Source organism: Xyrauchen texanus, chromosome 37, assembly GCF_025860055.1.
Source record: "Xyrauchen texanus isolate HMW12.3.18 chromosome 37, RBS_HiC_50CHRs, whole genome shotgun sequence".
Classification (NCBI taxonomy): Eukaryota; Metazoa; Chordata; class Actinopteri; order Cypriniformes; family Catostomidae; genus Xyrauchen; species Xyrauchen texanus.
Genome location: NC_068312.1, coordinates 8,483,258 through 8,599,848, shown reverse-complemented (window position 1 = coordinate 8,599,848; position 116,591 = coordinate 8,483,258). Strand labels below are relative to the sequence as shown.

Genomic DNA, 116,591 nt, shown 5'->3' with positions numbered 1-116,591 from the left:
TACTATAATAAAACCAAAGTTAATTTTACCTGGATCAAACCTTTCTCTCAACTCCCGACCATCACCGTGACCAAATCACTGCGAGGAAATCAGCCTTTATATTAAATTGTATTTATTATTTTAAGCAGTATTAAAGGGATAGTTCACACAAAAATGAAAATTCCTTCATCATTTACTCACACTCATACGACTTTCTTTCTTTCTTTCTTTCTTTCCTTTTTGTCACATACCCCCATTGCCCGATTCAGGCCAGGTCTTCTCCACCTCCTGGGAACATGAGCAGGACGAGGGGAGGGAGAGGGTAGGGAGAAAGAGAGAGCTGGAGAGCCCGAGACAGAGAGAGAGAGAGAGAGAGAGATAGTGAGAGAGAACGGAGAGAGAGACATAGAAATGAAAAAGGGAAAAGAAGGGGAAAATATCTGGTTCCCGACCATGCCACCTGTCGGTCCTCTGCCACCTGCACAGCGGTCCTCAGCGATGTCGTGTGATGGCACTGGACGCTTCAGCCATCCCTTTCGGCTGCCGCTGGCACACTGCTCCAGGGCCACCAAGTCTGCTGGTCAGAGTGGATTGAGAGCTATATTAATACACTTGGTTAACATGTTGTAAGCACTATATGATAGTGTGTTGAGATCCTTTGAAAATTTGGTTCAACATTTTAGGATTCCCAGATCTCAGTTTTTTAGTTATCTATAGCTGCGCCACTTGCTCTGTACTTTTTTTGGGAATAGCATAAACCCCCCCTTAAACAGCAAATTCTATGAGAGTGGTGATTACTGCTTTTGGAAAAGGTCATGAGGCATCAGTGTATTACTCCTTGTTAATTCAGAGTCTGGGGATGGAGCCTCAACCACCCTCAAGAGGTTACAGGAGAAAGATTTAAACATGGAATTGGAGGAGGGAGAGTGGACTAGGATTCTAAAAAATTTCAAAACTGCATCTAGAGACGCAAAGGTGTGCCTTATGCAATTCAAGATTTTACAACGGTTCTATTGGACCCCCTCTAAATTGCATAGGTTTGGTCTTAAAGACACACCCACCTGCTTGCAATGCTAATCAGAGGATGGAGACATAACACATGTCTATTGGGATGGTTATTTAGTTGTTGTTTGTTTTCATATCAAATTCCAGATTAGTGAGTGGGAGTGTCCACCACCAAGTGTTATAATTTGAATTACAGTGTCATTGAGATAAACAAATTAACTCTCAAAGTGAACTGGGTGGCCCAAAAAACAGGGTTACTTTTTTGTTTGCTCATATCTTAAAACTGCATAAAGGCATTTGCACAATTTTTGGTGTACTTCTACAACATTTTTAAACAACAAAATGTCCCTGTGACATCATTGTTTGCAACAACAAGCTACAATTAAATAAATAAGTAAATAAATAGTTTGTCCCCCAAAAAATGGGGCCACATGGTATGGAGATAAAACAGTATCAAAACATCTCACAAATGCACAAGACAATCCACAAATGCACGCAACAGATCACACACACACACACACACACACACACACACACACACACACACACACACACACACACACACACACACACACACACACACACACACACACACACAATAAAGAAATGCACACAACTTAAACAAACACACAGCAATCCACATACACACAATAGATCAGCACATGCACAAGTAAATCTACAAGTGCACGTGTACATTACAACATACTTCAAAATTACATCTTGTTTAATAAAGATTTATTAGGAATGTCTTATAGTTCAAACAATATCATGGCTGATCCTTTAAATACATTATGCTCAAAATCAGTGATTGATTTAGAAGTGACACTTGAGTGAGCAAAGATATTCCAATTTACACATGGACTGCATTGATTTCTATCTTTGATTCTGCATTTGCATAGCATCCATGCATATGTTCCTCATGTTAATGTCAAGAAAAGCAAAAGGTGAGAAAATGAGGAGATTTGTTAATGTTAAATGTTCTATTGGTATTTATTTTCTGTTAGGCTGGAGTTTTGGGGGTTACCATTGTGGTGACGATTGGAATTTCTGCTTTGGCTGAGGATGGACTTTCTCTTTCAAGTGATTCTTGATTCAAGTACCGCTTAGCTCCAAAAGAAGTTGCTATCAAATTGGCAGTGCAACCGTTTCACAGTCCTTACACTTGCTCGACTGGCATATACTAATGATATGTTGGACCAACATAAGAAGTTTATTTGAAATGATGAAATTGAGTTTGACAAACCTAACAAAGTTGAGTTAAAACTGCTAAATAATAGACCTAATTTAACTAAATTATGTTGGCTTAATGAAACTGACTTAATTTGAATGATAAATTTAAACTGTGTGTAGAAACTTTTTCAAATTATATTAAGTAAGAGTAACGTCTTAATGTCTTTAGTGTGTGTTTAGGCTATTAGTATTTTTGAGTGGCTATTAGTGTTTTTTATATCATATACTATAGTTTTTAGAGAAGACTATCAACATTAACCTAACCACAGTACTGACAAGCCATCCATGGTCTTACCTAATGGCCTTATAATTACAATTGCCACTGTTAAGTAAGGGTAGAACAATGATAAACTTTTGTGTAGGCAAGTACAATTTAGATTGAAGGAATTAAAACTTCCAGGAATTATGGACAAATTATAAATCATAGGCGCGTGTGTGTGTGTGTGTGTGTGTGTGTGTGTGTGTGTGTGTGTGAGCGTGTATTTATCACTTTGTGGGGACCAAATGTCCCCATAAGGATAGTAAAACCCGAAATTTTTGACCTTGTGGGGACATTTTGTCGGTCCCCATGAGGAAAACAGCTTATAAATCATACTAAATTATGTTTTTTGAAAATGTAAAAATGCAGAAAGTTTTCTGTGAGGGTTAGGTTTAGGGGTAGGGTTAGGTTTAGGGGATAGAATATAAAGTTTGTACAGTATAAAAACCATTATGTCTATGGAAAGTCCCCATAAAACATGGAAACACAACGTGTGTGTGTGTGTGTGTGTGTGTGTGTGTGTGTGTGTGTGTGTGTGTGTGTGTGTTGCATGTTGCTGGCATGTTGGCCTTCTTAAACTGCACTCCATTGTCATAGCAATTCACTCTTTACATGGCAAACACACTGGCTTTGTGCCAATAGTTCAAAATAGATAATCAACTAGTCAACTTTGGAAAGCTCAGAGGCCACAAAACAGGATCCCTTTAGCCTCAAGGGTCACACTCCTAATTTGTTTTATATAGTATCAGCAGAATAAGTCACAGAGAATAAATTAACGGTTTGAAAGACAATAATTGTGGAAATTGGCTACACCTTTCATGTAGTTTTTAGTGTGTTCAGAACTGTCATTGAAATAGCAGGACTGGACTGATACCTGCGACACAGAACAAAGATTTACATCTTTGTGTAAAATGATTAGTGTTGGAGAGGTTTGACCAATATTTTTTTAATTTTTGTACTTGATTGGATATTGGTATCGGGTCCAGACTAAAGGCAAAATTTCATTGTAATTTTCGGTTTTGGAACACTTGAGTGTTCATCAACAATACTATTGTTACTTTCATAACTGTGTAATGTTGTTATTGTTGTTGCATAGTCTAATTATATAATTACAGTCTATATACATAATCACAAATCAAATCGATTCTGTGTATCCGTTATAATATAATTCAACATTAAAATAATCTGCTTATCGGTCATAAAAAATATTAGTTGATCCCTAAAAATCATATACTTGGTTATTTTTAAATGAAAAAAATGTATTGTAATTTTGAATTGAAAATGAATTGAATTAGACAACTGTAATAAAATAGACTGACATGGAGGCTGATGACATATGCTTTAAGTATGTACAAAAAAGTAAAGTCAAACAAGTTTTTTTGATTATCCTTGGATAGTAAAGGGTAGTGGGTATATTGGAAATAACTGCACACTGTACACAGGCACAATTTATTTTCATCTACAAAACTACATTAAATACAGTATAGTACCGTGTATGCCCTACTTGGTAAGGCTGCAGATTTACTATATTGAGAATATTGTTAACCACTGAATTTTACAATGGACTGACATAATATTGTACATATTAATTAAGTATTCTTTTCATTTTAATTTCTAAAGAATGTGGACTGTTAATTATTGTGGCAGGGCGGAGGGCGGGGCCAGGTCGTGATTCCACACACCCGGCCCCTAATCAGGCTAATCAAGCCTCAGAGAGGGATAAAGGCCGACTGGAGACTGCAGTGGGACAGAGAGAGAGATTTACGGACAGCTGTCCGACACCTTTGTGTGTTTGTCTTTTTGTTTAAGTTTTGTATTAAAATATTATTTATATTCTCAAGCCGGTTTTCGCATTCTCCTTTCCATTAATCCCTTTACACTGGTGCCGAAACCCGAGAAGGAGGAGGGACGCACCGTATTGAGTTCTCGCCGCTACCATCCAATCAAAAGGAGTAGCCGCGGCCATCCGCCGGAGGACGGAGGAGCCCGGCAGCCTGTAAGCGGAGGAACGGCTGCCGACCATGAGGGGAAGAGGGGCTCCCAACCAACCGCCTGGAGCGGTTACCGCTGCTAGGGGCGGGGGAGACCCATACCATCCACCAAAAACGTGGCGGGGCATTCCGTCCGCCAGGGGCTGGAGGACTGCCTCCGATCCACCCGGGAGGCACGGCTGTCATCTATAGAGAGTGGAGGGGTGGCCGGAGACCAAGATACAGCATATCAGAGAACCGGCAAGTAAGTGTTTTTTTTCTCTCTCTCTCTCTCTCCTCTCTCTCTCCCACTGCCGCTCCGTGTTGGCCTTTCCTTCTCTTTCCTTAAATGTTTTATTAATATGGCACGATCGCCGTTAGGGTGTGTAGGTGCCAAATTTGTTTTTGTTTCCCTCCCCCCCTCCCTCATCCAGGTAGATGGGGATGACCTGCTGGCAGAAAGCATCCACCTCCCCAGGGAAAGGGGGGGTGAGGGGGGTAATAAGTCATGCTGGGGACTCCCCGGCCTGTGAGAACGAGGGAGGAATGTGGCAGGGCGGAGGGCGGGGCCAGGTCGTGATTCCACACACCCGGCCCCTAATCAGGCTAATCAAGCCTCAGAGAGGGATAAAGGCCGACTGGAGTCTGCAGTGCGACAGAGAGAGAGATTTACGGACAGCTCTCCGACACCTTTGTGTGTTTGTCTTTTTGATTAAGTTTTGTATTTAAATATTATTTATATTCTCAAGCCAGTTCTCTCTCCTCCTTTCCATTCATCCCTTTACAATTGTACTGAAAAGTGCACAGTTGTATGTGTTTGATGATTGTCACCATCATTGTGATTTGCGTATAAAGTGTTAAGGCCTATGCAAGTGTAACGTTTGATGTGCTGGAGTGGAACACAGGAGACACAGGAGTTGAGTCTTTTAATCTTTTAATTACAAACAGAGGAGTAGAACATTTGCTGGAGTGAAAGCAAATGCTGGAGTGGAAACAAACGCATTAACAAACATATCCATACAAACATAACAATTGAAGGACTGACAAAACATGAACAAAACTGGAGAGTTTATATGCACATGGACACTAATGAGGGCATACAGGTGGGGATAACAATGAAGTGATTGGGGACAGTGGATTCTGGGAAAGGTAGTGCTGGAGAAAACTTCAAAATAAGAGTCCTTGAATACGGTGGAGACAAAGTGTGACAGCATGTCTCCATGAAAAAATTTAGTCTGAAAACGATCAGATGTTGGTCTCTGATCATTAACTAACTAGACATATAGAATTAAATGGTAGCTTATTCTACCTGTGACAATGGAACATCCCTGACTACTTCTATGGTCATCAATATGGCTCAGTGGTTGAGGCTCAGGGTTACTGACCAGAAGGTTGGGGGTTCAAGCCCCAGCACCACCAAGATGCCACTGTTGGGCCCTTGAGCAAGGCACTTAACTCCAGGTTGCTCCAGGGGGATTGTCCCTGTAATAAGTGCTCTGTAAGTCGCTTTGGATAAAAGCGTCTGCCAAATGCATAAATGTAAATGTAGAATTAAGTTTATTAAAAAGAAAATTTTACCTAATTAGATATTAAGCTTATATAGCAAGTTGTATTGATTTAAGTCAACTTTGTTCTATTTAAACAACTTTCACTCTTTAAGTTGACACACTTCTGGACAGACCGTGTTGTGACAATATTTGCATCTGAAGATATGGATTTAAACACTGGAGTCGTCTGAATTACTTTTATGCTGCTTTTATGTGCTTAAAAGTTTTGGTACCCTTTCACTTTCATTGTATGGACCTACAGACCTGAGATGTTCTTCTAACAATCTTTGTGTTCAGCATAAGAAAGCAAGTCATGCACATCTGGGATGGCATGAGGATGAGTCAATTATGAGGGAATTTTCATTTTTGGGTGAACTATCCTTTTAAGTTAGACTTACATTTACATTTATGCATTTGGCAGACGCTTTTATCCAAAGCAACTTACAGAGCCCTTATTACAAAGACAATCCCCCTGGAGCAACCTGGAGTTAAGTGCCTTGCTCAAGGACACAATGGTGGTGGCTGTGGGGCTCGAACCAGCGACCTTCTGATTACCAGATTACTAGTTATGTGCTTTAAACCACTACACCACCACCACTCCATAAGATCTGCCTAAACAAAAGAACTTCAAGACTGAGCAAAGATACAATCAAAAGCAGGGCTTATATATACACATACACACACACTCTAACAAGCCAGGCACAGGTGATATCATTGACTTAAATTCTATCATGACATTACTTTGACTCAGGACATCATACCCGAACTCATAATGGCAGGAATCTGCTGGTTAATATAGTTATTGTGATGCTACCAAGGAACAACAAATCAGTCTCATCTTCTACCACTAGATGGCAAAATAACGACCTTTATCACTGCCTTGATTTTATTCTTTGCTTTTAAAAAAAAAAGAGGATGGAAAGTTGTTTTGGAGTCAAGGGTCTGAGAGAGACAACGACTCTGCACTGTCTGGCAAAGAAACACACACACACACACACACACACACACACATTCTCAAACCACACTCCCTCCCACTCTCCATCAATCTAACAGCAACTGGGGCAGTGTGGAGAAGCGTGTCATTCTTTTTGGATGCATGTGCACATTTACATGTGTGCATTTTGTTCCTAGCAACTGGGAAATCTTTCTTAGACTAGATGAAAGACATTTTCACCTGTTTATCTAAAACATTCACTCTGCAGCCACAGGCATCAGGACACTAGAAGTTCATTTTGTTTTGTTTTTTGGGAATGGTTTCTTCAAATGAACTCCACAGGACCACTGTACAGATAATGGATTGTTAAAGAGGCCGTGGAACATTATTTTTCTTCTATGGTCACTTTTTTATTTTTATTTTAGTCCTGATTTTTGCTTTATTCAAACAGTGCTTTACAACATGTGCAGACTTTGGAGGATAGCAGTACTGCTCTGTGTCAAACTGATGGACAGTGTGAATGGAAATACAGGACTTATGCCAGACAGAGGGGTAGCGGCTTCCTCTTGCTATGGAGGTTTTGACCTCTATTTTGTACTAGACAAGTAAGTTATCCTCTTGTAACTCTTTGCTTACCAATTTACAGTTATACATATGATAAAAGCAAGGTTAGTTAGTACTATCAAAGACAGACGGTTGGCAAAAGTTACCAGGACTGAGCGCTCTAACCCATTAACCTGATTTAATATTGGTTTGTAGTCATGGAACAGTACAATACACTTAGAGTTAGGATTGATATCCATTTTAAAACAATACAACTTCATTTTGTTGGTATTTTGGGCAAGGTTCTGTTGAAAAAGTTAGAAAAGGTTTAAATGAAATGATACTTTGTGCAATAAATGTGTTCACCTTGAAGTTTTGGATAAAAAAACTGACCCAGAGATTCACTTTAGTCCCTGATTGATACATACAAGATAATTTATTAATAAATGTTGTCATTGCTTGCATCTGTACAGTGGCCACACAATGATTTGGACACTTTAAATAGTCTAGATGGCATTAAATTAAATAACAAAATGGCATGTGCAATCAAATATTGTCTCAGAGCTAATTTCACTATTTTAGGCCAGTTTTAGCTAACAGGTATCAAGGTGATTTTTAGTAGATGTATAAAGTCAGTTTCTCTCAAGTTCCTACAGGTGCCCTAACTGAGTAACCACAGGTACAGTTCATCACATTAACATTTGATAACCAGAAAGTGTTTTCATTTTTGAACAGTACATGTGTTTGTTTTATCACTTAAAAATGAACAAATGTCCTTTTTGTACATTTCTTTCCTTGAAAGTGTGCTTGTGCTATGATATATTAAAATGATATCATTTAGTTTAATATTTTGTTATCTTAAGTGTGTCCAAAAGCTTTTTGGGTCCATTGTATGTGTGTGCAAAAGAGCAATAGAAGAAATTATTAAATAGATTTTCTTGTGAACATATGTACCATCCAATTATAATGCATGAGGGGGGAAACTACATGTGAGGGGTCAATGCGGACATGCTGGCTGGGGGTGAGTGGCGCCCTCTGAGGAGAGATGACAAACATGCAGCGTTGAGCCAAAGGATTGTAAGGGAAGATATATGAAACAGCTGTTTTTTTTTTTTTTTTTTTGGAGATTGATTGTCATATTAGTCCCACACAGATAGTTTAAGTAGAAATTATTTATTTTGACATTCTAACTATAAATGTATGTTGTTTAAGTCTTGCTTAGTTTGCTTGAAAACTCACAGGCTGTTTTGCACAGTGGTGCCAAAGTTGAAAATGTAGAACAAGTACGTATGGAAAATCGATTAAACACACTTCTTTTAAACTCATCGTTACACTATGTTTACCTGGGCGCTGTATTCTTTGTACAGACAGTCTGAATGCACAGACACATATTGGATGTGGGTCATAATTTTTGTTTAGTTTCTACCAGTCTAAACTTTGGTTTTACTTGGCAACATTTCCTGAGAGTATAACCTTACAGGGATATGATCATGTTCAGGGAACATGTTTTCAAGAGATAGATCACTCAAAAATGAAAATTCTGTCACCATTTACTTTGTTGTTCCAAACCTGAATTTTCATTTTTGGGTGAACTATCCATTTACATGAAACACACACACACACACACACACACACACACACATGTTGTGTTTCCATGTTTTATGGGGACTTTCCATAGACATAATGGTTTTTATACTGTACAAACTTTATATTCTATCCCCTAAACCTAACCCTACCCCTAAACCTAACCCTCACAGAAAACTTTCTGCATTTTTACATTTTCAATAAACATAATTTAGTATGATTTATAAGCTGTTTTCCTCATGGGGACCGACAAAATGTCCCCACAAGGTCAAAAATTTCGGGTTTTACTATCCTTATGGGGACATTTGGTCCCCACAAAGTGATAAATACACGCTCACACATACACACACACACACACACACACACACACACACACACACACACACACATGTTGTGTTTCCATGTTTTATGGGGACTTTCCATAGACATAATGGTTTTTATACTGTACAAACTTTATAATCTATCCCCTAAACCTAACCCTACCCCTAAACCTAACCCTCACAGAAAACTTTCTGCATTTTTACATTTTCAAAAAACATAATTTAGTATGATTTATAAGCTGTTTTCCTCATGGGGACCGACAAAATGTCCCCACAAGGTCAAAAATTTCGGGTTTTACTATCCTTATGGGGACATTTGGTCCCCACAAAGTGATAAATACATGCTCACACACACACACACACACACACACACACACAGTATGTGTAAATCATTCCTCATGGGTAACACGGCAGTCCAGCTGTGATATTATTGTTGGAAAGATTCATACTGTTATAGTGTACAGTGAGAAACATACTGCTACATCAATTCATTTCCCCTTTACACTATTTTTTAAAGCTTTGCATATTGCAAGTCCAGTAAATCAAAAGCTATTGATTCTGATCATTATTATTTTCTTTGTCAATAAGAGTCTTTCCTGAATGAGACAATGCTGAATGTCGGTTGTTATTCCATAATTGTGCCACTACTGATACAACCATTTTTGGAAACCAGGGGCAAAGACAGACCAAATTAAAGAAAGACCCCATGAAATCACTTGATGTGAGCAGTTTTACACAGCAGAGTTACAAGATGAGTCATAAATATTTTGGATAGTTTTCACAGAAGTGAGAAGCTGTGCATTTTAAATGTATGTATGTATATATTTATATATTCTTAAAGTTAATATTGTTTCAGGAGTACAATAGCATACAGATGACCTCAAAGCTAATAAATATGGACTAAAAGACACAAAGATTCAAGTAGACGAAGCTCTGCCTGTTTGTCATTAATCTCATTATCAGCTACTTGTGTGTAATGTGCATTACATTTCCCTATGGTGTTCGTTGAATTATAAAAGCAGCTGGATTTATTTCTCAATCTCAGACAAAAGACTAAACAAAAATCTGACTAAACTTTACAATGATGATAGGGATTCAGATGCATATGAACAGGGTTACATAAATTGTAACCCGCACACACAAACACAAGACGAGACAGTCACAATGTCGGAGAAAACTGCTTTATTCCAACAAAGGCAGGCAACAGTACAAACAGGGCAAATCCAGTGAATAGGCGTCAAAGGGGAGCGTGATGTCGGAGCCGGGGAATCAGAATAGAATGGAGGGGCAAATCCGGGAGAGAGTGGTCAACAGAGCGTAGGGGGTCAAAGCCGGGGTAATAAGAATAAGAATAACAAGACGGGACTAGTGGGGAGCAAAAGACAGGGGAACAAGGGGAGCTGGCAAGCTAAGAGGAGGACAAGAGTAGTTCAAAACTAGACGAGACTAGCGGGGGGGGCAAAGACACGGGAAACTAAATACAATAACCAACGGGTGTAAAACGAATGTGCTGTGATATAAATAGGGGAACTAACGAGCGGTGCAGGTGTAACGAATAAAGGGGTGATAAGACGAGTACAGGTGAAACTAATGATCTAGTGATTGGGACGAGTGCGGGTGAAACTAATACTGGTGATAGGAAAGTGGGCATGCGAGCCCGAGGAGGGAGACCTGCTAACGAGCATGAGAGCTCGTAGGAGCAAAACGAGCGTGGAAGCTCGAGGGAGCAAAACGAGCGTGCAAGCTCGAGGGGGCGGAACGAGCGTGGAAGCTCGAGGGGGCGGAGCGAGGGAGCGGGGTTCGTGACATAAATACACCTGAAATTATAATGTACAGCATTGTGGGATAAGGTCATTGAATTCAGAGGGTGCATTTTTGCTCTGAAATGACATTTTTACTCCACTGATGGCAGGTTTAGTGTTGGGGTTTCGATTAGGGGGAGGGTTAATAAAATATCCATTGTTGTTGACTGTAATACATCATTTAAAACTAAAAGCAAACCACTCATATACCTTTTTGCACCACTCTGTGGACATTTTACACAGGAACTGGAACTCACATGTGTCCAAACGTACAACAACACTTCCAGCTTCAGCCACTAATTTAAGTCATGGAACTTTCAACCTACTGTATAGTTTTACTGTTTTGAATCACTGAATCGCTGAGTCTGGCAAAAGCTTCATTACAGTCATAATCAAAAAATGTTTAGCGGGTTTCCTTTGGGGTTGTTATGCATAAAGCCTGGTTTATACTGTACTTGATGTGTTCGCTTGTTTGCAAGAGTTAACATGTAGAAAGTGACGTCATTGCAGCTGTCACCTAGCCTAGAGCAAAGGCTCTGTTTTGCACGTCGTGCCATGCCAGATTTTGTAACCTTGCACACTGTGTTTACAGTGCTTTAATGCCACTGGAAATATTTGAGGAAAGGGGCGGGGCAGATGTGCCTGCACTTTTGAGCAATTGAAAATCTACTGCTAACTATGTTAAAAGGAAAATGTTTCACTGTAAAATGACCTGTTTCACTTCCTCGGGTGTTCTTCTTCAGGAAAAAAAGTGAGCCTTTTTATCCACTCCCATTTGTACACTGAATAAAAAGATCTAAACAATACAATAAAGTTTGGCTCCATTAATATATACCATCCATCCTATATAGCTGCTTGTCCAATGCAGGGTTGTGGGTAGTGCTGGAGCCTATCCCAGCTGCCTCATGCCGAAGGCAGGGAAACACCCACAGACACACACATTCTCTCTCACTCACACCAACAGGCAACTTAGGGTCTCCAATTATCAATGTCTTGCATGTCTTGGACTACAGGGGAAACCGGAGCACCAGGAGGAAACCCATGCAAACACAGGAGAACATTCAAACTCCACAGAGAAAGGTCCAGGACTTGAACCCGGGACCTTCTTGCTGTGAGGCGACAGTGCCACTGAGCCACCGTGCTGCCCTTAATAGATACCCAGTATAATAAAATATAATCCAAATTCTGCAAAAGTTGTGGACAGTCAAGTGTTTACGACTGTGTAACTTCACCATTTCTTCTAATAACACATATTAAGTGTCTGGGCACTGAAGACACAAGTTTCTTAAGTATTGATTGTGGAATTTTCCCCCATTCATCCATTATGCAGGTCTTCAGCTGCAAAATTGTATGAATTCTTCGTTGCGTTATTTTGTACTTTATAATGCACCACACATTCTTAATTGAAGACAGGGCAGGACTGCAAGCTTATGCAGCCATGCACTGTAATCAGTTTAGTATGTGGTTTGGCATTTGTCTTGCTGGAAAATGCAGAGACATCCCTGGAAAAGATGGCATCTGTATGGCAGCATATGTTGCTCCAAAATTTGTACATATATTTCTGCATTAATGGTGCCCTCACATATGTGCAAGCACTGATACACCACTGTACCATGACAGACACTGGCTTGTGGCCAAACCACATTCTGCCCAGATTACAAGTGTATGGCTGGGTAGACATGGTGTGGTGGTGGTGGTGTAGTGGTCTAAAGCACATAACTGGTAATCTGGTAATCAGAAGGTCGCTGGTTCGATCCTCACAGTCACCACCATTGTGTCCTTGAGCAAGGCACTTAACTCCAGGTTGCTCCGGGGGGATTGTCCCTGTAATAAGGGCTCTGTAAGTCGCTTTGGATAAAAGCGTCTGCCAAATACATAAATGTAAATGTAAATGTAAACAGAGAGTGTGGGTGCTAGATAGGCCAGTCTACAGTTCTGATCTCAGAATCAGAATCAGCTTTATTGCCAAGTATGCTTACACATACAAGGAATTTAACTTGGTGACAGAAGCATCCAGTGCACAAACAATACAGCAACAAGACAGATATAATAACAATAAAAAAAAAATTGAATAGAATTTTTTTTAATTTTTAGAAAACACAGTAGGACAATATATATATATATATATATATATATATATATATATATATATATATATATATATATATATATAAAATATACAAATTAGGGCTGTCGATTTAACGCATTAATTCAGTGCGATTAATTTTACAAAATATAACGCGTTTAAAATGCAATTAATCACAATGTGAACCCTAATAAGGAGATTCCTGAGAAATGCAAGCTTGTAGTACCACCAGTTTACTCCAGAGGGCAGTAAGTGAAACTTCAGCAGTATGAGCAACGTGCAGTTTATACAGTGAAGAAAACACTTCAGTAGGTAGAACAACACAAACATGCATTAAGTTCTTGCGTTCAAAGCACTTGAAGGAACGCAAATGCGAACTAAGGGATCTAAAGATGTGTTTAATGATTGAGTATTAAACTATATTTAACTTGACACAGTGACCTAAACATTTTATGTTTATGACACAACGCACCCGAGACATTACACAAGCATGTCTGACACAGGTGTACATTGACGGGTCCTTAAACAAGCCCTCATAATAAATCTCAAACTGATTGACAAATTCACTTGTGAAATGGATTGCTGTGAACTACGTATATGCCAATGATTGACTTATGATCAATAATATGGTAGTAAACAATACATTGTATTCTAAAGCCGTTTTTTTGTATTGTCTTATCAATGATTAACTCTTCTGCCACAAGAATGTAATGCATTTTAATTATCTGAATATTTATTATTTTTTATATATATACATATAATTTTTTAATATTTAAAGATAACTATGTATACCCTGCTCCTCAAGGATGCGATAGAGCCCGTCTCTCTAGCCGAGATGGAGAAGAGTTTCTACATCCCTTACTTCATCATACCCAAAAAAAGCGCCGGGATGCTCCACCCCAGGTGGTCCAGCTGATATGGGACCAATTCGGCAAGGCACAGATAGAACTCTTTGCCTCCCAAGACAACTCCCACTGCCCGCTCTGGTACTCCCTGACAGACGAGCTGGCACACAGCTGGCTCCAGGGGCTGCGCAAGTGCGCATTTCCCCAGTGAGCCGTCTTACATCAGTGCTGTGCAAGATCAGGGAGGACTAGGAACAGGTCATCCTGGTGGCCCCTTACTGGCCCACCTGGGCCTGGTTCTCGGATCTTATGCTCCTCATGACGGCACCTCCCTGGAAACTTCCCCTGAGGAAGGACCTTCTTTCTCAGGGACCGGGCACCCTCTGGCACCCACGACCAGACCTCTGGAACCTCCATGTCTGCCCCTGGACGGGATGCGGAAGATCTATTGGATCTACCACCTGCAGTCATAGACACGATCAACCAAGCCAGAGTTCCCTCCACCAAGAAACATTATGCCCTAAAGTGGCGCTTGTTCACGAATTGGTGTTCTTCCAGAGCCGAAGACCTGCAGAGGTGCACAGTTCGGTCAGTGCTTTCATTCCTGCTGGAGAGGCTGGAGGGGAGGCTGTCCCCCTCCACCTTGAAGGTGTATGTAGCTGCTATCGCAGCCCATCATGACGCAGTAGATGGCAAGTCCCTAGGTAAGCACGACTTGATTATCAGGTTCCTGAAAGGTGCCCGGAGACTATTCCCCTCCTGGGATCTCTCAGTGGTCCTCTCGGGCCTCCAGAGACCCCCCTTGGAGCCGCTTGATTCAGTTGAGCTCAAGGCCCTCTCCCTGAAGACGGCCCTCCTGATCGCGTTAGCCTCCATCAAGAGGGTTGGGGACCTGCAAGCGTTATCTGTCAGCGACACCTGCCTGGAGTTCGGTCCGGCACATTCTCACGTTATCCTGAGGCCGCGACCGGGCTACGTGCCCAAGGTTCCTACGACTCCCTTCAGGGACCAGGTCGTGAACCTGCAAGCGCTGCCCCGGGAGGAGTCAGACCCAGCCTTCTCATTGCTGTGTCCGGTATGTGCTTTGCGTATCTATTTGGACCGCACGCAGAGCTTAAGATGTTCTGAGTAGCTCTTTGTCTGCTTTGGCGTATGGCAGAAAGGGAACGCCGTCTCCAAACAGAGGTTAGCTCACTGGGTTGTTGATGCTATTTCTTTAGCTTATCACATCCAGGCCGTGCCCGCCCCTTGCAGGTTCGAGCACACTCTACGAGAAGTGTAGCATCCTCGTGGGCACTGGCCCATGGCATTTCCTTAGCAGACATCTGCAGAGCAGTGGGCTGGGCAACACCCAAAACCTTAGCCAGATTTTACAATCTCAGAGTTGAGTCGGTAGTGTTTTGTCAGGTCCGAGCCGGTAGAACTCGGTAACGTGGCACAACCAACCGGGTGATCTGCTTTCACACAGCGCCCTTCACCAAGTTGATCCAGTGTGCCTTCTATCCCAGGTTAGCCACTAATCATCGCTCCCTGGATGTTCTCCTCCCTGGCCTTCTGGTCTGCGAATTCAGCGGAGCAATTCACGTCCAGACCCACTACGAGTCACAGGTGCTCTGTACTGGGGTCGGGATCCACGGGCTTAGTTCCCTTTTCAGGTAAACTCCCTGTGATGTATTTCCCACGGTACGGTCCCCCTGTTGGTGGACCCGCGTTTTCCTTGGGCAGCCCCGCTGCCCCGGTCGCCGTGCTTGTAGAGTCCCCCCTCATTAGGCTGGACCTACCACCGCGCCATTTCCTATGTACGGCTTCACAACCCGCGTGGTGTATTTGCCACATTTTATCTCCCCCTAGACTGGGCAGGATGTGGCCTCCGCAGGGTCTTTTCCCCCTGAAAGAATAGGACTGGGAAAGACCGCCTTCCCTGGTGCATTTCATAGCATTAAGATAGCCCCAGCCATTTCACGTCCTATGTGAGAGACATAGTGAGAGTAAAGGCCACGGCTGCTGTGCTTGCTCCCATGCTAGTCAAGTAGCACCTGTTCCCTCCCTCAGGGGTGCGGGGAACCTAAGGTCTGTATGTGACATCTCTTTGGGGGCATTGGGGAGGGCTACGTGCAGCTGACACAGGTGCCTCTAGCCTGCAGTAGCCTGCTTGCACCTGTCTCGACAGTTCACGTCATTTTTTTATGGGACCCCTTGTGTCACTTCATTCAACACAAAGTCGAGTGAGTGACAGAAGGGGAACATCATGGTTACTGTTGTAACCTCCATTCCCCGAGGTAAGGAACGAGATGTTGTGTCCCTCCTTCACTCCACAGCACTAGACCTACCACTGTAAACGGCCGTACCTTATGATCGGCTCCTCAAGTGCAAAATCCTGTCTGGCACTCGCTTCCCATTATACCCGTATGCCCGGGGGCGGGGCATGCAAATTCTGTCTGCCAACTTGACATTGGCCTTTTCTCAGGTTCAGAGGTACGTTTGGCGTCCCAGGAAGACCCCTTGTGTCACTTCATTCGACACATCATCTCGTTCCTTCCCTCGGGGAACGGAGGTTACAACAGTAACAATGACGTTTTCAGTGCTCTGTAGCGCCTGCCAGAAGGCAATAGTTCAAAAGGGAAGTGGGCTGTATCGGTGGGATCCAAAGGGATTTTCCCAGCCCTTTTCCTCAATATGGAAGTGTACAGATCTTGAATGGAGGGCAGGGGGGCAACCAATATTCCTCTCACCAGTCCGAACTGTCCTTTGTAGTCTTCTGATATCTGATTTCGTAACCAGACAGTTACTGAAGTGCAAAGGACAGACTCAATGACTGCTGAGTAGAACTGTATCAGCAGCACCTGAGACAGGTTGAACTTCCTCAACTGGCACAAGAAGTACAACCTCTGCTGGGCCTTTTTCACAATGGAGTCAATGTGGGTCTCCCACGTCAGGTCCTGTGAAATGGTTGTGCCCAGGAACCTGAATGATTCCACTGCTGCCACAGTGCTGTTTAGAATGGTGAGGGTGTCAATGTTGGGGTGTTGCTCCAAAAGTCCACAATCATCTCCACCGTTTTGAGCATGTTCAGCTTCAGTTTTATTTTATTTAATCCCCTTTTCTCCCCAATTTGGCATGCCCAATTCCCAATAAACTCTAGGTCCTAATGGTGGCATTGTGACTCGCCTCAATCCGGGTGGCGAAGGACACATCTCAGTTGCCTCCGTGTCTGAGACAGTCAATCCATCAATCTTATCACGTGGCTTGTTGAGCGCGTTACCGCTGAGACCTAGTGTGTGTAGAGGCTCCACCGAGAGCAAGAACCACATTATAGTGACCATGAGGAGGTTAACCCAACGTGACTCTAACGACAAAACTACAGGAAGCATGGGGTGAAATGAAACCTGACTATCTGGACAAACTGACAGCTAGAATAACAAGGATCTGCAAATCTGTCATGCAGGATGTTTTGATGAGAACTCTTTGAAGTAGTTTAAGAAGTTCCGATTTTTTTTTTTCAAATTGTAATAGTAATTTTTCATGTTATTAATGTCCCTTTAGTGAATAAAAGTAACAATTTCTTTCCATAAGAGCAAAATCTGTACATAATTTCACTTTTGGCTACAGTGTGTGTGTATATACAGGTGCTGGTCATATAATTAGAATATCATCAAAAAGTTGATTTATTTCAGTAATTCCATTCAAAAAGTGAAACTTGGATATTATATTAATTCATTACACACAGACTGATATATTTCAAATGTTTATTTCATTTAATTGTGATGATTAAAACTGACAACTAATGAAAATCCCAAATTCAGTATCTCCGAAAATTATTTGCAAATGGGCATCTAGTTCTGATCTAACACATTCCATTTATTCCATTCCATTGCCAATCCCCACAATGAGGTTTGGGTGATGTTTTACATGCACAGTTTGTGAACACAAATCAATCAAGAATGCCAGATCACTTGATTCTAAGTTATGGGAAAGTCAGTGTTCGGTTGTTTTACTTATTGGCAATTTCAGTGGCTCAACTTTATAGCTGTGGGTTTGATGGTTTGGCTTCTGTGGTCACAAGGGTCTGTGAAGGCCATCCACTGGTTCCCTCTGTTCATTCAACTAAAAAAAGAACAGTTAAGAAAATGTGTTGAGAAAAAAAGGTGTGTTTCGAAACTAAGTATATCATTTACAACACTGTGTTGTTGTAGTTTATACTGTATTGTTATTTTTTGCCTTTAATATGTAAATTAATAGTATAATGTTGTTTCTGTTTTCATCCATCATTGCTTTCTATGTTGTCGTGGACCTTTTTATTTTTGATTTAGTAGACACTTAAAGACAATCTAGCACAAAAACAAAATAGTTTAAAATCAAATCAACACTTTAAGTCCACATATTAATTCATTTGGAAAGTAGCCATGTACATGGCACATAAAAAATATAAAACATTTCCCGTTGTGGTCTTGAACACCCTGTTATTTTGGAATAATGACTGGTTGACTGTTCATTATCGTCTACTTAATTGTACAGTAATGGTTTAAAAATATAAACAGTTTATGATCAAGCCATTGTACAATGCTATTTGTGTGTCATTACTGGCTTTAAAATAATGTTTGATTTTGTTAGTCATGGCTCTGAAACCTATATCATTCTTGAAGGTTAAATGTAATGTGTCATTTGCCAATCTTCGAATGTTAGCAAACGCTAAGCTAACAATTGTTAGAGTTAAATTGAGTGAATGTCCTCGTTGAACTGTTCCAGTTCTGAAATAAAACCTTTACGATGTGGTTGGGGGTGGGTTTTGTGCTTCTCATCCATTCCCAAGAATTATCTAAACCTTTCTATTTGGTTGGAGGAACCTAATAATGTGATGATCCAGTCTAAATTTCAGTGAAAATGAATAGGCCATCCTCAGCAGCTATGCTAGTTCATTAAGAGTAGCTGCATAAATAAATCCTTCTCTTTTATACACTCTCAAACACACACATAACATTTGCCTCTTGTTAAACCATTTCACCATCAACTCCAGATGACTCTGCCTGCTTTGGCTGCAGAAGGATATGCAGAGAACCTGGATCTCACTAACAATGCAAAAACTGTGTGTGGAAGAGAAAGACATGGATGGTGGGAGAGGAGAGAGGAGGACAGAATCAGTGCTTTAGCAATGAACATATTTTTGCCACATTAACTCTAAAATAATTTATTCTGATTGATAATAGCAATTAATAATTCTGAAATCATGATGAGGTCGGAGTCACACTTTCAGTTGTCTTAGCTACAGTGGCTTCAAAAAGGACACTGGGTCAAATGAAGAGTTATTTATAAAGTTAAGCAAATTTCTTTAAGCAAACATTTCACATAAAGATTTTAAATTATAAATCTAGACACTGTTCAAAATTAAGACAAAATTACTTGGAACATTTTTGGTTGTCAGACATTAGTGGAACACGTTATTATCATCATCTAAGATAGAATTTGCTCAACTTCCTTTAAATGTACAAGTCCACAAAGTATATAGCGGTCAGTACATCCCATCCATTTGTTAAGTCTGTTAGAAACAGCCTAAGCCATTGTTTGTTTGTTAGTTTTTTCTCATCTTTTTCTCCCCAATTTGGAATGTCCAATTCCCAATGCGCTCTAAGTCCTCATGGTGGCTGTTAGGGTTACCTTGTCTGGTTTTACCATTGCCCCTTTGGTTTCCATTTTTGTCCCTTTTGTTTTCCGTAGTTTTCACTTTTGTCCCTTGTTTAGCTCCACTGTCTCACTAGTCTATTGTTTAAAAGAACTACACTTCCCAGTATCCACCTGTCATCATCACTGCCATTTTGTTCATTGTGCTCACCTGTGTATCATTTGTAATCATCCTGTCCTTGTGTATTTATATCCTGGTTTTTGGTTCAGTCCTTGTCTTTCGTTGAACGTTGTTAGCCTGGTGTGTTTTCCCTGCCCGTATTCTCAGTGTTGTGTTTATTTCCCCATTGAGGGTTTTCCTTTGTGTTTGTTTTGATTTTGTTAAATAAAGTAAGCCTGCATTTAGATCCAGTCTCCTCGTCTGCCTTCACTGCCTTCTGTTCATAACAGAACGAAAGACCACAAATGGATCTAGCAGCTTACCTCATGGAACTGACCCAGGCGGAGTTGACCATCCACGAGTTCTCCCACTTCTTTTCCGCTGTTGCCCCCCACACCGGCTTCGACGACGCATCCCTAAAGACCATCTACCAGCTCGGGCTACCAACATACCAGCTGAGGGAATTGCCGAACTCCGGAGACCTCACGTGGAGGGAATATGTGAGTTTAGTCTTGGGAGAACTTCGCGCCGGGAACCACCTCTCTCGATCCGGTTTCCGCCTCTGGGCTTTCCGTGCCTGCCACGGCCAGCGAGCCAGCGTTGCCAGCTCGTCCGCCCGGAGGAGGAGAATAGGAAAGGCTTCTGCTCCCCAGTCTCCGCCTGCCACGGCCAGCGAGCCAGAGCCCACGCCTGCCACGGCCAGCGAGCCAGAGCCCACGCCTGCCACGGCCAGCGAGCCAGAGCCCACGCCTGCCACGGCCAGCGAGCCAGAGCCCACGCCTGCCACGGCCAGCGAGCCAGAGCCCACGCCTGCCACGGCCAGCGAGCCAGAGCCCACGCCTGCCACGGCCAGCGAGCCAGAGCCCACGCTTTCCACGGCCAGCGAGCCAGTAGCCTCCGACGTCAGTGAGCCAGCGCCAGTAGCCTCCGACGTCAGTGAGCCAGCGCCAGTAGCCTCCGACGTCAGTGAGCCAGCGCCAGTAGCCTCCGAAGTCAGTGAGCCAGCGCCTGTAGCCTCGACCGCTCCTGAGTCAGCGCCTGTGGTCTCGTCCGTCCCAGTGCCAGTAGCCATGACTGTCCAAAAGCCAGCGCCAGTGGTCGTGCCCGTCCAAGAGTCAGCTCCTTCCGAGTCTCCCGAGCTTTCCAGAGCGCCGCCTTCCGAGCTTTCCAGAGCGCCGCCTTCCGAGCTTTCCAGAGCGCCGCCTTCCGAGCTTTCCAGAGCGCCGCCTTCCGAGCTTTCCAGAGCGCCGCCTTCCGAGCTTTCCAGAGCGCCGCCTTCGAAGCTTTCCAGAGCGCCGCCTTCCGAAGCTTTCAGAGCGCCGCCTTCCGAGCTTTCCAGAGCGCCGCCTTCCGAGCTTTCCAGAGCGCCGCCTTCCGAGCTTTCCAGAGCGCCGCCTTCCGAGCTTTCCAGAGCTCTGCCTCCCGAGCTTCCTAGAGCTCCGCCTTCCGAGCCTCCCGAGCTTTCCCGAGTTTTCCAGAGCTCCGCCTTCCGAGCTTTCCAGAGCTCCGCCTTCCGAGCTTTCAAGAGCTCCACCTCCCGAGCTTCCTAGAGCTCCGCCTTTCCAGAGCTCCGCCTTCCGAGCGTTCCAGAGCTCCGCCTTTCAAGCTTTCCAGGGCTCCGCCTCTCAAGCCTCTCGAGCCTTCCAGGGCTCCGCCTCTCGAGCTTCCTGAGCCTCCCAGGGCTCCGCCTCTCAAGCTTCTCGAGCCTTTCAGAACTCCGCCTCTCGAGCCTCCCAGGGCTCCGCCTCTCAAGCCTCTCGAGCCTCCCAGGGCTCCGCCTCTCGAGCTTCCTGAGCCTCCCAGGGCTCTGCCTCTCAAGCTTCTCGAGCCTTTCAGACCTCCGCCTCTCAAGTCTCTCGAGCCTCCCAGTGCTCCGCCCCTCAAGCCTCTCGAGCCTTCCAGGGCTCCGCCCCTCAAGCCTTCCAGGGCTCCGCCCCTCAAGCCTCTCGAGCCTTCCAGGGCTCCGCCTCTCAAGCCTCTCGAGCCTTCCAGGGCTCTGCCTCCCGAGCCTCCTACGGCTCTGCCTCCCGAGCCTCCTACGGCTCTGCTTCCAGAGACTCACGAGCCTTCCAGGCCTCCTGACCCGGCCCCTGTCCTGTGGCCTCCTCCCAGGCCTCCTGACCCGGCCCCTGTCCTGTGGCCTCCTCCCAGGTTCCCTGACCCTGTTCCTGACCTGTGGCCTCCTCCCAGGCCACCTGACCCGGCCCCTATCCTGTGGCCTCCTCCCAGGCCCCCTGACCCAGTTCTCGTCCTGTGGCCTCCTCCCAGGCCTCCTGACCCGGCCCCTGTCCTGTGGCCTCCTCCCGGGCCCCCTGACCCAGTCCCTGTCCTGTGGCCTCCTCCCAGGCCTCCTGACCCGGCCTCTGTCCTGTGGCCTCTTCCCAGGCCCCCTGACCCTGTTCCTGTCCAGTGGCCTCCTCCCCGGTCCCCTGAACCTATCCTTGCCCTGTGGCCAGCTCCCAGGCCTCCTGAACCTATCCTTGCCCGGTGGCCAGCTCCCAGACCACCTGAACCTGTCCTTGCCCTTTGTGCCCCTTGGACTTCCTGCCTCTCCTCTGTGCCCCCTTGGACTTCCTGCCTGCCCTCTGTGCCCCCTTGGACTTCCTGCCTGCCCTCTGTGCCCCCTTGGACTTCCTGCCTGCCCTCTGTGCCCCTTTGGACTTCCTGCCTGCCCTCTGTGCCCCCGGTGCCATCATTTTGTTTTCTGTGGGTTCCTTTTTGTCTTTTGGTGTTTTTTTCTTTTAGGATCGTCTGGGATCCGACCCTTAGAGGGGGGGGCTATGTTAGGGTTACCTTGTCTGGTTTTACCATTGCCCCTTTGGTTTCCATTTTTGTCCCTTTTGTTTTCCGTAGTTTTCACTTTTGTCCCTTGCTTAGCTCCACTGTCTCACTAGTCTATTGTTTAAAAGAACTACACTTCCCAGTATCCACCTGTCATCATCACTGCCATTTTGTTCATTGTGCTCACCTGTGTATCATTTGTAATCATCCTGTCCTTGTGTATTTATATCCTGGTTTTTGGTTCAGTCCTTGTCTTTCGTTGAACGTTGTTAGCCCGGTGTGTTTTCCCTGCCCGTATTCTCGGTGTTGTGTTTATTTCCCCATTGAGGGTTTTCCTTGTGTTTGTTTTGATTTTGTTAAATAAAGTAAGCCTGCGTTTAGATCCAGTCTCCTCGTCTGCCTTCGCTGCCTTCTGTTCATAACAGTGGCGTAGTGACTCGCCTCAATCCTGGTGGTGGAGGACGAATCTCAGCTGCCTCCGTGTCTGAGACCGTCAATCTGTACATTTTATCACGTGGCTTGATGAGCGTGTTACTGCGGAGACAGTGTGTGTGGGGGGCTTCACTCTATTCTCCGCAGCATCCACGCACAACTCACAATGCACCCCACCAAGAGCGAACCATATTATAGCGACCACAAGGAGGTTAACCTAAGGTGACTCAACCCTCCCTAACAACCGGGCCAATTTGGCTGCTTAGGAGACCTGGCTGGAGTCACTCAGCATGCCCTGGATTCGAACTCATGGCTCCAGGGGTGGTAGTCAGCATCTTTACTCACTGAGCTACCCAAAAGTAGCTTTAGTAAGCAACATGATCACACAGAAAGTCAAATGTTCCAAATCACCATCTCTCATCAGACATCTTTGCATAAATTCAAATTATGTTCATGTTTTCAAGTTCCCTAAAATTCAGCAAAACTTCCCGAATCAATTCAAGAGTGGGTTGAATTTCAGTAAGCACAGATCGATTTCACCTGAAGAACTTTCAACCTACTTTTGCCAAATTTATAGTGAGATCAGTTTGAGTAGAACTTGTCTGATGTCTTATTGATTTGTTATATTATGTATAGATTACAGGTAAATGTTGCTTTTGATCATTGTGCACTAGAAAATAGCAATACATTCTGGAATTTATCTTTATAACAATTAATTTAATACACATTTATCCAATTAAACACATTTATCAAATCAACTAGCACTTTAAGATGGTTTTTATGATGTTAATAACAGGGCATGGCTGTTTTACCCTTTGAGACACAGAGACAGAATCTTGATTAGATATTTATATTGTGGTGAACAATATAAATCAAATTAAATTAAAATCTGCATAGGTTAGAATCTTTAGGCTTGGGGTCAGTCTGTATAAAAGTACACTGACAGAGTTCATTCTTTCAACTCAATAATTTTTGGTGAAAGCAGGGTTTGGTTTGGTTGTTGAGTGTGCTATTTTTTCACACTGTAAATCGACATATTGCTTCCATATGTTCATGTACCCTGAAATCAACCCAATTCTAATGAATTGCTCACAAACGCCATTCACCATAAAAAATGTTTGCACCAATTTGAATACCTTACCCTGTGGTGCTACTGTTGCATTGAGCAAGCAACCTCTGAGACATGGTCCCATGGAAACCAGGAAGTAATCGAGTACACAGAATCAGTGGTGAGCATAATTCAGAGGTTGCAATTTTTACTCCAATAAAGGTTAGGTTAGGGTTGGGGTTTGGGACATGGGGCCCTATTTGAAGAACGTTAGCGTAATGTGCAAATGGGCTGGATGAAGTGCATTTTAATTCTTAGGATTTCTCTGGTTATTCCACTGTTTGCATCCTATCATATAGTCCATTCCCTCAAGCATCAACAATATAAACAAATAGTTGGAAGTGTAAATGGACTTTATACAATGAATTAGAATTTTCTGAATAAATGTGTCCTTGATGATATTTCTATGATAGTGAAATGCTCCTCTTATGCACATGGAAAATGTGGTTCTCATCAGTATTTAAGTATTACTAATCATTTTCATCTACTGACACACAAATCATGGCTAGTATTAACAGTAATTGTATTGGCACGGCACTTCTATCGATCGATTTTGATAAAAAAAAATAAAAAAAACATTTGTGTATTACAGTTTTTCTCGATTGCTTAAACACTACAACCAAGCTTTTGAACTCAAATAAAAAACAAAACAATGCCATTTATCAAAAAGCAGACCAATTTCCCTAAACTATAAACACTATTCCCCTGTTTTGACACATGAGTCAGATTTGTTTAACTGTCACTGCAAAACGTCTAGGTTACTGTCTAGGAGGGAACGAGACATTGTGTTGAGTGAAGTGACACAAGGGGACTTTCTTGAAGGCCTCGGTTACCTGAAGTTCAGACATAGCAGTGGCTCAGTTCAGCGTTGTGGCCAGGGGGACACAACGTCTCGTTCCTTCCATCAGGGAGTATAACAGTAACCTAGATGTTCCCCGTCTGTCGCTCACTTCGACGTTTTGTCGAGTGAAGCGGCACTATTTGTCCCTATTCAATCACGCCATGCACTGAACCGTGTACGTGCACTGCTGATGCAGGTGTGGGCAGGCAGATGAGTGCCAATTCGACAGGCTGCGTCAGACTGCACGTACCCTTCCACAACGCCCCATAAAATCGTCATCAAGTTCTTAGGTACCTGGCACCCTGAAGGGGGGAACAAAGTGATGTGCCAAGCATGGGAACAAGCCACGCCAGCCACACCTTTTCTCTCTATGTTTCTCACATAGAGTTAAAGCAGCTGAGGCCATCTTAACGATATCACACGCATCAGGGAATGCATTCTTTTCCAACTCCTATTCTTTCAGGGGGAAAAAAACCCTGCGGAGACCACCACCTGCCCAGGCTGGGGGGAGGTAAAGAGTGGTGAAATACATCACATGGGTTTTCAGGACACATGTGGGAATGGCACGGTGGTAGATCCTACCTGCTGTGAGGGAGGAGTTGCTACAAGCATGGCAACAGAGGGGCTGCAGGGACTACCCTAGGGAGATGCGGGTTCGCCTGTAGGGGGACTGTACCATGGAAAATATACACAGGGGGATTAATCCACAAGGGCCCATCCTGTGGAGCACCTATTCCAGTACAAAGTAATTTTAGTACCCATAGTGGGTCTGGTTGGGGAATTCCTCAACAGAATTCGCGGAGCAGAGGGCTAGGGAGGAAATCTAATGGACTCTACTGGGGAATAAAAGTGCACGTGATCGCCTCAGTCAAGGGGAAAATGTGCAAGTGGAACACCCGGTCAGACAGTCTGCATTCCTGAGTTCTATGTGCTCGGACCTGAGAGAACAATGGACGAGACCGACTCAACCCTGAGATTGTAAAATCTCATATAGGTATTGGTTGTTACCCAGCCCGCTGCTCTGCATATGTCTGCTAGGGAGGTGCCGTTGGCCAGTGCCCATGAAGATGCCACACTTCTCGTCGAGTGTGCTCGAACCTGCAAGTGGGCAGGCATGGCCTGGGTGTGATAGGTCAATGCGATGGCATCGACGACCCAGTGGGAAAGCCTTTGTTTTGAGACAGCATTCCCTTTCCGCTGTCCACCATAGCATACAGAGAGCTGCTCAGAACATCTAAAGCTCTGCGTGTGGTCCTCATAGGTATGCAAAGCATGCACTGGACACAGCAAAGAAAAGACTGGGTCTGCCTCCTCCTGGGGCAATGCTTGCAAGTTCACTACCTGGTCCCTGAAGGGTGTCGTAGGAACCTTTGGCACATAGCCAGGTCGCGGTCTTAGGACGACATGGGTGTCTGCCGGACCGAACTCCAGGCAAGTGTCACTGACAGAGAACACTTGCAGGTCCCCAGCCCTCTTGATGGAAGTGAGAGCAATCAGGGGGGCCATCTTCAATGAGAGGGCTTTGAGCTCGACTGATTCTAGTGGCTCGATGGGGGGTCTCTGAAGGCCTAAAAGGACCACGGAGAGATCCCATGAGGGGAACAGGCATGGCCTGGGAGGGTTCAGCCTCCGGGTGCCTCTAAGTAACCTGATAATCAGATTGTGCTTCCCTAGGGACTTACCGTCCACTGCGTCGTGGTGAGCCGATATGGAAGCTACATAAACCTTCAAGGTGGAGGGGGACAGCCTCCCCTCCAACCTCTCTTGCAGAAACGAGAGCACTGACCCAACTGTGCATCTCTGCGTGTCTTCAGATCGAGAAGAACACCAATTTGCGAACAAGCAGCACTTTAGGTCATAAAGTTGCCTGGCAGAGGGTGCTCTAGCTTGGTTTATCATGTCTATGACAGCAGGTGGTAGGCCACTTAGATCTTCCACATCCTATACAGGGGCCAGACGTGGAGGTTCCAGAGGTCTGGGCGCAGATGCCAGAGGGTGTCCCGTCCATGAGAAAGAAGGTCCTTCCTCGGGGAAGGTCCGTGTGGCTACCAGAGTGACTTGTTCCTCGTCCTCCCTGACCTTGCACAGCACCTGTCAAGCTGCAATTTATGTATGCTATCATAGCGGTGCTGTCTGATTGGATCAAGACATGCTTTCCTGTATTAGCGGGAGAAACCTCCACAGACCAAGGATTACAGCCAGCAACTCTAGGCAGTTGATGTGTCAACCCAGCCAGTGCCCCATCCAGGAGCCGGCGGCTGTGTGCCTGTTGCACACAGCACCCCAACCCTGACCAGAACATGTCGCAACACCTGCTGTATGGGGATACATGTCTGCAGAAAACAGAGGTCTGTCCAGGGGTTGAAAGTTTGGTGGCAGGGTGGGGGTGATGAACACACGGTACATGCTGCGGCGCCATGCCCATCTTGGGACTCGAGTCTGAAGCCAGTGCCGAAGTGGTCTCATATGCATCAACCCCAGTGGCACGACCACCGCAGAGGATGCCATATGCCCCAGGAGCCTCTGAAATTGTTTAAGAGGGACCACTGTGCCTGGCTTGAATAAGGTCAAGCATTTCAGCACCGACTGAGCACGCTCGTTGGTGAGGCGTGCTGTCATTGAGACTGAGTCTAACTCCATGCAGAGAAAAGAGATGCTCTGAACCAGGGTGAGCTTGCTCTTTTCCCAGTTGACCTGAAGCCCTAGATGGGCACCGCAGCCTGAAGGGTAATAACTTTTACTGAAGATTCTCCTCCTGGTCCTCCACCGGGGGACAGAGTGGTCTGCTTACCAGCTCCGGAGAAAACGTCTCATCCCTGGGTCGTCCGTCTCAGGAAATCTTGGGAGCCTCGAGGGCGTTCGGCAGACGGGGGGCGTCTCTCAGACCACGCTGGGTCTGAGAGCTGGGCCCAGGTTTAGGCGATGGCCTCCGTCTGTTTCTTCACTGCTGAGAACTGCTGGGCGAAGTCGTCAACTGTGTCGCAGAAAAGACCAAGCTGGGAGAGGAGGGCATTGAGGAAGCGTGCTTTGATTACATCCTGCATCTTGACCAGGTTCAGCCATTGAAAAACGCTCCTGGACCACGAGGGTGATCATCGTCTGCCCGAGTGTCTGCGCTGTGATCTTCTTGGCCCTGAGGTCGAGGTCGGTCGCAGAGTGCAGTTCCTGTAACACGTCAGGGTCAGGACTACCCAAGTGCAGATGTTTGAGTGCCTTGGCCTGGGGAACTTGCAGGAGGGCCATGGCATGCAGGACGGAGGTGGTCTGTCCAGTGGCGCTGTAGACTTTGGCGGTTTGTGATGACATCATCCTACTGGCCTTGGAGGGGAGCACCGGGCGATCCCGCCAGGTGGTGGGGTTCTCGGGACACAGGTGGATTGCAACCACTCTGTCCACCTGGGGGACCTCCGAGTACCTGTCGCTGCCCCGGCATTGAGGGTAGTGAGGGTGGATGAGTGAGTGGGTCGGTTTTCTCTTTTAGAGAAAATAAACTCTTTTACAAAGATTCTCTTTTAGCAGCGCTGTCGAAGCGCCAAGGGGCAAAGCTGCACTGCTGTGCAGAGAAGGAGAAAGCCGCTGATATGTGCCGTAGATCCAACAACGTAAGCTCTGCAGAGGTGAGTGGAACAGTAAGTGATCTCAGCTCGCTGAACACACAACCGCTCGGCTCCGAAGAAGAAATCTGAATGGACAGACGTATGATTCCCTCCTTTTATACCCGTATGTCCAGGGGAGGGACATGCAAATTCTGTCTGCCAATTTCTCATTAGCTAGAGTTCAGAGGTAACCAAGGCCTTCATGAAAGTCCCCTAGTGTCGCTTCACTCGACACAACGTCAGTTTTGGAACAACGGATCCACTGAATGAGTTTAAGCAATCGAGAAAAACTGTAAAACACCAAAAAAATTTCTACTTTGAAATTACACTTCAATATACACAATATACACTTCAGTGAAAATATAATCAAAATAACGAAGTAGTCAAATAGTCATTCCATTTCAAAAACTTTTCACCCTCTCCAACTTCTTCCACCGGCCCATTTTGCAGTGGCTTAAAAATCACTCTATGAAAACAGGTGGAGAAATACATTACAAATTAGATAATAAATACAATTGTAAATTTAAGCATAATAATCATAATTGTTGAAAAATAAACCATGACCTATAGATAGTTTAACACAAATCTCGTACATTTTTGTTTCATATAAGACAGCTACAAATCGTACATGATTTCATGTACCACTATTTTCAGAGTTTAAATTTATTACTGCCTGCTGGTGGAATCAATCTTTGCGCTGAGTTTAAGACGTGGTATTTAAACGTCTTACTGCATTGACTAATTTCTCAGGAAAATATCAAATTGTACTTTGCGGCACTTCATTAACATACAATACACCCACAGTTTACGTGCATACTCCTACAATCATACAAACACTCCCACCCACGGCCACTGGTGGCACAAAATTTGCGATTAAAGTTAGTGCTCTCACAAAAATTGGATTTCCTGATGGCTGTATTACTTCATTTACAAATAAACATAAAACTCACTTGCACCTCATCAACACTTAAAGCTTCGGCCACTGGCCACTTTGCATTTCAGAATGCAAAATGAGAGCTGTGAAAAACAATTGGTGGTTTCTCCCAGTGACTACTATGCATTGTAACAACTATGTAAAAACATAATTTTAACCACATCATTTTGATTTCATTTTGTAGCTCTACACTAGATATGGCATCATAGAAATAACATCTGGCACAGAGATAACTAATCAGAATGGCTTCATGAGGTAGTGATTAGTGGCACTAGAAATCATTATCCATCATTAGGGGATAAAGATATCATGGCTGTTCATGTGTTTGATTTTCTCTGAAACTGAAACCTTACAACATACGTGCAATGGATCAATAAACAGAGCTTATGGAGTTGTGGTTAAAAAGTACATTTACAGTATAAGGGAATGTTGGTTATAAAATATGGGTAGAAAATACAAAATCAAGCCATTAGGAAAGTCTTCTGAGATTTTCTCCCTTTTTTCTCCCCAATTTGAAATGCCCAATTCCCAATACGCTCTAAGTCCTTAATCCGGGTGGTGGAGGACGAATCTCAGTTGCCTCCATGTCTGAGACAGTCAATCCACGCATTTTATCACATGGCTTGTTGAGCACGTTACCGTGGAGACATTGCACGTGTGGAGGCTTCACGCTATACTCCGCGTCATCCACGCACAACTCACCACCCACCCCACCAAGAACGAACCACATTATATCGACCATGTGACTCTACCCTCCCTAGCAACCGGGCCAATTTGGTTGATTAGGAGACCTGGCTGGAGTCACTCAGTACACCTTGGATTCGAACTCGTGACTCCAGGGGTGGTAGTCAGCGTCACTACTCGCTGAGTTACCCAGGCCCCCCTCTATCGGTTCTTTTAATGATTTCGTCAAAGAGTTTGTAAATCACTTGAGTGTATTACAGCAGTAAGTAAAACTACCAGGTGGGTGACACGTTGGAAAGACAAACAAAACAACATTAGTTGTAATTACATAATTAAAAAACTGTGAAGAACAGCTGCATCTATAACTTTATACATTGTTGTGTTGGTGAGGGCATGGTTGAGTGCCAGCTTGTGATTGGAGGGTGAGATCAGGAAATAAGAACGGTAAGGATCATCACCTGGCAATGATTGTCTCTAACAGCTGTTTGTCATTGCAGTGAGAGTGGAGATGGGTTTTAATAGTTAGCCGGATGCCAGTGAGGAGAGAAAGCTGCATACACACAAGCACACCCAATGACTGTGTTGTTTGATTCTGCTGAAAAGCGAGTTTTTTGAGTTTGAGAAAATAAATGAACTTTTTGTATTGGATCTCACCATCTCACGCTTCCTCCTTTCCATTAAAGTAGAGACCCGTTACAATTGTTTAATCAATTTGTCCAAGTGACCTGTTAAATTGAATTGGACCTCAGAGTGTTAATTAAATAATAGATTCAAGTGTGATGTTTCAAATGTGTTACATAGAGGCACCTCTGTAACATTTGCATCAAAAATGTTAACTTTTGTGAAATCAATGGGAAATTTACGGTTGGTATCACACACACAGACAGCTATTCTGGGGGATGCTGGATCCTTCAGTTCCCTCTTAGGAGTTTGAAAATGTGTCAAAGGTATAGTTTTTGAATGGCTGCTTCTAGAAAAGAAAAACTTTTTCACACAGCTGTAATTCTCAGACTTTGGCTATTCCTCTCAGCTTGTGAATGTTTATTGCCCCCTTGATGTGTGACTGTAAGTGTCTGTTACATGTCTCTTTCATCATGCAGATCTGGAAGTGTGCAGCATCACTGGAATGAAATATATAACTTTGTGGAACATCTGACCCATAAGTTCATAAGGTAAGAAAAGAAGAATCCCCCTTATGATCTTTACTCAAATGTGTGAGTGTGTGCACATTTTTCTGCTGTAAATGGGCATGAAAAATAATAAAAATTTCCCTTAAAGACCCTATGAAATGGCTTGATAAATGCTGCCCCGATTTGACATTTGCTACTGAGATAGGAAGTTATGGGAGGATATATCAAAGGGATGATTGGGATTGTAAATATTTTAAATAGCCAGTTGTCATAGCTGTTTATCATGATTTGCTAATCATTTGCAGGTGGTATTATGGGAAGGTACATTCTCATTCTACAAAATCATTTGACAAAATCACAGTGCAAGATGAGTCATCAATATTTTTGGACTTTTTTCCAGAAGATAAAGATTTTGAACTGCTAAATGTTCACCTTCTCAACTTTTAGGAGTGAACGAGCATATAGCTGTCACTGAAGCTATAACAGACATGGAAAAATCAACGCATTATGTCATTATGGGGTCTTTAAAGGGGTCATGAAATGCTCTTTTTTATTTTATTATATTCCCTGAGGTCAACTGATAATGTTAATTTATTTTTATTTTTTTGCACCAAAACAATCATCATTTAGTAATATATGATAATTTTCCACCCTGTCTCTGGCCCTCTGTCTAAAACGCTCTGTTTTGGCCTTAGCGTCTCCTTCAAACTTCAACGTAAACAGTGGCCGTTTTGATTGCCTAACATTGTGCAGCCCTTCCAATACAGCCATATCTGAAACCCAATTGGAAGAAAATGAACAAGCTCCACAACATTACAAAAATACATTTCAGGGTTTACACATAACGCACATCCAACACCAGTACCGTTTCAGACCTTTCTGGCACCCTAGGTGAGATACCCGAGAGGGGGGTTGTGGTATGGCAGAGGCCTCCTCTTTGGCGCCCTCCCAGCAGGCGGCAACCTAGATGACCGCCTAGTTCGCCTATGCCTAGAAACGGCCCTGTCCAACACATTACATCTGATAAAATCAAACTGTTCATCTCCAGCACAACTGTTAACACCATAAACTATCAAGCAATCTTGACATTTTAAATATTCATGAATGAAACTGTTTACATACGGTTTTGTGATTGGGTCTAACTGTTTTTAACTGCCCCGTCTTTCAAAAACAGTTCCTATGCAAAACAAACATATTATGACTGGTTCACAAGAGATTCATGCTGATATGATATGACCGACCCAATGGTGGGTTGATATAGCACCGACCCATCGGAAACACATCCAAATGGTCAAATACATCCATCTAGTGCATGTTCACATACACCAGCGATTACAAATTGTGTAGATGGGAGCAAGAAGGTATCAAGGACACATTTGGGCTCAAAACAGCATGGGGCAGCTGAATGAAAAAGAATGGCATCTACTTTTCAGCTCTTTCAAAGTGCACCTATTATAGTTTTTAAAAGTGCCTCCTCTAATTTTGTTTTAAAGGTCTCATACAAAAGATTTAAATACATCCAAGGTCAAAAAACCCTTTAATTTGCTAATAATTTAAATTGCAGCATTACCTTTTTTCCCAGTGTCAAAAACGACTTGTTCAATGATCAGTTCTAAAGCATTCATTCTAAACTCCTCCTTTCAGAGAGCCTACTCTGCTCTGATTGGTCAGATGTCCCAGTCTGTTATGATTGGTCTACCGCTTAGTGTAGTGTTTGAGGGCAGCCAATGAAGACCAGTGGAGGGTTTTTTGTAACCAAATTATGTAGGTTAGTACAGGAAGTAAGTCTGGAATTCCAAATGACTTGCTTCAGGTGTTCAGAATCGGTTCTTTCCTTTGGGAGTCAATAACTAAAAGGCACTATTTGAAAAACCATAATAGGTGCTCTATAGATGCCCGAAATACATGACAACGGTCAAAGAGGTTTGTGTAGAGCATGTTTATACACAAAAATAATTCTAAATAGTCCAGATAGGTCCCCTTTGATGTTCAGAAATACTTAGGCCACACTAGGCCAGTCTGTCCTGCTATCTCTCTGAGTATGAATGGAGCGGCAGTGGGTGGGGCCAAGGGTGCGATGATTTTAAGTAGGTGTTGAGGTTGTTGCTGTAGAGGTGGTGATGAATAAATGGTACCACTAGTGGGTGACTGGCAGAGAACAAGCCGTTTTTACAGCTTGGTTTCAATAAATGCTGAAGTTTAAATGATGAGTTTCTAATTTTACATTATCTTTAGTAGAATGACCTCATATTTTGTCAAAATATCAAGGAAAATGTGATTCCTCATGACATGACCCCTTTAACAAATTAAAGGTTTAGTGTCCTTCTTTTAAAATAATAATACCAAATTTCAATTATTTCTAAAGTGCAATTCAATCTGAAATAACTTCACTGCATCTGACATGCAATGTGAAATAATAATTAATGTCAGTCTAATATACTGTACATGTTTGTTATTCTAGCCCTCAGTTGCGGATGTCCTTCATTGTATTCTCTGATCAGGGCAAGATTCTAATGCAGCTTACAGAGGACAGGTCAGTAAATACATTTTATTTTCATTTTTTCTGATTTGTGGTTTAACATGATATGGTGTATCTCATTATTAAACTTGAAACGCGAATATTGCAACACTGTTTGGATAGCAACAAGATACACAGGAAGTCAGCATGTTGTTTCAGAGAGATCCGGTACCCTTGGATCGGCCACATTATGCCAACTCACTGACAAGCGCCATCTCCAATCAGACCTTTTTGCATCGGCTCTAGTGAATTTACCTCCCGTTATGGCTTGATCAGAAGCACATTGCGTCAGCAGTGTGGGAGACCTGGGTTCAGATCTTGCATAATCAGTGACAAGCACAAATCGGAGGTTGCATTTTTACCCCTAACATTAAATTTTTTACTCCACTGATGGTTAGGTCTACATTTAGGCTTTGGGTTTGGGGGTACAGTTTATAAAATATACATTTCTCTTCACTTTATTACTGCCTGTAAAACTGTAAACAACTGACTTCACAACTCGCTTTTGTCGCCCATCCGTGGATGTTATACCTGGAAAATGGAACTCACACGTGCCCATACACCAAACAACACTTACTGCTTTGGCCACTGGGGGCAGTGTTTGTAATTGGTCACAGACCAATTTCAGCTAAAGAAAACGCAACCTACTGTTTCTGATTTCACTGTGTGAGCAGTCTGAATATATAAGGGAGCCTCATATGCACACTCACATTCACACACTTTTTCTTGTGAAACTATGCGCCATTTACTCCTTTTGCCTCCGAATTCCCTAGAAATAATACAGTTTCTATAAAGATTCAATAATTGTCTCACAGCAGGGTTTATAAAAACGAATCTTCTTCATGTAGAAAAGTATACCAAAAGCGAGACTTGGCCTTGAAGACTTGAGACATGACTTGGAGTCATGACAAAAGACTTGAGACGTGCGAACATCTCTAGCTCAACCCATAAACCCAAATGACTGCATTGTGCTACTATTACAGTTACTATCTGGAAGAGTTTGTATGGATTTGTGGCAACAAGATGTTGCAGTTTCACTCTTCTGTTACCTAACAAAGAGGGCCAAATCTGTAAGAATTGATTATGTGAACATTAATGACACATAAAGTGAGAGAACAGCACATCTGCAATGAGCATGCCCTTGTCTTCACAATTATCTCCAATCCCCCAAAAGAGAACTTCCAAGACTTCAACATCTGCTTTATAATTTGTAAAGAAATTTCACTTTTGTGAGCTGCCTGTGCCAATAATCTGGAAATCTTTTCCATGTGTCAGATGTTTATTTCCTTCCTTCTATTTCAGTTTAACAAATGCATTATTTCCAGTGCTAGATTTAGTCTTTTCCGATAGCAAGAGGAATGCTTTGTTTGAATTAGTTTGAAGGGAATACTAATTGTGAAAAAGGGACCTAGTTAATGTGTTATCCCTTGTTTTGGAAAGATCACTGCAACCTAGTCTCATAAAATGAACGGTACTATGACTACATTTTTGAAAACTGACTTTTACGTGCCATGTTGTATGTTTCCTGGTGAATTTAACACTTGAGGCGCTCCGTTGGGAGGGTTACTTTTAAAATGTAATCCTTTACAAATACATATTACTCACTAAAATCAGTTGGGTTAAAAATTACCCAACACATATTCCAATGGTGGGTTGATATAGCACCGACCCATTGTTGGGATATTTTAAATCAATGCACTGGGTAGCAAGTTTTACCCAATAAATTGGGTTATAAAAGAACTAAAATGATGCTTTAATCATCCTAGTATTATTTGTACTATAAGGATGACATATCCCCTCCTCTAAGGGGCGGCTCCCAATGCCCCGACACATGAACAAAAACAGAATAAACACATAAGTCCAGTGTTCTGTAGGGACCTGGGGGGGGGGGGGGGGTGTCTCTTGTGGCGTGGGGCATGGCATCAAGGCAGAGTCCGGGCGGGGGGGGCATGAGAGGCTCGAGGGGCGGAGCCAAGGTGGAGTCGTAGGGATGGAGGTGGGCCTGGACCATGGAGCAGAGGTGGGCTTAGTATGTGGCGCAGAGGCGGGCCTGGACCGCTAAGCAGAGGCGGGTCTGGACCGGTGATTTGCTTGTGACATGGCATGGAGCAGTCTGTCGTGAATTCAGGGGTGCAGAACTATCTGAAAAGGGGCTTTCAGATAGATAATTTGTGTATTATATAATTTAGTGCCTTGCAGATATAACTTTCTAGATAAAATGTTTCATATTTCTGTATTTTAATGTTACACTGTAAAAATAACAAAATACTTTTCTTTCAGTTGATGAAAAACTGCCGTGTCTGCAACACCGGATAATGAATCTTACAATTTCTTCATGCGTCGGCCAAATATATGAAATATTATGTATGATTTCCAAAAAACTGTGTCAGGACGAACACAGAAAGTGAGTGAGAGCATCCCAATTTATAGTTTCTAATAGGTTTAAAATAGGCAGGCTTTATAGCAAGTGTTATGTCGGTAGCCAAGTGAGCAGCAATACAGCAGACCCAAAATTAATGGGAAATTATTTAATTAATCAGCTATTATTGTATGTTGATAAAGAAAACGAAAAGTGTTCATATATCGTGATATTATTAACTCACCTCTGTATCTTCTGTTGGCAGTGGCACTGGTCGACCGTTGAAATTTAAAATGTCCTCGCGTGACCAGTTTTAACCTAACTGGGTGCGTTATTATAGAAACAACCCAATAAACATTAGGAATAACCCAAGAGAACAACCCAATATGTTTAACCCAGCTATTGGGTCAAATAAATAACCCAACGTTTATTGGAGAGTACTTAGTAAACAATTTGTTCAGTAACTTAATCCAGTTACCTAAATAAAAAAGTAATGTAATCAGGTTACTTTTAGTTACTTTATGATTACCTCAAGATCGCATATGTGAATAAAGTCAAGAGAAATTAGTTTATTTTCTCATCAAGAAAAAACTGTTTGAACAGATGCACTGAATTATGTCTTGGTTAACATTAAACAAAATGTAACAGGATATACCTCGGATTCAAAAACACTACAAAGTTGAATTCTGCCATGCACTGCAGTTAGCATGTAGACTAATTGGCACTGACCATTCATTAACGTCCGACAGCAATAGGTAGATCACAGGCTATTTTCTTTTTCATAATCATCAATATTATTAATGCAGTGTCTGCTGCATGCTCGTGATCCACAGTCCACAATTTATGGGTGATTCTATGTTTATCTTTAAGGAGGATTTTAATGTAAATAAATAAACTAAATTGAGTTTTAAAGAAAAGATCAAAATAGATTGAAAACGTTTTAGTGTGTCTTCATTTACTTATTCCTACTTTCTATGAGTTTTCAAATGTTACAGTATTTCTCCCTCATCCATACTTTTGAACTTCTTAACGATACATTTATAATAAGTATCAAAATCAGATAAATTATCCACTGCAATTTCCTCTAAGAACGTAATGACATTATTCATTAATTTGGTATACATATGTACAATTTCGATTTTTTTTTTTCAAGATAGAAAAAAAGAAATGCTGTCACAATCACAGTTGTCATTACAACATGAACACATTTCAGAGAACAATTGAACAATGTGAAGTCACACTAAAGTTTCGACTATAGGTGTCCAGTGTACCGGAATACTGGCCATTCGCCGTGGGGAGTGGTTGATTCTCCGCTTCTATTCCTGTTCCCATGATGGTCTGATGGCAAAATTAGAAAACACTTATGACTAATTTAGCTAACATGATTTTCTGATGGGTCTTACCTTTAAATGCTTCTTTAAATTGTGTATCAGGTCAGGGGCGTAGATTTAATGGGGGATGGGGGAGAGGTAACCCCCCAATATTCAAAACAAGCAAGTACATGTGAGATTCACTTGAGTCATGAGAGTGAACCAGAAGAGATCTCCAGCGCGCATATGATCATATCCGTACCACTCTAAAGCAAGCAGCGGTCATTATCATTTTATGCCAGGAGGATCTTTTGTTTATTTTTTATATATTGAAAATTGTAATCCTGCTAGTAATCACAATGTTTACTAAATGTAACTGTAATCTGAATATATTGAGTTTGTATGCAACTGTAATGGATTACAGTTAAAAAAAATTGTATCCTGATTACGTAACACTGTTTCAAGTATTCCGTTACTCCCCAAACCTGAGGCGCTATACAACAACTGTGCGTTTTATTCACTTTCACACAAATCATCAGTACAACAGCAGATTATGAGATTTTATAAACACATTATTTAAAGAACGATACATGTTTACGCTTGTATTACAGGCTCTTGTGCAGTAGATCACCTGATAGAGGGTTGGGCTTTGGACTCGGAAGTCCAGCCAAACACTCAAGCATAATGACGTGATTGCTTCAGAAAATGTACTTTTCATGTCGCATTTGTTTTTGGACACTATCGGTTAGGTTTTGGTGTTGATTAAGGGTAAGGATGTCTGTTTTGTTTACCTCTCATTTGCTTTTAGGACACTATTAGTTAGGTTTAGGTTAAAGTTTTAGGTTAAGGAGGTAAGTTTTCCTCATTACAACCTCCATCTAATGAAAAATAAAACTCTTGTCTGATTACGTCTGATTATTTCACTCCCTTTTGGCGCCCCTGCTGGATATTTCACTTGGAAACTCCAGCAGAATGTGCAATGTAGCGCATATTTTCGTTTTGCAAAAATGTTGTCACAGTGATGTAAATTTCATGAAATCAGGCTGGAAAGATCAGCTTGCCTTCAACCAAACAGACAGGTAACATAATTTTACAACACACATCAAAATGTTATTTTTTCATAAACTGATTTAAGAAAAATAAATACATTATCTTTCCATGTCTATTTGTTTGCGTGACCACACGCATTGTCGGCTTATTAAGCATAATCACTGTTAGAATGCTCAATGTCTCAAACCGTTATTATCAGATTTGTCAAGATACCAAAGTGTACAATTCAATTCTAGCCTAAACTAGCATTTTTTTCTCAGTAAATTCTTCCAAGGCCAAATTTTCTGATTTATGCCATCCACATTATGCCATCCACAACAATTTTACAACTCTACACTCTTATATACTCATATATGTATGACTTTGGACATGAATTTTCATTATTTTCTCTCTGTTCGCATGCATTTGTAAGGGACCTAATTCGTAAAGGTCTGGAGGAACTCGAGAATGTGCGGCCAGGTGGAGATACTTTCATGCATGAGGGCATTCAGAGGGTGAGTGAGCCAAAAAGGAAACATTTTGGCTCAGCAATACTGCCTACCCACATTAAAATCCATGACTAAATAGCTTTTATAAAGTTCAGGTTGTGTTTGGCCAGTACTCAGACAAATGGTACTCAGAAATTAAACTGTTAAGCTTTCAAATGGCTTTCCACAGCTGTGCTACTTTATTTCTTATCTGTCACTGAAATAACCGATCACCGTGATCTACAGGAGATAATTGAAACACACTTTCAAAGGATTTCTTTTTGTTTTTCCTCTTTTATTTCATCTAGGCAAGTGAACAGATTTACTATGGTAACACTGAGGGTATGTACATTTAATAAAATGTTTTAAAAAATTTCGGCCAGTTTGGATAAGCTTAAATTCCAAGATGGTCTTAACTGGTTTTTGGTGGGCAATGTGGTACTGGTCTTTTGTTGGTCCTGGGACAACATTCATTGTCCTAAATCTAACCCCAACCCTAACCATACCCATAATCTACCCTTTAAGGAATGTTCTGGGTTCAATACAAGTTAAGCTCAATCGACAGCATTTGTGGCATAATGTTGATAACCACAAAAATAAACTTGGTCTCATCCCTTCTTTTCTTTAAAAAAAAAAGGCACAAATCGAGGTTACAGTGAGGCACTTACACTGGAAATGAATGGGGCCAAATTTTTACAGGCAGAAATGTGAAGCTTTTAATAAAAAAAAACACTAACATTAACTTTTCTGTTAAAACTCATGAATTATTTGAGCTGTAAAGTTGGTTTTAACAGTTGTTTTACGGTTTTGGGTTTGTTGTCATTGGCAACAATTGAAGTTGAAGTTGTAACTTAACACAGAAAAATGTAGTAAGTGATTTTATCACACTAAGATCATGTTTACATGCATACTGTTTATGTGATGTGGTTAAACTTTTGAAATAGTGAGTATTTTAATGTTTATGGATTGGCCTCATTCACTCCCATTGCATGTGCCTCACTGTAACCAAGATTTAATTTATATTGAACTACGAACATTCTTTTTAAACTTTTTAAAATCAGTGGAAAATGATAAGTTGATAAGAATGTAGAAGCGCTAACCCCATGCATGATTAACTCTTTCTAGATGTCTAAAATCTGATCGGGTTATAGAAATGTTCTTCAATAAAAATGTAACTTGCTAGCTTCATGTTGCATGTTTGTCTAGTAAAGAAGTTTTAAAATGTATAATTGCATGACATTAAAACCCGGAACAAAGTTTTATGACAGAAACTTTGTATCTCTGTAAAGGATACCGCACAGCCAGTGTCATCATTGCTCTCACAGACGGAGAACTGCATGAAACTCTCTTCTATTATGCTGAAAGAGAGGTAAGAATGAAATGATAAAGTAAACTTTCACTCTCACTGTGGATGGAGTTTCAAGGGGTCAAATCACAAGGAATCAAAATGTTCTTGATCTTTTGAGATAAAAGATTGACACAGAATCACAGATTCTGGACTTTTAGTAGACTAAAAAATAAAATAACATAAATCAACCTGACTACAATTGATTACACAAACAAAATAGAATTTTAAGTAGAAATCAAGTAGAAATAGATCCTGAAGGTAGCAATTACATGCTACAACCTTATGCAGTATAAGCTATGCATTTTTGGTTTTTATTTTATTTTATTTATTTATTTTGTTAGTTAATTGGATAAAATCATTTTCCCATCTGTTATGACCCAACTTTGCTTCAACCAAATAAAGACATTGCTCAGCACCACTGTTGATCAAAATGACCTTAGTTTCCTCTTCATACTGATGTTCAGCTTTGCCAGCAAAGTGCCAAAAACATGAGGTTTGATGAAACAGTAAAGTAAGGGATAATGTTCTGTCAGCTGGTTGTTATCGCAAAATAAACCCCAACAGGGTGATCGGGAGGTCTTGTATCACCCTGAAGGAGTTTAGTTTGTGATAACAACCAGGTGACTGAACATTATCCCACTTATTACACGGCTAGTAACCAGATAAATAAATACATGGACATTTTATATTGATTTGAGTTGAAATTATGTACTGTAATTATATGAGAAGAAAGAAATCACTAAACGGCTGAAATCCACCTTACAAAACCACTTGCTAAATAAATAAATGAACATGAAACATTGATTTGAGTTATTGACACTATGTAGCACAATTTTTGTTCATAGGTAGTAAGTGTTATTTCCTAATTGCTTATGCCTCAAACGTATAGAAAATGGCTATTATTCTCCACAAACATTGCTTTTGTGACCAGGACAGTGATATTTTGAAATGTACCTATTTCCAATGAGAAAACGGCAAATTTGTGTCTTTTCGTTCACATAAAGTCAGAAAAAACAACATATGAGTCCAAATTAACATGTATTTATACTGAAGTAATACAAAAATGACTACAAAAGATTTCGAAGTGAGTCATTTTTCAAGATTTACGATTATACTGTAAATCACTTTCACGAATCAGCCACCCAAATGTAGTCTTCCATCATGTTCTCGTTATACTGTCCTTGTTAGCGGCGTTCAAAGTCCAGTATATCCTTTTGGAAGCGCTTGCCTTGCTCCTCCATGTATGCTCCCAAGTTCTCCTTGAATTTATCAAGATAAGCATCAAGGATATGGACTTTGAGGGACATCCTACAGCCCATTGTGCCGTAGTTCTTCACCAGTGTCTCAACCAGCTCCACATGGTTTTCGGCCTTGTGATTGCCCAGGAAGCCCCAAACCACTGCGACAAATCTGTTCCAAGCCGCTTTCTCCTCACTAGTGAGCTTCTTGGGGAATTAATTGCACTCCAGGATCTTCTTTATCTGTGGTCTGACGAAGACACCAGCTTTGACTTTTGCCTCAGACAGCTTAGGGAAGACGTCTTGAAGGTACTTGAAGGCTGCCGACTCCTTATCTAGAGGTCTGACAAATTGTTTCATAAAGCCCAATTTGATGTGCAGTGGTGTTATCAGCACATTCCAGGTGTCCAACAGTGGCTCCAACATGAAGTTGTTCCTCCCCACAGAGAACTCGGTCCACTGTGGCCAGTCCCGCCTGTGGTAGTGCGCCTTGGTGTCCCTGCGGATCCAAAAGAAAAGATAGCAGGGAAACTTGGTAAAACCACCTTGGAGACCCATCAGGAATGCCACCATTTTGAAGTCTCCTATGACCTCCCAGCCGTACTCATCATAATTCAAGGCGTCCAGCAAGGTCTTGATATGTATCCACTTAGGCAGCTGGAACTAAACTGAACTGGTGGCCTTAAGGCCTACTATTTATACTACTGGAAAGTTCTAGAAGTTACTCCAAGTTTACTCAGCACTGAATCTATCTGGAATGTTCTGAAAAATAGGTACATTTCAAAATATCACTATCCTGTCACAAAAGGAATGTTTGTGGGGAATAATAGCCATTTTCTATACTTTTGAGGCATAAGTAATTAGGAAATAACATTTACTACCCAGGAACCAAAACAATTAAATAAAATGTGTTACACACTGTTATTTTAATAGCTTATTTGTTGAGATCGTACAGTGACCCGAGAAAAAGGAATTATGTCTCCCAGTACCCGGATAAGCAGTCTGATACTAGATTGTGCGGTTGTTACTCAGAAATATCAGACTGCTAGATGGCACCATTGACCAATCAGAATTAAGTATTCCAGAGAGCCGTGTAATAATGACTAATAGATTGCATGTGTAAACATTATCTGTTTGTATTATTGTCCTCAGGCCAATCGCTCCCGCAGTCTAGGCGCCTCTGTGTACTGTGTGGGTGTGAAGGACTTCAATGAAACTCAGGTGTGTGTGTTGTATTGCAGTCACCCTTGTCTTTATCAGCAAAAGACAAAACGTCTATGCATGTGATTGTTTTGCAGCTGTTGCGTATTTGTACAAATGTGAATGGAACACATAAGTCTAGTTCAGTGACCACACCTTAAGAGTAGATCTTGGCACCTATGTCCAAAGTGTTACAAGTTTTCTGTAAGTTATGCTTAGGAAAATACTTATGCCACTTAAGGGATAGTTCACCCAAAAATGTTAATTCTCTCATCATTTACTCACCGTCATGCCATCCCAGATGTGTATTCATTTTTTTGTTTTTGTTTTACAGAACATAAACGAAGATTTTTAAAAGAATATTTCAGCTCTGTCGGTCCTCACAATGCAAGTGAATGGTGACCAGAACTTTTAAAGTCACAAAGCTATCCTGTATATAAAGGCACAATTAAAGTAATCCACATGACTCCAGTGGTTAAATCAATGTCTTCTGCAGCAATATGATAGGGTATGTGTGAGAAGCAGATCAATATTTAAGCTTTTTTTTTTTTAACTGAAAATCTACAGTTTCACTTTCACATTCTGGTGTGGAAGTGACTTTGACTTTCAGATACCTTACTGGTTGGGGTTGATAAAAGGTGGAGATTGATACTACTGGAGTCGTTTGGATTACTTTTATGCTGCACTTATGTGATATTTTGAACTTCAGAATTCTGGTCACCATTCACTTTCATTGTATGGACCAAGCTGAAATATCCTTCTAAAAATGTTAATTTGTGTTATGCAGAAGAAAGAAAGTTATACACATTTAGCATGGCATGAGGGTCAGTAAATTATGAGAGAATTTTTTGGATTTTCTATCCCTTTCTATCCAAAAATCTACCAAAAACTATTAAAAAGTACCATGGTAATTATAGGACATTGTACCATACATGCCCATGAATCATTGCATTACTTTGGGAAAATGGTATTCTTTGACAAACTTTTGGGACCATGTAAGTGCAATGGTACATGAATATGGTAATCAGTCAGCGCCAGTGTCAAAATGTACTTAAGTATTAAGGGGCAATATTTGCCACTGGATTAGATTTTTACCTTTATGGGGGCTTTTATTTTCTTCTTAACATTTAAAACAAACTGTGTAATATCTGTTGACTTCAATTTGATCAGTTCATTAATACAAATGTTCAAGATTGAGAAATCATTACCTCTTAAAAATTAAATCAACATCAACTAATTTTATACCATAACATATATCACTAGAGTATATTAAGACCTACATCAGATTAGCCCCTTTTAATTAATATAATAGTAATGTAATAATATTACTACTAATAACAAATAGGCTAGAACAATAGGGCAATAGACTACCCTTCTGATGCCATTGCTGTGCCATAAATAATATTGAAATCATGTTCATGTTAATCATGTTATTTTTGTGTTTATTTCATATCATTGTCTTGTTTTCACCTTCTCCAGCTAGCCAAAATTGCTGACAGCAAAGATCATGTCTTTCCAGTAAATGATGGATTCGAAGCTCTCCAAGGGGTCATTGATTCGGTAAGATCCGATAAAGAGGCAGTTTAATACCATTTAGAGTTGTTTTTTTATTGCAAATTAAATGGTGGATTGTATTCCCTATGAGAAAATGTTATTATTGTGTAAAGGATCATTATACATGATCATTAATCAAACACCATGCTTATATTCCATTCAAATTGTGGAAATCAGCCAATGCTCAAAGTTAATCTTGTGGAACTGTGGAACAGTGAATGTTTAGCCATTCAGAGGCTTCTTATTAGTCTCACTTGATTTATGCTAGGACATCTTAATAATAAAAGAAAGAAAGAAAAGAGTAAGTAAAGAAAAACATGAAACCAAAGAACAATAAACAAGAATATTCATTCAGTCCAGTCTAAAGACTTTGGACTCTTTCCAGTATCAGTATACTTAGAAAACCCTGCCATGCCTTGCCTCAATTGCTTTGATCATACAGATCGACTGGAGTCTGCCCAAACAGGATCAAAGCCTGCTCAATATATATCCTTTCTTTTTGCAATGAAAGGTATTGATTTTTATTTGTTTAGCTTCGAAGTTGATTTGGAAGAAGAGATATTTGGGTGAAGACTGGTGTTGTCCAGAGGTGGACTGTTTTATGAGTTGAGACTGGGTTCTGACCAGCTGGCCTCCATCTGTTGCCAATTAGCTGCATGCTGAAAGCTCTTGGCTGATACTCAGGAGAAGAAGGCAAATGGTTGTAAATCAGCAGGGTCCTTGGCATCTGAAAGCATACTTCCAGAGATGACAGATGAAGGAGGTAGACATGTAGATCAAAACAACCTCACCACACATAGGTGGTGGTATGGGCTGATGAAGGCTATTTCCAGGACAACAAGCGGAAAAGGATGAATTAAACAGATGTTTAAAATAAAAACAGCAACACTTTACATGAGTGTTCCCTTTGTTAAGGGTTTATAAATATGTTAATTACTGACTAATAATACATCTTCAAATGCATTTGAAATCATTGATATGTGGCTACAATAAAATGAATAAAAAAGATGACATTCATGCTATACTTGGCAAATAGTGAGCCATTTTATCTAACATGTTATAAATGCTTAATAACACTTACTAAACATTAGTAACCTAAGAAAATGTACCTTGATGTAAAGTGGACACATTTGAAGCATTTATTGAGGAGTTGCCTTACGTTATAAACCTATGTAAATAAGGTTCAGTATATGGTTAAATAGGATTTATTATATTATACATAATGTAAATGAGCATTAAAACCTGAAAAGTGTTTTTGCAAAGCAACTAGGACTAGGGACACTTACTTGGGACACCACATTACAATACATTACAAAAAAGACAGAAATGAATGTGATCATAAAGCAGACAGTAACAAAATGACATAATGCCACCTTTTAATATCACTATAATAATCTAATTTTGCTGCATTGTGACATATACATTAGTTTATTTTATGTTTTTGATCAAGTAAGTGTGAATAAGCGTATTTATTAAGCATTTATAACATGTAAGTTAAAACGCTCACTATTTGGCAAGTATTGCATGAAAGTTATTAATGTTGTATAACCACATAAAATGCACTATAATGCATTTTTAATAGACTTATTAGTCATAAATTAACCCCTTTATAAACCCTTAACAAAGGAAACATGAATGAAAAGTGTTTTATCAAAAATGTCAGTGAAACTTTTTCCTTCATTGTTCCCAACCATGCTGTGATGAGACTATTTTGTGAATGGGTAAGGGCTTTGGAAATATAGGACTTACTGTTAGATGAAGCATGAAACTGAACAATCATCCACTGATGTTAACTTTCTGTGTCCTTCAGATCTTGAAAAAATCATGCATTGAGATCCTTGCTGCAGAACCTTCCAGTATCTGTGCTGGAGGTGAGTAAAATTTTATGGAGCTCTGAAGGATCTCACTAGATCAACCTTGGCGCTCCACAGCTCCGCTTCAGACAAACTTTGTTCTAGCGGGGCAAAGAGCCAAGGAACTGGTGATCTGGTTAATAACCAACAGTTACAAACAATCGGCTACAACATAATATGTATGTAAGGCTTTAGCAATGGCTACAATAACAGAGAATAAAAGTCGCCATCTGGACAATAGATCATATCAAGTGCTGAATTGAGCTTTAGAAATGAGCAAAGTGCCTTTAAGTTTGGCTCTTGAAGGATTCCGTCTTGTAAAGAGTTGCCCCTGCGATTAGTTAGTTACCTCACAATCGATTGCCTTAACTCGGGGCATTATAAACAAATTGCTAAGTCAAAAATGTTTGGCTCATTAAAAGTTTCTTCATGCCAGCCTATCAATGTTTCAATTAAAACCAGGCTTTTCAGTAAAAAACTAAAACAAAAAGCACATGTGTACGTCTTAAAAGGCACTTAAAATTCAATATAAAACAAAATGTGAGTTTTGACTTCAACCACTGACTGAGGAACTGTTCTGTTTTTTGTCAGTACTGTGCAAGTCTCATTTATGGCTTGACCATTCAGTCTTATTGGAACTACAATGTTAGGTTTTTGTGATCTGTGGCTTTCAGCTGTTTATTCAGACAAATAAACTTCATTTCTTCAACTTTAAGTAAAGAAACTGATTTTGAAATGATCCCAAAAGCATTGTAAGCCGAGTAGATAGTAGAAACCATTGGCGTCAATGGTCTCTATGATCAACTTAAGCTTGCGAAGCTTTTGGGAAATGCAACCCAGTTTGTTGCGATATAAATTACTTTCAAAATTTGCCTCAATTTAACGTGGTTTTGCATTAACTTCCTGTCTTGTAGAGGCATTCCAAGTCGTTGTGAGAGGGAATGGATTCCTTCATGCAAGAAATGTGGACAAGGTTCTTTGCAGCTTCAGAATTAACGACACCCATACCAGAAGTAAGTACAATGAAACCAATTTTACATTTTTCAATAGCTACACTAGCTCAGTTGTCAGGACCACTCTTGTTTGATTGGAATTTATTGTTCAAGCTCTTAAAAATAGTTTGGCGGGAAGGCTTCGCTCTGGGGGGTTCAGCTTCCACGTTGTACCTCGCTGTGGCTTGAACCTATAAAAAAACACAACGATGTATAACATTTGGTTCTAAGATCGGTTGGGATCTAAGATCCCTGACGAAACAAGGCAAATTGAAGTGTAGCATGATACTCAAAGGGGCGTGGCTCCTTTAACCACAGCAGAGGTTGTGTACCTCTATTACGACTGGCAGGGGAGTGCGGCTTCCAGATGAATGATATTGGGACAGTAGCTTGCCTCAAGAAATCTGGAAAAGGAAGCAATTTATGGATAAACGCTTCAGTGTGTCTTTTAAAAACCATTCAATAGTTCTGGAGTGAAAACTTTATTTTTAAATGCGGATAACCAGTCAATAACCAGTTAATTCCAGATCCAATAATTTTTTAATAAATCCAAATGCCAAGAGGTTTATAACAGTAAATGACTATTAAATGGAACTACACCACATTCTGTTGCCCGAATAAACGAGACTTTTCTTTTTTTAGAAGAACATAAGAACATCTGATCCTGAAGGAAACTGCAGCATCACACATTGCTCCCCTCTGTTGGTTACTGAATCAGTATTATGTTGTTTCAGGACTTTATTAGCAATAGAATAAAATGGTCTGTGCATGGGCTTTCTGTGGGTACACCAAGGTTTAAAAAAATTCTGTCTGTACATGGTGACGTTTAGCCCAAACATGCCTTCACAGGGTATTTGAGCAGGAGAGAGTTTTTAGCTATTAATTGTGTCCAGATGTCTATTTGAAACACTATATGTTTTCAGGGGTAATTTTAATATTAAGAACATGTTATTTGATATACTGTAGGCTTCTGTTTTGCTTGTTATGATTTCTGTTCTGCTAATTCCATTCCATATAATGCCAATATTCATTTTTTATGTGTAGTGCACGTCATGTTTTTAAATTTGTAATCTAAATAAGTATTACGGGCCAGTGTTTAAACAACAAGATTTTTTACCAACTGTAGGATTAATGAGTAATGACCAAGTCCATCCTGGATTAACTGGAGGAGTTCACATAGCATTGTCCTTTGTTATTTGTCTGATATAGGCTTCTGTTGGCAATTAATTGGTAGTCAATGTATTCCATTTTAAAAGTGTAGTCCATAATTAGACCAAGGTGATGCAGGTCATTTTGGTGAGATTTGGTGAGGTTCATCCTAAATCCAAGGTTCAGGAAATGGTACATGAAGTATCCAATGTCTCATGGTTGGAGTTGTTACCAATACAACCTCTGTGAAGTCCATCGTTGTAGACTGAATTGATATCTGGCTGGCACAGGCTGCAGTTAGTTGTCATCACTCAGCGACACGTAGCAGTGGAGTTTGACACCAAGCAGGAACGGAGCTGGATCTGGCAAACTCTGGTAACCTCGGGATATGCATCCTGAGGTTGAGACAGGAAAACAAATATAATAATATTAGCAGAGTTATAGAATATGAGAAGTGTTTCCGGTTCCGGCAGACCTGACTAAAGCAGCATAACTCTAGAGCGAGGAAACGTCCTGGTAGAATCACTCTGGACCCCACACACCCTGCCTACTCCCTCTTTGAACTGTTGCACTCTGGCTGGCACTACAGAGCACTGAACACCAGGACATCCTGGCACAAGAACAGTTTTTACCCTCAGGACATTTTCCTCATGAACAAATAAACTGCCTCAGGACTCCCCCATAGTGCAATAATGTAAATACATATCTCATGTACATATGTAAATTCACATATTTAATTCAATAACTGTACATGCCCCTAACTTGCACATACATTACCACTTTGTGACGAGGAGGAGGGTGGGGCTGGGCCATGAGTGCACACGGCCAGCCCCCAATCGTGCTAATCAGCCGAGGAGCGGGATAAAGCCGAGGTGAATGCGGCAGTTCGGGAGAGAGAGAGTCACACACAGCTGCCATGTGTGTTTATGTCTTTTGAAGTTTTCATTAAACATTATTTTGATGGTTCTTCTGGTTCCTGCCTCCTCCTTGCCCATCCTAACCCTGTTACTTTGGTGCCAAAACCCAGGAAAGTGGAGGGATGCGCTGTCGTGGAGTCCTCGCCACTGCCGTCCGCCGAAAGGAGCATCCAGCCGCCTGGACGCAGACAAATAGCCGCTGTCCGCGAGGGGAGGAGGGGCTCACTGACGGCTATATATACCTGGATATATTCAAATATTCAATTGAACAACAGCAGTGTTATGTAAAAAATTATGTGACTTCTTTGAGCAATAACAATATGGTCGGCATGATTCGAGTCAGAATCTATAAACTCTTCTGATTAGCTATCATTGTTTCACCAAGCATCCCAGAGGACTAGTTTACACAGAAACCTTGGAACGACTGACCGTAATCAGACAAATGCCAGTCCTATTATTATTTTCAGTGATTGTTTTAAAAATGGTTCATTTGGTTTTACGGCATGGATTCCTGTTGGATGACAGAGATATAGGGTAGAAACAGTGCCACACAAGAGGGTAACAAAGCAAAGCACCTCAGGCTAATGTCAGTTCTACCCCTTGCGGTTTTCTGTTTGTCTGATGTTTAAACAGGATCCACATTTCTTTCTAGTACACTACATTACTGCAGGGCAGATGAGTCACAATTACTCACTCTCGTGTCATTCCAAACCTGTATAACTTTCTTTCTTATACAGAACACAAAAGGACAATTTTAATGAATATTTGGGTTTGTCTTTTCAAGACAATGGCAGTTGATAGTGACTCAATTTGAAGCTTGACAAATGACCCAAACGTATCATAAAAGTAGAAAATATGGCTTGTGCTTTATATTCCAAGTCTCCCAATACAAATTTGGCATTTATTTTTAAGTAATTTTTACAGGAAATCCTTGACATCATTGGCACATTTAAGAGCGCTATGAGAGAAGCTCTTTCACTGTGGCATGAGTGTTCATGTTAGAATTTGTGTTGTGTTTAATGTCTTTCAGCAAATCAGAGTGTCAGCATTCACATATGTCCCATGATGGCTCCAACAAATGAATTACTTAAGCAGTTAAGAAAAATAGGTGTAAGCATTGTATTAATTTATCAAAAGAGTAATACTAATAAAATGCAATTGAATCTGTTTCGGTATTTCACATGCAGTGATACTGTAAGGGTATTCAGGCTTCAGGAAGGGTATCAAATTCTCTGAACAATAATAATTTCATTAAAATTGGAGCTGGTTTTAAGATCAAAGCCCAGTAATCTGCCTTTAATCCTATTTTTCAGTATCAGTAATAGACACCAGCTTTTCGGCTGGCCAGCTTTGGCGTTTCACAAATCGTTACCTCTCTTTGACTTTATTAAAGTAGGTAAATTCAAGCAAGGCCCCATGCTAATTGTTCGTTGAGTGTAACAGGGCTGAGTCACGAAAAAAAATACAATTAGGAAACTTTTTTTTTGTCCAACCTAAACCAGTCCCACTTTCCTAGCCTCAAGACATATTTCCAGACCCAAAGAAATGTAATCTGTCTTTGCTTAGACCTGAAGTTTATTTACTCTTGACCCATGTAAACAAAAGAGAGGATATCCTGTAAATGAAAGATAATGACAATCAAGCACAAACCGTGTGCCCATAAAAAAGTATCTTTAATAGATGCCAAAAAAGGAGTACAGATGGTAATAGCAGCATACACTACAGGCCAAGATAATAAAATTACAAAATAAGATGACGCCCATGTGCATATAGTCTACAATGTAACGTTGCTGGCAAGGACAAAGACGATGAAATGAAGTGTAGAACTCAAGTGCAGTTTTATTCCAAATGTGTCATCCCAAAAAATCTTATTACAAACCTGATCAAAATACAAACCATGAACTGGACTATGACAATGGAAACACGAACTAAACTTATCAAAATAAAAGACATGGAATCAAGACATGAATAAATACACATCTAAACATGACCTTCCCCCCCTCTAGTGGTGGCTCCAGATGTCCCAAAATATAAACACATTATTCAACAGGGAACAGAACATATGGTGGGTTGGGTTGGGTTGGTTTGGGGGGGGGCTGTTGCAACTTGACGTAGCAGGACATGGAACATGGGATCAAGGCGGAGTCTGGGGGGCCTGGACCGTGGAGCGAAGGCGGGCCTGGACCATGGAGCAGAGGCGGGCCTGGACCGTGGAGTAGAGGCTTGACATGGCATGGAGCAATCTGGTGCTTGGCTGTGACATGGCATGGAGCAGTCTGGGGCTTGGCTGTGGTATGGCATGGAGCAGTCTGATGTTCGGCTGTGACATGGCATGGTGAAATCTGGGGCTTAGCTGTGACATGGCATGGAGCATTCTGGGGCTTGGCTGTGACATGGTATGGGGCAGAATGTGGTTCGGTTGTGACATGGCATGGTTAAATCTGGGGCTTGGCTGTGCCATGGCATGGAGCAGTCTGGGGCTTGGCTGTGACATGGCATGGGGCAGACTGTGGTTTGGTTGTGACATGGCCTGGAGCTGACGCTGGCAAGGCTGTGGCATGGCCAGGAGCTGTGGGAGGCTCGAAACTAAGAGTCCTAATTGACTGGGAAAAGACCTCAGCACTAGTGAACATGATGTGGTCGTGAGCATACAAAACCGAATAAACAAGCTGTGTCCCAAATGATGCACTATACACTATGAACTCTGCCATCTTGTGTACAGATTTGTATAGTCAAAGTGTATAGTCACAAGTGGAACACTAATATATAAATATAAACAAATACATATGTTGCTGCTAGCTTTAGCATATTAGCCAATCTGATTTCAACACATACATTTCAATTAATGTACTCACACAGTGTGGGGTGATAGTAAAACATTCAACTCACATTTGCAAGGTGCTGTCTTCAAAGAAATGTCACTAGTTGCCACATTCCCTATTAATAACGATTGTTTTGTCAGGTCAGCATCACAGCATCATGGCCGGGTAAACCCGCCCCTTCTGCTACGCAGGGGAGCCGCAAACGCTGATTGCATAAAGAGTTCAACATTCCAAACTCAGTTAGATGTACATCATCTGGTCACCCATTGTACTCTTCTTTTCCTTGCATTTTCAGTGTGAACACACTATTTACACTACTTAAATGGAGAAGAATAGTGCAGAATTATGTGATTTGCGACGCACCTGCAATCTGCTTCTCATGAATATCTGGTGTACTTGCTTCTAAGTGCCAAACTTGAATGTTTTTCCATGGTTTGATTCCACAAATCTTGCAAACATTGCCAAATCCAGTGACTAGTTCTTCCTAAGAAGCACTTGTGTCTTGCAAGTTAGATAATAGCTTCCACTTTTCACAAGTGCTTGCCAGTTATATGTTCAAAACAGTATGTATCAGATGGTCAGTAAATGTAAAATTGCATAATAAACACAAGGACTGATAGTTATGTTTATCCTTCTGCTTAGGCCTCTTGTCTCCCTCTTGAAATGCTCAGATGCAATTTGGCATGGAGTGCAATTCTCATTGATTTATCACAGCATGGCCAAACCATGTGCACATCTTTATTTAGTATTAAAATATTATCTGCCCTCATGCGCTTTGGGTAAACAGCCCAGTAAAGCACAGTGACAACTGGACCTTCTGCCAGAATTCACATTTTTTGGGATTTTAGCCAATAGCCTACACAAACAAACAGCTTTAAATGGGATGAGGCTGAAGCATCCTTTTTTTGTAGAATGGCATCTGGGAATTGAATTGCTTATATTCCTCTTAACTCTTCTAGTTAACATCCTTCAGTGTCAGGTGCTGATGAACGTTACATCTGAGTACTGTAAATGACATAATACAATCCTTGATTTTTGCTCGTCGAAACACATTTTTGTGGTAATCAACATTATGCCACAAATGCTGTCGATTGAGCTTAACTTGTATTGAACCCGGAATATTCCTTTAATGGATACGTTTCTCAACAAGTAAAAGATCTCTTCAAGTCTTTTTAAAAACTGCAACTGTTTTTAGTTCAACTAGGCGTTTATTCAAAATAGCATAAATCCAAAAGGATGTAGCATCATTTCACCCAAAGATTTTCAATCATTTTGAACTTTTGGGTGCAGTATGTTCCAGATTTGGAGTTTGAACTGAAATCATACAACTTTTTTGTCTTTTAGTGGTGAAGCCATTAATAGTAGAGGACACATACCTTCTATGTCCAGCTCCTGTTCTTCGAGAGGAGGGAACGTAAGTCTCCTTGAAAACTAGTGATGATCAGCAGATATGAATTGTGGTTGCACTCATTAAGGCACTTCAAGTAATGTTTTTTTATCATGTAGGGCTGCCTCTCTTTACGTCAGCATGAATGAAGGCCTGAGTTTTATCTCCAGTTCTGTTACCATCACCACCGTGAGCTGTGTAAGCAATATTTTAAGTAATCTTTCATTCTTTATTCCTTGAATTTTGGCATATGACATGTTTGATTAAAAGACCAGTTTAGACCAACATTCAAGATGATTTTTGCTTGTTAGTACTGGTTAAGTGCCAGTTTACCAGCATGGCCATGCTGTTCACTAACAAAACTTAGCTGGTGAGGCTGTTCAACTAGCATGATCTTCCTGGTGAAGCCAGCTTACACAACATTTACATTAACTTACAGTATATAACATTAACTTGCATTACATGCACATTAATTACATTACTTACACACTATATTTTATTTATTTTTGTGTATTTTCTCCCCTTTTCTCCCCAATTTGGCATGCCCAATTCCCAATGCGCTCTAGGTCCTCATGGTGGCGTAGACTCACCTCAATCCGGGTGGCGGAGGACGAATCTCAGTTGCCTCCGCATCTGAGGCCGTCAATCCGCACGCACATCTTATCACGTGGCTTGTTGAGTGTGTTGCCATGGAGATATAGGTCATGTGGAGGCTCTCGCTATTCTCCGCGGCATCCACGCACAACTCACCACACGCCCCACTGAGAGCGAGAACCACATTATAGCGACCACGAAGAGGTTAACTCAGCGTGACTCTACCCACCCTAGCAACCGGGCCAAATGGTTTCTTAGGAAGCATAACTGGAATCAGTCCAACATCAGTCCTGATCATAACTACTAAACCACACACATTTCTCATTACATACACATTACAAAACACACTCTGACATCCATACCAACACACCCACACAATTAGCTGCATAATTTTTTTAATCTATAAAACAGCAAACAGAAAATAGGAAAAAAGCATGTATTTGCTCAATAGGCCAAACTTGAGAAAAATGGCGCTATATGTATATATATATATTATGCTTTAGTGGCACTAGGATCAAATATTGCCGTTTTAATGGGTGTCAATTGGGATATTTTTGTCCTGAAGGTCCTGAGTGTAAATATTTTGTGTACACAGTATATTATAGATGTATTTTAGGAACTGAGGTTGAAATATCAAAATTCCCCCCAAAATACACACCTTTGGCGAAATTTAAGCCGTTGGCATTAACACTTTCAGTGATTGTTTTCAAAGGTGCATTTGGCCAAAATTATAAATAAAATAAAATAATAAATAGACAAAAATCTCCCAAAAGTCGCACAAGGGTTAAGGGTTGGTGTAGGGTGTCTGTAGAACTCTAAATAAAAACACACCGAAGTGATGCCCCTTTACTGTGTCTTAGTATTTAATTAGTGGTGCAAATAGCATATCTTATACTTTTAGTGTAAAGAAGATGCTTTTTGTTGCTATTTACACTTCTAGCATCTATCGCTATTTTAACTTAAGGAAAATAGACTCTGCCATATTTTATTGGTGTGTGTGTCCCCTGGGAATTAAATCCATGACCGTGGAATTATTTGCACCGCGCTTTACCAGTTGATCTTCAAGAACAAATATTGTATGCAGTTGACCAGTCAGTTCAGTAGGGATGTACAGTATACCTGAATATAATATGTAAACACAATACTTTGTCAAAATGTAACAAAACTAATCCTTTTGCTAGTAGCCAGTGCTGTTATGCTATGTGTTATGAAGCCAAATTACTCAAAAACAACAGGTTCCAACTAAAGGCTGCTGCCTGGGGACCTTCTATAAACAATTTTTTGCTGAAATTTCTAATGGCTGTAAAGTTTTACCAGTAGCTCTTAAGATGAGCATACTAAGTTTCCCTCTAACCAAATCCAAATGTCTCTCAAAAGCCAATGGCTTATGAGATCTCCCTGTGAGATTGCTTGTAACTCAGATTGCCCCCTCATTTAATAACCATTCCCAACGGCATGCATCATCTGTTGTTTTCAAAGCTTGCACCTTAACCCAATGGACCATTTTTTGATATGGAGATTAAAGGATTGACATCATTGTATTGTTTCATTACATTTTCCACATAATTTTTATGTATGTCACTTGCATCTGAACTGTTATGTCATAAACAAAATGGTACTGTATAAGTAGTGTTCTTTTGCTCCTCCCTGCAGTCTGATGGTACGATCCTGGCCATAGCATTACTTATTGTGTTGTTACTACTGATTCTGGCCCTCATGTGGTGGTTCTGGCCTCTCTGCTGCACTGTGGTGAGTCTACTGTAGTAGTGCACTTCATTTTATAAATTGAATGAAAGTGCTGCTACAATATTTTTTGTAAGCATACATGAACTCAATATTTCTTTGCGTAATTCCATAGAAAAAGGAATGGAATTCCACATATTTCTGTGAAACCTAAAAATACATCACCACAGGTACAATTCACTGCAATTTTCAGGTTAAATTACCATTTGTGGTCAGTTATGTCATGTTTTCCCATTACTTGAGGTTGAAATTTATCACAACAATTCCACAAATCCCGATCCTTTGCTTGTGCTTTTATTAAATAGTTTGGCTAGGGCTGTCAATCGATTAAAATATATAATCAAATTAATCATATGAAATGCTGATCAATTAATCAAATTAATTACATATATAAATATTTACTGGTAAAGGCCCTCAAATAACATTAATTCAATTTCTAACGATTTCATAATTATAAATAGAAGACTACTAAAAAGTTTATTTCTATATAACTGAACATAAGCCTACCATTGGCCTACAGTCCACATAAATCCATTTTGCATCAATCCAAGACAGATTTATTATAAGGGCTTTTCTAAGCCGGCGACTCACTCTCCTCACGCAGCCGGCGACTCACTCTCCTGGCGACTCACTGTCCTCACGCAGCTGGCGACTCACTCTCCTCATGCAGCCGGCGACTCACTCTCCTGGCGACTCACTTAATCACGCAGCTGGCGACTCACTCTCCTCATGCAGCCAGCGACTCACTCTCCTGGCAACTCACTTAATCACGCAGCTGGCGACTCACTCTCCTCATGCAGCCAGTGACTCACTCTCCTCATAAAAAAACTAAAAACTAAAAACTTTCAATTCTCTCGTATTGCGTAAGCTAGCTTACGCTACGGGAACCCATTGTCAACGCCGTGCGCGCCAAGCATCCACTGTATGAGCCCCAGGGAATTAAGGGGGGACCCGGGGGAGCCCTTATGAGTGGGGAAATAATATTTGGCCGGCAAGAATGCGGGTCATTGATTGTGTAATACATAAGCACATAGTGGGAAGGGAACGACAGAGCGGCGGTGCCGGTCTGTGTGGAATGTGACCCATCAGTGCAGCTCACCAGGGGAGCTGTAGCGTATTAAACCGCTTAAACTTCCATATTGTAAAATCTGACAAAGGTGGAGGGGGAAGTCCATCCCGCTGCCACACATATGTCGTGAATGGAAATCCCGCTGGACCATGCCCACGAGGATGCCATGCCTCTAGTGGAGTGAGCCCTAATGCCCAACGGGCATGGCAGGTCTTTTGACGCGTATGCAGCAGCAATAGCGTCCACTATCCATCTAGATAGTGTCTGTTTCGAGCGCGAGACCTTTGGTGCGCCCTCGAGCGAAACAAAAAGCTGCTCAGAGCGTCTGAAAGCGGCGAGCGCGCAGTATACAATCTCAGTGCTCTGACCGGGCAAAGGAGATTGGCGTCGCGTTCCCTATCGGTGCTGGCAGCGCCGATAGGGAAATGACCTGTGCTCTGAAAGGAGTACCGATCACCTTGGGAACATAGCCATGTCTAGGCTTTAAAATGACCTTGGAGTCACTTGGTCCAAACTCAAGACACGCAGTGCTGACAGACAGCGCGTGAAGGTCTCCCACACGTTTGACTGATGACAGGGCAGTCAGAAAAGCGGTTTTGAGTGAAAGGTATTTCAAATCCACGGATTGAAGTGGTTCGAAAGGGGGGGCTTTCATAGTTTCGAGAACTATAGAAAGATCCCAGATAGGAACCGATGGGGGGCGCGGGGGGTTCATCCTTCTAGCTCCCCTGAGGAAGCGGATGACCAGCTCGTTTTTACCCCATGACTGACCGTGCAGGGGTTCAGCGAGCGCCGCAACGGCCGCCACATACACTTTGAGCGTGGATGGGGATCTGCCCTTATCCAGCAGCTCTTGTAGGAATACGAGCAGTGACAACACCCCACATGTCCGCGGGTCCAGGTCTCTGTCGGTGCACCATTTTGAGAACACAGACCATTTTGACGCATAGAGTCTTCTCGTGGAAGGGGCTCTAGCGTGTATGATGGTGTTTATTACTCCTTCTGGCAGAGCGACGGGTAGTCGTTGATCACCCACGCATGCAGCCCAGCTCTGGGTGGGGATGCCAGATTGTGCCGCTGAGCTTGAGAGAGATCTGCTCTCACTGGGATGGGCCACGCGCTGTCAGTGACAGCTGCGTAAGCTCCGGGAACCATGTCTGATTCTCCCAGCGGGGCTATGAGGAGCACCGAGTGACGCGTTTCCTGATCCTCTGCATTACCTGTGGCAATAGCGAGGCGGGAGGGAAGGCGTAAGCGGGCGTCTGGACCAGTCCTGGGCCAGCGCATCCTCGCTTCGAGAAAAATATTGGGCAGTGAGAGTTCTCTTTGGACGCAAAGAGGTCTATCTCTGCTCTGCCGAATAGGTGCCATAGCGTCTGGACTGTTTGAGCGTGCAGGGACCATTCCCTGAGGGAATATTGTCTCTGGACAGTCTGTCCGGGCCGTCGTTCAGGTGGCCTGGCACGTCGCGTCGCCCTCAGCGGCGCAGGTGGCACTGGGACCAACTCAGTATGCGTTTCGATCAGATGGAAGAGGTTCCTGGATCTGACACCGCCCTGACGGTTTAGGTAGGATACCACAGATCTGTTGTCCGAACGGACCAGGACATGGTGACCCTGAATGACCGGGAGAAAGCGCACGGCCGTACTCGACCGCTATCATTTCCAGACAATTTATGTGAAGGAGCTTTTCCTGAACTGACCATAGGCCAAAACCGGAGAGCCCTCGCGAGACCGCGCCCCAACCCGTGTTGGACGCGTCTGTCGAGATGACTTTTCGGCGAGATACAGCTCCCATTGTCACTCCCGCTGATACCATTCGGCCACTGTCCAGGGCTGCAGAGCTGATATACAGGTCTGAGTCACCTTGATGGGCTGGCGGCCTGTGGCCCAAGCCCGGCGAGACGCGCAGGTGTTTAGCCAATGCTGAAGCGGCGCATGTGCAGTAAACCCAGCTGAAGTACTGCTGCGGCTGAGGCCATGTAACCTAGCACTCTCTGGAATTTCTTCAGAGGCGTGAGGCTGTTCATCTGAAAAGATGCGGCTAGTCAGCTGAACACGGCGCGCTGTGTAGATAAGCGAGCCGTCATTGCCACGGAGTCTAGTTCTATTCCAAGGAAGGAAATTGTCTGACTGGGCTGTAGTGAGCTCTTCGTCCAATTGACTGCAAGACCCAAACTGTTCAGATGGCTGAGGAGAACTGCTCTGTGAGACAGAAGCTCTATATGTGACTGTGCCATAATCAGCCAGTCGTCCAAATAGTTCAAAATTCGCAAACCCTGACTCCACAGGGGTGTGAGCGCCGCATCCATGCACTTCGTGAAAGTACGGGGTGCTAAGGACAGGCCGAACGGGAGGACGGTGCATTGATAAACCTGGCCGTCGAAGGCTGAATCTCAAGAATGGCCTGTGACGGGATTTATCTGAATCTGAAAGTATGCATCTTTCAGATCGAGAGAAATAAACCAGTCCCTCTGGCTCACATGCGCGAGGAGTTTCCTGATTGTAAGCATTTTGAACGGTCTTTTGCAAGCACCTTGTTCAAAACCCTGAGATCTAATATGGGTCTGAGGCCGCCGTCTTTCTTGGGAACAAGAAAATAACGGCTGTTAATCCCCGACTCAGCTCAGAGAGGGTGGCACTTCTCTATGGCCCTTTTGCACAGAAGGCTTGCTATTTCTGAACGAAGCATGCACGCTGCTTCCGTGTTCACAGTGGTTTCGAGCCAGCTCTGAAGCGAGGAGGGCGGCGATCGAACTGTAGCAAATAGCCCTGTTGTATTGTGCTTAACACCCACTTGGATATCCCTGGAATTGCTTCCCACTCTTTGAAGCGTAACGCTAGAGGGTGAATGGCCAATTCGCTCTGATTGCCGCACACAGAGCGCTGAACAAAATGTGTGGCTGCGTTTAGTGTGTTCATGCATGATTGCTTGCAGACAGCATGAACAGGCTGTTTTGTGAGTGACTTCCGATTGGAATGAATGGGGAAAGAGTCACATCTGTTACGTGATGCGCAAGCATAGTCATGGGCACGGGACTTACACACAGAGGAATGTTTGCTGGCCGTGTAACAGAGCGGGCAGAGAATGGGCGCGCGACGTATTCGTGGGCGCATTTATTGACTCTAGCGCTCGAGTGGTTCGTAACCGCTTTATGTGAGCATGCTCTGGTGGGGACACTAGACATGCAGTGCTTGTGTGCAGAAGTGAACACTGGATTGTGGGCACATTTTCTACACATAGGGCTGGTCGTGTGACAGAGCGGCCAGAGAATGGGTGCGCGCACGCATTTGTGGGCGCCTTCATTGACTCTGACACTCGAGCGGTTCGTAACCGCTTTATGAGAGCGTGCTCTGATAGGGGCACGGGATGTGTTATGCTTGTGTGTAGGGGCGAACACTGGGTTGTGGGCACATTTTCTATACATAAGACATGTTTGCTCTTTACAAGATTTATTTGGGTCGCCGTGAAAACGGCGTTTGAGTGCAGGCAAGCGGGCAGTGTCACCGGCTTGTTGGCTGCTAAATTCACCACTGTAGTAGCCTGAGAGAAGGGGACTGACGGGGGCAAACAGGGGACTGACTGGCGGGGAGGGTGAAGGCGATGCTCGAGGGTTGGGCTCCGGCGAGGCAATCGCTTCTACCATTGTTTCCGGCAGCCTTTGAGAGCGGCGCATTTTACTGCGCGGCTGAACGGAAGGCGGCGCGGCGTCTTCGGTCCTGAGCGCTTCGAGTCGAGCCCGCAGGGTCGACATCGGCAGCTCCTCGCAGAGATCGCATCCGCCTTCGGCGAGGGCGAGCTCTGCATGCCCCAGTCCCAGGCAGAGAGCGCAGATGATGTGGCGGTCTCCGGTGCTGAGAGGAGCACGGCATGAGGCGCAAGTGGAGCGAGGCATCTTAAAAAAGACGCTCGTACTCTTTTGTGAAGTTCTTAAGAACTAGCATGCTTTTAAAAAGGATACGTCGCCGGATGGCGTAGCTCGCAGGACGGCTGAAGGTGGCGAAGACGGCCGGCTTCTTCGAGCGCTGTCCAGGCTTGCTTGATGCCCCTCGAACGGCGACGCGGCTTCCAGTTCAGTGATGCGAAGAGCTTCGCTGAAGAGATGAAAATCAGGGTTCCAGCCTACGAACTACGCTTATATGCACTCTAGTCACGGCCATTTTGGCGGGCTTTGATGCAGTGAGCGCGCGGACGCCTCTCATTGGATGCGAGTTCGCCCAAGCTCGTCTATAGGCTGCAGCAGTTGCCGCAGAGCAACCTATGAGCTCGCTAGATAGCCCGCTCAAGGTCTGCAGCTGCCGCACTGCGTTGACAGTGGATACAAAAATTAAGGATAATTTTTTGGCTTCAATATCTCAGAAAAGATGAATCTTTCCCGTAGCGTAAGCTAGCTTACGCAATACGAGAGAACCTCTTGTAAGAGAACATAAGGTTTCATATGTAACCCTGGTTCTCTTATAACAGGAGTGAGGTATCTCACCACACTACCCTCCTTGCAGCAGCACTGGGAATAAATAAGCGGAGAATAATGTAAAGGCAGGTGACAGAGGCTTATATCAGGAAGACTGTCTGTCACTGGACATACGTGGTGCTATAAAATTGCTTCCATGATTTCATGCACAAGCTGTTTTTCCCATAATGAGATACTTCAATCCTGTTATCAGAAAACCGGGGATACCTTAAACTCTACATTTGAGTTTTGACTTTGATTTGATTTCCACTTAACATAAAAATATAACTATAACTATTACATGTTGTTCCTCATCTCTTCATATCTAAATCTAAATGATTGTATCTATTAAGAAGATTAATTATATAGCAAGTTCCCCTTCTGCAGTGGTGGACGAAGTACACATACCATGTACTTGAGTTAAAGTAAAGATACTCAAGGTAAAATATTACTCAAGTAAAAGTAGAAGTGCTGCCTTTAAACATTCACTTGAGTAAAAGTACAAAAGTATTTGCCTTCAAATGTACTTAAGTACATTTGAAGGCAAATGTACTTAAGTATCCAAGTACTATGATTTTTTATGGCCATAATGTCCTATTATAATTTGTCACAAGACTCTTGCTTAACTCAGTCTATATGAAGACTAATGTCACTCTGGGCACACCAATCTATTAATAAAATGACATTAATTAGTCATATATATATATATTTGAATTGAATACATTTTTTGTGTGTTTAATTTTGGAGGGAAGGGGACTGTTCCCATAAGGTATAATACATTTACAGTATTTACTGTATATATTTTTCTCGAGTGTCTATGGTCATAATTATTAACATCCTAATGTTATGATACATTCACATAAACCTGCACAACACCATTAAAATATATATATATATACAGACACACGCACACATATATATATATATATATATATATACACACACACACACACACACACACACACATACATACATAGAATATATATATAATTGCTGCAATAATAGCTGCTGCTCTCTGCCCCGCTTAAAATCATTGACAACACAATTTGTTTGGAACTATTGAGAGCTACACGAATCACGTGACCGCGCGGCGACGAGATCACTGTCGCAACCGTCTATGTTCGCAACTCTCATATTTAACGGCTCGGGGGTGCGTTTCCCGTACAACGACGTAACTTGCTGCTCCACTACCGTAGTACGATGCACTGTTGAAGAAATCAACTTGCTAGTCACAACTGTTTCCCGAAACCGTATTGTCGCAAATTGGTTGTTCAACCATGTTGGTTAATGATGTCACACATGTGGTGGAGTAAAAACGTCTAGGTTACGTATGTAACCTCCGTTCCCCGATGGAGGGAACGAGACGTTGTGTCAGAGAAGCGACACTAGGGGTCTCTCTTGAGCGCCGATATTCACCTCTGAACTATGAAAAAAGGCCAATGAGAGTTGGTAACCAGTATTTGCATGTCCCGCCCCCGGACATACGGGTATTTAAGCGGTGCAAATACGGGAGTTCATTCAGGATTTTTCAGAGGAGCCGGAAATGGTCCGGCCACAACAGGGGCTCGGCTCAGCGTCGTGGCAGGGGAGACACAACGTCTCGTTCCCTCCATCGGGGAATGGAGGTTACATACGTAACCTAGACGTTCCCCTTCTGTCGCTCTCTCCACGTTGTGTCAGAGAAGCGACACTAGGGGTCCACTTAAAAAGAGCCATGCGCTGAGCTGTGTATGTGACCTGCTGATACAGGAGCGAGCAGGTATTCCTACGTGCAGAACGACCAACTGTATCAGGCTGCACATACCCTTCCCCAATGCCCCATTTAAGCCATCAGGATTCCTTATCGTTACCCTGGAGGGGGGAACAAGGTGATGGCCGCCAACATGGGAACGGGCCAGCCTGGCTGGGCCTCTTTTCTCTCTATGTTTCTCGCATAGAGCAACTACGAGTACAGGGTAGCTTGCGGTACCCGCAGTGGTTTGGGTCGGCGAGTTCCTCCGCAGAACTGCGACCCACGAGGGCTAGGGAGGAGTCAACCAGTGTCCCAAACCTGGGATCTTCTGGGAATGAAGGCACACTGTTTCACCTGGTTAGGGGGAAGGGCGCTGGGTGCAAGCGATTCACCCGATCAGATCGTGGACGTGCCACCGAGTTCTACGGGCTCGGTACCTGAGAGAACACGGGACGATACTGACTCAACTCGGAGATTGTAGAATCTCACAAAAGTGTTAGGTGTTGCCCAGCCCGCTGCTCTACAAATGTCTGCTAGGGCAGTGCCCCTAGCCAGTGCCCACGAGGACGCAACACTCCTGGTGGAGTGGGCTCGGACCCGCAAAGGGGGGCACGGCCTGGGTGTGATAAGCCAGGAAATGGCGTCGACAACCCAGTGGGCGAGTCTCTGCTTGGAGACAGCATTCCCTTTCTGCTGTCCCCCAAAGCAAACGAAGAGCTGCTCAGAGCGTCTGGTGCTCTGTGTGCGGTCCAGGTAAATACGTAAGGCACGTACTGGACACAGCAGTGAAAGGGCTGGGTCTGCCTCCTCCCGGGGCAGTGCTTGCAGGTTCACCACCTGATCCCTGAAGGGTGTGGTAGGAACCTTGGGCACGTAGCCCGGTCGCGGTCTTAGGATCACGAAAGTGTCCACCGGACCGAACTCCAGGCAAGCGTCGCTAACAGAGAACGCATGCAGGTCCCCGACCCTCTTGAGAGGGCCCTGAGTCCAACTGAGTCAAGCGGCTCGAAGGGGAGTCTCCGGAGTCCCATAAGGACGACCGAGAGATCCCAGGAGGGAAACAGGTTAGGCCGGGAGGGAGTCATCCTCCGGGCACCTTTTAGGAACCTGACAATTAAGTCATGCTTACCAAGAGACTTGCCGTCTACCGTGTCGTGGTGGGCCATGATAGCGGCAACATACACCTTGAGGGTGGAGGGGGACAGCCTCCTCTCCAGCCTCTCCTGAAGAAACACGAGCACTGACCTAACTGCGCACTTCTGCGGGTCTTCGGCTCGGGATGAACACCAGTCCGCGAACAGACGCCACTTCAGGGCGTAAAGATACCTGGTCGAAGGGGCTCTGGCTTGGTTAATAGTGTCTATGACGGCCGAAGGTAGGCCGGCTAGATCCTCCACGTCCCATCCAGGGACCAGACATGGAGATTCCAGAGGTCTGGATGTGGATGCCAGAGCGTGCCCCGTCCCTGAGAAAGAAGGTCCTTCCTCAGGGGAATTCGCCAGGGAGGGGCTGTCATGAGGAGCGTGAGATCCGAAAACCACGTCCGGTTGGGCCAGTAGGGGGCCACCAGAGTGACTTGCTCCTTGTCCTCCCTGACCTTGCATAGCACCTGTGCAAGAAGGCTCAGTGGGGGAAAAGCGTACTTGCGCAGCCCCGCGGGCCAGCTGTGCGCCAGAGCATCTGTCCCAAGGGGAGCCTCTGTGAGGGCATACCAGAGCGGACAGTGGGAGGTTTCCTGGGAGGCAAACAGGTCTACCTGGGCCTTGCCGAACCTGTCCCAAATCAGCTGGACCGATTGGGGTGGAGCCTCCACTCTCCGCCGGGCAAGTTTTGTCTTGACAGCGCGTCCGCTATCACATTGAGGTTGCCGGGGATGTGAGTGGCGCGCAGTGACTCCAGTCGCTGCTGACTCCAAAGTAGGAGACGACGGGCGAGCTGTGACATGTGGAGGGAGCGTACTCCGCCTTGGCGGTTTATGTAGGCCACCACCATGGTGCTGTCTGTCCTGACTAGGACGTGCTTGCCACGAATCAACGGAAGAAATTTCTTCAGGGCAAGAAAAACGGCCAGCAGCTCTAGGCAGTTGATGTGCCAGCGCAGCGGGCCTCGGTTCCACCGGCCTGCGGCTGCGCGCCCGTTGCACATGGCGCCCCAACCCAATTTGGAGGCGTCGGCTGTAACCAGACCGTGACGGGACACCTGCTGCAAGGGTACACCTGCCCGTAGAAAGCAGAGGTCTGTCCAGGGTTTGAAGGTTTGGCGGCAGGCAGGGGTAACTTCCACGCCGTGCGTGCCGTGGTGCCATGCTCGTCTCGGGACTCGAGTCTGGAGCCAATGCTGAAGTGGTCTCATATGCATCAACCCCAGTGGCACGGCCGTCGCGGAGGATGCCATATGCCCCAGGAGCCGTTGGAAACGTTTCAAAGGGACCACGGTGCCTGGTTCGAAAGAAGTGAGGCATTCCAGCACTGACTGAGCACGCTCGTTGGAGAGACGTGCTGTCATTGAGACTGAGTCTAACTCCAAACCAAGAAAAGCGGGGACGGGAGTCAACGAGCGTGCCGGGGCGCGGGTGGTCCGAGGGGGCGTACCCGGCGGAGCTGCACCCGCTGCCATCCCCGAATCACCTCCATCGCCAGCCGCATCGTCCTCAATCCCGTGGGAAGAAGGAGCGATGCGGGGGGCGGCTGGAGTGGCCTGCTTACGGTTGTAAGCAAGCCGCGACCGCAACGTTGTCATGGTCATGTTCTCGCAATGAGAACATGAACCATCCACAAACGCAGCCTCAGTGTGATCGCTGCTCAGACACACGAGACAACGCCTGTGGCCGTCGGAAGCGGAGAGTACTCTACCGCATCCAGGAACAACACAGGGGCGGAAAGTCATCTTTATAAAGACGCATCCTTAAAAGGATGTTCAACGCCGCTGAGTTTTTGCTCTTTTAGAGGAAATTACTCTTAAATAAAATCACTCTTTTATGAATGAAAGAACTCGTGAGAGATCTTTCTTATCTGCAACTGTCGATGCGCTCAGGGGCAGGAAGTGCACAGCCGTGCAAACAGGCTGAAAGCCGCTATTGTGCGCCGTAGAATCCAACAGCATGCAGCAGAGGATAGCAGGAACTCGGCGTGTAAAACGCAGCAGTCTGCAAACACGACCATTGGCTTTGAAGAAATTTTCTGAATGAACTCCCGTATTTGCGCCGCTTAAATACCCGTATGTCCGGGGGCGGGACATGCAAATAATGGTTGCCAACTCTCATTGGCCTTTTTTCATAGTTCAGAGGTGAATATCGGCGCTCAAGAGAGACCCCTAGTGTCGCTTCTCTGACACAACGTGGAGAGAGCGACAGAAGGGGAACTACTTTTAATGAATCTGTTTGCGATTGAATTAATGCTAGATGTTTTGCTATAAATTACGGACATGTCAGCTGAGGACTATCTCATATTTTTCTCAGTTATTTGCTTTATTTCCAGATTCAATCATAGGCTCGTTCTTACGCACTAGAGCACGTTCACACATGCACACTCTTCAAAAACGGTGCTTTAAATCTATTGACAAACTAAAAGACATAAAGGACATTTGTATGTCTTCTAAATAAATTATACTGATTGTACTGAATGTCATCTTGCTTATTTGGCTCAAGATAATAATTTATTAAGCACACATGTTATAATAACAAGAAACTCTGCTTCTAACTACAGGTCGAGAGCTGTTGTTCCAACCACACAACTCTGCGATGCTGTTTGCGAATGTTCGTTGGAACGATGGTTTTGGGAAACACCGACTCGTTGAACTATGATGATAACGACGGAACTTGCGACCATAGTTGGCTAACGATGCTTTTGGGAAACGCACCCCTGGTTCGCGCTTAGTAGATGCCACCAAGGCAAGTTCAAAACAAAGCGCGCGCGATGTACTGTGATTGGTGGCTCGTTTGACCAGTTACGTTTTTATCCACTCATAAATAAAAAGGAACGACTGATTTTGAAAATGTAGTAGAGTAAAAAGTAAGATATTTGACTTTGAAATGTAGTGGAGTTAAAGTAAAAATCTCCCCAAAAGTACAGATACGCAAAAAAGCTACTTAAGTACAGTAACGAATTACATTTACTTCGTTACTGTCCACCACTGCCCTTCTGTCACTCACTCGATGTTGTGTCGATGTAGTGACACTAGGGGTATCTCTTTGAGAGCCTCGGTCACCTCTTATCTTTGAGAAAAGGCCAATGAGAATTAACAAACAGAATTTGCATGCCCCTCCCCCAGACTTATGGATATAAAAAGAGGGAAGCGTGCATCTGTTCAGACAGATTTTTTTCTTCAGAGCCGAGTAGTTGTGTTTCAGCGAACTGAGTAAAACCCACTGCTGTTCAACTCACCTCTAAAGAGCATATGCTTTTGGAGACATGCCGCATTTCAGCGGCTTTCTTTTCTTCTGTAAGCCAGTGCAGACTATGCCCCTGGGTGCTTCGACGACCCTCTAAAAAGAGTATATATTTCTCTAAAAGAGTAAGCACATTGACGTAGAACGTCTTTTTAAAGACGCGTCCTTCCTTCTTGATGTCATTCCTGGATGCGGTCGTTACCTCTCCACTTCTGACGGCTATGGGCGCTGCCTCACGTGTCTGGGCAGAGATCACACCGAGGCAGCATTTGTGGATGGTTCATGTTCTCACTGCGAGAACATGACCATGGCAACGTTGAGGTTGCAGCTTTCCTTCTGGGGAAAGCCACTCTAGCTGCCCACCGCAACACGCCTTCAACCCACGGTATAGGGCCGGCGTGGCTGGCAATGGAGGCAATTTTGAGAATTTAACGGCCAGTGGGTAAATCCGCATGGACCACCCGTACCCCAGCACACTCGTCTGCCGAGATGAGACCGGCTCGCCTTACGGCCAGTCTGATGTCTCTTTCGGAGCCTCCAAGCTGGATGAGAGTTTCACCCCTTCATCGGAGAGCATCTTGTCGGACTCAGGCGCTGAGGACTCCACTGGGCTAGCGACTTCGGGTGTCGGAACCCTCCATCCTCCCCTCAGCCTTCGCGGCTAGATGATTGGTTCCTGGGTTTGGGGCGCTGCTCACAGCCACAGTTCCTTTCTTCCCGGAGGTATATGATGAGCTGACGAAGTCGTGGAGGGCACCTTTCATTGCCCGAAACCGACTTCCTCGCTCATCTGCTCTCACTACCCTTGATAGCATGGCGGTCCATGGGTACACGTAGCTCCCCCAGGTGGATAAGAAGGTTGCGGTGCACCTGTACCCGCAAAATGCCGCCACCTGGTGGGATCGACCGGCACTCCCCTCCAAGGCCTGTAGGTTGACGTCCGTTGGCATCCTGTCTGCTTGCCGAGGGTGTCCCCCTGTGGCGGTGAAACACCAGGCAGCTCCAGCTCTCAGCCCTAGCATAGAGCTCCCCACAGGAAGTGGACACCCCTCGTCTCACGAACCACCTTCCGGACCCGGAAGGCTCCCAAGCGCTCCTGAGCAACCCAGGGAGAGAGACATCTGCCACGGAGCTGGTATCCAGATTACTCCATACCCCGGTGGAGGGCCAGGTGCAGAATCTTTTGTTTCCTATCCTTTGTTTGCCACACCCCCAACGGGCTGCGGTACCCACATTGTCACAAAGAAAGCAGTTTCTTCACTACCTGGGTCACTTAGCCGGTGCCCACAATTGCCGTTCTCACGGCGATCAAACACCGAGCGCTTGCAGTTGGGCTCCCATGAATGCGGACATTCGACCTTCACGTGCCCAACTGCACCACACTCACACCTCAGGCCAGAAGGTGGTGACGAGGTGGTCGTGTAGAGGTTGTCACTACAGATCCTCCTCCTCAGTCGCATACCCGCCCCATCTGACTCGGCTACACGATTCAGTTCGCCAGGCACCTGCCCCGCTTCAGCGGCATCCGCTTCACCTCGATGTAGGGGAAAAACGCCTCGGTGCTGAACTGCCTGAGTACGTTCAGACCGGGAACAGTGGTTCCCGCAGTGGCCGCTCGGGTTGATGCATATGAGACCGCTTCAGCGCTGGCTTCAGACTCGAGTCCCGAGATGGGCATGGTGCCGGTGTGTGTGCTTTACGCACCTATTTGGATCGCACACAGAGCTTTAGACACTCTGAGCAGCTCTTTGTCTAATCTGGTGGACAGCGGAAAGGGAATGCTGTCTCCAAACATAGGCTTGCCCACTGGATCGTGGACGCGATTGCATTGGCCTACCAGACCAAGGCCGTGCCCGCCCCATGCGGGTTCGAGCACACTCAAAGAGAAGTGTGGCATCCTCGTAGAATTCGGTAATACGGAACAGCTGGCCGGGTATACCTCTTGCCCTGTCGGCAGACCCGCGTCTCCCTTGGTCAGAGGGTCACTGTGTTTGTAGAGCTCCTCCCCGTCGAGGCAGGACCTACCACCGCGCCACTTCCATATGTGGCTGGTAAGCCCATGTGACGTACTCTGTCACGTTAAACTCCCCAGCTGGGCAGGATGTGGTCTCCGCGGGGTCTTTTCCCCCTGAAAGAATAGGATAGGAAAAGAACGCCTTCCCCAATGCGTGTTATAGAGTTAGATGGCCCTGATGCATCTAACACTATATGGAGATAAAACATAGAGAGAGAGAAAAGGCGGCTGGCGTGGCCTGCTCCCATACGTTGCGTTGCTTCCCCCCCTCAGGAATGTGGGGAACTCTATGATGTATTTTGGGGTGTTGGGGAAGGTTACGTGCAGTCTGATGTACCTGCTATTTTTGCACGCAGCAGCTTGCTTGCACCTGTATCAGCAGTCCACGTAACACGGTTCAGTATTGTGGCATTTTTAGATAGGGACCCCTAGTGTCACTACATCGACACGTCGTGTGAGTCACAGAAAGGGAGCATCTCGGTTACTGTCGTAACCTCCGTTCCCTGATGGAGAGAACAAGATGTTGTATCCCTCTTGCCACAACACTGCACTAGCCGCTGAAATGGCAGGGACCTTACTCTCAGCTCCTCAGCTCAAATCCTGTCTGAACAGACACACGCTTCCCTCCTTTTACACCCGTATGTCCAGGGTAGGGGCATGCAAATTCTGTTCACCAATTCTCATTGGCCTTTTCTCAAAGATAAGAGGTAACTGAGGCTCTCAAGTTAGACCCCTAGTGTCACTACATCGACACAATATCTCATTCCCTCCATCAGGGAATGGAGGTTACAACGTAACCAAGACGTTCTCCAACTACACAAACTAATTAATGCTTGGAACATCTACCCCCTGTGTCAGATTAACAATTTTGGTAGATCCATTGCTTGCAAGTTCAAATTACATCCCATTAAGCTTGTATATAGATCAATATAAATGTTTTTATTTAGGAAAACATATCTGACAAACTTGCTGAATTATCTTGTTCCAAGAGTTTGTCCCAGAAACCTTTATTGCCTAAACCACATTACCTAAAGCAAAGTTTTAAATATAAATGGTTCTATTAAAGGGTAGCTGTCTTTGTGCACTCCCATGGGCTAATTTAATGTATAGGCTACACCTTGAATCTTAACCACCTCTGGTTGTTGCTATAATTGTTCTTCCAGGTATACTTTTTTGAACCATGTAATGGTTCATTTTCTCTAAGTGATATTCTAATGTTGTCCAAGCAGCTTTGGCAGGTTGTATCAGATTAGGTTTCATGCCCTATTTATTCTGTAATTACTTGTTAAGCCCTTACCGATATTAGACTCACACAGAGTCAAGAACACATAGTATTTGTGGATAGATTGGCCTAGCAGCTCTTGGATCCTGGATCAATTTGTAACTTCCAAGGTCCTCAAAGTCATAAGAAAACTGGAATATTTCTTCATTGCTTTTCCAGTGCAGTTGCAAAGATTTTTTAACACAAAAAAAGTTTCAACATAATGGCTGAGAAATTATCAGAGAAAAAAAGTTTATTTTAAATAATGAGAAAACCATAAAAGAATCCTATTGGTAAAAACACCTTAAACTCAAATGTACCAGCTTAAATTCCAAGATTGCATTATTTTGATTTATATGGGCAATATTGTCCTGTTGCTGGCACAAACTGGTTAACATGGTTATTGTTGCCGGTAGACCAGCTTGACCAGTGCAGCAATGATGGGAGACTAGCAAAAATTTGCATGAAATTGCCAAAAACATATATGATAAAAATGTAAGGCATAATGCAGAGTCAGCAGGTCATTATCACAAAATAAACTCAACTGGGTGATCAGAATTGTATCATCCCAAAGGGGTTTATTTTGCAATAATGATTGGCTGTCTGTAAATTATCCCACTTATTACATGGCTACTTACCAAATAAATAAATGCATGGACATAACATTTTTATTAGAGTTGATCATAGTTTATTACACAGGTCAACATGCATGGTTCCATGAGGAACCTTTAACATGCATGCAACCTTACCATTGATAAGAGGTTCTTTGAAGTGAAAAAAGGTTCTTAAAAATGGTTCTTTTAAAAATCTTCACAGAAGGGTTCTTTGGAAAAATGGTCCTTCTATGACATCGCCACGAAACCTTTTTTGAACCTTTATATTTAAGAGTATATGTACAAAGAAACAGACTGTGGGGTTATATAAGAGACATAAATCTGGGAAATTGGTTTACCTGGCACCTTTATATTTAAGAGTATATGTACAAAGAAACAGACTGTGGGGTTATATAAGAGACATAAATCTGGGAAATTGGTTTACCTGGCACAAATATTATACAGTTTGATGGTCATTAAAAAAAACACTGGACTGCTAGTGGATTGCATTGGTTCAAATCCCTGATGAGCTCCCAACTGTTACAACCTTTCCCAGTCTACAGTAGAATCAGCTACATCAGAATGCCATGATAGACCAATCAGAATGAAGCTGTGTAATAGTTTTAACTGGTCATTTAAACTGGTCACCAGCTGGACCGATTGGGAGTGGTAGGGTTTGTGGGGGGTTCAGCAGAGAAAGATTTATCATTTGCCACAAGACATTGTATCTGCTTACTTTGCTTGAGACCCAAACCTGAACTTTCTCCTGGTTTCTGAGGGACATCTAAAAACTCAAGCTGTCAGTGAGGTTAGACTGAAGAATCCCTAAGGAACTAGACTAGTCTGGAATTTGTCTGGAAAGGCATAACAGGAAACTTGAAGAAATTAGTAATTCTCATGTTAGAGGAGCCTACAGTGAAGGTCACATCAGGCTAGATGAAACCATGTGCCAATAATTTCCATAGGAACTTGCTGATCGCTATCATAAATTAGCATTAGCTTGAGTCTATGTCTTATTATCTTGGATTTATTTATTAAAATAAGTTGTTTAAGACTTTAAAAATTATTAATTTTGGTCAAGTTAAAAGTTGCTTGGCAAAATGCCTGACAAAATTAATATTTTTACAAGTCTTCAACAATTTTGAAAAAAGACTTGTCTGTTATTACAAGCTAATTCTGTCTATATGCTACTTGAACTCTTTTGGTTATCTGCACAGATTTTTATGAATGTCCTTTGATTGCCAAGTAGCCTTATGCTAATGTTTAAAATAGCCTATGCTAATGTTTTACACAAGGCACATAGGCATAATTGTAACACAGTGTTGACTCTTCAAGTGATTGATGTGAGGACGTGCTTCATTCATGATAAAGAATGAAGCTGTCTTCAATGCAAGCAAAGATTAGAATATCATTTGTTGACATATAGATGAAACACTAGCTTACACAAGTACTGATGCTAACTTAAGTCATCTTGGGAAGCTCCTACTTTAGATTGGAAACATTAATTATTATGTAATGTCATTCAAGTGATTTTGGAAGGAATAAAATAGACGCATTGTGCAATTGCGTAATTTTTTATCTCTATTTTTCACTTTTCAACAAAGACAAGAAGCTAGTGCAACTAAATGTAGAGCAAAAGATGCACTGCATTATGCCTAACAACGCCCCTTAATAAGTTATTCCTCATACTGATGTTTGGAAAATATCCCCCTCTTTATTGTAGTATTACTCCATGTCACACATTATATACCTTTTCTATTCTACCGTCCTGTTATGAACAACAGCACATAAAATGCATACAAACTAAATTGTAGAGTCACAATTTATTATTATCAATAACAATTAGTTTCCACCATGATTTCTTAATTTCCAATTCGGAAAGTTGGCCTGAAAGAAAATTGGGAGTTTCCCCAATGGTAATTACGACATTGTGGTAACGTTCCTGAGCACTCATTTAGTAAATGTGATCATTAATGACTTGAAGGCAGCATAAGACCACAGAAAGTAAAAATGTGTGGAAAAAACTCAAATAATCAAACAATATTGCCTTCAATCTAATCCCAAACACAAAAAATATGAGAGCTGGCATGATTACTACACTCTGAAGTTTTTAATGTCTCTATCCTTACAAGGCTTTTCACATGATTCCCAGAATTCCAGATGAGTTTCAAAACAAAAACAACGCAGATAGACCACATGTGCTCTTTCACAATTGTTTTGCATGTGGATGAGCACAGACCTTCCTTCTACGTCTTTGTACACACTCTTTGCAATCCAACCTTTCAGCTTTACGGATCGGGCCTCCAGATTTTTAGGTCATTTAAACTTGCTTGTAAACACACTAGAAAAGGGCAAGGGAGGGTGTGTAATTTTTAAGCCATGTGTTTTTGTGTAACCTGATATTCTGGCACACACTGAAAACATTATTCTGGTCCTTTGACATGTCAGTTTTTTAACTTTGGAGAGTATGTGGTCTGACATGCCAGCCTGAGAGTGGGCTCATGGTTTATCTTTTCATCATCATCTCTGTCTCTCTCTCTCTCTCTCTCTCTCTCTCTATATATAGATTATCCATGAACCACCACCACCAATTGTGGAAGAGAGTACGGTAAGCGATTTCGTAACCTTTGATTTTGATTGGTCTGCTAAGGCACACATCAGAATCTAATCATAAAAGTAAAGTTCTTCAAGGCAAACTTTAAATGTTGGCTAAATGTTTAACCAAATGTTGGTTAAAAACAGATTCAGACTTAACAATTTCATCCGAAATAGTTCCTAAATACTAATGAAAATGTAGTATTTATTGGATTTCGACCACTTTTTGAAATCCCCTAGACTTGTTTCACTAATAACATTAAACATTGATGAAAGAATATACAGAGCACCTCTGTGTTTCAGACTTGGGTGTGGAAATGTCACTGAATGCCATTTTCAGATATTATGATATAAAAAATATATATATATATTACGTATTTGGACATGTATCTTGCAAAACCAAACATTTGTTTTTTTAAAGTCCAACTGTTTCATCCAAAGATTTTAAGGGCTTATCAATTAACCATTTAGTGTATCCATATATTTTTAAGTGGTTTGAATATTTTATGTGTTTGTAAAGTATCAACTTATCAGTTTATCAGTAAACAAGATAACCAAACACAATCAATGTGTGTTACAATATTGATAATTTATATCATTTTTAACCACTATTATTTACTTTATGTACCATATACATTCAATGTGAGTATATAAGAATTTGCAGTCGGTCAACATAGAGAAGGATATATTGCAAGGGAAAGAGACCAATCAGTTACATTGTACACAGGAGACGCGTCATACAGATCAAAGGGGTGCGCATCAGAGGGAGGGAAAGGGCAGGGAACTCTTTTACCCAATGAGATCTGGGCCATCATTGTCCACTATTTGATACTGTAAACAGAGGCCTAATTAAATCTGTCAAAATGCAGTACTATTCCAAAAGTCTGTCTCATTTGTAAGTCGCTCTGGTTTATGGTTAATGCATCTGCTAAATGACTAAATGTAAATGTAATTACATTTCAGAAACACAAGATTAGATATTTTTAGATGTTTAGATATTTTTACTAGAATAACATGCACTGACGAATCATTCACAATACGATCAGGAATGTGCGTTAAGAGCATGTATAGGGTCAGTTTTAATTTCATGTTTTCTTAAAACTCCTTCAGTAGGTCTGAATGGTAATGGGAGCTTTGGGTGAGACTTTGGAAGGTTTTGTCAGCCTGTTGTTAAACAGTCCTGGCTCTGTTGTGCTAAAATGAATTAGTTCAGTCTGGACTTATTAGAGACCTGTAATATGATAGCATATTTTTACAAATCTGTCATTTGTGATGTCACTTGTCTAAGACCTTAGGAATGGTAGTGGATAAGAGACATTTTCCTAAAGGTTTTGTCTGGGTTAAACCTCCACTTTAATCAAGCCAATACACTTAAAATTACGTGATATATATATAATATGATGAAGAATCAAGTGGGTGATCAAATTGGAGTTTGAAAGGAGGGGACATATTTAAACCTCCTTGATTAAATATGAATGCTTTGATAAAAGATCATAAAAGGTTTGAATTCCATCACCTAGACTAATGGCTAAAGAGTGTTACATTTCCACAGAGCTGGAAAAAATTATAACATAACCTGTGTCAGGCCAAGTTGGATGTATATACTGGATCAGAAGAGGCAAGGGAGGGTGTAAGCATGGCTAGATACTTTCTGAAGCCAATAAATGTTAAAGTCATGTTTTAAAAGAGTAAGTCACACCTCATTTAAGAAAACACATTACCATTCGAATATGACACCAAAAATATGTTTTTGGAACTAAACAAAAAGCATCTTCACAATACTGTTCTTGTTTCATTAAACAAGATTTTTATAACAGTGGTTCTCAACTGGTTTTGCTTCAAGATGCAGAATTTATACTGGAGATCTACAGTATACATACAGTATAAACAGTGTGTGCATATATATATGTCTGGGGCATATTTTCTTACATAGATTTGTTTACAACGACGAGGGCATGCCATTTTGGCTAGCTTCTAATAAGTTACAGCTGGATTTGCCAAAACTACTGTAACGTGTGGTATAAAGCATTTGACATTAACAAAAGATGTTGAAAAGTTTATATGTCAACTTATTTTTCTATCCTACGATTAAATGGTTTGTTGCATTAAGCATTGTTTTTTCCCCATCCGTCCGCAACCCTATTAGAACAGTCCTGCTACCAGTTTTTGGGTCGTGACCCACCAGTTGAGAGTCACTGGTCTACATCTTGGTCACACTTTCATTGCTTACATCTGTTATTTGTTCTATAAGGATGACGAAGATGATGGAGCCCCCAAAAAGAAGTGGCCTACAGTTGATGCCTCCTACTATGGGGGTAGAGGAGTCGGGGGCATTAAAAGAATGGAGGTAAACAACAGTTTTATCACTCACTAGAGGATGAGCATCAGTCACTCAGTTAGCACACCCTCAGTCACTCAACAGATGCTTTTCATCCAGAGGAAGAGGGTTATATCCCTAGAGGAACCGTGGGGTTAAGTGTCTTGCTAAAGGGCAACAGATTCTTCAGTAAATCTACGGTTTCTTGGAATCACTGTTGATAGCATTACCAGCCAAAAGACTTCACCACCCGCTACCATTACTTCAGAGTGACGGAAAGTGAACAGTGAGTAGCCGATGCACAAATAAAGTGAGGAACTTACGGTCATCATAAAATGTGTGGTTGTCTTAAATGCACAATTTACACATGGTCAGGCCATTTTGTTAGATCATTTTAAAAATATAAAACATGTATGAGAATTTACGTCAGAACGGTTTTACAAAAAAAAAAAAAATACAAAATTCAGTTCACGATTAGGGCCAGCCCAAGCTCTGTTGGCGCCCTAAAACCCCAACAAGAACATTTTTAGTCTTACGTATTCAATTAAGCAGAGGTGTGCAATTGTTTTGGTACAGGGGCCACATCAGCCGTTATCTTTGTATCTTTTAAGCCCAGAAGTAGTAGTACACTCATGCACTCTATGAATGATGCACAATTCTGTGATGTTTTTACAGACTGATGGAACCATTCTGTGATTGCTTGAAGTTTTGCTGCTTCTTCTTTATCATCTATTAGTAAAACTGAATAAAGACTGAGCTTTAAGCTGTCTTCATCTTCCAAAGACATCTCCAATATTAATCCTTGTTTTACCTGCCTCTGGTCATGGTGGTTTTTAGATGGATGGTGAGGCTTTTTAGGTCAGGTGGAATAGGTTATCTCTGATCCATTTAGTTTGCTGGCTTCCATGGCTGCAGCACGCAGTGCAGTCAAATCTGGCAAGATTTGACTGCATGGTTACCAGATTGTATACATTTTAAGACCGCCGACCATGAGTGGGGAAGGGCTCACTGGCGACCGCCTGGAGCAAGAGAACCGCTGCCAGGGGCGGGGGAGACCCCTTCTGTTCCCCGAGAACGCGGCGGGGTGTTCCGGCCACCAGGGGCTGGAGGACTGCCTCGGATCCGCCCAGAGACGCTATATTATTAAGTACTTCAGTGCATCTCCTCCTCATGGACTGCACCAGATTTGCCAGTTTTTGCTGTGAGATGTTACCCCACTCTTCCATCAAGGCACTTGCAAGTTCCTGGACATTTCTGGGGGGAATGGCCCTAGCCCACACCCTCCGATCCAACAGGTCCCAGACGTGCTCAATGGGATTGAAATCACGCACAGAACGAGCAGTATGACTGTTGGCATTGTAATGCTGTAGAGTCATGTCAGGATGAGCCTGTAGGAATGGTACCACATGAGGGAGGAGAATGTCTTCCCTGTAACGCACAGCATTGAGATTGCCTGTAATGACAACAAGTTCAGTCCGGTGATGCTGTGACACACCGCCCCAGACCATGACAGACCCTCTACCTCCAAATCAATACCGCTCCAGTGTACAGGCCTCGGTGTTATGTTCATTGCTTCGACGTTAAATGCGAGTCCGACCATCACCCCTGGTGAGACAAAACTGCGACTTGTCAGTGAAGAGCACTTTTTGCCAGTCCCGTCTGGTCCAGTGAAGGTGGGTTTGTGCCCATAGCGACATTGTTGCTGGTGATGTCTGGTAAGGACCTGCCTTACAACAGACTTACAAGCCTTCAGTCCAACCTCTCTCAGCCTATTGCAGACAGTCTGAGCACTGATGGAGGGATTGTGTGTTCCTGGTGTAACTCTGGCAGTTGTTATTGCCATCCTTTACCTGTCCTACAGGTGTGATATTCGGATGTACCGATCCTGTACAGGTGTTGTTACATGTGGTCTGCCACTGCGAGGACGATCAGCTGTCTGTCACCTTCCTGTCTCCCTGTAACACTGTCCTCACAGTACGGACATTGCAATTTATTGCCCTGGCCACATCTGCAGTCCTCATGCCTCCATGCAGCATGCCTAAGGCACGTTCACGCAGATGAGCAGGGACCCTGCTTATCTTTCTTTTGGTGTTTTTCAGAGTCAGGAGAAAGGTCTCTTTAGTGTCCTAAGTTTTTATAACTATGACCTTAATTGCCTACCGTCTGTAAGCTGTTTGTGTCTTAACGACTGTTCCACAGGTGCATATTCATTAATCATTTATGGTTCATTGAACAAGCATGGAAAACATTGTTTAAAATCTATTCAGTGTCCTGAAAAAGGGATGTTTCTTTTTTTGCTGAGTTTATTTTGTCCACAAATGATAAGGATCCGATTATAATATAATCACGTAGTGCTAGTGCTCAATATATGGGTGGAGGGGCACACAGTCGTCATGAGAGGGCGCTCTTCCGGACGCACTTCTGTCATTTTGCGCCCTAGGAAACCACCTATGTCGCCCATGCCATGGCCGGACCTGCTCGTGATTCATTAATGAGGCCAAATGGCCCTTGAATGAGCCCTTGAAATGAGCAACCCCATGGGCAGTGCATATTCTACTGCTAGAGGACTGAGAGACACCAAAACAAACAAAAACAGAGCCATGTTTTGAATCTCAATAAACCAGATCTTCTGTTGTTATGTGTACGACCATTCTCTCCCTGATGGACGATCAACGGCTGCCAGTAAAATACCAGAGTTTACAGTCACGGCAAGACCAGTGTTTATAATAGTGGAAAACAACCAATTGTGCGTACAGCTCATCTGTTCATTGAAATCCTTCTTTCCATAGAACATAGATCAGCATTGCAGTGTTAATTATATCAGAAAATAAATTGGCAACTGCAACACATGTGTGGGAGGGTGGGGCCGGGTCGTGATTCTACACACCCTGTGCCTTATCAGGCTAATCAAGCCTCCGAGAGGGATAAAGGCCAACTGCGGAGGATAGTGCGAGAGAGAGAGAGAGAGAGAGAGAGAGAAATGCTGAAGCACAGTCCAGCAGTATTGCAGGAGGCCTTGTTAAAACTCTTCAATCTGGTTCTGCAATCTGGCTATTTGGGCTTAAATACACCCATTATATAAGAGTGGAGACAAATTCGACCCCAATAACTACCGAGGCATTTGTGTGAGCAGCAATCTGGGGAAGAATTCAGGCCTTCCTTACCAAGCACAATGTCTTGTGTAAGAGTCAGATTGGATTCCTACCAAACCACCGCAACACCGACCACATTCACATGCTGCACACGATAGTCAACCAGCACGTACATCAAAAAAGCAAAGGCAAAATGTATGCATGCTTTGTTGATTCCATCTGTCATGATGGTCTATATTATAAAATTCTACAATCCGGCATTGGGGGTAAAGTGTACGACACTATCAAATCTATGTATTCGGACAACAGGTGCGCAGTTAAAATTGGCAATAAAAGAACAGAATTTTTCACTCAAGGGCGAGGAGTGAGACAGGGCTGCAGTTTCAGTCCAACTCTGTCACACCTGACACTACGACTACCTCTGTCTAAAAATAAGCGCTTCAGGGGGTTTTGGTCTGGCAGTGAATGCAATAAAAGAGAAAGCTAGAAGACCATTCTATGCTATTAAGGGCAAATTTACCCAAGTTCACATTCCTGTAACAATCTGGTGTAAAATATTTGATAGTATTATAATGCCTATTGCTCTGTATGGATGTGAGGTTTGAGGTCCACACTGTCTGGCAGATTACTCGAGATGGGACAAACACCCCATAGAATCCCTGCATGCAGAATTCTGTAGAAACATTCTAAGAGTTCAGAGAAGAACACCTACTAATGCATGCCGGGCTGAACTAGGCAGATACCCCCTTATAATACATATTGAAAAATGATCCCTCAAATTTTGAACACACCTAAATTCAAGTTCCCCTAACACACTGCAACATGAAGCCCTTAAAACCCAAGAGCTGAAGCCTAAAACCAGTCCCCTTTGTCAGCTGGCTCTGAAACTCACAAACCCATTAACAACTAACAAACACCAGTTTCAGACCAGCACTGCTGAACAAAACCAGATCAGAATAAACCAAATCATAAAAGAAAGCAAAAATTCATATTTGGACCATTGGGAAAATGAAAGTAAAGACCAAAGCAAACTGGAATGTTATCAGGCCCTAAACAGAACATATAATCTGGCAGAATATCTCCACACTGTAAGAGATCCAAAACAGAGACGATTCTCACCAAATACAGACTCAGCGATCACAGTCTGGCCATAGAAAAAGGCAGACACAGACAAACATGCCTTCCAAAGGAAGAACGAGTCTGTGCTCACTGTGACACGGGTGAGGTCGAGACAGAGACACACTTTCTCCTTCACTGTGAGAAATTTACAGAGGTGAGAGAGAAATACCTCCACAAACTCTCAAACCTCATGCCACAGTTTTCCAGTTTGGCAGAAGCCGATCAGATGCTGGTGTTACTGGGAGAGGACCATCATGCATCAGTTGCAGCAAAATTCATTTTTGAGCTGCACCTCCTCAGAAACCAATCACTGCCTTAATGTACTTCATTCACAGTACTTTTATTCTCTTATGTCCATAATGTCCTGTTAAATTCTTATTTTATTTTATATTGTATAGTGTATATTGTTATTATAGTTTTTATTTTATTTGATTCATTACCTGGCACCTTATTATAATTCTATCTTTATTGCTATTTGTTACCATTTTATTATTATTATTTGTCTTGTCATTATCTGTTTTGTGTATTAATTATATATTGCTTTGGCAATATTGTATGTAAACATAATCATGCCAATAAAGTACTTTTAAATTGAAATTAAATTGAAATTGAGAGAGAGAGAGCACGTCTAAACCCCTTTACACTGGTGCCGAAATCCGGGAAAGAGGAGGGATGCCCGTCTTGGATCCTTGACACTGCTGTCCACCCGGGGGAGCGCCGCTGCCATCCACCGGGGGAGGGAGTAGCCCGACTGCCCAGACACGGGGAACGGCTGCCGTCCGCGAGGCGAGTGGGGACTGGACTCCCTGACCGCCTGGAGCGATGGAGCCACTGCCAGGGGCGGAGGAGTACCCTGCCACAACATGCTTCTATTTGGGGAAAACAACATAAAATATGCAAAAAATTATTTAAAAAAAAAATATTTTTCTCTATTTCTTTCTTTCGCTTTTTTTTTGTATGGTAAAAAGCTGCCAAATACACAGTGGGGTCCAGAAGTCTGGGATTTATTTGCATGTAAACCTGGAAAAGAATTAGGAAATTAAGCATAACAGTAATTATGTAAAATGAAGAAAAAAAAATATTCTTTACTTTTTCTAGGTCAATAATCTAATATTAGCAATTCTTAAACATTTACTATGTTAACTCCTTTGTACAAAAATTCAGATTTCCTTGCTTCTATTAAAGGGATTGTTCACCCAAAAATAAAAATTCTCTCATAATTTGACCCTCATGCCATCCCAAATGTGTGTGACTTTCTTTCTTCTGCAGAACACAAGTGATGATTTTTAGAAGAATATCTCATTTCTGTTGGGCCATACAATGTAAGTAAATGGTGGCCAGATCTTTGAAGCTTCAAAAAGCACATAAATGCAGTATAAAATTAATCCATATAACTCCAGTGGTTAAATCCAAATCTTCTTAAGTGATATTATAGGTGTGGATGTGAAACAGTTCAATATAACAGTCCTCTACACTTTAACTTCCACATTCTGGTGTTGAAGTGACATTCACTTTCACATTCAACCACCTAATGGTTGGGACTGGCCAAAGGTGGAGATTGATAGTAAAAAAGGACTTAAATATTGATCTTTTTCTCACCTACGCCTATCATACCATTTCAAAATATATGGATTTAAACACCGGAGTGCTGTTTATGCTGCCTTTATGTCCTATTTGGACCTTCTGAATTCTGGTTACTATTCACTTGCATTTTATGGACCTACAGAGCTGAAATATTCTTCTAAAACCTTAATTTGTGTTCTGCAGAAGAAAGAAAGTCAGACACATCTGGGATGCCATGAGGGTGAATAAATGATGAGAGAATTTTCATTTTTGGGTGTACTATGCCTTTAAAGAGCACAAGATACTCTTTTATCAAATGGCAGCTCATACCAGATATTATAAAAATCTGAAATTCATGTATATTGTTTCCAATCAGTTTTTCACTCTAAGTGTAAAGCTGTGAAAAATGTAATAAAAATGTGTTAAATTAGAAATAATTTTCATTGAAGACTCAGAGTTGGACGCACTGAATTAAACATGTGTATCATGCTTTATCCTCATTTCAGGTTCGCTGGGGTGAGAAAGGTTCGACTGAGGAGGGTGCTAAACTGGAAAAGGCGAAGAACGCGAGGGTAAAGATGCCCGAACAAGAGTTTGAAGCTCCTCCAGCTCGAATCTTAAATAATGGCATGCGGAAACCTCCAGGTCCTCGAAAATGGTACTCACCAATTAAGGTGAGAAGAACAATACGCTCACTGGGCAGTGCACATACTGAAACTCAAATTTCATGTTCAAGATCTTGTTGAGAAAAGGCAAATGTTGAAATATTAATGTGCTATATTAACACTTTAGAGGCATTTCATTTTTTCCAGTAATATTTCCATGTATATTCTTTTTAGTCCACTAGTAATATTAGTAAAGATTTCTTCCACTAAAATGTTATCATTTAGTTTTATTTTTGATCATTTTTATAATTCATTGTCCACCCTCTCTCTGAGATCCTTAGAATTAAACAGGCGGATTTTGCTACCGTACCTTTAAATTAATTTATTGTACATTGCCAGTCCTACCCCATTTGGGTATCAACAAAGATAGAAATAAATGTCATGTAAACTGCATTTATATGGTAGTCTACACCAAGGAACATGCCCCATAAACATGGTATTGGCTAAGTATTTTTGGTACATGTAACATAATCATAGTTGTTATACATATCATGTAATATTTGTTTTATTTTTATTTTTTACTATATGCTGCCACAAATGCTCCAATCCTCCATGGTCCTAAATTCATCTGTGACATTAGTGCTCAACTCTGGAGCATTTCTCTGCTGTCTAAATTCCGAATGTTCAGTAAGAACTTTCTTTCTGATTTCATGATGCATTGTAATCGTTAGGTAAAGAATCGTAATCGAATCGTAATCGTTTTCAGCTAATCGTTACACCCCTAATGTAAATGTATCTTACACAACAACAGTCTTTGCAGTACCAGTAAATGTCTTTCTTCAATAAAACCAGGATTAAAAACTTTTTCATGATCTTACATGAACTATTTTCACACTTTCCATCAAAAAATACAACTAAAGAGGGTAACAGATGCACATTATGGCTCAGGTTAGCATGCTAGCGTTAGCACTATGAATGGAAGATGTAAACATAAATCACATCTTTGTCACTTTCTAGCCATGGGTGGACAGGGAAGAGAAATCAGCTCATGATTTTACATAGAAACTAGCCCAAAATTTGTTGAGCAGGGGGGAGTCACTGCCCTTTTAGTCGCTGTCATTTTCTGCATATAGCTGCCCTCTTCGGCATATTGTGGTGCGGCGATAAGCTGAATCATTTCAGCTTATCGCATCCCATTCGGCCCACTTCGAGGCCAGCCCGGTTCTAGTTGACATCCTTTCTACACCTATTCGATTGCGCATGGTGTCATGTATACTTGGACAGAGAGATGAAGACTGTAGCTTGGTATTTTTATTATAATTGCCCATGTAAATGTACTCACTGGCATGAAAATAATGATTGTTTAACATTATTATGGCTATTTGATGAGATTTCTGCTGGCACAAGTAACCCCACCAAGCACTTCTCCTCCAGAATTAATTTGTCCAAGACTTGAGATATCAGTTAATGCTTGTAATCAAGGTTCTATGAGGCATGGCTGGAGTACAGTATTTGTGGCCTTTGTGGTCTTTCTGAAAATCATCTTATTAGTTCATGTGGGGCGTCTACAGATGGAAATTGGTATTTATGCAGAAACCTACTATGGTGACCTCCAGAAGACTGGGACTGCAGAGCCAGCACATTTATTACACAGAAAAGAAGGTTTCCCTCATTTCACCCCATCTCCGATCACCCACTCTCATAGCTCTCCCCTCCCTGCTGTCCAAGAGCTCGGAGCGCTGCCTAAACTTTCTTTTTTTGTGTGTGTATGTGCTTTTGTTCTAAGATCCTTTCTTTTGGTCTGTTATTCCCACTTTTATTTGTTCATCTCTCTATGTATTGCGTCTGCCTGTTTTATTTTTATTTGGAGAGAGGCCATGAGACCAGTATGTGAGATGTGCCAGACAGTTTGTGACCCACCTTCACATTTATAACGTCCTGGGACATTCCCTCAACAATTGTCAGAGGTTCACAATAGGTGGGTCGAGAGCTGAAAATGGCTGTAGGTCTGTCGGCGAACAGCATTTTGGGAAAAAACCAACATGATCACATGGAAAATCCAACATGTTGCTTCTGAATGTTTATGTACTCTGAAATCAACCCCATTCTGGTTAATTACTGAAAAGCGCCGGCCCCCATTAGACATTATTGCATGAAAATGGTTATGTTTACCTTTCCTTCTGGCACTAAGAACACCAGAGACACAAGAGTTCCGGTCCCATAGAAACCAGGAAGTACTTGTGTTAACATAAACAATGGTGAGCTTGACTTGAAGAAGGTATCTGAGAACCTTTGCCTATGATGCCTTAAAATGGGTTTTAGATTGGGTTTTCATTAGATTTTGTATTTAGGGCGATAAACAATTTTGGTATTGTGTTGGGTCGTTTGTTGAGAACCACTGATATACATTCTTTTGTTGATTTTTTGACCCTTTACTCTTTCTTTATCCCTTTGTGTACGTGTCTTTCTCTCTCTCTCCATCTTGTTTTACAAAGAGTATAAATCTTATGCAATGAGGGTCAGCTGTTTTTCTTAGGAAGTTGGATCAGGGCTGAGTAACACACTGAATAACATTGGAATGTTGTTGCATAGTAATAACTGCAGAACAGATATGAAAACCTTGATTCACTCTAAACTGTGGCTTTGAGTTTTATCCATCTCACTTGATAAAGGGAATATGAGCCAGAGAGGCCACATGTGGGGTGTTGAGTTCAGTTGACAAATACAGGAAAACTCTTTGTTAATAAAACCCATTTTCCCAGTGTTCGGTGAATGATCAATGCGGGGAACAAACTTTAAAGACCTGATGGGAAGACATGGATTGCAGAGCAAATGGGCTGTTCATATACACATACATGAATAGTGGCCTCAGAAAGTATTTGCACCTACAACTAAATATCAAACCAATACAAATAATGCAAGAGTTTTGAAACTACTGTTACACAACAGGGGTCAAGGGGATTTTTTTGGATGTTTGAAGTCAGTTAATCTCAAGTGTACACAGGTGTCCTAGCAAAGTGGTTCAGCACATTTGACAACCAGAAAGTGTCCAAATACGTTTTTATTTTACGTATTTTGCAGAGTGGGCTATATCTATAATTTTATCAGTTTTAAAACCAACAAACAAACTTTTGGTTAAATTCTGCTTTATTTATTTTAAGTATACTTTTTTTTGTCCTTATAAGCTTGCATTTTCAATCTTAATTTTATATATTTTGCTGATCAACAGGGAAAACTGGACGCATTGTGGGTACTTATGAAGAAAGGCTACGACAGAGTGTCCATCATGCGACCACATCCAGGGGACAAGGTAAGAATGTAAAATCTCATCTTTATTGTTTAAAGGTATTGTCAGCAGTAATGGTCATTTTGCACAACATGCCCACTTTCCAAAACTCAGCCCCATTTAACATCTCTAGCACAAGCTCAAGGACATCTCCCTTCATTGATTCTTCTCTGTCCATGTTTTCACAGTCCAATACAGCAATCTGCTAAATGACTCTATGACTATCAGAAATATTTAGCGTGTAAATGTGGGTTTGACGTATTGATAGGATATTGGTTTTGGCGGACTAGATCTGCTAGGCTGCTGAGGCTGCAGAGCAAGTACGGAGACTAGACATTTTGAGTTAGCATGTGGACATGCTGTTACTGCTGCACAATTTGACAAAAGGCAAGTGAAACTGGCTTTTCTGCAAAACTGAGCAATTTAAATTTTAGGCAAAGAGAGAGATGCCAGTTGATTGGCTACCCGATTGCATGTCAAAGGACCAATCAGCTTACACCATGCGAGCCTACTGGATGAACATGTCATATGTGAGCGAGTCAATTGGCTAACAGATAATTTCAAAGAACCTATCAGCTTGAACCAGAGTGAGTTACGTGGCTGAACTTTGGTCATTGTGAGAAAGCAGAAATGAAATGTTGAATTTACCAGACTCACACTGATGGAGAAATATACAAAATAGATTCAGACAACATAGACCTAAACCTTATATTTTGGGGGTGTACTCTCCTTCAAAGTGTGCATATTTACACTAGGTAATTTTCACTCAAACAAGATCAACATTACCTACAAATAATTGAATAAATGTCAACAATAAATGTTGAAGTTCAACACAGGAACACATGCATAGACTTGCCTTCTTCTGAGCAAGTCATATTTGCTTGGATTTCATACATTTCTCAATCCTCAGATGAACTGAGAATAACAACAGACCAAGACTAACCTGCTGCATGCTGGTCTCTTGGACCAAGCAAATACACAGAGGAAATGCATATCATATATTCCAAATGGCATTGAGATGTGCATTAAATATAATAGAAAATTCTTTAGCATGGATAGGGTGGTATTTCATACTTAGGCAAAAGATGATTTGACTCTTTTGAGGTTGATGGACAGTGAGGACAAGTCCTCATCTAAGGACAGTAGGGGATGCACTGGCTACTCCTTTAGTCATTTAGTTCTGCCACTAGTCAATTGGGTCTATGTCAACTAGACATGGATCACATGACTTCAGTTGTGCTTGTTCTATTTGTTGACTAATATGATCATGACAGGAAATGTGTTGGTTCCAAATTTTTTCCACTCAAATTCGGACCCGATGTGTCAAATGCCCATGCCAAGATAATAACATCCTCCCCCACTGAGCTCCAACTAGATGCTACATTTGCAAAGTAGAAAGTGAACGAAAGCTGTTTTGTAAGATTTAAGTTAGGTTTAGGGTTTGGGTTAGGAGAATATGAATGTATTTACTAATCAGTTGTTTCCAGATATCGAAGGTGTTTTGCCTTTCATGTCACTTACTTTCAAAGAAGTAAAGAGTGCACATGCAATGATGCGCATTCGCATACAAATGCAGTTCAAGCTTCAGCCACTTGAGGGAAATTTGTACATTTGGAAAGCAAAGACCGATTTTAGCAGACAAAATACCTACTTCCTGTTGCAAATGAGATTTTGAGATTCAAAGGAGAACAGTCACAACTTGTTGTAGATATCATACCATCCTCTAGTAACAAAAGCCCAAATTATTTTCGGCATATTAGAGAAAAATGTCAACAAATGTTGTGCATGAAACTCCAATTAGCATGAATCCAATCTAGATGGTAAAATGCAATGCAAGTTGTTCTTAAAGTAGCCAACACTAAAAGTAATAAACAGCTCCTGCAAGCCAGTACTAAAACTGTTGGCCGTTTTCTTCACCCACAAAATTTGTACAGCTTTGTTAAACCAAAGTAAAGAGAAGGACTCCAATGTCAACAGCACCATTGTGACTAACACATGCAGAGGGTGTTGTCAGTTATGTCTGTAAAACACACTGTAGAACTGTAGAACACCCACACCCTCATTGTCTCTGTGGAGCTAGCTTAGTAGCTCTAAATGTTATATCCCGTTGCTTGATTGGAAGAACTGTGAGTCACTTTTGGCTTTAGCTTTGCCAGGACCTAATCCTCTTAAAGGAAAATTCCACAATTTCATCAATATCACCAGAAAGGCACTTCACTGCAGTCTTGAGCTATGAGGATCACTTATAAATTTCCTTAAACGGACATCAGGGCTCTGAAATAAGGATGGTCAAATGGGCCTTTGTGAGAGCATGCCTTGAGAACTTAAACATTTGGATTTTGATTACAGATGAGGATTTGTTGAAACTGCAAGTACTGTATATGATAGTGTTTTCAGTATGTCATGAAGTTACATTATAGGTTTAATGGTAAAGATTTATTCTTTTGGGCAGTCCACACATTTGTCAATCAGCGCAGATCTTGTTTCCTGACAGCTGTGCATTTGAATAAACACTCAGAGGTCCTAACAACACTTGGATATTCACTAAATGGGAGGGTATCCAGTATAGCAGTGATTTATGATATCTAAATTTACATTTATGCATTTGGCAGCTGCTTTTATCCAAAGTGACTTACAGTGCACTTATTACAGGGACAGTTCTCCTGGAGCAATCTGGAGTTAAGTACCTTGCTCAAGGACACAGTGGTGTTGGCTGTGGTGATCGAACCAGCAACCTTCTGATTACCAGTTGTGTGCTTTAGCCCACTACGCCACCACCACTCTTAAGGTTAAAACCTTAATTATTCTTGAACTGATGATGCTACTTGGATATTCACTAAATGGGAAAACACCTCTAGATGTTTCAGAATAAATTAAACAAGACATTCAATGATGTCCTTGATGACTGAGAATTTAAACAGTCCTTACAAATGGTACTGAGGAGTGACATGAGAGTCCCCATATAATAAAAAATTGGAGTTTTGTGGCTTTTAGTCCATGTTCATTAGCTTTGAGGCCATCTATGTGCTAGTGTAAAAGTTGACTAAATTAAGCAGTAGCATGCACAGTATTTCCATTTAAAATTTGAAGTTTCCCCTCTTCCATGAAAATAGGCCAAAAACGTTCTGATGCTTGCACTACAAAGATTGTTGTCCAATCAAATGCACTCTAAAATGAGTATGTCCCTCCCCTTAATACAATCTCCAACCAACCAAGTAGCAAATCACAATGTACGGCTGTGACATTAACTGAAGACTATTGGCTATTTAAAAACATGGATGATCCCTTGAAAATGTCTTTCTCAAATTTCCTGTTTCAATAGGAAATATGTCAAAACAGGATAACTGTGCTTATCAAGTAATTTATTTTAACTGCATACTAAATATAAATAGTGGCTTATTACTAAAATAAAGTCAATAAAATTGAAACAATCAGAATGTGGTCAGAATTGCAAGAATAATGCAGCTACAGAATAATGCTTAGGTTTCTGACATTTGGTGCAGTAGTGGTTAAATCTATGACAGGGGTGCATATGCAGTACGTAACACAAGGCAAACAGCTGTGCACCATAAAGCAAACACAGACAGATATGCTGCAGAATAGGGATGTTGTTGTCTGGCAAAACCATCTGAAATTTCCAACACCTGGACAAATGTTATCCAAGTCAAGCTGATCTCAGGCCGCCCATCCTTCCCGTCATCATCCTCTTGCCTTTTAGGGCCATCCTTCTGCCAGGCCCAAGTTGGGAGTTGGACAGGAGAAGAGAAGAGATTAATAAGCCTTATTGGGGCATCGTTGATGAGGCACACCTGAATTGGCGCCTCATGGGCGCTGCCATAAAAATGGAGAGAATGCCTCTTCTCCGGGAGCCAGCTACTATCTCTTTGTGTGCACACTCTGGTGTCCTCGCAGATCCAAGAGCAGAGCGGGGAGGGTCCGGCCGAGTTCGATGCGCACCAGACCACGTAGCCGGTGGACTTTCTGGTGCCCTCCTAGGGTAAGATGGTGCACCCCTAGGGAGTTAGGGAGTGCTTATAGGGAGCCGCGGTACTGCTTATCCTACATGACACTCCCTTTGACGCGAGGGTGCCAGAGGCCCCTTTATTTTGGACACTTTCCCCCTTGGACATTATTTTACAAATTTGTTTACATTTTATGTTTAATATTATTTACTCTGAGGCTTGACGCCACACCCACTGTGTCTGTCTCTTGCTCACCCTGCCACACAGTGAAATCAGAAACAAAGTAGGTTGACTTTTCTTTATATAAAATCGGTCTGTGCTTACCGAAATTCGAAACACTGCCTCCAGTGGCCAAAGTGGTTAGTGTTGTTGGGTGTGTGGACATGTGAGCTTCATTTTCCAGGTGCATTGTCCACAGACGGGTGCCAAAAGTGAGTTGTAACTCCTTCAACCCAAACCTAAATCTAACCATCAGTGGAGTAAAAATGTAATGTTAGAGGGGAAAATACAACCTCTGAATCATGGCCATCTGGTACTAGAAAATCACTTGCCATTATATCAAACACAGTTGAAAGCTATTTGGTTCATTAAATGAAGCTTGTGGGTCACATGACTTGGTTCAAATATTCTGTGATCGTTAAGTCAGACTGACCTAAAACCAACCAGCTCAAGGCATGCTGATTTGTGATAATTAATTATATATTAATCATAATTTTCTTCAAGAAAAAAACAATGAAACTGCTAATATTAATTGTGAACACTGTCTCAGGATGCGGAAGATGAAAATTAAGTCATATGTTGTTCATGCGGTTATTTAGCACATTTTGAATTGTGTGGATTCCCTGAGATACGTTGCCAGATTGAGGGAAGAAAAAGGGTTAAACCACAACACCACACACAAAAAAAGACAAAGATCCCCCATTTAGCCTTAACAGACTGTAGGGGCAAGTGCTGTTAGCAAGAACCTATGAAGGCCAGAACGGTACAAGAGGGGGTGGGTGGCCAGCACCACGCCCGACCGCATTTGTCTCCCCAGTGGCGATGTTTACACACTGCACCGCTCAATTTCAATTTCAATTTAAAAGTACTTTATTGGCATTGATTATGTTTACATACAATATTGCCAAAGCATTAATACACAAAACAGATAATGACAAGACAAATAATAATAATAAAATGGTAACAAATAGCAATAAAGATAGAATTATAATAAGGTGCCAGGTAATGAATCAAATAAAATAAAAACTATAATAACAATATACACTATACAATATAAAATAAAATAAGAATTTAACAGGACATTATGGACATAAGAGAATAAAAGTACTGTGAATGAAGTACATTAAGGCAGTGATTGGTTTCTGAGGAGGTGCAGCTCAAAAATGAATGCATGATGGTCCTCCACCAGTGACACCAGCATCTGATCGGTTTCTGCCAAACTGGAAAACTGTGGCATGAGGTTTGAGAGTTTGTGGAGGTATTTCTCTCTCACCTCTGTAAATTTCTCACAGTGAAGGAGAAAGTGTGTCTCTGTCTCGACCTCACCCGTGTCACAGTGAGCACAGACTCGTTCTTCCTTTGGAAGCCATGTTTGTCTGTGTCGGTCTTTTTCAATGGCCAGACTGTGATCGCTGAGTCTGTATTTGGTGAGGATCCGTCTCTGTTTTGGATCTCTTACAGTGTGGAGATATTCTGCCAGATTATATGTTCTGTTTAGGGCCCGATAACATTCCAGTTTGCTTTGGTTTTTACTTTCATTTTCCCAATGGTCCAAATATGAAATATGAATTTTTGCTTTCTCACAAACACACACTCACTATCTCTCTCTCTCACACACACACACACACACACACACACACACACACACACACACACACACACACACACTCTCTCTCACACACACACACACACATTTCTCTCTCTCTCTCTCTCTCTCTCTCTCTCTCTCACACACACACACACACCTACAATCACATACACTCTCTCTCTCTCTCCCACACACACACTCTCTCACACACACAACCTCTCTCTCACACACAATCACATACACTCTCTCTCTCACACACACACACACACACTCACACACACCCTCTCTCTCACACACACACACACACACTCTCTCTCTCACACACACTCTCTCTCACACACACAACCTCTCTCTCACACACATACACACACTCTCTCACACACACAACCTCTCTCTCACAAACACACACATGCACGCACTCTCTCTCTTTCACACACACACACACTCTCTCTCTCTCACACACACACACACACACGCACTCTCTCTCTCTCTCTCACACACACACACACGCACTCTCTCTCACACACACACACACACACACTCTCTCTCTCTCTCTCTCTCACTCACACACACACACACTCTCACTCACTCACTCTCACTCACATGCACTCTCACACACATCTCATAATTTTTGCATCAAATAAAACACAGAAATATTAGTGACTTTGAATCTTTTGAACCTTAATACCTAACTTGCCCCAAGTTATCCTGGGAGATGCAACTCCTTTAATCCATAATGTATAAAATATTAAAAAAGTGTCTTTGGATATCAGTTCCTTAAATCCAAATGAAATAAAAAGTGACATGAAATGATTTTTTGCTAAGCATTTTCCACTCATGCCTGTTTAAGGGTTACATGGAGAACCATCACTTAATCATTTATTTCAAAAAGTTATTTCACATTTTAAAGCACAATTGTTTTATTGTTCATATAAAAATATACCTTTTTAAAAGATTATTTTGAACTACTTTTGCAGTACTGCCGCTCCCTACATGTATTCTACACAGTCTGCATAGGGCACCAACTCCCTAGGGGGGCACCATCTTACCCTAGGAGGGCACCAGAAAGTCCACCATCTGCCCTTACTCACACATTATTCAGGGTCCTGAAAGCAGTCGCGGAACACAGACGATCACTTCACGCTCATATCACGAGAACCCCAATTTCTTTCATCTGCAGAACACAAAGATATTTACAGTGGGGTCCAAAACTTTCAAGATCCAAAAAGTAAATAAATGTGATCCATAATACTTGGTGGTTTTACCCTTGTCTTCTGAAGCGATATGATCGGTTTAGGGTGCGAAACAAACCAAAACTAAGTCCTCATCCAAGTTATATCATGCCATCGGCAGTCTATCTTCATTTGTGTTCCGCGGAATCATTTTTTTTAAAAAGCCATACACATCTTGGATGGTATAAGGGTGAGTAAATTATGAGAATTATCATTTTTGGGTGAAATATCACTTTAAAAAATGTACAATTTTATTTTAAGGACATTTTTATTAAAAAATGCTCTTGAGAACTATGCTTTATGATATACATGCATTCAAATTTTCAGCCACCGCAAAAACATATTTAGCAGCACTCTAGTAAATGCGTGTCTTTTGTTGGATGAGTGTTAGACATCCAAGAATTGTGGGGACTGACCCAGATTCTTCACATTAGAATGACGTGAGATCACTGGTTGTGTATCGTGGTTTACATGGCAACTGTCATCATACATGTCTGTGAGGGTTTGATTGGATTCAGTCATTATTCATTAAAAAAAAGAGATGAAAACAAAACAAAACAAAACCAGGCTTTACTACAAGCTGCTGCCAAATGCATCAGTCCAACTATGCACTGTGGTCAAGCTATCTGAAGCTAGTGTATAAAATACACAAGAATCATACTGCAATATAGAATTACATGGATCTATTTGCTAAATTACTGTACATTAAAGAACAAATTATATTTGAATCAGGTGAACATACAACAGCACACATTCTGTATGTTTTAGAACATTTAGATTTAGGACCCCTGTGCATATTCATTTCAGTAAAATACTTTTGTATTTTGTACATTTTATATCCATCCCTCTGCTGTCAAGCTGCACCAGTGTTTACTATAGGGACAGTTTAAGCAGAGCAGAGCAATATATCATAAAATACAGATGACAAACATTTGGGAATGAAAAATGGAAATTAACTATCTGTCAAAACAGAGGGACAGGAATGTCAGAAGCCGTGTTACAGGACATGGTATGAGTGAGAGAGAGAGAGAGAGAGAGAGAGAGAGAGAGAGAGAGAGAGTGTGTGTGTGTATGGAGACAGACAAAGAGAAGCTTGCATGAGTGACCTGTGTTAAATCAGTAAAGATGCAACCAAAGCAACAGTATTAAGCATCGTCTCATCTGAGGAGATGTTTATGCTACTCTTTTCCCTATGAAAGCCAACAATGAAGGAGCTGTCGAGCTCCAAACAGAATCAAAAATAGCCATAAAGGAAGTCCCTATGACTTGTATTCTATATTCCATGTCTTCAATAGCCATACGATAACTTTAGTGGGAAAAACCGACAGAAATGACATTTTTCACGGTTCATTTTTGACAGCTGTAACTGTCAAATCTCATTCCCATTTGCGCATATTGATTTGAACACTTGAGTCACAAGTCATTTAACCTGTGGTTGCTCCCGGATTGTCCCTGTAATAAATATACTGTAAGTAGCTAAGAGAAAACTTGCATACTTAGTGGCACTTTCCACGAAAACAGTACACTGTGGTTTGCCTGTATTTTATAAAGTAAAAGAGGCACAAAACTATTCATCAAATCGCCCACAAAACTATTGCGTACCATAAAATGAACTAGGGATGCCCCGATACCTATATCGGAATCAGGTCAGATACTGCGCTCACATACTTGATACCCAAAACCAATACCATCTGATGTACAAATGTCATTGCGTAATCATTCAACGCACAAATTAAAAGTAGTGTGTATATTATACAGCAAAGGCTGCGATTTAATGAACAAAATATATAGTTTGCATGTGAAGGTGTGAAGCCGGCCACTCATATACTGAAAAAACTCTTAATCATAACCATCAAGTGCATTCTGTCTGTATTAAATGACAGAAAGCAGAGCCCTCGTTCACCTTGAAGTGCGCAGCACATACAGACTACATATTTATTTCATTAAATTGCAGCCTTTTGCGATTAATTAATCACACTGGGTTATATTCATTATAGTAACTATACTGTATATTATAATGATGAACATGCTCATGGAGTGTTATATGCATGCGTGTTAGTTTAGGAGCGTTGGCTGTTCAGACTGCATTTGTAATGGCATGTGAACAACCTTAAAATATTTTTGATTTTAGCAGAAAATTTGGGCCACATTCAGCTGCAGTGTGAACATAGCCTTTAACATGCAGTTTGTATGTGTGTGTCCTTGGGGCAGAAGGGGGTTAGTTCTTCATAAGTTCACAGGAAACTGTTTCTGCTAAACAACAAACAGCTTGCCGTTTCCTCTGTATCATTAAATACTGTCTGGCTTTTATAGCTTCCTACAGCTACAGGAGACAGAACCCCCTAAACATGCACATCAGCCCCATCATAGTATAGCACAGAATAATATATATTTATAGTTTAAGTTTGGTTTTGTTTCTTTTGCAAACTCCCGTTTTATTTATATTTTAGTTAGTACAATTGTTAAGTTTTATAAATGTGTTTTTGTCTTTTGTCGGTACTTTGTTGTTTATGTTGGGCTGGTCAATATGGCAGTTATCTTGGACTTACTCTGACACCTAGAACATGGATGCAGCATCACTGAGGGAGTAGTATTTGGCTGATCAAGTGATCCTAACATGGTAGCCTCCATGAAGGTATCCTCTACATCAGTGGTTCTCAACCCTGTTCCAGGAGGACCCCTAACACTACACATTTTGGATATCTACCTAATCAAACATATCTAATTCAACTCATCAGCTCATTAGTGGAGACTCTACGACTTGAATTGGGAGTGTCAGAAAAGGAAGATATGCAAAATGTGCAGTGTTGGGGGGCCTCCAGGAACAGGGTTGGGAACCATTGCTCTACATGTAGAATAATAAAAAAAATACTATTCATTTCTGCACCTTTAATGATAGTAAACACGCGTCAAGTTTGGGGGTGTTTGGCATGTTATTTCTTGACGGTAAATTCTTGTTTGCTGCCCAACCACATGTTACTGGAATCATTCAAATGTTCTTGACTAATTCACTTAATTTGAACTGTAACTAATATAATACAGATGGCTCATCTGCCATGTTGTCCTATTGTAGGTGATGAAATGGCAACAAAACAAGCAGTTTTTCAATATAAAATTTTTTAAATTCCATGTGAATGTTTGACAGTCAAATTTAGGGTTATTCTGAAAACTCTGAGAACACAATTTCAGCTCAGTTGGCCCAAAATATTCCATCAGATTGGTGGGGTGACATGCTTTTCTTCAGGATGTCTTGGGTAATAACTGTAACCAATAGCTTAAGCATTTCAGTGAGAAGTTTTTATCACTTATTCTGCACTTTGCAGTTAACTCTGAAATAATTAGCCAAATTGCTAATTCCTTTAAAGTCAAAATGAACCTGCAGCCAAACATGTTATACAGCAGGTCAATATGGAATTGCAAAAATGTTGTCATGTTCATGTAAATTTAATGAGGCCAGGCCGCTATTTTTACTTTCTTCGTACAAATGTTATTGGTCTTACTGAGCATGATTCATAAGTGCATGTTATTCCAAGCCAAAAAATGAAAAATGCTGTTTTTGTAATATTTCATCAAAATCTCCAAAATGACTTTTCTTTGTCACATTACACATTGCAAGTGTGATATGGACCAAGGCAGTTGCAAGGTGAACTACACCGGAGTGTCGTTCCAAAGTTGTTTGTTTGCAGAGGTGCAAAATGTGCAAAACAAAACAATGTATGAGCATAATATAACCAAGATAATTAAAAAAGTCTAAAAGCCAGACAGTTTTGGTACTAAAATGAGTACTCAGTCCCACAGGAGCAGTGCTAACAACCAACCTTGTCCCCTCCACTGGAACACACCATTTCAAAATATAACCCTTCCCTTTATTCTTACATTAAATGAGCACAAATGATGTTTAAGAACAAGAGTCAAAATCTGTTTAAATGATCAAAATCAATAAACAATAAATAGAACAGATAAAATAAACATTATTTGCACATGAAAGCAGATTTCCTTAAATAACTAAAATGAGCGGCCCTCACAAATAAATGAAAAATGGTGAATAACATAATTAATAATCATTTGAACATAAAATCCCATTATGTTGGAGACTGACCCACAGACTCAGTTAGTACAGTAAATGCATTGCAAATGCCGTTTCATGTTTATTTTAATACTTATCTGTGGTGCATGCTAAGGAATCCTCATTATTCCTCATTCAAAATATTTAACTTAAGCACACAACTAGTTCCTCATTGTTACAGACAGGAATGATGACTCATATCATGAGGCTCATTGACCAGAATTGTTTTATTACTTTTCAAAGTGATTATGCTTACTTTTTCATCTGGTGGATAATGCAACAGGTGAAGAAACCCATAGACTTACATTAAAAAGGCTTACACAAAAGCAGTGGTGATTGCTTTAAGACTACACAGGAAGCTGTGCTTCAATGGGAGTGTATGCCAGATACCTGTACTATTCAAATCAAGGTGCAAAACATCATTGTTCATTGGATGAGAGGCTAAAAGTGCCATTTTTGGTACCACCCAGATGACATGCTTCTCTGGGAATCTACAGGAGCTTCAAAAGCACTATTTGCATAGGATCTGCATCCGATTGCCTACTGGGCTTTCAAGGTGCTTTAGGTGTGTTCAACTTAATGTGGCACTGCGCAGACCGAAAGCATTGCGTTTCGGTAAGAAATTTTGTCCGACTTAAGACGATGCAACTGCCGGCTTCTCAGCCTGGCTTCTCTAAATGACGATTGGTCAAGCTCTGAAATGGGCAGGACTTTGCAACAAACGGGCAATAAATAAAAAGCTGATATAAGCGATTGATATTGTATGAAATTTAAAAACACTGCAGTCTTAGTTCTCATGTAAAAATTCAATGTTTAAATTCTAAAATAGCCTTTTCATTCTCATTTTATTTTTTTCAGGGTCGCTGTATGAACTTCACTCGTATCAAGTCCAGTCTTCCTCCCCGGTATCCATCCTACAACCAATCTTCACACATCTACACCCCAAAACAAACCCTCAACCCACCCCCTCCTCTGGGCCAGCTGCCCCCTCCTCCTTGCAGTCCACCCGCCTCCCTCTCCTCCAGTTTACCTCCCCTACCTTCCACCCCACCTCCCCATGGCATCACTCCATCCCCTCCCATTACCCCTCCACCATCCTATTCTCCACCCCCTGTCTGGGCTTCATCTCCTACCACCCTCTTCTTTTCTCCGCCTTCTCATCCACCATCACCTACTTCCTCCTTGCCTCTACCCCCAGAAGCCCCGCCTCCATGTAGAGCTCCACCTCCGGACCGGCCACCTCCACGGCCCTGTCTGTAATGCGGCGAATCTGAGTGGACTGCTTCGAGGAAGTAAAAAGGAAACAGGAAATATACATTTCCCAGATCCTCCTAACAGATTGCCATAAATGCAATACATTTCAAAGACTGACTTGTGAAATAAATAGCATTTGCTTCCTTGCAAGGACAATGAAATGAACAAACAAATGGAATTCAAGCCACCATGCAACTCGAAAACTAAATGGTGCAAACTCTGAAATCACAAACAACACTTTTCACGTAAAATTCACGTAAGAAGCTTTTGTTTCTTCAAATGGTGGGCACCATTTGCTTGTTTGTGAAATGAACTGAGCTTTGAGAGCAAAAGTGGTTGGTCCATCATTGGATCCATGGATGTTTCACAATTGCAGCCACATGCAGCAGTCTTATAAATATAGGAAATACACTATATGGCCAAAAGTATGTGGATGCCTAAACACCACCCATAACCATTGGCATTAATAGGGACCTGGAATAGGTCAACCCCAAGAGCTTCCACTCTTCTGGTTCAGCTTTCCATTAGATGTTCAAACATAGCTATGGGGATTTGCTCTCATTCAGAATCTAGAGCATTGATATTTGGTGATGGTGCCTGGCAGTTCATCCCAAAGGTGTTCAGTGGGGTTCAGGTCTGGGCTTTGTGTCAGTCAAGTTCTTCCATACTAGATTCAGTAAAGCATTTCCATATGGACCTCAGCTTTGTGTACAGGGGCGTTATCATGGTGTAACTGAAAAGAGCCCTCCCCAGATTATTGCCACAATGCCATTGTATTGTGTAGCATTAAGATTTGTCTTCAATGGAATAGTCAAACCTGTTCATTAGAAGGGGTTGTCCTCATAGACTACGTTTGGCCATGTAGTGCATGTCCACATTTTTAACTAGCATGGATTGAGGGGATGAAGTAGTTTTAACAGTAGCCATTTCCATCCAAGTTGCAAATTGTATTTATGCAAAAGAAATGGGAAAAACAAATTATCGCAAAAACTATTCATGAATAAAGCAGCATTTCCATCCCGTGTTTAAGAGAACAAAATCGTTCCTTCTGGGAGAATTGTAATGTCAAATAATTTCATTTGCATTGCGATTTTAATAAAATGATCTACCTCCGTTTATGGATTTTGATACTCTAGGTACTATCAACACATTGGAATTTTACAACCGTAGTGAACGTGACAGAAGTTTGCTTAAGTGCTTTGGAGCTAGAGCATTCAAAGCTTTGTAAGTTATTAGGAACCATTTAAAAATTGATATGAAACCTAACATGTAGCCAAAGCAGTGACGATAAAATTGGGACAATATGATCATATTTCTCGGTTCTAGTATGCACTCATGCTGCTGTATTTTGAACCAACGGAAGCTTATTTACTGAACCTACAGGACATCCTCCCAGTAATGCATATAATAATCTAGTTGAGGTCAAGAACGCATGAATTAGCTTTTCGGAATCAGAAACAGAGAGCATTTGTCCTAACTTTCAATATTTCTAAGGTGGAAGAATGCTGTTCTACAAATATTGTAAATGCGATTGTCAAAGGACAGATTGCTATAGAATCAAACATAACACCCAGGTAATTAACTGTAGAAGACAATTTAACAATACATCCATAGAGAGCCAAATTATATTCTAGCTTCTTATTTTTAGAGGTTTTTGGTCCAATAAGTGATACCTCTTTTTTGTCAGAATTGAGTAGAAGTACATTTCTAGCCATCCAGTCTTTGATATCATTAGTACACTGTGCTATCTTGGAGAATTGGGACATTTTGCCATGTCTCGTAGGTCCGAAGGTTGAAATATAAAGTGGAGTATCATCAGCATAACAATGAAAACAATAGGTTCTCTGAAACAGAGTGGAGAGATCCACCTATGGGAAGGGCATCCGTACCTGACCTCTGCAGAAGCATCCAATTGCACCAAGTCTGGCTAGACAGACAGAAGCGCGTGACCTATGCTCAGTAAGGACCCACCCCCTTACCTAAGAGCATATAACGACCTGCACACGTTGCTGCTCCTCAGAAAGTATATTCGCTTCTTGTGCAGCAAGCGGGGCAAGCTTGGTGAATCTCTCCACTCGACGTTTCAGAGAACCGGAGTTACATGAGTAACCTATTGTTCTGTTTCATCATCTCGTGTTTGAGATCCACCTATGGGAGACATGGACAGCTCCCCGATTGCACAATATATTCACAATGAGGTCCTGCAAGCCGGTTAAGGGAACGGTCGCCCCAAAGAGGTGGTGGCTGGCACAACCCATAATCACACACGGCAACCCTGAAGCACACAAGTGAGAACTGTGTACAGGTAGAGCACAAGTAACATGTTAGTTGCATAAACATAAAAATCAGCCCAGCAGCATACAGTAAAGACAACACCCAGGCAGGAATGTTAATGCATGCTTGGTGACATGAATGTGCACGGCCAACCGGCCCATTACCCCTTTTTCTTACTTATATATATTATATAGAAAAGGAGCTAACAGGGGAGGGGCTATGAAGAACCCATCCCCAAGACAGAATGAGATACCGGGGTCCTGGTAACATCCAGCCGGTAGTAATGTACAAAAGTATGGGGAGAAGCCCAGCTGGCAGCAGAACAGATGTCCTGCAATGAAACTCCCCTGAAAAGAGCCCAAGAGCCCCCCTGCCCCTCGTGAAGTGGGCTCTGATGCCTTCTGGAGGCAGCACTCCCCTAGATTCATAAGCCAAAATTATAGCTTCCAAAAGCCAATGCGAGAGGTGTTGCTTAGAAATGGGATTCCCCGAGTGAGGGGGGCCCAAGAGATAAAGAGCTGATTACTCTTCCGAAAAGTACTGGTCCTATCCAAGTAAGCCCGCAGGGCATGGACTGGACACAGACCATTCAGCCTCTGATCCTCCGCAGATGAAAAAGGAGGAGGATAAAAAGCGGAAAGCTCCATTACCTCACAGGAGAATGCTGGGAAGCATTTTTGGCATAAAGGCTGGGTTAGGCTTAAGGAAAACCTTATCTCCACTAAGAGAGAATTTAGTGCAAGAGGAATGAACAGAGAGTGCATGCAGGTCACTGACACGTTTAGCTGATGCTAAGGCCAGGAGCAACGCTGTCTTGAAAGACGGCAATTTTAGGGAAATGCTTCTCAGGGGCTCAAAAGGCGGCTGACATAAAGCCTCCAGCACCATGGAGAGGTCCCACTCAGGAACAGTTCTCCTAGTAACTGGGAGAGAACGGCGGGCACCCTTCATAAATCTACGAATGAGGGGTGCTGCCCTGCCGTTGAGCCGTCAAACCCAAAATGACAAGCGTAAATAGCCGCCAGGTAGACCTTAATAGTGGAAAAAGACCTGCCTTTATCCATAAGGTCTTGTAAAAATCACAAAATATCAGAGACTGAACACTGATATGATGTGGACCACGGCCATCACACCAACCTTCAAACACTAGCCACTTACAGTCATATAGGGACCTTGTGGAGGAGGCCCTAGCCTTCTGTATAGTGGCAACCACCCATGGGGGAAGCCCCATCAAGCTTAAATTTGTCCTCCCACGGGCCAAGCACAAAGAGCCACCCTGTCCGGGTGTGGGTGATATATCTCCCCATTCGCCTGAGACAGCAGGTCTGTGCATAGGGGGAGGGGCCACGGTTGGGCATACAGAAGAGGAATTATCTCTGCCAGCCATGGTGCTTTGGGCCACCTGGGTGCTATCAAAATGAGGGACAGGCCCTGTTCTCTCACCCTGGCCAGGGTAGGTATTAACAGGCACAGGGGAGGAAATGCGTAGAGCAGCACTTTGGGCCACGTTTGGGCTAGTACGTCCATGCCGATGGGCGCGTCCTCGTCCTTTAGCGAGAAGAACATAGGACAATTGGAGTTTCGCGCGAGGCGACGAGATCTACGTTCGCCTGTCCGAATCTTTCCCACAACATGCCCACTATCTGGGGGTGGAGGCGCCAGACTCCGTAGAGCGGGTTCCCCCTGTTCAAAATGCCTGGAACATGGGTCGCGCATAACGACAGGAAGTGCCGCCTGCTCCACACTAAAAGCCTGTGAGCTAGGGCATGAAGCTTGGGCGAGCACATGCCACCCTGGCGATTGATGTGTGCTACTGCTTTGGGATTGTCACAGCGAACGAGCACATGATTCAGAGCTTTCCATTCAGTCATGAGCTCCAAATAATTTATGTGGGCTGAACGAAGTTCGCTCAGCCACAAATTGTTCACCGTCCTGCCCTCCTGAGCGGCTCCCCACCCTGTTAAGGACGCGTCTGTCGTTACCACTTTTCGCAACATAAAAGCCCAGAGAGGGGTCATTTGTACGTAAAGGTCTGCGCTCCTCCAGTGGCGCAAGGCTGCTGTGCACGAGTGCATCACTGTAACAGAGCGACAGAGGTTGTGTAATGGGAAGAAGTGGAGGGATAAAACCCACTTCATGAATGCCCTCATTCGCAGAAGGCCCAAAGGCAAAACCTGAATAGCCGATGCCATAAGACCCTGTAATCTTAGACATTTGCGATATGGCACTTTCGTCCCCTCCTTGAATTGTGATAGACAATACATTAGAGAGCGAGCGTGTGCATGGAGATTGAATTCAGCTCCAGACCCAGGAATAGAACACTTTGGGCAGGTGTAAAATTGCTCTTGTTCACATTCACTCTGAACCCGAGTGACGTGATGTGCGTGAGCACACGGCGAGTGTCTTGCACCACTTTCTCCTTGGAATTGGAGCATTGTCTATGTTTGTTAGGATCATTAGACCCGTTATTCTCAGCAGCGCTAAGCCCGCCTCCACACAAAGACAGAACACCCTCGGACTCAGCAAGAGGCCGAAAGGGAGGACTGTGAATTTGTGGCATATGCCCTGATAGGTAGATGCTGAAGTGGAAAAAGGCATCTTTCAGATCGACTGATCTAGCACGGGGAGGTTCCCCAACATGAGCTGGACAGGGGAACACACATTGTTCTGAACTGAACACACAGGGTGGGCACCCACTGGTGTGTGTGGGGTGGGGGGGGGGGGCTGACCCCACCGAGTGAAAACCTTGGGTAGGATAAGAGTCCGAGGGTGGCTGGTGGCCCGAGAACGTGGACTCAAAGCCCCCTGAGGCCGTGAATCAGGCCGGCCGTTTACATTTAGAATCGGAGGGGGTAGAGTTGTGGGGTTTCTTGGCCGCAGCCGCGGTGAAAGACATTCTACCCTAGGGCTTAGCGGAGGATGGGTTACTCTGCTGAGGAGGTGGCTTATTGCGTGGCTTCGCCCTACCGGGGTGTTGGAAAGGATACCCCGAGGCAGGAGGGTTGGGTGGTCGCATGGGGGGCGCCTGCCACGGTGCCGCTTTCCTAGGAAGGCATAATTTGAGCTCTTCCTCCTTTTTCTTACTGTTGCATTAAAACGACGGCAGAGCCAAAAGAGAGCCTGGCCAGGCTCTACAGGGCACCAACAATGCGCCACTTCTCACTGTCAGGGAGGCCCGACAGATTAAACCAAACGCATGTTCTCCGGCCACTGAGAAAACCATAGAGCGCCCGCAGGCTTGGGCGGCCTGACGGGCATTACAGAGAACAAGGTCACTGACTGTGACAATCTCCTTCCACAGAGAGGGTGTGGGGGTCCCTTTCTCTAGTTGCTGCCCCATGTCGACCAGGAGTTCAGCCTGGTATGCAGAGAGAAGGGAGGAGACGTTGAGGGCCCTGACAGCCAAGGCCGAGACTTTGAAAGAGGCCTGGTGTATGGAGGCAGAAAATCGGTCCATTTTGTTGGGGAAAACAGGCTTGGGGGGGCAAGTAGACCACCTTGAGAGGGATTAAGGTGTCTGGCGATAGAGTGCCACCCATGCCAATGGCCGTCATGTCCTTCACTTCGAGGTCTCTCCAAAAACACCTCCTATGATTAGCACATGCAGGGAGGATGGAGAGAAGTTGTTTTCTCGGGACGGGAGAGGGTCCCAGGAGTTTCCCGTCGTACACGTCCGTCTCTTGGTCAGTGGCACTTTGTAGGGCTGGCCATTCGATATTGATGAGGACGGACTGGGGGACAGCCGCGGGGGTGTTAGCCTGGGGAGTCATGGAAGACGGGATGGCCTCCTCGTCCGCCGAACCCTCGAGAAGGCCCGCATCATCTTCGTCACCAGAACCAGCTGGCTCATTGGCGAACGAGGGTTTTCCCTGAGAGAATGACCTCAGGGAACGCTGGGTTATTTTGATCGGCCCAGCTAGGAGAGGCTGCGCCCCGGGAGGGACCCAGGAGCACGTCGTCATCACCGTTACCCCCATCGGAGTCGGAGAGTTCGAGGTCGGTGCACTGGGCGACCTTGAGCCTCTGGCGCCGGAGTTTTTTAGGCAGCGCTAGGCAGTGGCTAAAGCTTAATGGAAATTCTAGAGCCTCCTCCATGTGTTTGAGACCCATGCACATGACACAGAAAGGATGAGGGTCTCTGGCTGCGTTGAGGGCACCGCACACGGCTGGGCAGGCACGCGATAGGTTGACCCCGGAGGAAGCCGTAGGTTTGGAAAATGCCATATTAGGGCGAAACTCCGTAAAATCTGTGGCGTGGTGCAGGGGAAGTGGTGAGAGAGAAAGGCTGGCAGCCTGGTGGTAGTTTAAGTGAGCGGCTTGCAATAAACAAGAAACAGCAAACTTGCTGAAACAAGACAGTCACGTCTGGCGGAGGCTGATCTGAGCAATGTGTCCTGTAGACAAATTAGTGAAAGTCAAAATCCAACCGAGCTGAGAGAAAAACAGAGGTCGCGAGAAGCGAATGTCAACTGAGGAGCAGCAGCACGTCCAGGTCGTTGTATGCTCTTAGGTAAGGGGGTGGGACCTTACCGAGCATAGGTCACGTGCTTGTCTGTCTAGCCAGACTTGGTGCAATTGGATGCTTCTGCAGAGGTCAGGTACGGATGCCCTTCCCATAGGTGGATCTCGAACACGAGATGATGAAAGAGAACTAATTCCATGGTTCCTGATTATGTCTTCCAAGTGAAAAATATATTAGGAGAAAAACAGAGGACCTAATACGGAGCCCTGCAACTCTAATATTTAGTTCATATAATAAATGACTTGCTGTTTAGAACATGCAGCCTAAATACACTTTGTTTGCTAGTGTTTGGGAGCAGATGCCACACAGTTCTGGGAGGTTTATAATAGTATAATTTTGATGACAGGCTTTGGCATTTTAGAATTATCAGAGAAAAATTTCAGATGTTATGTGATGAAATTCATCATTCTCTGTGCAAATTATGTTTCATGTTTCACATGAGGCAGTCACATTTTCAAGTCTTCATATTGATTAAAATGTGTATGCATCTCAATTGAGCGTAAAAGTTTTTCATGCATATTTTGGAAGCTTTACTCGATCTTGGTGTTTCTATCCAGCATTTTTTATCCCAAAATTCACATAAAATACAGTATGTGGATTGAAACTTGCTGCCGTTACCATTTATAACACCATGTCAACTTAAATCCTTGAATGGCCATGCAAAAATAAATGGTGTGTTCAACGTGTTCTTTATGTGCATGATTTCAATGATGGTCTACAATATTTTGACATGAATGCCCCTGGTTTGCTTTCATGAAAGATCTGAAATAGCAGAAATCAACCACTTTTGCAAACTGTTTTGGTGAAAAGAAAAGCACATTGCCAGGAGGAGGCAAAAGGTATTTGGTCTTTCAGGTAATTGTTATATTATTTGTGCAATAGTGATTTTAGTGGCTTTGATTTTGGGTAGCATGTTGCTTTTTGGTTATTGAATGTCAGGAAAAATTATCATCTGATAATTAAGATGATGTACAATGGGTCCAAAATCTTAGACCACATGTGAAAATGCTTTAAATTTAATTATAATTAATTAATTTTAATTCAATAAGCCTGGGCTGGGTTTCCCAAAAGCATCACAAGCTTAAGTTGATCGTAGAGACCATTGACACCAAAGGTTTCTGCAATTTACTTATGATGGCTTATGATGCTTTTGGGAAACACAGCCCTGGTCTCATAAAAATGAGTAGTAAAAGTGTAGTAAAACTTGTTTTGATGTCATAAGATAGCATTGTGTAAGGAATAGGGCGCAATTTACATGTTTATTAACAGATAACGTTTTACTCGTGCTTTGTGTGAAAGGGGCTGAAAGTTATTGTTTACACTAGAATGTTGTATTATTTAGTATGCCTTCCTTTTGCTTTAATGACATCATGCACTCGAGCTACCATGGACTCCACATGTTTGTGCAAAACCTGATGATAATTTTATCCTATTATTATCTGAGAATTTTCCAAAGAGCAGCATTCAATTCGAAAATCCAAAATTGTTAATTTTGGCTCAGCTTTTTGGACACCACTGTATGGTAAAGACACCAGCCAGACTAGTATAATTATGTTAAAACATCAGGAAAAGAGAAACAATTACCAAGCCTAAGCAACATCACCTTACTTTGCACATTTCACATTTGTAATGGTGTATGGATGTATTATTATTATTATTATTATTTTTTTTTACAAATAATGTACCTTTACATATGCTGTATATACAAGTCTACATTTGTATCACTTTGTATAGTTTCCTTTTGATATGTTTCCTCCTTTAAGTTTTAATATTATCATGGCATGATTGAGTTTTTAAATAATGTAGAAGCAAGAGAAGATGACAAACAAATATGAATTCCCAGAATTTTTTTTATTTCCTCTGCATTTTATCCTCCAATAATAACCACAGCAGAAGATTACAAGTGGCTTTACCCATTAACTATTTACAAGCCAGAGTCCAATGCATTTGCTATGCTGTATGTGTTTATTATTGTTCATAGATTACATGTTGTATATATTATTGTCATAATATATCACAGTGACAGGATTCAAATTCCTTTTGAAATTTTTGTGATTTGTCAATGTACTCTGACTCTAAGTTATTAGAGTCCTATGCCAATGCCTGCACTGTTATATGACTCCTGAGCTTTATTGCCAAGTATGCTTACATATACAAGGAATTTATCTTGGTGACAGAAGCTTCCAGTGTACAAACAATACAGCAACAAGACTAAGATGATAAAAAAATATAATAAAAATAAAAAGTGAACAGAAAATATATGTATATGTAGAAATACACAATAAGACTATATATATATATATATATATATATATATATATATATATATATATATATATATATATATATATATATATATATATATACGCATGTACAAAAACAAATCTGTTATATACAGATGCAAGGGAATGTATGGCAGAAGATGTATGGTATGTTGGATAAATATAATAGATTAAGCTGTGTATTGCACATAATTGTTGCTCAATGGGGCAGTTTTAACTGTTCATGAGATGGATAGCCTGAGGGAAAAAAAACTGTTCCTGTGCCTGACGGTTCTGGTGCTCAGAGCTCTGTAGGGTCGGCCAGAAGGCAACAGTTCAAAAAGGTCTAGAGTGATTTTTCCAGCCCTTTTCCTCACTCTGGAAGTGTACAGTTCTTGAAGGGAGGGCAGGGGGCAACCAATAATCCTCTCAGCAGTCTGAACTGTACTTTGTAGTCTTCTGATGTCCGATTTCATAGCTGAAACAAACCAGACAGTTATAGAAATGCAGAGGACAGACTCAATGACTGCTGAGCAGAACTGTATCAGCAGCGCCTGTGGCGTCTCCCAATTCAGGTCCTGTGAGATGGTAGTGCCCAGGAACCTGAATGACTCCACTGCTGCCACAGCGATGTTTAGAATAGTGAGGGGGGTCAATGTTCCTCCTAAAGTCCACAATAATCTCCACCGTTTTGAGCATGTTCAGCTCCAGGTTGTTTTGACTGCACCTTTGACAAGCTTCCTTCTGTATGCAGACTCATCGTCCTCTTGAATGAGGCAGATGACAGAAGTGTCCTCTGCAAACTTCAGGAGCTTGACAGAGGGGTCCTTGGTGGTGCAGTCATTGGTGTAGAGGGAGAAGAGTATTGGGGAGAGCACACTTCCCTGGAGGGCACCAGTGCTGATTGTACAGGTACTGGAAGTGAATTTCCCGGCTCAATAGCACACCTGTCCCTCAGAAAGCTGGTGATCCACTGACAGATAGACGTGGGAACAGAGAGCTGGTGTATAGCTGGGATGATGGTGTTGAAAGCCGAACTGAAGTCCATAAAAAGGTTCCTTGCATATGTCCTTGGTTTGTCCAGATGTTGCAGGATATGATGCAATACCATGTTGACTGCATCATCCACAGATCTGTTTGCTCGATAAGCAAATTGAAGGGGATCTAGAAAGGGTCCAGTGATGTCCTTCAGGTGGGCCAACACCAGTCTCTCAAATGGCTTTGTGACCACAGATATCGGAGCGATGGGTCTGTAGTCATTAAGTCCTGTGATTTTGGGTTTCTTTGGGACAGGAATGATGGTGGAGCGTGATGGGTAGTTTACACCAAATAAATCATATACATTAAGCTTTTCAAAGGAATCATGTAAATTAATCACTCTAAATTACTCTGATCATGGAAACATTACTTTCACTTTTTCACAATCAATCTTTTGTTTTGAAATAAAATGTTGTCATAAAAGCCGAATTGGTCCTTCTGTTTGTATGTGTTTTGTGTGTTTGCATGGGCATGTATTTCACTGTCGATTGAGATTTACTTGTATCAAACACCGAATATTTTATGCAACTCCTTTCACTGACAATTTGTTGGAAAAAGAAAAGAAAAAAGTAAGAGAATCAGGCCCTATTTTAGACCCTTTACATGGAAAGTTTCTAATACATGCACAGAAAGCCTGTGTCTCACGAGACTTAGACCATAAAGTGCTCTTGCCGTCATGGATGTGTCCGATTTCAAAGGAAGTTAAAAAGCAGTTTTATTCTGTGTGTCATAAGCATCAGCCCAGCAAGGTTTGGCATGAAATGCTTCAAGTGCAGCCAAAGATAATCAAATTAAAGTGTGCTGGAGAAATATATGGGGATTAGAATGGGACCTTTTCTCCAGCAGTGCAGTGGTATCCATGAGTCCTATGTAATCAGTTTTTTTGTTAGAAAATAGGTGTCTCTAAAAACAATTTCACTGTCTCTCAGCTTTCTGTCTTTGATCCTAATATTTATCTTTTATATCAGCTTATTCCTCCTACACACAACACGACTTTCAAAGACGTCAGATAGTGGTACCGTTCATATTACACAACTGTTTGTCTTGTCATGGAAGTCATAGCGTTTTCAAATTACACGACGATTTGGCGACAGGGGTGAACACATTACAAAACATTTCACTATTGACGAATCCCCGACGGCTCTGCCTGGACTCCGAATTACATTTCACAACAGAGTACATGCGAGAATTATATGAAGTACGAAAACAAATGCATGCATTTCAGAATATGATGTGAATGTTTTTAATCATATATTTTATTGATTACAATATGAAAAAGTACCTCCTACTGAAAAATCTGGCTATTTGCTTACCTGACTGTCCAAGAGAATTGGCAATTTCTCTCCAACTCTTCTCTTGCTCCACCCGGTTGTGGTACAGTTCAGATGAAACATAAAATCTGGTGCTCTTGTCAATGTTCCACTCATTTTACCTCCATTTCTTCAGTCCAATGAGACTTTCTTGATACCGCAGACATGCTAGTTGATGTTCTATTGGAGGTACATCAGGACTCCTTCCACTGAAACTTCCCATGCCCCGTTTCTTGCTCTCTCATTGGCTGTAGGTTAACGCTGCTTTTGTATTCAGTCAAAACATATTTCACATTGGGCGATTTGGAGTTGCAGACAGGTCCAGATATTTAACATTCTAGATATCTCACTGACATAAGCAACGCGTCGGCGATTCTCTCAAATGGCATCTTTGATAGTTCATACATTGCGATCGTTGCTCACGGGAGGGCGCTCCGATTTGCCAATTTCAGGATTTTGTCGGCAATCTCTATAAAACTGTCGGCGAGTGAAAATAGAGCTTAAAATCGTGTAGTGTAAACTCAGAATTACTCAAATATTTACACAGAGATTTCAGAGTTTGAATGAATGTTTTTATTACTATTATTGTTGTTGTTGTTGTTGTAAATGTATAGGTAGATTTTTATCTTTTGGATCATGTGTTTGGAACCGACATTACAGAACAAAGACAACATATTAAAATAAATGAAATCTGTATTGTCAGACGAGTTGTATTATCTTTAAATCAATTACGCGTAACTGTTTTTATCACTATAGCCCTTTTCTGTGTTCACAACTTCGATGGGGATTTTAGCATTCCTTTAGATTCTTTCAATGATTCGTTCAGTGACCATCTGTGCAGATTACATATTTATGCCAGAAGAGGGTGACAAATGAACCTATTTTGCAAGTCATTGAATCATTGACTCATGTTTTTCATTAAACAACACGGAGTCGTTCATGACCGAAACAATGAATGTGAAAAAGGATTCATCCACTGTTCAAAAACACCAATTCAGGTAAAAGTAAAATTCATATTAGAGGAAAAAATAAAAAAGAAATGCACTTGTCGTTGATTATGCAAACTGAGTATATAAAAGTTCCTCATTTCAACGCGAGATACGAACCCGGGTCATCCACGCTGCTGATGCAATGCACTTTTGGTTGCAGCACAAGGGAAAGGAAACCCACTTGAGCTGGTGCAAAAATGTCTGATAAGAGATGGTGCTTGTCAGCGAGTCGGCAAAATGTGGCTGATCTTCGCATACTGGAACTCTCACAAACAACATGTCGACTTCCCATGTGATTCTGTTGGCTGTCTGTAAGAATAGCGGTAACACTTTACATGTTCAATTTTATAATGTTTGATTTATAAAGAGGTTCTTTAAAGAATAAGTCATTTATAAATGCTTTATAAATCATTTATATGCAGTTGAAGCAAAATACATAAAAAGGGCCAATTTCATACAAAACTTGCCAAATAGTGAGCATTTTAACTCATGTTATAAATGCTTAATAAATACAATTATTCACACTTATTTTAATAAAATAAATAAAATGACCTCATTTATGATTTTTGTCGACAACTTTCAAGGAAGAGACAGATGGTAAATGAAAAGGAGAGGGTGGGGGGAACAAACCAGATGGTGATATGTTGAAGACACAGGAACGTATTAGATTTGCATGCCAGGATAGGAAATGTGGATCAGCTGCAAGGGAGGCATGCCAAAATGAATTGTACATGACAGAATTGCATGCCATACACTATGGGGTCATCAGGGGCAACAAAATCCTTGTTCATTACAGTTTATTGTTAAAACAGTGATTTGGACTGGACTGTGTATATAATCAAATCCAGCTCTCAGTTTCTATACAATAGTGCAGGGATATATTCCGGGTTCTCCACACCATTTCACAAATACATTTTCACGACTCTTTTAGTCTTTTAGAAAATAATTTTACAAAGATTACACTCACTAAGCAATTTCTAACCAAAAAAAATATTTTAGAGCTACTTCAGAGAATAAATAGAAAAAAACCTTTGCCCATTAACTTTTTTGCACAAATATGTCCCTTGGAGATACTTACAAAGTAGTCTATTAATCTGATTTCAGTCATGATTTACTTACATTTGCCCCTTTAAAAATAATAGTTAAATCATCCTAAGATCATTTGAGTGGCAACAAACGGAGGTAAGTTTCTCTTACACAATAGATTCTCATAGCTATTTCATATGGGATAATATTGTTCTTGGCAAAAAGCACAAGAAATACTGTTTGCAATTAATGTGTTGTGATGGAATAATGTAAGGCAGTAATGCCATTTTTAGCTATTTTATTCACTGACTTTCTATAGACCATTTCAAGGACTATTCGTAGGTTTAAGGAAGTGACGTCTTTGTCCCTTGCTAGTTGTCGAACTCATACAAAACAACAGCGGGAGGCACTTTATTCCTAGTGAACAACACAATAAATGTTACTAACGTTAACAAGATTGTCATAAAATGCCATTATTAAAATGTGGATTATGCTATTCAGTGCCTGGATGATATCTGAATGGCTGGAACAAACAGAAATTAAAGTGTTTAGATCGCCGAAAAAGCAACCGCAAATGGGCACATGAACCGCAGCAGTGAAGCAAGACGGCTGGATCAGTGCATTAATAATTGTAGCACACATCTTATCTCTTGTAAGCAGGGCTGGACTGGGAAGAGAAATCGGCCCTGGATTTGACATAGCAACTTGCCAATTCAGCCCATTTCGTGGCCGTCCCACCAGTCCGTCCCTGATCGGCCCCAAAGTGCGTTGGCCACCGGGAAAATGCCCGGTATGCCAAATTACCAGTCTAGCCCTGCTTGTAAGTGAACAAAATTTTTGCCAACTACTTGTAAGTTTCAGATGAAGAGCTCTAAAAGTGACTATAGATCGCTCTCATTAAAATGAATAAAGCTGCACAAGTCATTAACATTTAGTCATCTAGCAGACACATTTATCCAGGGCCGTTTCTAACTAGAAGCAGTATAGGTGGCCACTTGGGGGTCCCCCAAGCAAAGCAAAACAAAGGTCATTTTTATTTCTTATATATATATATATATATATATATATATATATGTATATATATATACACATATATATACACACACTCACCTAAAGGATTATTAGGAACACCTGTTCAATTTCTCATTAATGCAATTATCTAATCAACCAATCACATGGCAGTTGCTTCAATGCATTTAGGGGTGTGGTCCTGGTCAAGACAATCTCCTGAACTCCAAACTGAATGTCAGAATGGGAAAGAAAGGTGATTTAAGCCATTTTGAGCGTGGCATGGTTGTTGGTGCCAGACAGGCCGGTCTGAGTATTTCACAATCTGCTCAGTTACTGGGATTTTCACACACAACCATTTCTAGGGTTTACAAAGAATGGTGTGATAAGGAAAAAACATCCAGTATGCGGCAGTCCTGTGGGCGAAAATGCCTTGTTGATGCTAGAGGTCAGAGGAGAATGGGCCGACTGATTCAAGCTGATAGAAGAGCAACTTTGCCTGAAATAACCACTCGTTACAACCGAGGTATGCAGCAAAGCATTTGTGAAGCCACAACACGCACAACCTTGAGGCGGATGGGCTACAACAGCAGAAGACCCCACCGGGTACCACTCATCTCCACTACAAATAGGAAAAAGAGGCTACAATTTGCAAGAGCTCACCAAAATTGGACAGTTGAAGACTGGAAAAATGTTGCCTGGTCTGATGAGTCTCGATTTCTGTTGAGACATTCAGATGGTAGAGTCAGAATTTGGCGTAAACAGAATGAGAACATGGATCCATCATGCCTTGTTACCACTGTGCAGGCTGGTGGTGGTGGTGTAATGGTGTGGGGGATGTTTTCTTGGCACACTTTAGGCCCCTTAGTGCCAATTGGGCATCGTTTAAATGCCACGGCCTACCTGAGCATTGTTTCTGACCATGTCATCCCTTTATGGCCACCATGTACCCATCCTCTGATGGCTACTTCCAGCAGGATAATGCACCATGTCACAAAGCTCGAATCATTTCAAATTGGTTTCTTGAACATGACAATGAGTTCACTGTACTAAAATGGCCCCCACAGTCACCAGATCTCAACCCAATAGAGCATCTTTGGGATGTGGTGGAACAGGAGCTCAGTGCCCTGGATGTGCATCCCACAAATCTCCATTAACTGCAAGATGCTATCCTATCAATATGGGCCAACATTTCTAAAGAATGCTTTCAGCACCTTGTTGAATCAATGCCACGTAGAATTAAGGCTGTTCTGAAGGCGAAAAGGGGTCAAACACAGTATTAGTATGGTGTTCCTAATAATCCTTTAGGTGAGTGTATATGTATGTATGTATGTGTGTATATATATATATATATATATATATATATATGTATGTCTATATGTATACTAAAAGCTGTGGCTCAATTAGACAGTTGTGGGAGGCCCCTTTGTGGCCCAAGAGGGAAGGAAGAATGTGACAGGCACCTGCATGCCCAAAGGGTTTTTCGTTATCATGTAGTACACCCACAAGAAATGTATTTTTTTGCATTTTGTGTAATTCATATATTCCAATTTGAAGTTAACCCTTGTGCCGTGTTCATTTTGTGAGAATACATTTTGTGTTCCTGGTCAAAAATGACCAGCCCACTAAAATGGTTTATAAATCTCTAATATTGCATATATTATCACAAGATTATGCAATAGATCTTTGTATCAATTTTTTATTTGTAATAATAAATTAATAACCACTTGCTTGATCTGAACAAAATAGGTATAATTAGATTAATGCTTAGAATCTGGACTTTACAATGCATATAGCTGATCCTACCAATTCCTACCAATACCAGTTTCATTCTCATTATTTGCAAATCTGTTATCACAACAATTATATTCATAAATTAATTAATAAAGCTATGTGTTGTATATCATTGTAAAGGTCTCCATTGGTAAAATGCAATGAGCAAATTTGTTTCACTCAGAGGTCAAACTGCAGTGAGTATTAGTGTATGAAATTCCCACTGACACACATGAGTGGCTTTTTGTCATGTTTTTTCCTCAAACGTACATATAACATACTGTAGACAATGACATATTGTAACTTACAGCAAACTATCCTGATTCAAATGAGCCCAAACACAACATAATATGATATGTTGATCTTGAAACATTCCTCAAAGAGTGTACATGCAAAGACGATGCACAAAAGGGCACTTAACACACATTGTGTGCGTACACATGTTCGAAGACTTTGTGTGTGCAAACACAACATCCACACATATGCTCATCTAAATGGATTGGGATACTCCGGAACACTTAATATTTCTATAATTTGTTGTCTAATCCATTCATTTACAATGGCCGGCCATTTTTGACCGGGTACACAACAAGTGTAACAAAGTGAAATAAAACAAAGAAAATGGTTCATTTTTATTTTGTGTGTCTTCTCAGATACCATATGTGAACAAGATCAAGGAATTTTATTCCATTTGGATTAAGTAAAAATCCCTGATCTCTCCACTGAGGAAATAATCGTGCATCTAAACTACAAATAGCGGAAATGCTTCAGGGTCAGTAACATTCTAATTCCTTTGTTATTGTGTACATCCTTGAGATGGTCTTTGCTGGTAATCTGCAAGACTGTATGAAGCTAAACTTCATGTTATGGGATTAATTCGTTGTTTATGACATTTTTTATTCAAAAGTTTTATTTAATGTTTTTTTTTATTGTAAACCACCGTGTAACTTATGCACGTCTTTTTTTTAGCCTACACCTCTGACACTTTTGAAGGATTTTTAAATTTATGATTCAAAATTATTATTCTACATGTTTTTGCGGTTTAAAAAAAAAAAGAGCTCAATTATATTTTCTTTGGTTGGTATTTAAAGATATACGACTAATTGCATACCCATGTTGCTGCTTTTTCAGATTTCTTCTGCTACTACATCAGTGACATCCAGACAATCACAATGCTGATAGGCTTTCGCGTCATGCGAATGTCTCGCTTGAGTTGAAAAATTTGAACTCGCGCGAATGAAGCGATTTCCATGTTCGAGTGGAGTCATTCGCTTCATTCGTGCCGCCAGGTGCGAATTCGCATCTATTTGCATCTTTCTATTTGCATGTAATCGCGCTGTGGGAAATGCTCGCTTCGCATTGTATGTGAACGCACCATAACGAATCTAAAGATAATTTTTTAAACAATTTAAAGCAAAGCTATTCAGTTATAAGCAAAAATTTGCTTTATTAATTTCTCCTGATCATTGGTTAGCACTGTGCTGAAATGCTGCAGGTACCCTTAAGGTCAGGTTTTGTGTCAATACGCTAAAGCGTTGTGAAGATACAGCCTCACATCCATTTTGCCGTGTTCGCACACAAATTTGTAAAAGCGTTATACGTGAATAGTTAAGTCTATCATAATAAATCTCACAACGTTTTGTCATGAGTGTTTCTAGACAAGAGGTGCCCAAACTTTTTCCTACAGAGTGTCAAAAGTCAATCTTGATTCACCCCCTTACATATTGCATAACGTGCATTATTCCTAAAAAAATTTTTTTAATTCTCATTCACATATTTCCAAATATTTTGCTTAAATATAGGCAAATAAATAGCCCACAAAACAAATGCAAAGACACAGTAGATGTAGATGACAGCATTTCTCCAGATTTGGAATGAGGAGCTTATAAAGAAAACTTCAAAAGCAACTCCAAGCCAATTTAATAAAACAATGAACATTAGTCCGAGATATTAGTCAGCGATGGTTAATGTTCTGTAAAATTATTTTATCATTAATAATACATCAAAGCTATTTAACACATTGAGATATTATTTTTGTTAATATTATTATTAACTACATTGTAGCATTTGATCATTTTAGGCTGTGGGCATGACACCGA

The 116,591-nt window shown here is 42.1% G+C and overlaps 1 protein-coding gene across 1 annotated transcript; it reads left to right on the top strand.

The window, feature by feature from the left end:
• The first annotated feature begins 6,486 nt into the window (after window positions 1-6,486).
• LOC127631178 (anthrax toxin receptor 1-like) lies at window positions 6,487-103,249 on the top strand. Its single transcript, XM_052109204.1, has 18 exons — window positions 6,487-7,529; window positions 31,357-31,428; window positions 33,848-33,919; window positions 39,036-39,117; window positions 39,399-39,432; window positions 40,380-40,459; window positions 42,829-42,897; window positions 44,356-44,436; window positions 46,241-46,301; window positions 47,198-47,296; window positions 53,508-53,577; window positions 53,670-53,748; window positions 55,798-55,893; window positions 73,960-74,001; window positions 76,240-76,335; window positions 82,586-82,753; window positions 85,914-85,994; window positions 97,896-103,249. Exons 1-18 carry the CDS (start codon window positions 7,387-7,389, stop codon window positions 98,295-98,297), a joined length of 1,827 nt encoding a protein of 608 aa, XP_051965164.1. The 5' UTR covers window positions 6,487-7,386; the 3' UTR covers window positions 98,298-103,249.
• Window positions 103,250-116,591: the final 13,342 nt, after the last annotated feature.

Excerpts from the sequence above, each read along its gene's own strand:
- LOC127631178 (XM_052109204.1), top strand. The coding sequence starts at position 7,387 with ATGTGCAGACTTTGGAGGATAGCAGTACTGCTCTGTGTCAAACTGATG. Across the intron at positions 82,754-85,913 it reads AATGGTACTCACCAATTAAG|GGAAAACTGGACGCATTGTG; the intron begins GTGAGAAGAACA and ends GCTGATCAACAG. Across the intron at positions 85,995-97,895 it reads GACCACATCCAGGGGACAAG|GGTCGCTGTATGAACTTCAC; the intron begins GTAAGAATGTAA and ends TATTTTTTTCAG.